This window comes from Vanacampus margaritifer, chromosome 20, assembly GCF_051991255.1.
Source record: "Vanacampus margaritifer isolate UIUO_Vmar chromosome 20, RoL_Vmar_1.0, whole genome shotgun sequence".
Lineage (NCBI taxonomy): Eukaryota > Metazoa > Chordata > Actinopteri > Syngnathiformes > Syngnathidae > Vanacampus > Vanacampus margaritifer.
This window is the reverse complement of record NC_135451.1, coordinates 1,020,707-1,160,000: the sequence shown is the minus strand read 5'-3', so window position 1 is coordinate 1,160,000 and position 139,294 is coordinate 1,020,707. Positions and strand designations below refer to the sequence as shown.

Genomic DNA, 139,294 nt, shown 5'->3' with positions numbered 1-139,294 from the left:
AACTTCAGACATTTTACAGCCTGCCATAAATACATGTATAAATTATATTCTTAATTATGTTTAGCCTACAGGAGGAAACATATATATCAAAGAATTATAAAGGTAATTCAACAAAAGATGCATTTAAAATCTAATATTGGGGTCTAAGCAACTGAGCGATAAAAGAAAAAGGGGGTCTTCAAAGCAGCACATACAGTGCACTTGTTTAAAAAAATAGTGACCACCACGCAAAAAAATTTTTAAAAACACCCCCGTCCCTCCACTAAGAACCTACGAGCTTTATATGTATAATCTTTTCATATACGTATAGTAAGTAGTCTGCTCGCGAGATGGGAGGAAGAAGATGGCCGCCCTGTGGCTTCAACGGCTTGCACGGGCGTGTATGGGCTATCGGCTATTCAGTACTATATACAGATTAGTGGTCCAAATTCACAGGGCTGGCTCCCCCGAATGCCGAATTTTTCGGCTGCATGACGTCACTCTCGGCAGCACGCACGGACTTACATATGAATGGGTTGTCCGTGTTTAGTCCCTTCATGTGTGGACACAGGCATCTAGTCTTCATATGATAATATCGATGGACCGAACACTTGCACTGTCAGAAAGGAAGTGTCAGACAGGAAGTGGTGAGATACACCTCAAAATAAGAGCGATGCACCCTCATAATCAGGAAGTGATGGTATAGATTTGTATGATGTAAAACGCGCATCAACTCGTTAGTTTCAGTTACACACTGGATAAAAGCTAATAATAATAATAATAATAATAATAATAATAATAATAATAATAATAATCCCCGTTCTCCCCGTGCTTGCGTGGGTTTTCACCGGGTACTCCGGTTTCCTCCCACATTCCAAAGACATGCATGGCAGGTTAATTGAACACTCCAAATTGTCCCTAAGTGTGATTGTGAGTGTGGTTGTTCGTCTCTGTGTGCCCTGCGATTGGCTGGCAACCAGTTCAGGGTGTACCCCACCTCCTACCCGAAGCCAGCTGGGATAGGCTCCAGCACCCCCGCGACCCTTGTGAGGAAAAGCGGCCAAGAAAATGGATGGATGGATGGATAATAATAATAATAATACAAACTGAAAGAAATGGAAAAGAAAAGCAAGTACAAAGACCTAGAACTAGAAATACAGAGAATGTGGCATATGAAACCTGTAATAATCCCTGTAGTTGTTGGTGCACTTGGTACAGTGAAGAAGGATATGGTAAAAAACATCAGGAAAGTATCAGAGAGAGCTACAATGACAGAGATTCAAAAGATCAGCATGCTAGGATCTGTGTGAATCCTCAGAAAGATGCTTAGTATATGAACAGAATAATTGACTAGGGTGACTGATGCCCTACGTCAGGGATAGGCACATTCGGTCCTAGAGAGCCGCAGTCCTGCATGCTTTCGGTGTCTCCTGCCTCCAACCCAGGTGTTTCAAATCATCAGCTCATAATTATGTTCTGCAGGAGCCTCTCAGCTGTGTTCGAAGAGGGAGAAGTCAAAAACCGCTCTCTAGGACCGAACTTGCCTACCCATGCCCTAGGTGCATGGTTTGCACCCAGCTGATGCACAAAAGGAACATCAGCAAAGACTGTAAAAAAATAAAATAATAATAATAATATTGGAAAACCAAAATGTATGGTTCTTGGTTCCCAATTTTTTTTTTTTTTTTAATGAAACCTATGTTATACTTAATGCAGACTGAGGTAGGCTATTTCTTAATAACATTTATTAGGAATATAATTTTAACAAAAATGCCAGAAATTATTTATGTAAAAGTTTCTTTTTTTCTCAGATTATGAAGCAAGGTGTGTATTGCCTTCATGTAGAACAAATCAAAAGCAGTGAACTACTTTATAAGTGAACTACTTTATCGATATCCATGGTTGTATGGAATTCATTACCTGGATTTTTGTTATTAAAAAACAACAAGAGAAGTTTTAAAAAGAAGTTGAAAATTATTTTGTTTACAAAATAATTAATTAATATGAGACTATATTATAAATATTATGTTAGCATTGTAACAATGAGCTAGTGTTGGATTTGTAATTTGTAATAAAAAAAAAAGACACACATCAAAGCATGGGACAGGGGGAGATGTTTAGGCCTAAAAAGTCTAGAGCTGTAGAACAAAATAAGCAAGATACAAATAATATGAAAAAAAACCTAAGTGATAAAAACAAGACAAAATAATAACAATAAAAGACGGCTGAAGAAACAATTCAGTCAATTATTTCTTTAAATTAAAATAACCATCATTTAAAATGAGTGTAGTGGAATAAGTATTCAATTTGTCCTGCCCGCACTCAATCTGCGTTGCCATGGTTTCCCGCTGATTAACAGTAGCCGGGATAAATAGGCGAGTTATTCTAGTGTCTCCCTCTCTGCTTCTTGCTCTCTGCATTTTACCGGTCCCCGGTCGGAGGTTGGTGTCGTAGTCTATCGTGCTTCGCAAATGTTTGGCAGCTGCTGACCTTGAAGTGCTGTTTGGAGTGTCTCGACTTGCAACGGTGCCGCTGCCGTCATCCTTCGATGGGAGGTAGGGATGGCAGAAATGGGACATTGAAACGATCAAATCATTAGGAACCATTGATTCACAAAAATAATCGATCTTTTGGAACGTTCGAAACATGTCTCCACAGCAACATCTGGTGGCGAGTTGTAAAATATTACAATCAAACAGTAGAGCAGTGTTGCCAGCTCCCCAGTAAGGAAGTTAACTATTGGCTGTCTGTCATCACCTAATTTACACAACTGACAATCAGCCTATACTGTAATTGTAATGGACGCCATAAGAGAGAGAAATAATAGAATGGAAAACAAAAACTGAATAACCCTCCACCCCGTCAAAATAAGTATAGAAGTACAAATTAGCTTTTTGTTACTGATACTTTGTTTTTAGTTTTCCCTCTCAACATGACCTAAATACTTTGATAAAACCCCCAGTACTATCACTTTTGATTAATTAATTTTATTGCGACAGGGCATTCTAAGTTTTGACAGACAGTATTAAAACCCTGGAGAACCCACGGGGTCAAATTTGGCCCCTATAAATTCTGCTACTCAAATAACAAAGACCTTTTTTTTTTTTTTTTTTACAAATTTAACTTCAAAAGTCAAGAGTGCCACTTCTGACCCCTGCATGGGGCCATCTAGTGGATGAATATTGCACTTACATGAGCCAGAGTGGAGGTGACAAGATGGCTGGCAACATGCTGTTTTGTTGAGCTGGAAATCAATCCAAACAAAACCATCTTCTCAGCAAACCATCAGATGGTAAAATTGTGTTTTTTTTGTTAATCTATTTCATATCATGTTGCAGAATGCCTAGGAGTATGTTTTATATATATATTTTTGATAAATTAGCAACTCTGAGCTAGTTAAAAAAACAAGGGTTAAAATAGAAAAAAATATATTTTGGTGTTCAGTGAACTTATAGCAGTCATTTAATGTATAATTCATAATTTTCCAAAGAAGAAAAGGGTTCTTGGGTTCTCCAGGGTTAAAAAGGAAAAAGAATGATCTGCTAAAACATGCTGCCTGTATTACTATTCTCAGCCCATTGTGCGAGTGCGTTACCACTGAACCAACCTCGGTATATCAGAGTGTTGATGAAATGTTATTATTTAAGTCAGTCAAACAGCAGCCAGTGCAATTTTATGAAATATACTTAGGTTGGATTTGTGTCCACTCGATTGGACTCAGAAGTGTCTTTTTGGACCTGTGTCACTGGGAGGCCGTCGGCAAGGTGAGCTATACCTTCGGGTTATTTGTTTTGTGTTATGCATTGTTAATTAAATAAATGTCACTAAAACATTGAACCAAGTCTCCTGCCATTTCCAGTTTTGTGGAGTAGATCTTTTTCTCCGCGTGTTCGTTTTCTTTCGGGTAGTGAGAATGTTGGTTATCTGAATACAAGCCGGAGATCGATGAACTGTTCCTTCAAAGCTTTTATTTCTACAGAATATTCCGGGCACAAGTGAGTTACAGACAATGGCTGTAGCGTCTCACAAGTGCGAAGATTACAGAGGACTTACAATATTCTTATACTATCTTGAAGGGCAGTAACACACAGTTTCCAGTAAACAGTTCAACTGTAGTTGACCGGACCTACACGATAACATTCAAGGACACTATTCAGACACCGAACAAAGCCCATTTGAGGAATAGAGGATGTTATTCAGTTATGACTGCACCTGGCAGAAATTGCGATAAGAATGGACCCCGCAGACCCCAACAGCCTATGCCAGGCAATGGCCAGCCATGGCCGCTTACTTGGACAGCACGAGCAATACTTCCATGAACTGAAGGAAGCCATGTCGACGCTAACCGCCCAGGTCGGGTCTCTTACCTTGAAGGTGGAGCAGAGATCTGACTCCACGGCTGCTGACGGATCACGACCAGCCGGGGCGTCACCTGTCTCCTCCGCGGCCCAATCAGCTGGTAACTTTGTTCTTCGGGAACCCAATATTCCCCATCCTCCCCGCTACTCTGGCGACATTGGTGGGTGTGACCAATTCATTCACCATTGTAGTCTGTTTTTTGATCAACAGCCGCAAACTTTCCCTAACGATGGCACCAAGGTCGCCTTCGTAATGAGCCTACTTTCCGGCCAGGCGGCATTATGGGCGATGGCAGTCAGTAAAGCCAATCCGGAGCTCCGAGCTTCATTGCCTGCCTTCCTGTCGGAACTCAGAAACGTCTTCGACCACCCGGTAAAAAGAAAGGAAGCGGGCAGCCGCTGGCTAGACCTCAAGCAAGCCGACTTGTCAGTGGCTGAATACTCTCTCCCGTTCCGGGTTTTGGCCGCCGAGAGCCGTTAAGACAAAGCGGCGCTGTGTGGGATTTTCCGCCGGGGCCTCAGCCCACGAATCAAGGATGAGCTGGCTGCACGGGACGAGACATCCGGTCTGGAGGAACTCATCAACCTGGCCATTCAATTGGACAACAGATTGCATGAGCGGCAGCGGGAACGGAAGGAGGAGCGACGACCTGAGGCAGCAGACACGGCTGCTCAACAGTCTTCAACCACGTCCGCGGGGCGCTCCTTCGGCGCCTCGCCTCCCGACGCTTCGTGGCAACGCCCTCCTGCAGGACATGACATCGAGCCTATGCAGCTGGGAGGAGGACGTCTCTCTGTGGCGGAGCGCAGGAAACGGATGAGGAATCAGGCGTGCCTATATTGCGGACAGCCCGGACACCAAAGCCACATGTCAAAGGTGGCCTGATAGACGTCTGGACGTCACACCCGCTCCAGCCACAACCGTTCAACCCCAACGCAACAACCAATGTGAGTACTCCCAGCCCGTGGGATCATGTGACACGAATGGCAACTTAGACATTAAAAGACTACAATTGTCAGGAGAGATGACATGGGGTGGGGGGAGCATAAAGATGACGGCTTTGGTGGACTCTGGGGCGGATGATTGTATTGTCGACCCGAAAATTGTTAAGACCTTGAAATGTCCCGTGGTTAGACTTGATAAAACCAAGGAAATGTATGACCTCAATGGGCGCCTCTTGGGGGTGATTACGCATAGAACGGAGAATCTACACATGCGTTTGTTGGGAAATCACGTTGAAACTAGACAATTTTTCATTATGCCCTCCCAGTCAGCCCCGGTGGTCCTGGGTCTGACTTGGCTGGCTAGGCACAATCCTGACATAAACTGGGGTACACCTAGGTTAGAGAGATGGAGTTTGTTTTGTCACTCACACTGCCTGCAGTCAGCGGTAAACTCCCACTATGGCCCAGTTAAAGCAACAAGGGAATCCATTAACCTTGAAAATGTGCCAGCGGAATACCACGACTTGCGGGAAGTTTTTAGCAAAGACCGGGCTTTGTCTCTCCCTCCGCATCGGCCTTATGATTGCGCTATAGAATTGGTTCCTGGCGCACCGCGGTCTAGTAAACGCCTGTACCAAATATCCAAGCCGTAACTTCAAGCCCTTAAGGAATATGTTACAACGTCGCTAGCTGCCGGGCTTATTCGGCCTTCCAAATCGCCGCTAGGGGCAGGATTTTTCTTCATTGAGAAAAAAGACAAGACTCTACGCCAGTGGTGTCCAAACTCGGTCCTCGGGGGCCGGTAGTCCTGCAGGTTTTGGAGGTTTCCCTGCTCCAACGCACCTGTTTCAATCAACAGGATTGTTATCAGGCTTAGTAGAGCTTGCTGATGAGCTTCAGCTGTGTTGGAGGAGAGAAATATCCAAAACCTGCGGGACTACCGGCCCCCGAGGACCGAGTTTGGACACCACTGCTCTACGCCCTTGCATCAATTTCCGTGGTCTAAATGACATAACAATTGAAAACAAATACCCATTGCCACTAATGGAGTCCGCATTTGCACCATTACATTCTGCTACGGTGTTTACCAAATTAGACCTTCGCAGTGCCTACCATCTGGTTAGGATAAAGGAGGGCGACGAATGGAAAACAGCGTTTAAAACACCCATTGGTCATTTCGAGTATTTGGTTATGCCTTTTGGCCTTTCAAACGCTCCCGCAGTATTTCAGTGTTTTATTAATGACGTCTTGCGTGACATGCTTAACCACTTTTGTTTTGTTTACCTTGACGACATTTTGATTTTCTCCAGAAACCTCGAAGAACATCAGCAACACGTTCGCCTGGTTTTGGAGCGACTGCTGGAAAACTGGCTATACATAAAGGCAGAAAAGGGTGCATTTCACACCAGTTCGGTGCAGTTTCTTGGATATATTGTGGGGAAGGGCCAATTGAGAGCCGACCCGGCCAAGATCCAGGCCGTGGTAAAGTGGCCAACTCCTACATCAAGAAAGCACTTGCAGAGGTTCCTGGGGTTAGCTAATTTCTACCATCGGTTCATCCGCAACTACAGTATAAAAGCGGAACCTTTGACAAGGCTTACATCTACCAAGTTTCCATTTATTTGGACTCAGCAGGCCGAGGCCGCCTTTGTTAAATTGAAATTATTATTTTCACGTTCACCGGTTTTGACACGCCCTAATGAGGTTCTCCCATTTGTTTTGGTGGCCAGGGCTACGCAAGGACATAAAAGAATATGTCACCTCCTGTACAGTGTGTGCTCGAAACAAGCCCTCTCACCGTATGCCAGCCGGTCAGCTCCGTCCCCTGCCCGTTCCCCACCGCCCTTGGTCGCATTTGCCGCTGGACTTTGTTACCGGGCTACCTCCTTCCAATGGTAAGTCTGTGATCCTTACTGTGGTGGACCGGTTCTCCAAAATAGCGCACTTTATTGCTCCGCCCAGATTGCCCACCTGTTTGCAGACAGCGGATATCCTGATAAGGGACATATTCAGGATCCACGGGATCCCATCCGACTTTGTCTCCGATAGGGGGCCTCAGTTTGTGTCCCGGGTGTGGAAGGCATTCTGCAAATCATTGGGAGCTACTGCTATCCTGTCTTCGGGCTATCATCCTCACTCCAACGGGCAAACGAAGAGCGTTAACCAGGACTTGGAGGATGTGCTTCGATGTGTGTGTCATCAGCATCCTTCCTCGTGGTCGTCCCACCTTCCATGGATTGAATACGCCCACAACACCCTTGTGTGCTCTGCCACAGGTTTGTCCCCATTCAACACAGCTTATGGCTATCAACCCCCGTTGTTCCCTTGCCAGGAATGCGAGGTTGCCATTCCCTCAGTCCACATCCACCTCCGCCGGGCTCGCAGGGTTTGGCAGGACGCCAGGAAAGGCCTGTGCCGCACAATGGCCCGCACCAGGCGAATCGCGGACAGGCACCGGATCCCAGCGCCGTCCTACCAACCGGGACAGACGGTGTGGCTCTCCACTCGGGACCTACAGTTAGCTGGGAGTTCCAAGAAGCTGGGGCCTCGGTTTATCGGCCCGTTTGAAGTTGACTCAGTGATCAACCCTGTGGCATTTCGGCTCAACTTGCCTCCCACACTCAAAGTGCACCCAGTCTTCCACACGTCCTTGCTCAAGCCTGTCTCTGCCAGCCCATTGTGTCCGCCGCACTACTCTCTGTTTTATCCGCCCTCCGGCGTGATCTGGTTTTTGCCCACGACGTACACCGTTTTTGTAGTCGTCGCCTTTTGTTGAGTAAGCAAAATTTTTGTCCATGTGCTGTGCGCTTTTGTTGGTTGATTAAAATTGAGTTACTTTCGCCCTGGCTGGGTCTGCTCTTTCCTTTTGGGGTCCAACAAACACTACCCACTCGTGACAGAAACAATGAAACATCCCTTTAGCAGTGAGAGAAGGTTGTTTAGCAGTATGTGGTATTAACTCTTTGACTGCCAGACGTTTTCAGAAAAGGGATACTGTGGGTTCCAGCCAATTTAAGCATTTTGACTGATCTTTCAAGGTCCACAGAAAAGTTTGTGTTTGGACTATGGAAACATACTACCAAATGAAAGATTGGACTCTCATCTTTCATGAGAAAAAAAAGTTTGTTTCTACCTTATTCCGTTTTTCAGTAATCAACAATAGAAAATGGTTAGTTTCACCCAAATGCTCTGTTTTGAAACAAAATACGGAGAAATCAAGCTTTTTGTGAAACGATATTTCATGCACTCTAGTGAATTTGACACCTAAACAGTGCTTTACTTCTGTAAAACACTACCACCAACAATGAAAAAGTGATAGCAAAATACGTTTATTTACATTCAACAGTGTAACAATTTGACAAAACAATTTGGCAAACTATTTACAAATGTGTGCAACCGTGGTACTATTTACAATTGTGTGGATGTTTCAAATACAGTTTTTCTTTGTGTAACACTCCCCTGCGTGCAAGGGGACGCAGCAGGATTTGCACAACAGATTAGTTTCACTGCGATTGCCCCTTCATGTGCAGACGCTACACTTTCTTACCGGGCCTTTTTTCCGGGGAATAGCAAGTATATACTGCAGTGTGTGTTTGGCCATGTTGCCATCAAGTCTACTCTCAGGATCATGATACGGTGACGTTATGGTGGTGTTACGTCTGGCTTCCTCATGTCCTTCTGTTCCCAACCCGGTGGTAAGAGATGTTCTGATCCATCGTATCCGCTCCATTCATGGTGGCATCGTAGTCCAGAACCAGTGTCTTCTCCGTGATCAGACTGTACCCATTCCTCCTATGAATATGCATTGGACTCGTCGTCCGATTGAACGTCCGCCTGAGCAGAAGTGCTCGGTTGTGCTCCGCGTTTTCCGGCGTTAGCATCGCTAGCCGGTGAGGCTTTATGACGTGATCATAGCCGCCGCGTCAACGCTTCCAACTTCGGCGTCAACCTCGGAGTCACCATCATCATCATCGTCGTCATCAATGTGCTCTTTAGCATTGGTCGATGCTTTTCGTCTTTGAAAAAAAATGCTCAAGCGTGAGCTGCTTGCAACCGGTCGCCATTTTTGCTTCCTCAGCCATTCTCTCCTCAACACTCTAGCTCCGCCTCACGTCTTCTACTGACGCCTACCCAATCTTGTCCAAAAAGAGTCATCGCTGCCATCTAGTGCCCAAAAATAGGCATTATACTAACTAGATCTGCTTGATACTTTCAGCACAGCTGGCCAAGGCTTTCCTCCACCCGTTTCCAAAAAACAACAAAAAAAACATAGTGAACGTCTTTTAACGTCTTTGGCACTCATCCGTAGGATTTTACTAAACGTTATTTAATGTTTTTGGCAGTCAAAGAGTTAATGTAAGTTGCTACGTCGTTATGTATGCCAGGACCAGGACTCCATTTGTTGTAGCGCGGTGACGGTGACCTTGAATCCGCAGTAGCCTGCATAAGGCGTGTTCTTATGTTAGCAAGACCCCCCTTTTGTTTCGTGGAACCACCAACCGCAGGGCGGGCGGAGACGTGGAGTCACAAAACAGAAAGCATTTAACCAGACACAGCCTTTGCAACATGGAGAGCAAGTCTTTCAAGTCGCTGTCGTCACATAGCGCGTCAGGCAAGACGGGGTTGGTGACAGGGTCAGGCAGGTGTAGACTGGAGGGAACACGGAGCGTTGCTACACAATCCCAAAACCTAGACAAGTTGTGAGAAATCTATCCCAAGTTTATCTAAATTCAATTCGATTCACGCACTCACTTAAAAGCCGAGATAAAAAGCTAAAATTAAAATTGAATTAAATAAACAAAAACAAATAAAAATAAATAAATAAAAATAAAATAAAATAATCAAAATTAAAATGGATAAATAATCTTAGTCAAATAAACTAGCTGGAGTGTCAGCACAGTATGCAAATGTCTCTTATCGATTCGGTTAAGACTAAAAACTGTACAAAAATATTGGGTCTGAATCCCTAATATATCACTTGGAACTCACAACCTTCTTAATTAACTATAAAACAAAAGTAAACAAAAGGGGAAATTTTAAATAATGAAAGCAATAGAATGGCAGAAAGCAAGACAACTAGACAGCAACAAAATATTAAAAAAGGAAGGGTAGACTAGTGCTAGACAAGCAGTAGTAGGAGAAAGCAACTCACAACAGTGCAAATAATTATTTTAATATGCTTAACCAACAGTGTATATTGTTTACGCAAGCGAGCTAACGCTCCTTACAAATGAGCTAACACAGGTATAAACCTTGCGTTGCTTTTTCTTAACCGCGGGCTTATTAATGTAAATAGCTAGCGCGTAGCTATGCTATACGTCAGGAGGCTAGAACGTGATCGGTTATGAAGACATTTAACATTTTCAATTTATATTTTTACTGTTTTTGAATTTACTTATAAGTATATAGGTGCCATATAACTGTGTGTATTGTAATGAATAACAATGTGATAATGATTTTGTGAACTTCATTTGAACCTCTTACTCCTCACCAGCTCTTGAGATAAGAATGTGTATGTTTTATAAAGTTGTCAGAGTCTCTTGTCATTAGTCATTTGTTCGTAAAAACGGAAGGTCCGAGGTCAAAGCCTGTCCACATCATTTCTCCCGAGCTGGTAGGGGAGCTGGAGTAAACATGTCTGTTTATTATCATCACTAACCCTTTGTTCAACCTGAGAGGGGGAGAGAAACCTTTTTTTTTATGTATAAAAAGAGTGGGTGTTTTCTATTCTGGTACACACTTGCTGGCTAGACATTGCTTAACATGTAAGCTTTCACTTGTGTCTTAAGAGCTCTTAATAAATCCTTGCAAGGGAAACTTCTTCATGAGATCTCAATGCAATTATTTTGAACATGCAAAGATTACACTTAATAAAGTAATCTAATAATACCTTACAAATGGTGACCTCCGACGGCGACAAATTGAGACGTTTTTTGCGACAGCTGTGATGATCCTGGGCACTGAATTTCTAAGGCGTCAAATATTAACAAGGTGAGTGGACAATTATCCACGTAGAGAAATTCTGTTTGTTTGGGATCACTCAAAGCCGTATTACGTCTGTACCAAATTGTATTTGAGATCTGTGAACAAGTTAGTGGGTTTAAAGCCGTATTTGTTACGGAGGGACGCGAAAGTCCTCGATTTTGAAAATTACTACGACATTGAACTATGCATAAGAAAAAAAAAAGAAAAAGAAGTGATGTCCGTTGTATACGGAAGTGACGTCAAGTAGGAGCGCTCCGCCGTTTAAAACGGCATATGAGATAGAATTCCACGGTGGAGGAGCTATGAATTAAGCCGCCCGTGTCGATATAATTCCACGGTGGAGAGGCTGTGTTTTGTTGAATTAAGCCGCCCGTGTTGATATAATTCCACGGTGGAGAGGCTGTGTTTTGTTGAATTAAGCCGCCCGTGAAGATCCTGGATATATTTATTAAGTCGCGCAAACAATATTTAATTTCTGTTTCATTTTTTCTTTTTGTTTTTGTTTTTATTTTTCTGAAAAAAAAAAAAAAAATATATATATATATATATATATAATTTTTTGGGGGGGATTAATGAGAATAGTTTTGATCTGTTGTATTGTAGTACCATAAGTGAGACATCACTGACTTTATAAATATTATAACGACTAATTACTACATATAATGGACGACATTTTCGACCGAGACTCAGGATGGTTCGATTTGCATACACTTCCGGTCCATAGTCAAAATTTGTCGCTAAGCGAACAAGTGAAGGCTGCAACGATCGTGATGCTTGACGCATTTCCACCACGGCGCCGGCGTAAGTTGAAAACTCTTTTAAATGAATGGATGCGCACTAATTGTGATAGTGGTTGGTTTCCACCGCAACAACGCGCTGGAAAGCTCCGTAAATAATATGTCTATAATTTCTTCGAATGGAAGACAATTTAGACGACAATGTAAAGGTGGTATGATGAGCAACATTGCTGAGAGAATTCTAAATCTAATCTTTTGGACTGGTTCAACAAGTGAGACGTCACTGAATTGATTTGAGGAGTTCGTGTTGCGTATGAGTGACTGCTGGGCCCAGTTTGTGAGACAAGACTGTGTGAGATGTATTATGTGATTTGGAAGGAATGTTTTTTGTTTTAAAATGACTAGGGTCAATTGTGTGATTATATTGGGAATTTTTCTAGTTGGTATGTGTGTGTGTGCGTATGTGCCTGCAAAAGTTTGAAAAGTTGAGAGAATTGTTGAGTAATTGAATGAGACCTAGATAAAGAAGGTGGGGGCTATCCTGGTGGTTTGGGAGTTAACTGAATCTGTAATTGTGAATGAGAAATGTGTGTGTGGATATTTTATTTGTTTTTCTTTAATATCTTTAACTGTATGTTTGGTGTTGTTTTTGAGTAGATAAGACTGGTGTGATAATGGCGTTTGTTTTTCGTATAGGAATGTAGTAAAAAATAGGTTTTGAATGTGATAATGCTAAGATTTTTTTTCTCTCTCTTTTCCGCTCCCTCCCCTGTGTCTTAAATGGGGGGAGGGGGGCTTTGTGTGTGAGATAGGAGTTAGAGTGCAATGTGTCCTCATAATGGAAGTTTTTCTCTTTTCTAGGTAAGAGAAGAATGATGAAAGAAAATAAAAATAAATAAAAAGGACAGGAGTATGCGTGTGTGATAAGTTTTTTATTTTATTTTATTTTATTTTATTTTATTTTTTTCTCCCATTTCCCCCCTTCTCTCCCCTTTGTCTCCGGTGGGGAGAGTTGTGGTTTCAGAGGAGACTTGTGATTGTTTTGTGTCGCGCAACACCTGGTTGTCATCTTTTGTGTGTGCGTAGCAGGGCTCATCAGATGCTAATCTGTTGGTGCCAGTGGAATTCCTGATAAGCGGAAGGATATAGAGGTCTAGATGTTAACTACAGGCCACTCTCCATATTATTTTTAAAATCAGGTCTGTTTTTTATAGTTGAATGAGTAATAAAACCAAATTTTAATTGAAAAAGACTTTTCATTTTTTGATTTTTTCCCCCTGCATCTCTCATGACTCATTTGTAGGTGTGAAAATGATTAAACCTTTGTTCTGTCTGAGTCCAATTTCAGAATTTGAAGTCGGCCATTTTGCATGCCAGTTCTGAGACTAGAGAACTTCCCCATGAGGGCGCTGACTGTGAGCTGTCACATTTTAAGCATAATTTGAGGTAACATGTAATGAAGAAGTCTATGGTAGACATATGCGTAAATATAGTATACTTGCTATAGTGTAGTGAACACATTTAAATAAAACTACAAAATACATTTTTTGAGAAAATTATTAGTATTTTTTTTAATTACAACGAGCAGATAGTATTCTCTTGCTATGATCTCATCTCCCTCTGTCTGTTCCGAGTGTATAAATGTTTCAGGCGGGTTCAATCTTTGACGATCTATAGCAACGCAGTTTCGGAAATTGAGAACGGCTTATGTGAATTAGGGTAGGATACAATTAATTTCAATCTTTATTACTTTATTTTCCGGTATTTGATGCTTGTTGAATTGAGGCTTCTAATTTTTTGCCCATTTCTTTTTTATAACTTAATAAATTTGGACTCAGATGTGGAACACTTACGGCGAATTTGCTGGTTAAATTTAAAAATTTTGATTAAGGTCGCAGCACTGTGATTTTTGGATTGGTGATCCGCAAAGTTGCCTACTGTGTTTTACAAGCCCCACTACTCTGTAGAAGAGGTGAGGATAATTAGCATTTTAAGATTACTTTTTGGTTTATTTGAAGTAGGTACTCTGATCTTTTATCTTACTTTACAGTTTGTTTGTTTTTTTTGTTTTTTCTCCTCACTCTGTGTTGCCTGGACAGAATTCAAATTTGCACCTCAAGGGCTTTTGTTTTTATGAATTGTTGTTGCAAGCTAAGCAGGATCTGCTCCTGTAGTTTTGGTGTTGGCCAAATTGCCCAAATTAGTTTTTTCTTATCAACAGGACACAAGGTGTCTGTTTTTTTCCCTTTTTGAAGCAGCAATTTGTAAGCGGCTGCATTTTTCACATTCAGGTCTGAAATGATCAAAGTTGATCTTTATCAGATGAGGGAGTCAGTTACTGGTCTGTCTGTGTGTATCAAAAAGAAAGTATGCACACAAACAGTTCATGTTGAATTAAATAAATTTAGGACTATAAGTTAGTCTGAATGTGATACTTCTACAGTATGTGAGTGAATGAATTCACAAGAGGAGAATTGAGGTGATCGGATTTTTACCATGGAGGAAAGTAAGTGCTGGCAAAGACAACTCATGGTGAAAATAAGGTAAGTATATTCAATTTCAGAAACAATTGAAAAGTATAATTTCTAGAGCCCATGGAATTTGCCATTTAGGTGTGGAAGGAACATTGAGACACCTGGTTGACATTATTTTATGAGACACGTTGTTAAAATGAACTGCAGGACTGCAGTGTTTATTAAAGGTATAAGTATATATATATAAATCTCTTCTCAGACTGTTTATGGCCCGGCCGGACATGAATAGTTCTGGGTTAAGATGATGTTGTTTTTAAAATGATTTACACTGCTATAATAAAAAAACTGCGTTTAAAAATACAGAAATTTGATGTACGACAAAAATGCACATGTATGCTAAATCTACAACAATAAATATCATGGTAAAACATTTCATTAATCATTACATACCATCACATGGGACTCACTTAAGGAAAATAAAAAAAAATAAAAAAAAAATAATAAATGATTGTGAATATGTGTGGTTGAAGGTAACTAAGAGTAAATGGTGTGCTCCTAGATGGTTAGGACCGTTCAAGGTAAAAGAGCGTACATCCTGTGCGGTGCGCTTGTATCGGAGAGGAGATACTTGGCATCGTCTGTCATATTCTACCAGGCCCGCTGGGTCTGGCTTAACGCTGCCACCAAGGGCAACCATCTGCTGATCTACGCCCACACCAGTTGGAGCCATCTAACGGATCCCACCACACCCGTTTCCAGTGTCTACCTGACAAGATGTCCAAGGAGGAGAGCTGCATGCGGAGGAAGTCGCTCAAAGGAGATTCATTGGAGTGCATTTTCCCTGGGCATCATTTCACAGTTGATTCGCCTGGAAAAGCTGATCCAGTGTCAATCTGCTGTTTAAAAGGGGGAAATCACTCAATGGTGATTGAGTCACATGCCCTTTTCATCAATTCACAACGATAGAGTCACACTGGGAAGGTAATTCCGTGACCATTCCTTGGATCTCTGGCAGTGAGCCAGGGTTCGGAAAGAGGTTGACAACGCCTCTTCCTCTAAAAAAAAAAAAAAAAAAAATCAACCAACACTGCAACAAAGAACTTCTTCTCAAGATGGTTTCGAAGAAGAACTCTGCTACTAATTGCTGAATTGTGACAATTTTTCTCTTATTAATTGTTGTGCCATTCTGGTTTTTCATGAAGCCCCTTGACGCGAGTTTGAATACAACACACCGTGATAAAAGGAATGTTGTTTCTCCCCGAATTCCTTAGATAATGTCCTGGGCGTATAATAACTCAATTGTCCTGACAGCTGCTCCTAACACAAACACATCTGTCAAACTCCCCATTAAATCTTTGAAGGGATTTAGTGGTGGGGGGTGAAGGATATTATAACATTTTAATACCTATTTTCATATATCGATTATTGTTACTGATCATGAACATTTAATTCTTCATTTTAAGTTTGTCAAAGTGTCTTGTGTCCTGAGCAGGGCACATGATGTTGACCTCGTATGTTCTGGGTTAAAGCTGGGACCATATTATTTAGTCTAGAAAAGTTCCTTCTCATCACTTTGTACGAAAACATATTTTCGCCCTTGATTTTGCTATACACTGATTGGTCCAGAATTTCTTGTTTTATTTTGTACACGTACATTGTGGTCTTGAACAGAACTTGTTTTGCTTTTCCATTAGTCACGGTCATTGGTGCTTTTGGGTCAAATGATAAAGTGAGATTTTGTTATGAAGAAGAATATGAAAAGTGCCTTGAAAATATACATATTTTGGCTAGAGACGAAGACAGCTGCAACTGCACTAAGAGTTCTATTGTTTGACATGTCCTTCAACTGTATAACACATTTGCTCATTCATGAAGGGAGAGATATTCTGCTTGGAGACTGAATTGTAATAAAAGGCTGGCCCTTCGAGAGGAGGGTGTGCATTGTTGATCAAAACCTGTCGGAGTTTGATTCAATGGTGTAACAGGAGATCTCCTCTAAGAATTATCCTGCGCAGGAAACTCTGTTCATTTCTCATCTCACCAGTTGGTTTATTGGACACGCAAAAAGTTATGGATTAACTACACCCCTCAGTTGGTGATTTTAATATACCTTCTTCAGTTGGTGACCCTCCGACGGCAAGGCGTTTGACGGTTGTTGCGTTCGCGGACGGTTTGAATTCCTGGCGCCATATTAATTGAGGTAAGTGGAGATCTTATCCACGTTTGAGGAATTCTTTCTGTCTAGGAGCGCTCCGGCCGCCATGCGTTCTTGTAAGATAGCCAAATCAAGGGTGAGATTTGTGTGAGCAGAGGTAGAAGTTTAAGTTGTTTGGTTGTATGGAGTCAATAATTGTGGAATTTCCTACGGTATTTTAAGTATACATATTTGTGGTGCACATTGAATTGAATAGCGATCGCTAGTAAGTCAGTCTGGGAAACATTTTGTCTTTACAAATTTGTTTTTACAGACGATAGATACGTAGATAATTGATTTGAAGTCTATGTATATGAGATAAGAGATATATGAAGTTGAGAGTAAGTCAGTCTGGGAAACATTTTGTCTTTACAAATTTGTTTTTACAGACGATAGATACGTAGATAATTGATTTGAAGTCTATGTATATGAGATAAGAGATATAAGATGAAGTTGAGAGTAAGTCAGTCTGGGAAACATTTTTGTCTTTACAATTTTGTTTTTACAGACGATAGATACGTAGATAATTGATTTGAAGTCTGTGTATATGAGAGTAAGTCAGCTGGAGAAGCATTATTCTTTTACCAGCGTTAGATGTGTGGGCATTGGTTTTACGTCCATACATATTTAAGTTGAGAGAAGTCGGCTCAAAAAGCATCTTTGTCTTGATCCCTGCCTGATGCGCGGGAGAGACAAACACTTTGTTTTTATGAGTAATAGATTCTTGGGTAATTAGATACAAAGATCCTTGAATAAGTGTTGCCGATTAAAGCTGCGGGAGGATCGACTGCTTCATTTTCTAGGGACAAAGGACTCAACTTATAGGAAGTCAGATTGACATAAAACGGATTTAATACGCCGTTTTAAGATTAATCGATAGGTCTATGAATAATTGGATATTGACATTTTTAGACAAGATATAAGAGATAAGATGTATTGACTCAACTCGTGTAAGTCGGGCTGACTAAAGCATATTTGATACGACGCTTTAGATCAAGCCAATAGGTCTATTGAATATTCGTGATTAAAATTCAAAGACAAAGAAACTGTTGAAGCTGGGGTAGCGCAGTTGACATCCGGATATTTATGTGTTGATATGTCGTACAAAACGACATGTCTTGTCTGTCCGTTGTGTGTATGCCGTCTGATCGGTGAAGAAACTCTAACGTTACGGTAAAATCTTAAAGGGACCGCGACGAGAACAGTTGATTAATTCTGTTATAAGTGAGACGTCACTTCATTTAAATATTAATACAACTGAACTATGATAATCTACAATATAATATAATACAAATCAATAAGCTATAAAATACCTGAGTTAATAATTAAGACGAAACATGGACACTCTATTTGAACTCAAAACACAGTGGTTTGACCCGAATGGGATTCCGTTGAGTTTAGATGGGATGACGCTGGATAAACAAATTGGAAACGCATGCGCTGTGGCTATAGGGATTTTACCTACAAAGGCTAAACGAGAAACAAAAAAAGAACTTTGCGACTGGATACAAGACGGCTGTAGAAAAGGTTATTTTCCGCCATTACAATCTGCAGTGTGTCTAATCTCTTTGATGAAGAACGTTGAACTTGCATGTGTGAAAAAACGTCACGAACTAGATGAGCTGGTGCAACACACATCTGTAATTTCTTCGAGTGGAAGAAAAGCCAGAAATGATCGAAAGCTTGTTGACAAAATAATGAATAATGCTAGAATACTAGCTTTAGGTATTTTTGTGAAGTTATAACCATTTATATAACTAAATAATGATATAAGACTAAATGATTTGACCTGATATGACTTCCGCTAGTCGGAATTAAAGCTTCCGGATTAATCATACCGTTTAAATAATGACTTAAAATGTAATTAATATTGAACGACGGGACTTGATTATATTGTGAAAAAGGTTAGTTTATTCTAATAAGATATGGCATTTGTTCGATGGTTTTAATGACGGCAATTTAACTTTGAATGTGCGTACACGGCGACCGCCCGTTAATAATGTTATGAGTGTATGTAATTTTATATAGAGGAGAGTCCCGGACGTATCTTTAAGAAAAGTGTATTGAAAAAATGATTAATACTGAAATGTTGCTTTGCAAATAAAATAACTGTATAATACAAATTTATGTAATAAAACAAATTAAGCCGTTTAATAAGCGCTAAACGGGATAAATTAATTAGACGGTAAAATTACTAATAAAACTTCTAACGCTAAAACCCGCAATTGTCTGCGTTAAATAATTGAACGACATTATATAAATTGTTGCCGTAACTGATTTTATAAGCCCCTTACATAAATTTCTTAAGCACTAACGTTGAATACTTAAACTGGCTTCAAGAGTGCAAATACGTCATATTTAAAAATTATGTTTGCTATAAAACGAACGAATATTAATACACAAATAACATAGAGAGGTATAGTTTTAAGATATTATAAAATTTAGATGCATGTCTTATGCTTGTAGAGAATGGGTGGCTTTGACTGATTGTAGTTGCTATGACTCATTCCCTTTCTCGGGTTAAAAAAATGCCAACAGCCATCAATCTTTGTAATGAGGTCAAATAAAATGTTTTTATAAAAGGTAATGTTAATTGTGTGATTGTTTTAGATTAAATAGTTTAGTCTCTACTCTTATTTTAATAATAATAATAATAATAACTAAAAACAAATAACTTGGATGGCAATTAATGTGGAATAATTCTTATATAGATGATTGTTTTTTCCCTTATGATTTTGTTTGTGCGCGAGAACATTGTTTAATAAATTTTAAATATCTTTTCAGAATCAGGAGACACACCCATTAAGGACAATTGGGGTCGCACCAAAGTGCCATGTTCCGGTCCTGGGGATGAAGTAATGTGTTAATTATAATTTAAAAGGAGTTTTTTATTTATTTTTTTCTCCGACGTTTATAAATAGAAAGTAATTTTAATCTCTCCTGAATATATTTAACCTTTGAATTCGACATTTGAAGTCTCATTACAAACAGACTGGGGAAGCTATCTGGAAGAAACACATTTTTGACATAATTTGAGGTGCTATGTAATTAAAAATCATTCCTGCTTTGACGTTTGACCAAAGGCTGACTTTACGGGCTGCGGCCTCCATTGAGAAAACATTAATTGAAAACTACACACTTATTAATTAACTATATTTGTAAATTGTTAGAGTATATCTGTCCTATTTTATCCTAAGTATTATTTATGAAGGTATGCAAAACATATTAAATTAAATATTGTAAACCATAACAAATATTGACATATAATTAGCAATTATTTAAAATTGTAAACTTTCATTGTTTTAATTATTATTTTTTATTATTTTTATTTTTATTTAATTTTTTAATAAAGGAAGTTTTTGGTTTTAATATTTACTGACATGTTATAACCTAAATACTGTTGGGGCAGATTTTAATGTTTTCAGTCGAGTGAGGATTATTGGTCAAGGGTCATTATTTCGGAACAAAGTCAACTGGCGGGACACAGACCTCTTTAAAAACCCCCACCCACAAAGAAACTGCAACTGCCACCACCATCAGAGGGGCGTGATGCAGCCATCATCACAAAACATCCTGCCAATACCTGATGGAGAGGGGAGGTTCCTGGCGCCACCTGTTGCAACAATGACTGTGCCATCATATACAAATGTGATAAAAGAAAAACTGCTCCACTGCCCAATGCACACAATGCTCCGCACGAACTGTCCTATGAAAAACTGCTCCATATGCTCTGCACAAGCGTCCTTAAAGCATTCCTGCGTCCAGAACTGTCCACTACGATGGTGACTCAACCCCACAAACAATGCTTTCCTTGAATTAGTGATACCGGGCCATATGATGTGATACTGACTGTTTACACTGCACTCTATTTTTGACAGATATAAGGTGATAACATCTACAGTAAAACATTTCGTAAATATAATGAACTGATTGACAACACTATATACACACAGATTTATTACATTTTAAAAACGTTTGATGTCTATTTTGATTTGATCTGATTTGTTTATCTCTGTCTATTTTGAAACAGTCAGCTTTTTGGACAAACATCAAAAAGGGGGACTAGCAAGCTTAATGGTAACATTAAAACTAAGGGCAACTTTATGTATTAATAATAATTGATGAATTGGCTGAAAACTGAGATTCTTTGTAAAATTCATTGGCATAAGCTACAATATTTTTATAGTACAAAAGATAATACAGGTAAATTTCGTCTGGTTTCAGAAATTGAAACAGCTAATATGAATACAGACAGATAAGATACAATTTATTTCAATCTTAATTATTATATTTTACTTTTTTAAGTTTGGTCTTCTAGTGTTTTCCCGAATTCTCTTTTGAAATTTAAATAGTTGCTTGGGACGCATTGTCGAATTTGCTGGTTAAATGTAAATTTTCCCCTCTTTCTAAACAAAAAGCAAGCAAAATTTATTTACTGCAAAACTTTATATATTAGTCTGAAAGAGTCTCTAAAGCGATTTTTTTTTTTTTTTTTTTTTTTTTTTTTTTTTTTTCAGATGGGGGAATTATTGGTTGGTCTGGGTATATCGTCGCGAAGGACACAAACAGTCCATGTTAAATAAATAAATTTAAAATTAAAAGTTAGTCTTAATGCGATAATTATAGATAGTCCGTGAGAATAAATTTTACAGGAGGACAATTGGGGATTTCCTTGACCATGGAGAAGGAGTAAGTTTTGGCAGGGACGGCGAAAATAAGGTGAATATGTTCCATTTCTATTTCTATTTTTCCCTTGGGGCCCTGGGGTTAGATGTTATTTTTTGATTTTATTTGTTGACGAAAGTTGCATTTATTTAATGGCTGGAAGCACATCCATGCTATATCTATAACAATAAATATTATAAAACATTCCAATAATTATTACATTCTGTAAACAAAATTGGCCTCGTCAGATTTGAACTGGCTAAAGATTTTCATTTTTTGCATTTAAGAATGTGCTCAGGTCATTAAAGTCAGCCAAAGGCTGGATCCTAATTAAATGTCACAACAAACAGAATTTTTTCCCACAGGAGAGGCCTACAGAACTTTACTAACATTTACTAACTCCTAACTATATAACACTACCAAAATGCTCTTTCAAAAAGAAGGGATGTGAATAAATGTTTATTAGTGACTAAATGAAAATATTTTGCACCCAGATAAGGTGATGAAAAGGTCAATCTAGTCCAGTCCACGGGGCACCTGGTTCCACATCTTGCCTATTAGACCAGCCGGAGGTCCGCCTTCTACTCAACCCCCACCTTCAGGAGCCAGCCACCACCGGGAATCAACAGAGAAACCACTGCACCTGCCATCTGACGAATCAACAGAGAGACCAGCCAGCTGTTCCAGTGACCAGACGTGCCAGCCGAGAGGCCATTCAACTGCTTCCAGTGTCAGCTAACGAGCTGAGGAATTACTACATGAAGATTGAGTTTCGCTGAGGACGTCTTTCGAATGGAAACAGGAGGAATGTGTCCCTTTTTCCAGGGCATTCCACAAAGAATGCGTCACAACTTGGGAAGATAAAATCCCGGTGACCGATTTTTGCACCCCTGGCAGTTGGAGAGAGGCAGAAGGACCCTCTTCACAAAAAGGCTCTGTTCAACCTTCTGCTGATGCTGCTCAAGGAACCTGAGTGCACCATCCACACAAGAAAATAAAGAAAGTGACGACTGTTTAAAAAAAAAAAAAAAAAATCACAAGATGGCTACTTCGAAGAGACAATGCGTCTTCAATTGCGTCTGCATCACGACACTCTTTCTTATACTGATTGTTATGCCAATTTTGTGTTTTTGGGATCCCCTAACCACATCTGTAAACGCAACCACAAAAATTCGGGCTAAGCGAGACATGAACTCTCCACACATTCCCTGGGTTATATCCAAAACGTATGATGACTCAGTCACGGTGACAGTTGCCCCAAACACAAACACCTCTGTCAAAATTCCCATTACGTCATTAAAAGGATTTAGAGGATGGGAAGAGACAAGGGGAGGAATATGGGTGAAATATTGGTGGTATTTGACAGGAAATGTTGCGCAACTAGATTGGGGTACTTTTATAACCACCCAAAGTGGACAATATTGGCCACCGGGAAAAAGTAAGGAGGCTGTTTTCTTTTCTAAAAGGACAACACTGCGTAAAATGGGAGGTCAACTAGAATTAACCTTTTCCATTCCCGACGGGAATATACGACCAGCTAATGTAACTCTGTACAACACCTCCTGTTTTGGATTACTGTTATGGGCATGGTCCCACGGCGTTGACCCACGTTTTCCTATTCTAATCTGTGTAAATAAGACTATGAGTAAGCTAGACCAACCAAAAATGACTAAATACTCAATGGAGAATGGGGTAAAAGCTGTAAGTGTACCGATTGATGGTGTAATTGAATGGTTTAGGGTTACTACAGGAGTGTCCAAAAGCAGCAATAATTGGCTATTGCTAGCACACGAGGCAACACACGCCTCTGGTAAGGAGTGTGTAGTATGTGTGGGACCACGACCTTTATTGAGAGTAATCCCGGCTAAAATCGAGGAACAATGTATAATGGAAATTATGAATAAAACTGCCCCAAATGCCAAATGCTCTCAATGGGATAAGATATATCCACTAGTGAATTTGCAGACAACTAAACCAATATTTTCAAAGGAAATTGCAGATGGTAATTTTTCATGTATTAAAATGACAGGTACCGGAGAACAATTGGGAGAACTAGATCACATTTCACACTGCACTACAATAATAAATGTGGGTCAAAAATTCAAGCCGCAATCAAGGGCTGACATTTGGTGGTGGTGTGGGCATAATCAGATATTTGACAAGTTGCCTTGGGATGGCAAAGGATATTGTGCTCTCATCACCCTTCTTCTGCCAGTACAACTTTTTCCCACCTCGGTTGATAACCTTTTACAAATGATTGACACTTGGGAACCACAATCTTCTCCTCCTTTCCATAGAATTAAACGATCTTCTTGGCAACAGGAAAATGTCCCCACCTACATTGATGCAATTGGAGTGCCGAGAGGTGTGCCAAATGAATACAAATTGACTAATCAAATAACTTCAGGATTTGAATCCCTAATTTGTTGGTGGTGTACCATTAACAAAAATGTAGACAGAATTAATTATGTGCATTACAATGTACAAAGACTAGGAAATTGGACTCAATCTGGATTTGAAGCTGTACATGGCCAATTGGCTGCCACATCTTTGATGGCTTTTCAGAACCGAATTGCACTTGATATGCTATTGGCAGAAAAAGGGGGAGTTTGCTCAATGTTCGCAGATCAATGTTGTACCTTCATTCCTAATAATACCGCACCGGATGGTACTTTAACTATTGCAATTAAGGGACTCCGGACACTTAATAGAAAGATGAATGAACACTCGGGTATAGACACTTCGCTATGGGATAATTGGATGACTGTATTTGGCCGCTACAAAACCTTAATTTCCACAATTTTGATATCAATTGCTGTATTTACGGCTCTAATAACAATATGCGGATGTTGTTGTATACCCTGTATTCGTTCCCTTTGCGAGAAAATTATTTCTGCCGCAATTGAAAAACAGGACGTACGAAATAAGTCTTCTTACATGATGATGGAGGCTATTACTTCCTCAGCCCGGCCTGCTGCAACATCCGATGTAGATCCCGCTGGAATCTTTGTGTAAAATGTTTAAATATTTAGTTATTGGGCTTAGTGTTTACGTAAGCCCAAAAGGGGGACTGAAGGATATTATAACATTTTAATACCTATTTTCATATATCGATTATTGTTACTGATCATGAACATTTAATTCTTCATTTTAAGTTTGTCAAAGTGTCTTGTGTCCTGAGCAGGGCACATGATGTTGACCTCGTATGTTCTGGGTTAAAGCTGGGACCATATTATTTAGTCTAGAAAAGTTCCTTCTCATCACTTTGTACGAAAACATATTTTCGCCCTTGATTTTGCTATACACTGATTGGTCCAGAATTTCTTGTTTTATTTTGTACACGTACATTGTGGTCTTGAACAGAACTTGTTTTGCTTTTCCATTAGTCACGGTCATTGGTGCTTTTGGGTCAAATGATAAAGTGAGATTTTGTTATGAAGAAGAATATGAAAAGTGCCTTGAAAATATACATATTTTGGCTAGAGACGAAGACAGCTGCAACTGCACTAAGAGTTCTATTGTTTGACATGTCCTTCAACTGTATAACACATTTGCTCATTCATGAAGGGAGAGATATTCTGCTTGGAGACTGAATTGTAATAAAAGGCTGGCCCTTCGAGAGGAGGGTGTGCATTGTTGATCAAAACCTGTCGGAGTTTGATTCAATGGTGTAACAGGAGATCTCCTCTAAGAATTATCCTGCGCAGGAAACTCTGTTCATTTCTCATCTCACCAGTTGGTTTATTGGACACGCAAAAAGTTATGGATTAACTACACCCCTCAGTTGGTGATTTTAATATACCTTCTTCAGGGGCCAACTAACTAAGGGAGGCCTCTGGCTTAAATACTGGTGGTATTTAACTGGAAGTGTTTTACGACTAGACTGGAGCACTTTATTACCACTCAAAGTGGCCGATACTGGCCGTCAGGTTCCAGCGGGGAGGCAGTTTTCTTTAGCAAGAGAGTAACATTGCGTAAAATGGGAGGTCAACTCGAATTAACTTTTGTTCTTCCTGAAGGTAATATCCGGCCACCTAATGTAACCATAAAATAATACCTTTTGTTATGACCTAATGCTGTGGGCATGGTTCTCTGGTACTGATCCCTATTTTCCAATTTTAATTTGCATTGATAAAACTATGAGTAAATCAAACAACCAAAAATGACTAAATACACATTGGAGTCTGGTGGCAGTAATAATTGGCTACTGTTAGCAAATGAGGCAGCACATGCTCCGGGAGAAGATTGTGTCGTATGTGTGGGCCCATGACCTTTATTGAGGGTAATTCCTGCTAAAATAGAGGATAAATGTGTGATGGAACTGATGAATAAAACTGTCCCCAATGATAAATGCTCTCATCACGCTCCTTCTGCCAGTAGATATTTTCCCTACATCGGTTGATAACCTTCTGCAAATTGTTAATACTTGGCAATGAAGACATTTAACATTTTCAATTTATATTTTTACTGTTTATGAATTTACTTAGAAGTATATAGATGCCATATAACTGTGTATTGGAATGAATAACACTGTGATAATGTTGTTGTGAAATATATTGGAACTTTTACTCCTGTCCAGTTCTCATGAAGATAAGAAAGAATGTGGAAGTTCTCATGGAGATAAAATGTGTGTCTGAAAGGGAGTCAAGTTCTCATGCTATTACTCATTATGTCGTAAAAACTGAAGGTCCAAGATCATTACCTGCCTACATCATATATCCGGGATGGTAGGAGAACTGGAGTAAACATGTCGGTATATCACATGTCTGTTTATTATAATTACTAACCCTTTGTCCAGCCTGTGAGTGGGAGAGGGAGTTTCTTCATGGATAAAAGAGTGGGTGTTTTTCATATTCGACACACTCGGGGCTTAACATTACCTTTGAATGTAAGCATTTTCTCCTGTGTCTTTAAGAGCTCCTAAATAAATCTTTGCAAAGAAAGCTTCTTCATAAGATCTCAATGCAATTATTTTAAACACGCAAAGATTACACTTAATATAGTAATCAAATAATACCTTCAGCAACCAAATTTTTCTCATTCTTTTCAGAGGGCCAAAAGATCCACTTGGCAGGATCAAAATGTTCCCACATACATAGATGCAATTGAGGGACTCCGAACACTTAATAGAAAAAAGAAAGAGCATTCCGGTATCGATATGTCAATTTGGGATACCTGGTTGAATGCTTTTGGAAGATATAAAAAATTGGTTTCATCAATTCTCATTTCTGTGTCTGTATTTTCAGCTTGTGGATGCTGCTGTGTTCTTTGTTTAAGATTGTTGTGCCAAACGGCTTATTGCCACCGCCATAGAAAAACAAGATGTACAAAACAAGTCGTCTTATATGATGATAGAATCTGTAACTTCTAAAGCTATGACCGCTGACATCCGATAAAGATCCGGCTGGAATTTTTCTCTAGACTGTTTTTAAGGGATTAAATGTCTGGTTTTGAATTTATATTTGTTCAATTGAGGAAATGAAGACATTTAACATTTTCAATTTATATTTTTACTGTTTTTGAATTTACTTATAAGTATATAGGTGCCATATACATAACTGTGTGTATTGTAATGAATAACAATGTGATACTGATTTTGTGAACTTCATTTGAACCTCTTACTCCTCAGCAGCTCTTGAGATAAGAATGTGTATGTTTTAGAAAGTTGTCAGAGTCTCTTGTCATTAGTCATTTGTTCGTAAAAACTGAAGGTCTGAGGTCAAAGCCTGTCCACATCATTTCTCCCGAGCTGGTAGGGGAGCATGTCTGTTTATTATCATCACTAACCCTTTGTCCCCCCATCTCCCCTTCTGCCCCTGGTGTTCCGTCCCTCCGCGTGGTGGGGTGGGCGCGGGTGCCCTCTCCGCTCCGCTGCCCGGCCCCCTCTTCGGCGCAGATGCCTGGGTGTGGTGTGTCCCCGGGGTCTGGGGTCGGGGGCTGGGGGGCTGTCGGTTGGTGGGGGTGGGGGCGGCTTGGTTGGTGGGGGGGTGGTGGTGGGGGTGCCGGGGTGGGGGTGCCGGGGTGGGGGGTGCTGGGGTGGGGAGGATGTCTGGGGATTTGGGGACCTGGGGGCGGTTGGGGCTGGGTTGGGGTGGGTGGCGGGGGTGGGGGGCGGTGCTGGTCGTGGGGGGAGCGGGGGTTGTGGGCCGGTGGGGTGCCTGGTGGGCCTGCAGTGCCCCGTCCTGCTGCGTTGGGTTGGGGGCGCGGGCCGCGTTGGGGTGGGGGGCGCTCCTGCTCTGGGGTTTGCTCTCCGGCCGGTGGCCCCTGCGGGGCCCGGGGGTCGTCCTTTGGCGCGGCCGCGGCCTGGGGGGCCCTGAGGTGTTGCGCTTGCTCTGTCCTGGCGGGGGTCGACGGCTCCCCTCTTTGGTGGAGATTTTCATGCATGCTAGATCCACCACACCAGCATCTATCGAGACTCAGACACAATTTGTTTCTCCCTCAGGTCATTGATTCGGTGGAGGCTGGTGTCTGTGGATCTCACTCTGCTTCGTCTGTCCTTTCTACCTTTCCTCAGTTTCTCCTTTGGGCCCTTGAGGTTTCCCTGATTTGTTGGAGTTTAGATGTCTCTGGGGTTGGTGAAGGTTAGTGGCCCGGTGGGTGGTGTCTGGTCGGTGCTGGGCTTCGCTTTTCTTTCTTTTCTTTGGTCCCCCTTCGGGTCTCCTGGCGGCCCCACGACTCTGGCTGGATTTTGAAGTGTTCGGTTTAGGTGAACGGTATGGGAATTCTTATTTTTTTTTCTTTCTCACGCACGCACGCACGCACGCACACACACACGCATGCATACACACACGCACAAACACACATACAAAAAAAATATAATAAAAAAAAAAATATTAAAATAAAAGGGAGAACAATGATGATGACATGTCAAATGATCAATACTGAGATCTCCCAGAAAAAAAGAAAAAAAAAATCACTAACCCTTTGTTCAACCTGAGAGGGGGAGAGAAACCTTTTTTTATGTATAAAAAGAGTGGGTGTTTTCTATTCTGGTACACACTTGCTGGCTAGACATTGCTTAACATGTAAGCTTTTACTTGTGTCTTAAGAGCTCTTAATAAATCCTTGCAAGGGAAACTTCTTCATGAGATCTCAATGCAATTATTTTGAACACGCAAAGATTACACTTAATAAAGTAATCTAATAATACCTTACAGTTATTAATATAGTAATTAAACACAAGCAGTCAACTAGCCCACGAATGTGTTTAATCGGCGTAGATAATTGTTATTATCTAGCGAGTCCTACGGTAGCTAAAAGCCACTCGGGGGAGAGGGAGGCTCGATACGGGATTAAAATCAAAATTGGTGTATGCTTAGCATATGGTTCGTCACGTAATTCAATAGAGTTAGTGAGTTAGCACATATAGCTAGTGAAGACATTTAACATTTTCAATTTATATTTTTACTGTTTGTGAATTTACTAATAAGTATAAAGGTGCCATATAACTGTATTGGAATGAATAACACTGTGATAATGTTGTTGTGAAATGTATTGGAACCTTTACTCCCTTCCAGTTCTCATGGAGATAACACTGTGTGTCTGAAAGGGAGTCAGGTTCTCATGTTATTATTCATTATGTCGTAAAAACTGAAGGTCCAAGATCATTACCTGCCTACATCATATATCCGGGATGATAGGAGAGCTGGAGTAAACATGTCGGTATATCACTTGTCTGCTTATTATAATTACTAACCCTTTGTCCAGCCTGTGAGTGGGAGAGGGAGTTTCTTGTGGATAAAAGAGTGGGTGTTTTCATATTCGGATACACTCAAGGCATAACATCACTTTTGAATGTAAGCAAATTCTCCTGTGTCTTTTAAGAGCTCTTAAAATAAATTCTTTGCAAAGAAAGCTTCTTCATAAGATCTCATATGCAATTATTTTGAACACGCAAAGATTACACTTAATATAGTAATCAACTAATACCTTCACTAGCAACTATATTTAATACTTACCCACGGAGCAAGCTAACACTTGCAACAGCGGTCAGCTTAGTAACGGCAGCTACGGCAACTAGCTTCGGCAGCTAGCGGTGCCGGCCGGTTAGCTCTTGGGCAAATGAGCGGAGCGCAACTCTATTGCGGCCGGTGGGCCACGATACACTCGTCTAATAGCCTTTGGGCCTTCAAGAGGCAATCAGCCTCGAGACAGGTTCAATAACTGGGCAGCTAGCGAGCAGGCTTTGCGGCCTGGCGGCTAGGCCTCTCCTGAACCATAGACAGTTCAAATTCACAGACAGTTCAAATTCACGACAATGGCGCCATCTTGTGAGCGGGCGAGCGCGGTACACGTCTGGCGTCCCAACACAGGGGTACACGGCGGCCAAGCTATTATTGGGCTCGCAATATAAATAATCACAACCAATACGTCTCCCACGGTCGAGAGGAAAAACAGGGACAATACTCTAAAGCCTTTATGTTAGCCTCGGGTAGCTACTCCGAGGTACATAAGACAGAGCGTGGTCACGTCGCGGTGCACAACAAATTAAATTCCCAGGAAACAAAAACACAATTTCAATTTCAGCCAGCTGAAATTTACAAGTGGCAAAACTCGAGTTCTATTACGTACGTCTTCAAAATACAAGTCACTATTCCCACAAACAGTGCCCGGCTCGTACTTACTCAATTCCCAGTTCTCATTCACAATAGCAATTCACTATGTTCTTGACCTGTCCAAGATGGCGGCTCAGCCTCACACTTTTACTCCTGTCCAATATGGCCGCTAGATGGCTGCTCCGCCGATGCTTGGGAAAATTAAAGAAGAGTGAATCTACTAACCAAATTGGTGTCTAGTTTGCTTGCTAAACAGGCTTTCAGGTCTCGGTAGGCGCTGAGGTATGTGTTTCCTGTGGGTTATAAAAACAAAATCCAGTCCCTGCTGGAAGGAAATTCAAAGAGCTTTTCTTTTTTGAACGGTCTCTGGTTTGTTTGAGAACACACAGGGTTGAGGCTTGCACATACATCCCCCCCCCCCCCCCCCAACAAAAAAATGAAGGGTGACGGGCAATATTTGTTACAACAGACAGCCAATAGTTAGTCTCCTTACTGGGGAGATGGCAACACTGATCTACTGTTTGATTGTAATATTTTACACTTGGCCACCAGATGTTGCTGTTGGGAGATGTTTCGAACGTTCCAAAAGATCGATTGTTTTTGTGAATCAATCTTTTCAAATGATTTGATCGTTTCAATGTTCCATTTCTGCCATCCCTAGGTAACAGTGAAAGAAACGCAAACTACAACCCCAACTATATAAGTGCAAAGAGCGACGTGGTAATAAAAGATACATGAATAACTATGATAGGCTATGAAAACTCGAGAATAAACACTTGTCAGCAGTGGCAAGTTGTGTAATCTGGCTGTGGACAGTAGTGGCTCAGTCGCTTTTAAAGTCCATTGATTGTTCATGGGGAACAGGTGCGGTAGTGGAGGGAACGCCCACCAATCACTCAGGCGCTGGAATTAAAAAATACACAGAGGCCTGAGAGCCAAGCCATTACAGTAATTAGTGACAGCTGTTACATGGCTTGCTTTCTTCCCTTCTTTTTAAATATTCTGGAGCAACTGGCTACTTTGTAATTTACTCTCTATGTTTAAAAGAAGGGAATGTGCCTTAAAAAAAGAAAAACATTCAACTCGAAATATCAAATATAACTGTTCAGATTTTAGGAACACAACTTCAAGCCATTAATACCTTGTTATTTTACACTTGGACCATGCATAAAATAAGAATGTGTCTGCCTCATATTGCACTTAAAGTTGTGTTCCTAAATCCTAAACGGCCATTTTAGACATTTTGAGTACAAATTTTTAATGGGCAAAATAAATGAAGGCAAAGTACTAGGACTGGGCAATTCAGCCAAAATTTTTTTTTTTAAATAAAATAAAAAAATTGGAATTACTATATTTTCCCGATTTTACATTATTATTTTTACTATTATTATTGTTATTGGTTTTTTTTTTATACATAAACCAATAACTTAAAAAGTTTTTGTTTTATTTTATCAGTTAACAAAAGTAATCAAATGTCTTGTCTTGGAATCAATGTGCAAAACTTGGAAATGTAAATCTACGTGTTGATAAAGTAGAAAAGTACAACTTTCGTTTGTCAACTTTGTTTTAAAAGCTAAACAGTGCTACTTGTGTCCATCAATATGACACAAATAAAGATCACATTTGGGCTTTAATGTAGTCACTGAGGTCTGAGCTTGTCATCCCCTCCAACTGATTTCACAAGTATTGTTATGTAAATTGAGGTGGCTGTTTTGCCATGATTTGCCAAATTTCTTGTTAGCGTTATTTGATAGGCCAATCCCAGAGTAAGAAAGTCTTGGCCTGCTGTAAGTTAGCTATTTTACCGTGATTAGTCCGCTACACCAAATTCACCTGATCCTATAGATCTCCTTTCACTTTTCAATTAGTTTTGTCACTGAAAATAGGCTGTTATCACCATTACCAGCCCACTATACAGCACTATATTTCATAAGAATTCCATGTCACAGATGACGCAGAGCGTCACGGGCACGGCGAGTGAAAGTAAGCTTGTCTTTCATTTCCGCCACCCTGACTGCCTGGTAGAAGGCACTAGAAATGACAAAAGCCCAAGTGGAGCCCTGCGGGGTTTCTCCCCTATGGCATAACCCCGACTTTCAACTTAACAACCAATCGTTTTATTTAAGTGTGTGGGAGCAGAAAGGAATTACACATCTCCACCATCTTTTCCCAGATAATATGTTTATATCATATACTGTACATCCTTGCTCCAAAAATACAAAATAAAAAACGGATTTTTTTTACATTATCTGCAAGTTAAAACTATGATAAAGAAAAAATTCCAACACTTTGGGGTACGCTCCAACCGCCTGTTTTAGCTAAAGATATTACCCAGCTTTCTTCGCCAACAACTAAAAACCTCTCAAAAATATATGTTACTTTCATATACTGATAAAATGTCTCTACCCATCTCCAAATGGGAGGAAGACTTGTCTATAGCTCCAGAATCTGACTTTTGGATTCAAGTTTGTGAAAACTTATTTAAAATGACAAAACACACACATTTACAACTTATCCAATATAAAATTATTCCTAGAACATACATTACAAAATATATGATGACGAAAATGGCACTCTCAGACTCCGACATTTGTCTCCATTGTTTACAAAACACAACAGACACTTATTTTCATGCTTTATGGTTATGTACTCCGGTTATGTAGTTCTGGACTAAAGTCTTGGAAAAACTTTCCGCTATCTTGGACTGCAGGATACCTTTATCTCCAAACTTGTGTTTGCTAGGTGACCTAACAACAAGTGACTTACCACGTATTTTCAATCTATACTTGAAGCCTTTACTATCGCTAAAAAAACAATTCTTGTTAACTGGAAAAATAAACAAACTCTGAATATCGACCAATTGTCCTCATGAATCACATTTTAATGGAAAAAATATCTGCCTCGAATAGAAACAAAATATCAAAATTTATAGAAACATGGTCTACGTATATATAATATTTTAATCTAAATCTGGTTACTTAATTCTGCCTGCTAGCAAGAGCCACCACATTGCGATAACTTGTATTGCTGTTTCTGTATTTGGCAATTTTTAACTAATGGTTGTGTTTTTATAGTCAGGAACGCAGTTGCTGCCAGCAGGATCGAGCAGACTACATCAAATGACACCTTACAGTCACCAACTCCTCAAGATTCACTTCCAATGGGCACTAAGGGTTAATATTTGGAATCACTGCAACAACAGTCAATTACAAGTAACATTGTTTTTATAATTGTAGTAGACAAATTAACAGTAATTAATAAATCATGAGATATTGTCTGTCTATTTAGATATCCTGCTGAAAATTTAGAATTCATATAAAATTAAAAATATTTTTGTTTGGTTAAAGAACAAATACAGAAGAGAAAATAATACAATTCACTCAATGAACGACCATCTGGTTTTTATTTTTACTAATCAATTAGTCAGCAAAAGTGTCAGAACCATATTCGCCTATTAAACTGCCTTTGAAAAGTAGTCTGTTCACTCTTGCTTGGCAGAGGCTTAGATTAGATCCCATTTGTCAATGTAATTAGTATATATATTATCTTAATTAGCAATTGATCATGATTTCAGGATAACGTTGTTTGTGATGGCAATATAATCTGGGCCCTACAGTCAAGAAGACGAGTCACGGCAGCCACCACGCCACCACACGCTGCCTTGGACAACTACAAAATAAAATTATAAATCATTGATTGATGCCCATGTATTCTTTGGTGAACTGAGTTTTGAGTAGGCTTTCTCACTGCAAGTAACATTTGTGTATAGCATGAACAAGTGATGCTACAGTTGGCTTGACTGCCTTACTGACGGTGCTCATCAAATAAAAAGGATACTTGTGGCAGAAAAAAATTCCTTGAACATTTTTTTTAATTGAAGTACTCAAAATACTGGAGGACTCAAATCACCACTATGTTACGTGCAAACTTAATTTCCTAATTAATAAGCCCAAGAAATATGCAATAGTGGAAAATGATGTTACACAACATGGCATCAAGACCTATTTAGACGAGTTCTGTGTGAGTAATCAGCATGCAGGCACTATAAAGGTACAGAGTTCAGAGAGAGAGTTCAGTCAGTGAGAGATCAACCAGTGATACAGATAATAGAAAACCTTGTGTAGATTATTAACACTGTATATCAAAATCTTCATTTGTACATGCGAGGCTAACAGTGTGTAAATAAAAAACAATAACATAGCGAAAATTTTAAGGAAAAAAAAAAAGCATAACATGACATAACATCATAACATGAATGTGTGTTCATCTGAGGGCCCTTTTTTGCTGCTGGACAGTCTCTATTGGCTCCAGGGCCTCCAGGCTGAGAGCCACCACATTGCGATAACTTGTATTGCTGTTTCTGTATTTGGCCATTTTTAATTAATGGTTGTGTTTTTATAGTCAGGAACCCAGTTGCTGCCAGCAGGATCGAGCAGACTACATCAAATTACACCTTACAGTCACCAAGATTCACTTTTTTTTTTTTTGTATATGGGTGATTATTTGTGCGTGCGAGTGTGTGTGTATTCATTAGTTCACCTAAAACCTATAAAAAAAAAAATCCCATACCGTTCACCTAAACCGAACACTTCCAGCCAGAGTCGTGAGGCCGTCAGGAGACGCGAGGAAGGACCAAAGAAAAGAAAGCAAAGTGAAATCCAGCACCGACCAGACATCACCTACTACCCACCGAGTGACCAACCAGAGCCCCCGCTTCCCCCACGGGCCTGGTGACGCCCATCCAAGAGTTGCTCGTCTTAGTTGACCTGCCTCCAGACTTGGTCTCCCTCATCGCTCTCGCCATCCGGACGGATCACCGGCTGCAGGGAGTCACGCAAAGCCGCGGTCACATGGCAAGGACGATGGAGGGATTCCTGCACTCCCAAGCATCAGGTGTGTCAGCTCCTCTCCGTTCCTCATCAGTTCAGCGCCACCACGGTCCCTTGGGACAAGAGGAGGAGCCAATGCAACTGGGCAAAGCGCGGCTCTCGCAGGAGGAGAAACGGCGCCGACAACTGGAAGGTCGGTGCTCACCAAGATCACCTCGTGTCCGCCTGCCCAGCCAAAAGGACCAAAGCGGTGAGTCAAGTAACGACTCCAGAGTCGGCCCCACGAAAACTCACACCAATGAAAATCATTCACCGCACAACTTCCACAGATCTACATGTCCTGATAGACTCTGGGGGCAGATGAGACCCTGATAGACTGGTGGCTTGTGAGACATTTTAGTGCCAAGACTGAGACGCTGATTAAGCCCATTAAGGCTAGGGCACTAAATGGTAGTGAGTTATTCACCATTACACACATCACAGAACCCATTGAGCTCCATGTTGGCAAACATAAGGAACACCTATTTTTTCATGTGTTTCAGTCTCCTTCACAGACTCTGGTCCTGGGACACTCATGGCTGCATGAACACAACCCTCATGTTAACTAGTTGACTGGTGAAATTCTGGGATGGGGAAAGGATTGTGTGAGCCATGGGGTTGGTTTACCAATTCAGGAAGCAGACTTTGCAACTATTAATCATATTTTTGCTAATTCCCTCACAGAATACCCAGATCTGAGCATCGTGCCACCTTGCTATCATCACCTCCAGGAGGTATTCAACAAGACCAAAGCTATGTTGCTCCCACCACATCGTGCCTATGACTGTGTCATAGAGCTGGTTCCAGGTTCCACCATTCCCAAGGGCCACCTGTACTCTGTCTCAGGACCAGAGAAGTCCATGAAGGAATACATCGAAACTTCCCTGAAGGCTGGACTGATTCGTTCTTCGTCATCACCAGCGGGAGCGGGTTTCTCTTTTGTGGAGAAAAAGGGTGGTTCCTTATGGCCTTGTATAGACTTTAGCCCCCTCAATGACATTACAATAAAAAAAACTTTACCCCCTCCCTCTCATGTCGTCAGTGTTTGATATTCTTCAATAAGTTAAGATCTTTACCAAATTGGACCTACGCAATGCATACCATCTCATTAGGATCAGGGAGGGGGATGAATGGAAAACTACCTAGTGTAAAAAAACTAGTGGCCATTACAAGTACCTAGTAATGCCCTTCGGTCTCACTGCTCCTGCTGTTTTCCAGGCCATGATTAAGGATGTGTTGAGAGACTTCCTAGACCAGTTTGTGTATGTTTATTTATACGTCACATTCATATACTCGTCAGACCTAGCCACGCATCAAATCCACGTTTCCAAGGTTCTTCAAAGACTGCTCGAGAACAAACATTATGTCAAGGCAGAGAAAAGGGTTTTTTCATGCCAAATGTCATCATTCAAATTTTGACATTTGCCACCTAGTAATCTCTAACTAAAGTGTAATTGTTTTACTTGCAATTGAGAGTTACTACGTGTGTACTTGTTATTCCCTCAAGCAATGCAAAGTGGCATGGAATAAATATGCATCCATCCATTTTCTTAACAGCTTTTCCTCACAAGGGTCGAAGGGGGGCACTGGAGCCTATCCCAGCTGGCTTCGGGCAGTAGGCGGGGTACACCCTGAAGTGGTTGCCAGCCAATCTGAAATAAATATATTTATGTTTTTTTGTTTTGTTTTTACAGTTTAGGTTGGATTTATTTGATGTGCTGCAAATATTTCATGTGCACCGCGTGGTTGAGACAGTAGCATGCATTTGTATATGCGTGCATCTAAGAGCAATCATTGGTCCTCATCCCCCTACCTTGGAGACAAACCAGACTCCCCAGCTCAAGAGAGGATGAGCACAAAGACTGCAGTTTGTCATAAGAGCCTCTCACTAAGAGGTAGTCCTGAATTATGCTTGTGTGCGAGCCTTTCAGTATTTTGTATGAGCGCATTTCAGTAGTGTATGAGCAAAACACATTTCAGTAGTGTGTATAAAAGCCTTTGAGTACTGCACAATATTGATAAGCCCCGAATATTGACTTCCCAAAGATGATGCGGCATCATTGTTAGTATTTGTAGACTTCAAAATAGTTGAGAGTAAATAAGCAGCTATTGTCGTTCAGTCCATTTGGTCTCACAATTAATCAACAGTCAATTACAAGTAACATTGTTTTTATAATTGTAGACAAATTAACAGTAATTAATAAATCATGAGATATTGTCTTTCTTTCAGTCACACCAAAAAGTTCATTTTTAGAAGAGCTTGTATTCTGATAGGGCCAAATGTTTGTATTTAGATATCCTGCTGAAAATTTAGAATTCATATAAAATTAAAAATATTTTTGTTTGGTTAAAGAACAAATACAGAAGAGAAAATAATACAATTCACTCAATGAACGACCATCTGGTTTTTATTTTTACTAATCAATTAGTCAGCAAAAGTGTCAGAACCATATTCGCCTATTAAACTGCCTTTGAAAAGTAGTCTGTTCACTCTTGCTTGGCAGAGGCTTAGATTAGATCCCATTTGTCAATGTAATTAGTATATATATTAGCTTAATTAGCAATTGATCATGATTTCAGGATAACGTTGTGTTGGTAATGGTGGCAACAGTTTGTGATGGCAATATAATCTGGGCCCTACAGTCAAGAAGACGAGTCACGGCAGCCACCACGCCAGCACACGCTGCCTGGGACAACTACAAAATAAAATTATAAAGCATTGATTGATGCCCATGTATTCTTTGGTGAACTGAGTTTTGAGTTGGCTTTCTCACTGCATGCGTAACATTTGTGTATAGCATGAACAAGTGATGCTACGGTTGGCTTGACTGCCTTACTGACGGTGCTCATCAAATAAAAAGGACACTTGTGGCAGAAAAAATTCCTTGAACATTTTTTTTAATTGAAGTACTTAAAATACTGGAGGACTCAAATCACCACTATGTTACGTGCAAACTTTATTTCCTAATTAATAAGCCTAAGAAATATGCAATAGTGGAAAATGATGTTACACAACATGGCATCAAGACCTATTTAGACGAGTTTTGTGTGAGTAATCAGCATGCAGGCACTATAAAGGTACAGAGTTCAGAGAGAGAGTTCAGTCAGTTAGAGATCAACCAGTGATACAGATCAAGTCAGATAATAGAAAACCTTGTGTAGATTATTAACACTGTATATCAAAATCTTCATTTGTATATGCGAGGCTAACAGTGTGTAAATAAAAAACAATAACATACTGCAGCGGAAATTTGAAGAAAAAAAAAAAGCACAACATGACATAACATCATAACATGAATGTGTGTTCATCTGAGGGCCTTTTTTTGCTGCTGGGCAGTCTCTATTGGCTCCAGGGCCTCCAGGCTGCCGCCAGTGTAGAGCGGCTGCTTGCAGTGGCGCCAAGTCACCAGGACAAGGCGAACAGCGTATAGCAAGGACGCCCCAGCTAGCAGCACAACTGCAAATATGAGGAAATATAGCTCATCATGAGCCAGAAATCTATATTAATATTTTAGAACAATAACTAATACTACAAATAATAATAATGAATAATAATAATAAGAAGAATACCCTCCCTGGGCCGTCACCTTATCATATTGGAACGATTGGTGTGTCTCAATGATTCTAAATGTTATGTCTCTGTATTAAGTTGAGTTTGTTTTTTTCCCATTGCAGTGCTGTGAACTAGGTGGACAGTGGTTTGGGTGACACCCATGTGGCCAATCTGGAATCTACGGCTTTATAGATGCTGGTGCAGCTGAGTAGTAGTGTCAGTGGAGCTATCAACTGGTAGTGTGTTAGCTCCAATGATGGGAGAAGATGCCAGTCCGACCAAGGTATTGCCCGGTAGTGAATATTGTGCTACATTCATTCATAATCATCCATATTCTGTTTAGCCACGTTGCTGTCAGCATGTGGTGGTAGCAGGGCACATGGAGCGCAATTGCTCCTCCGGTTACTGCACGCAATCGACGACACGTTCCAAAATTAGAAACAGCGAAGAACCTCAGTTGAATGAGATGCCCTTGGCGCTCGCAAATATCTTGCATCTAATAACGCCACAAATATGCAGAGCAGTAATGCAGCACGTCGGAATTTCATGTTTCCCTCTATTTCCAGGTTTGGTTATGCGTTCAGCCCTCGTCATTTTTGTCCAATTGGAGCACAGATCGTCACGCGGGTCGACGTGATTACGCAATATTGTCCACTTGTAAATAGCACAGTGTGCATATGAACCGCACCAAAAAAATAAAAAATAAAGTCCGCTTTTGGTCCGGACCAAACAAGCAGACTAAAGTACTTTTCTAGTCTGAATACACCCAAACACAAATGGACGGACTGGCCGTTTTCAAGAAATAACGCTGCGTGCTGCATTCACCGCCCCTCCCCTACACCCTTCGACTGCTTTAATTACAAGTTCAAAGCCGCTCTTGAATGAATGTAAAGGAAACACTGCTGTATGGAAGTTCGCCCAAGCAGCCTGAATGTTTTTTTGCGGACTTGGGGAAGGCATTCAACAGTGTCTTTCAGGTAGTTCTGTGGGGGATGCTCCATGAGCTGAGTCGAAAGGCAAAGCTCATGGAGCTTTGGTCACCAGCTGAAAGAGCAAGATCGTGGCTACAAGAGGCCAAATTGAGTTCCCTTCACAGTGTGTCCAGACTGTCTCTTAGAGATGGGGTCACTCGCTGCTTGTTCACATTGCGAGAAGCAAGATGAGTTGGCTCAGGCATCTGTTTAGTTTGCCTGCTGGAAGCCTTCCTTGCGAGGTGTTCTGGGCATTTCCCACTGGAAGGATACCCTGGGGAAGACCCAAGACATTCTGGAGAGTCTGCCAGCTGGTCGTTAAACATCCCGCGATCCCCACGGAAAAGCCATTCAAAGTGGCTGAGGAGAAGGGAAGTCTGGGCTTCTCTGCTTAATTTGCTGCCCCCACAACCCAACCCCGAATAAAAAGAAGGTGATAGATGGATAATAATAATAATACCTTATATATTGTAATATTGCATATTATATGATCATAAAATGTGTTGTCTTACCAATGAAGATGCCACTACTACTTGGTGATTCTGCATTGTAGTTTTTATCAAAGTTCCCTGCCAGTGCCCAAATCACAACTGGGTAGTCAATGAGAACATAGCGCATGTGCTTGTCCAGGACGACATTTTGCAAGAAAAACCTAAATGAAAGAATTGCATCTTGAAGAACACAGGACGGAAAATAATATTTTATATATTGTGTTAGTGTAGTAGGCTCACCAAAAGAGCAGCACGACCACCAAGATACAATAGGACACTGTGGCAGCATTTGTAGGGGAAACATTTGCTTCATAAATCAGCACAATGGCCAAGTTGATGAGTGTAGCGATCGTTGTCCATGTTGTGTAGATCATCACACCATTCTGAAGCTGGAGTCATATCACAGTGTTCATGGGCTTTTGTTTTCACTGTTTTATTTGATATGTAAAATCAGTGTAGTTTCCACTAACCAGTATGCGAATGAGCCAAAGGTCCACTTTGTGGTATGTATTGAGCCAGGTTCCATAAATGTGAAGACCGTGGCAGGCAAAAGATATCATGCCATAGTTCGTGCCGGCAACCAGAATTAGAAAAACAAGTGCAGTAATCATCCACCTTTGGGAAAATGTCAAATAACACATCACCAAAACAAATGTTTAATTCTGAAGTCTGACATTCAATGCCAATATTGTCAATATTGCCAAAATATTCACACACATGCCTTGACTCGCATATGAGTTTAAGTGACACTCCACTCTTTGCAGCTATGAAAGCTTCAACTTTCCTGGCAAGGCTTTCCATAAAGTTTAAGAATATGTTTATATTATTGTATGTTCATATATGAACATACTTGCATAAGAGTATTTGTGTCATGTTCCTCGACCTGCTTGTTGTTTTCTTTTTCTTTTCAGTTATCAGAGGCTGGCCAATGGGTGGAGCATCCTGACCCACACCTGTTGGTCATTGTGATCAGCAGTGTTGGGAACAACGACGTTTAAACTAACTGGGTTAGGTAACTCAGTTTTTTTTCCCATAAACGGACTAATCTAACTAATTATTCTAATATTTGAAACACCGTTATTGTTATTGTATGAGAAATGCGTTGCATTACAATTTATTTATTAGATTCAAGGCTCAAAGTAAGCTTACAAGACATTGTGCGGTGACTAGCTCTGAAAATTTCATTTGCGCACAGTTAGAGGCACTGTTGTTGTTGGATCTTGTCACAATAAAAGTGTTTTGACAGCTGAAATGTAGAGTGACTTTTATTTTGGAGGTGCCGCGGGAAGCGTGTCACGACATGACGGACGTGTCTTCCTTCTGGACCATAAGGCTTAGCATATTTTAGCATATTAGCAAAGAGTACACTTCCTCGCCTGGAACAGTTTTGACAACTTTGATAAGAGTGACATTAATCAAAAATAACAGTTGAGATTTGTCGAAAAACGGCCGCCATGAGGAGCGATTTGTTGACAATCATGTTCCACCAAGAGCCCACTACAAGCACCATAACAGCGATAAAGACACCGGTAAGTCATAGCGACACGCTCGCCTAGTGTAATTGATAGCGCCAATAATTGTATTTCTCTTATTTCATTAATGCTAAACATGTGACAAGTGTTGAAAGAAATATGCTCACACTCATGGAGGCGATGGAGTGACATTTGTATGTGAATAGTGCATGTTAAGCCTAAAGTTAGGCAGTTTTCTGACGTAAATCAATCATTAAACACGTCTTTATATGTGTAGAATTATAAACTGAAGATATACCACCATACTCTGATATTTGAAAGTATACAAAAGTATATGTTTTTTTCAGAGAGATCAAGTTGAAGCTGATGATTCTGAGGAGTAAATATAGTAGTAGTTATGGCTATGATTTTGGCGATGATAGCATTAAGCTCTGTGTATTTTAATAGCATTGGCAATTTATTTAATCTATTATTGATTGATTATTTTAGCCCGCAACAATCATAAAAAATGCCTGGGAAATCCTGAAAGGGACTGGCTAGGATTGTCTACAATTTACCTATAGCGGACATATGTGCAAAAAACACCCTCTCTCTATTATTATTATGTCATATTATGGAGTGAGGAATAAATACACCCTATATAGCCTGGACCTAATTTGAATTCCTTGTATAATAATAATAATAATAATAATAATAATAATATACTTTAAAAAATAAAAAATCCAAATTGTTTGACATAAAAAAAAAATTAAGTAGTGAAAATTGTTACTTTGCCTGGTAACGAGTTTCTTTTATGATGAAGTAATTCAATTACTAACTCAATTACTTTTTAAAGCAAGTAATGAGTAACTATAACTAATTACCTTTTTAAAGTAACGTTCCCAACACTTATGATCAGCAGGATATTTTTTTATTTTTTTATTTTTTTTTTATTTCTCTTTTTGGGAGATCTCAGTATTGATCATTTGAAATGTCATCATCATTGTTCTCCCTTTTTTTTAAATTTTTTTTTAATTTTTTTGTATGTGTGTTTGTGCGTGTGTGCGTGCGTGTGTGTGTGCGTGCGTGCGTGCGAAAAAAAAAAAAAAATAAGAATTCCCATACCGTTCACCTAAACCGAACACTTCAAAATCCAGCCAGAGTCGTGGGGCCGCCAGGAGACCCAAAGGGGGACCAAAGAAAAGAAAGAAAAGCGAAGCCCAGCACCGACCAGACACCACCCACCGGGCCACTAACCTTCACCAACCCCAAAGACATCCCAACTCCAACAAATCAGGGAAACCTCAAGGGCCCAAAGGAGAAACTGAGGAAAGGTAGAAAGGACAGACGAAGCAGAGTGAGATCCACAGACACCAGCCTCCACCGAATCAATGACCTGAGGGAGAAACAAATTGTGTCTGAGTCTCGATAGATGCTGGTGTGGTGGATCTAGCATGCATGAAAATCTCCACCAAAGAGGGGAGCCGTCGACCCCCGCCAGGACAGAGCAAGCGCAACACCTCAGGGCCCCCCAGGCCGCGGCCGCGCCAAAGGACGACCCCCGGGCCCCGCAGGGGCCACCGGCCGGAGAGCAAACCCCGGAGCAGGAGCGCCCCCCACCCCAACGCGGCCCGCGCCCCCAACCCAACGCAGCAGGACGGGGCACTGCAGGCCCACCAGGCACCCCACCGGCCCACAACCCCCGCTCCCCCCGCGACCCCCCCGCCCCCCACCCCCGCCACCCACCCCAACCCAGCCCCAACCGCCCCCAGGTCCCCAAATCCCCAGACACCCTCCCCACCCCAGCACCCCCCACCCCGGCACCCCCACCACCACCCCCCCACCAACCAAGCCGCCCCCGCCCCCACCAACCGACAGCCCCCCAGCCCCCGACCCCAGACCCCGGGGACACACCGCACCCAGGCATCCGCGCCGAAGAGGGGGCCGGGCAGCGGAGCGGAGAGGGCACCCGCGCCCACCCCACCACGCGGAGGGACGGAACACCAGGGGCAGAAGGGGAGATGGGGGCACCGGAGGACGGGCGGCATCCCCGAACCCCAGGCCCAGCGGGGAGAGGCCCCGGTCGTCACCCCAATGATCAAAGTGAAAAACTAACCCTGTTACTAAGTTCGCCAGCTCGCCGACTGGCGAACTCTACCCCTAAACCGTGTGTGTGACCCCACCCAGTGTATATACATAAGTGTGTGTGTGTGGTGCATTAAAATTGGGGGCAGGTGAACCGGAGCAGAGGGAAATGATATCCCCCCCTGCTCCGATCCATCCGCCCCCCAGGCATGTCAATGAGCGTATGTGGTGCATTAAAATAAATTAATGGGGGGGGGGGGGTGCACACGGACAGGCGACCGCAGCACTGCTTCATACCGCGGCCGCCCCAACCGATGCCCCAGCAGGATATTTAAACACACTGCAACTGAGGGCCAGCGTCGGGTTATTGTAAGTCAATTGCCAGACTCCATTTCCTTGTGTCATCAGTCCTGGGTACTTTTTCGAGTCTTTTCTTTCACGTAAGTACCTTCTGTCATGGTTACTCTAGTTCACCTTTTTGCTGTTCTGGGTTTGGTTACTTTAGATCTTACGACGCCCCTCAGTTGGAGGCTTTGTTTTTGGTATTTTTGTTTATATTCAATTCTCGCGTGTTATGTGCTCTTTTGTTTGTACTTTTTACTACTATTCTTGCTACTTTGCCTTTTGCTGCCTTTTTTGTTGTTGTAAATAAACTGGTTAAACGCTTAGTGTGTTTTGTCTGCTTCTTGGGGTCCTTTACTCATTTGTCAATTTGTGACAATTTGTGAGGTAACACATTGATGTTGGACAAGAAGGCCAAGCCAAATTGATATTGTGATTCACTCAAGGGAGTTCTCCGACGGTGATTTGCTCGGGAAAGGCGGGACATTCTGACAATACTTCGAGCTGATTGGATGATGCGTCATTGTGCACGTTTGTTTTGATCAATCACTACCACGGATGAAAATGTCATCTTCGTTCTCGTCGAAGGGGGTAGGGAAGCACGAGCATCTTCACCAGCAAAAAATGCACGAAGCGCCTCTCGCTTGTCAACATTCAACAAGGAAACGGTGAGTAATTCTTCAAGCACAGAATTAATTGCGGCGTCTATTTTCCATGTTAGGTTTGTTTGTTTGCCCTGGCGTCGGTGCGGGATTCCTGGTTTCATCACAGCTGCATATCACGCTCCAATGTCGCTCTGTGATTGGTCCGAACCACCAGTAGTTTGGCTCGGTGGAAATCAAAGGGCTGCTCACTCAGTACAAGGTGTATTCTCGGGAGTTTGCGAACTCACAAATACCGTACCAAATTCATCTTGCAGAGCAGGGTTGGGTTGAGGTCGGGACACAGTGCAGGCCAGTCAAGTTCAGCCACACAAAACTCTCCATGTTGGGAGAATTGCAGGACCCAGCAGAAGACCTTGAATTAAGGTTGTGTTTGCATATGTTATTGTGGATGTGTGTGCGTGTGCGTGTGCGTGTGGGTCCCAGTTGATAAGCATGTTGCGTTGTTATGGCAAAGCCTTCATTCTATGGACACGGGAGGGAGGTGAGAATGAAGAAAAGCGTCTGGCAGAATCACTTCCAGTAGAAGGTCCAGAGAACGGTTGTTTTGGGAACAGGACGACAATAATATCAGTTGAGTTTCTAGCTGGAGCGGCTCAAAGTGCAATAATTAGTCAAATTTGGCAATACAAATTTTCAAGAAGATATGCCAACATCTCCTCGTTGTTTATCATTCGCACAGTGTCACAAGTGTTCACTGGCCACCTGAGTCTGAGTGTTGACCGCTCATCATACACCATCCAGAAGACTGGTAGCTTGTTCACATCCAATAGTGCTGTTCCCTTGGCTGACTTTTACAATAAATCAGGAAACTGTCTATTCCAAACAGTAGGATACCTGTTATCAGAATTCCAATTACGTAGATGTCTTCCACGTCCTCGATTGACAAAATTAGAACCATCTTCCAATTGTTCCAGGAATACATGATGTATTGAGCTGCAACCGTCCACTCGTGTCAAGCTGGCTCTCCTCTACCAGCTCTTCTCGTCAAGAAAAATGTGTCAATTGTGTCGAGAGACCAGCTGTCCAAATCCATGATTGGATTTGGAAGAAATTTAGCAGGAGGCTGGGACAGCACACAAGACAACATGAGACCAAGGCAACAGGGAGAATGAGAGGTAGGGAGAGGGATTAGAGCAGGGGTCTCAAACTCGCGGCCCGCGGGCCAACTGCGGCCCCCGGGACGATAATTTGCGGCCCCCGTCTTAATATGAAAGATTAATGTTCGTGCGGCCCGCAAGATTGATATGAATGACACTTGTTGTGTTCGGAGCTGAATGAACCAATCACGGTGAGGTATACGGCTCTGGAGGGCGGGACATCGGCCGGGCTGTCCAGTGCCTCGCTCACTCACTCATTCATTCCTCCAATCAGCTGGGCGGAGGAGAAGCCGTGAAGCCGATCACTCCGCTCGGCGCGCACAGTCCTCCGCTGCTCTCAGCATAGAACTGAATGAGGCGCTATGATCCGTGATCCAGCCTGTGTCTGTGTCTGTAGCCATCTCCGCGAGTGAAACTGAAACTTAACAGTAAGTGCGTTAACATGACACTTGAGAAATTCGGAGAACTGCCGTAATCCAATACGATCGGAGAGCGAAAGTGCGCATGCGCCACAGACCCGCGCGACTGAAAGTTAAAGTTCAACCCGAGACTCATTCCAAGTGGAAACACATATTACAGAGCCCCAGAGATGTCTCTTTCAAAGCCTGCCGTGAAGAGAAAGGTCGGTGATGAGCACAGACAGTTTCAAGAAAAGTGGGGAGTGCAATTTTTCTTTGTTGAGCACAGGGGCACCCCGACGTGTCTCATTTGCACTGAAAAAGTTGCGGTGCACAAGGAATACAATTTGAAACGTCATTATACTACGAGACATGCTGAGGAGTACGAAAAATACCAGGGAGATGAGAGAGCCAACCAGGTTGCCAGTCTTAAAACATGTCTTCTGAGGCAACAGGATTTCTTCAAGAAGGCTACCAAAGACAGTAATGCAGCAGTCGAAGCTAGCTACGCCGTTTGTGAGTTGATTGCTAAAGCAGGAAAGCCATTCACAGAAGGTGAATTTATCAAAAAGTGCATATTATAGGCTGCACATATTGTCTGTCCAGAAAAGAAAAGTCAGTTCAACCGCATCAGCCTTTCTGCCAACACCGTGGCAGAGCGCATTTCTGACCTGTCAAGTGACATTTATGATCAACTGTGTGAGAAAGCACAATGTTTCAGTGTATATTCAGTGGCTCTTGATGAGACCACAGACATCACAGACACTGCCCAGCTCGCAATATATGTCCGTGGTGTTGATGACAATTTTGAAGTGATGGAGGAGTTGCTCACAGTAATTCCAATGCATGGCCAGACCACCGCTAAGGAAATATTTCACCAGCTGTGTGATGCCATTGAGAATGCCGGTTTGCCATGGAAGAGCTTTGTTGGAATAACAACCGATGGAGCCCCATCAATGACAGGGAGGAAGAATGGACTGGTAGCACTGGAAAAACTGGAAGAGGAGGGTGTGGAGGAGGCCATAGCTCTGCACTGCATTATCCATCAGCAGGCCCTTTGCAGCAGATGCCTGAAGTTTGACAATGTGATGTCTGTTGTTGTGAAATGCATCAACCAAATCAGATCCAGGGGCTTAAAGCACAGAAGGTTCCGTGCTTTTTTAGAGGAAATGGAGTCAGAATATGGGGAGGTGCTCTACTTCACTGAGGTACGTTGGCTCAGCAGGGGAAACGTGTTGAAGAGATTTTTTGAGTTGAGAGCAGAAGTAAAAGACTTCATGGAGATAGACGGGGTTGCTGTTCCTGTGCTAAGTGATCCCAAATGGCTCATGGACTTAGCTTTTCTTGTTGATATCACACATGAGCTTAATGTACTGAACAAGAAGCTACAAGGCCAGGGGCAACTTGTCAGTGCTGCCTATGACAACGTGAGAGCATTTTGCACTAAACTTGTGTTATGGAAAGCCCAGCTCTCTCAGACAAACCTTTGCCATTTCCCAGCATGCAAGGCTCTCGTGGATGCAGGCACACCATTCAGTGGTGAGAAGTATGTTGAGGCCATTTCGAAGCTACAGGAGGAATTTGATCACAGATTTGCAGACTTCAAGACACACAAAGCCACATTTCAAATTTTTGCGGACCCCTTCTCCTTTGATGTGCAAGATGCCCCTCCTGAGCTTCAAATGGAGCTCATTGACCTGCAGTGCAACTCTGCACTCAAAGCCAAGTTCAGGGAGGTGAGTGGAGAAGCAGACAAGCTTGGGCAATTTTTGAGAGAGTTGACCCCCAGCTTCCCTGAACTTTCCCGAATGCTCAAGCGGACCATGTGCCTTTTTGGGAGCACATACTTGTGTGAGAAGCTCTTCTCCACCTTGAACTTCAATAAGTCCAAGTACAGGTCCAGACTTACTGATGAGCATCTTCAAGCTCTACTGAGGGTCTCCACTGCTTCCTCCCTCAAGCCAAATGTGACTCAGCTATGTGAGAAGAAGCGCTGCCAGGTCTCTAGCAGCAAGAAGTAGGCAAGAGAAGCCGTGTTCAGAATTTTTCATGTTCAATGTTCCATTCAAGTTCAGAAAGTTAAAGGTTAAAGAGCTGTTAATACAGACATTTGAAACGGAATAAAAATAATTAGTTTTCTCTACTTAGCCAGCCAGTGTATATCTACTGTATGCTAATTATTATTATTTTATTTTTTTATTACTGATTGATTTATTTTTTATTCATCTTTAAGTTAATTTATTTAATTCATTATTTTTTGTTAAAAAATAAAGATATTTGATAACGTTGGAATGTTTTATCAGCGCTTTTCTTGTGGAAATCGATGCGGCCCAGTCTCACCCAGACTCTGCCTCTAGCGGCCCCCAGGTAAATTGAGTTTGAGACCCCTGGATTAGAGGAAAAGTTTGTGTGAGAGCCAAAGCAGAAAAAACACAGAAAACAGAAAATGCACTAACAGGTCCATAAAGATATGGATGGGAGCATTTGGTGTGGTTCAACTCTTGAATTCAACCCAAAAGAACACTATTGGGATGAATTAGAGCACAGGTGTCAGAGTCCTGATACTGGGCGATTTCAACATTCATATGGACTCACTTTCCTGTCAAATGGCTGCTGAATTTAAACAAATTCTTGTCTTAATCTCCACCAATCCGTTGCTGTTCGGGGCCACACACTGGTCATCACAGACTCTATCCACATCTCGGACCTCCACATCCTGGACATCAGCATCTCAGATTACCATACAGTCATCTTCAAGGATTCCCCCCCACCAAACTTCAACATCTTATAACATTCAGAAATATCAAGAGCATTGATTTCGCCGACCTCAGAATCTCCAGCTCCTTTGCCCTCCTCCAAATACATCAGTCACCAATCTAATGGACTACTAGAACTTCAATCTCCATTTCATCCTTGATCTTCATGCTCTACTAAAAACCAGGACAGTCACATTTACTTGTTCCTCCCCCTGGTTCACAGAGGAGCTGAGAGTGCTAAAGCGGAAGGGCCGAGTCCCAGAGCGAGGGAACACAAACTGATATGCCAAAGAACTCTTTAAGGCCAGGTCAGCACACTACTCTAACATCATTCACAACAACCCAGGAAACCTCCACATCTCTAAATATTCACCACTGTTAAACACCTGCTCAATCCTCAATGTACCACACCAGAATCCAACAGTCACACATTTAACATATTCACAGATTTTTTTCACCTTCAAAATACACAACATACGTGCATCTCTCTCCCTTACCAAGAGCTCTGTCCCACCAATTAATACTGCACCCATTACTCAACACCTGTCCCATTTCTCCCCCATAGTGCAACAGGAAGTCAAGAAAATAATAAGCAAATTCAAATCGTCTACAAGCTCCTTTGACATCTCCGATGCCCTTGGCTCAAATGTCATCAGTCCTTCATCCAACTAATAACAAACATTAACCGATCTCTTTAAACCGACCATGTTCCGGGCAGCCTCAAAACATTCCCAAACCACTCCTCAAAAAACTACACTTGACCCCAAAACCCTGTCAAACTACAGATATCCAATCTTTCTTAACGTTCATCTCCAAAATTCGAGAAAGAACTGTATCCATCCAACTCTTTTTGTCCCTCCCGTAGCTCGGAGACAGCTCTAATCAGTCACAAATGACCTCCTGATGACCTCGGACCCCGGCTCTACTTCCCTCCTCATCGTTTTTGACCTGTCTGCTGCATTTTATACAGTTGATCACCACATTCTCTTACATCGCCTTCAATATGATATTGGTATCACTGGCACCGCCCTTCAGTTCCAATCATATCTCTCTGGAAGGACCGAGTTTGTAGCCCTGTCGGATGTTAAGTCCCGTGCCCACTCTGTTAAGTCCTGGATGGCAGCAAATTTCTTACATCTCAACAATGACAAAACTGAGGTTTTAGTAATCGGTCCTGAAGCTCAGAGAGAGAAACTTTTACCGAAACTAAAAGCCTTATGTCTTAACCCCTCTCAACAATTTAAAAACCTGGGTGTTATTTTCGACTCTGAGCTTAGTTTTATTCCACATATTAAAAATGTTATAAAAACGGGATTTTACCACTTAAAGAATATTTCTTAGAGTCTATTTCTCTCGAGAAAACACAGAGAAGCTAATTATTTCTAATCATATTGATTACTGTATTGCTCTCCTTTCTGGTCTTTCTAAGAAAACAGTTGCTACTCTTCAACTCCTACACAATTCAGCAGCCCGTGTGCCTACGAAGACCAGAAAGAGGGCACATATTACGCTATTTCTAAGTCGCTGCATTTGCTCCCTGTGTCTTTTAGGATAGATTTTAAGGTTTTCTTATTGACCTATAAAGCGCTTAATGGTCCGGGTCCTTTATATTTATTGGATCTGCTTTTACCATATCGACCCTCGCAGACTCTAAGGTCCTTTGGCACTCGCCTTTTAACAATCACAAAAGTTACCACTGAAACCCACGCTGAAGCAACATTTCAATTCTATGGCCAACAAATATGGAATGGCCTGCCGAAGGACCTCAGGGCCGCAGAGAATGTCGATATTTTTAAAAGGAGGCTCAAGACCCACCTTTTTAGTTTAACATTTGGCTGACTTGATTTTATACATTTTGATGTACCTCTTACTTGTTAATTTAATTTCACTTATTTATTGATTTGCCTTTATCTTATCCTGATTTTATTTATATTTATGTCTTTTACTTGTTAATTTTACTTCACTCATTTGTCAGTTAATTTTTATCTCATTCTCATTTTACTTATTTTCATGTATTTCTTGCTTGTTAATTTTACTTAACTCATTTATTTTTTATCTTATTCTGTTTTAGCTCCAGTGTTCAGTCACTGGGGACCGTTTGCACTGGGAGCTGTGTTCGGCTCTGGCTGTGGGGTTGCCGCCGCGTGTGCGTGCGTGTGTGTGTGTCTGTGTGTGTGTGTGTGTGTGTGTATGTGTGCCTGGGCTGGGGTCCTACGTGAGGTGGAGTCGTCTGGCTCCTGGTGTGGACGTGCCCTAAGGATGGCGTATCCTTACTCGTGTAGCAGTTAGTCCGTTGTAATTATACTTATGTGTGGGGTTATTGGGTTGTGTATCTAGAGGATGGGTGTGTGTTAAGGAAGAAATGGGTGGTTGGTTATGATGTGTTTTTTTTGTGTGTAAAGCACTTTGAGTTGTTTCTTATAATAATAATAATAATTATAACGGGAGTAACAGTTTTGAACGTCAGCATAATCAATACATCACACAAACTCATATACATATATATATATTTCATTCATGAATGTTTCCTGGTTAGACAGGACGTCTCAAAACCTCTCTATATTAAACGTGACTTCTGAGTAAACAAACATGGATGACCATGCTTCCTGGTTTGTTTTTAGCTGAACAAAAGTGGCAGAAAAAGAAAAAGCGTTGTTTAAAGGAGTGTAAATAGCGCAAGCACAGACAAAATCGGGCTAATCCTCCTGCCGTGTAAACTCGGCTTTAGCAGATTGCTATAAATGACATCAGATTGTTTATTTTTCTTCTTCTCAGTCATGCACGTCATTACGCGGGTGCCACACAGTTTTCAGACAGAGATACCACAGTTGAATTAAACAGTGACAAACCTGTGTTGCCAAAACTTGTTTTAAATGGTAGATATTCCCAGTAAATGTTACTTGAAGCCTAAACGTAGTCAGTTCAATTATTTGCATTTCACTGAATTCCTTGAGAAGAGGTTGTACAACCATTTATTTGGATTGGTATATTTTCTGGCTTCTAGATTATTTGTTTCATTTTATTTACTTACTTATTTAGTTAAATACATTTTTGTGTGTTCTATACAAAATGTGTATTTTATGAACAAGAAAATTTCCATTAATTTTATAATTTTAAGGGTAATTGCTATATTGTGATATAAAGATCTTTCTTTAAAATGATGTCATTAATTTGGGGGAAATTGTATTGTGATATCAGCACCTGGTATCGTGAGTACTGCAGAGTTGAGTACTCATATCGGTCTCAAAAAAGCTTACATCGGTCTAAAAAAAAGTTTTATCGAACATCCCTGCTAGAAGTAATGGTCTAAAAAAAGTTGTATCGAACATCCATGCTTAGAAGGATTAATTTAATAATGTTCCTTTTTTGCTTATCTCAATAGGTTGGTTAACCATTATCGACAAACCATCCCAAAACATTTTCTTAATGGCATAAGTTTCCTTAATTCTACGTTTTACAGGCTTTTGCACACTCTTTATGTCAAATCATATTAAATAAGTTGGCATTGGCAGAAAGGTTTAAGCAGAAACCAAAGTTAAATAGAGGGGAGTAGCCCATGGCAACTGGATGAATGGAAGTGAGTGATGTAGAGATGCGGGCTTGAAAAAAAGCACATTGTAAGTCACATAATTGCAGTGTTTGTTACCAACATCTTGTTAGCAATGCCTTTCACTAATGTGTTTCAGGAAGTTACTGTAATTGCTCATTGTAAAAAGCTTACGCTCTGTCCCAAACCAGCAGCCAGGCTATATTGAAGCACAGATTGAGACACCAGCAAATAAAGAATCCATAGGGCAAGACTGGTGGACTGCAGTAAACATAGCCATAAGCATTCCTGTGAGGAACATAAAATAACAACAAAAAAATCAGTACAAAGCCGTCCACAAGATGGCCTTTAAGTGCCGTATATTCACGACTATAAAGCGCACTTAAAAGTCTTAAATTTTCTCAAAAATCGATGGTTTACCTAATAGTGAGGTGCACCTTTTGTGTGCACCGAGTTCCAAAATCTGTAAATGTTTTGTGCGACTTCGGTAAGTGCTCCGCTGTTTGTGTGGGAGCATTTCCGCTAACAGACAGCGGAGCAGTGCCGACATTACAGCTTAAACAAGAAATCCAGCCCTGTTTGAGGACTGGCAGGCATGAATACCTGAATGACTCAACTGAAAGATGATGTGAATCTATTGTCATGGTGCTCACTATTTTCGCTTAATGGAACTGCTAGACTAGAGCGAGTTACGCCACAATTTGTGAATGGATTGTTGCAAGCTTGGACTTAATGTGTCTGCTTGCACTAATGTTGGCGCTTTCGCAAAAGCCGGTCATTATTGCTGAGGAGCCACAAGGTAACGAGACTGACTCTGACAATACTACAATCACTAGAGGGAACCTGGCATGTTTGATGGGGACCTAGACCAGCTGTTTGTTTCAGATACAGAAGATGAGGACTTTGAGGGATTTGTGGATGAGGGTTGATCAAAAGTAATGTGAGAACATTGTTAATGTTAAATACTTCAAGTACAACCAAACTCAGTTTTGCTCCACTGCCTTTTTAAAAACATACACTAGCAAGTGAAAGCATGCTACCATATATTTTGAGCTAACGTATGTTTAACTGTCTTATGTGAGGGTTAAATACAGAAATAGCACTGGTAACTGAGACTGCACCTTTTATTACGGTGCGCCTTATGGTCGTGAAAATACAGTAAATGATTTGATGAAACTTGAGTACTTTCTGCAAAGGTTAGCAAGAATGTAGATAATCATGAGTGTCAACCACACGTAGATAACGCTCCAGATACTGAAGGTCCATCCCGACGGAGTGATCTCTGTTACAAACACGTCAGACACATTGCCTGTGGTGGTACTGAAGGGGCCTGTGTGGATTGCAGGTGCAGTGTTCATCTACTAATACAATAGTCACATGAGCTTTATCGTATGGCACGTTTACTTACCCACTCCCAACACAGAAAGACCGTTGAACACCAAACTGACAACGTAGAACATGAGAGACAGCAAAATGACAACAAGGCGTCCAGCATTGTGTTTCCCCATTGTAGGCAACTGCTTCTCCTGTAAATACAACACAGGTTTACTCAATGAGCAAATAGTGTGAGCACCAACCAATATTTTTCCCCCAGTTGCCCCAGGTTTTTAGATGATACATGCCAAGTTTAAAGTCAACCAGATGTGTATGTGTGAAAATGGGCCAAAATTGGTCTTTTAAAATTTCATAGCTCACTTCCTGTTTATTTTAGTATATGGCTCTAATATACTTTTTTTGTAGGTATTGGGCTCCTCCATATACCTCCAAATTGTCATAGATCTTGCTGAAACGTATAACCAGGACTGCTTGATTAAAAAAAAGATTACAGGGCGTTAGTGAGTGTTTGTTTTTTTTAAATCGCACAATGCGATATAAAATATCACTCATTTTGTCAGGCCAGATGTGTGTGCCGAATTTTTTGACTTTTTGTGCATGTTTAGGCCCTCAAAATCAGCTTTGTCTTTGTGGTGAGGCTACAAAAACGTTGTGTTGTAACATCATGAAGGCATAAACTTTCTTATGAGCAAATATGAGGTTGGTCCGGTTAAGAAAAAACATGTATTTCTTTTCGCTACCACTACGATGAAATATAAGTTTGTAGAAGTCATCAGAACAGGCCAATTTTTCAATGTCAATTAAATTTTAATTTTTTTTATTTAGCACAATTTAAAAAACATGACAAGATTCCACTCCATACTCAAAGGGTCAAATAAAATTTAAACAAAAAAATATTTCTAGATAGACAATACAATCTATCAAAACAAGAGAACAAAATAACTTGAATTAAGAAAAGAAAGATCAGAGAATGATAATAATAAACTTTAATTGTATAGCGCCTTTAAAAACAAAAGTTTACAAGGTGATTTGACAAAAAAAAAATCCAGATCATAAAATACAAACAACTGCAAAAGAAAATAAAGAAATACATATGCCCATAAACACATAAGGAGTACGAAAACCCAAAGGCAAGAGAAATCAGAGGCAATACAGTAATACCACGACCCAACTGAGATCAGGAGGTGGTATTACAGGGGACATAAAACAAGTAATTCCCAAAATAAAATTATATCCATAAAAATAAAATAAATAAAAGTTAAATAAATGCCACGTAAATAAGAACCGAGATAAGAAAACATCAACAATTAAAAGCCAATCTTTAAAAGTAGATCTTAAGAAGTGACTTAAAAGAAACTGAATTTGCACGTCAGATCCAGTGGCAGGTTGTTCCAAAGTCGAAGCGCTCTAACTGAAAAAGCTCTATCACCTCTAGTTATAAGCCTCGACCTTGGAACAACCAAGAGACTTGGCGGGAAAGTGACTTTTGACTGATACTGGAAAGGAGTGAATTACAGTAATCTAGCCTGGAGAAAATTAGAGCGTGGATCAGTTATTCAAGGTTGGGTTTTGTTAGAATTTATTTTATTTTGGCTATTGTGTGCAAGTGGTAGAAACATGATTGAACGACTTTATTAATATGAGTTGTAAAGGTAAAGTTTGAATCAAAGAAGACACCTACATTTCTGGCTGTGGAAGTGAAATTAGAGGTAAATGAGGTAAGGCTAGATTTAATATTTTGAGAAGCATTTGGGAGGTTAAATAGTATTTTTTCAGATTTGGAATTGTTGAGTTGGAGGAAGTTAAGAGCCATCCAGCAACTGATGTCGGAGAGGCAGTCTTTTACAGCAGCTGGTCTCAGGGGAAGGTATATCTGTGTGTCGTCTGCGTAGCAATGGAAGGACATGTTGTGGCCCTCAATAATTCGGCCAAGGGGAAGCATGTAAATCGAAAATAAAATTGGGCCTAAAACCAAACCTTATGGTACACCACAGGCAAGGGTGGAAGTGGGTGAACAGTGTTTGCCTATGGTGACTGCAAAAGATTGCTTTAAAAGATAAGAATAAAACCAACGTGCAGTGTCCCTGATCCCCAACCAGTGTTTAAGACAATCAATTAAAATGTGGTGGTCAACTGTGTCAAAAGCAGCACTGAGATCCAGCAAAATGAGTATTGAGCCCTCCCCTTTGTCTGAGGCGGGCGGTCTCGGTGCTCTGACCAGCTCTGAAACCAGATTTCTTAAAGAGATTATTAAAAGACATGAAAGAGTTGTATGGAAGTAAGAGTATGGAAACTACTTTTTCTAAAACTTTGGTTTTGAAAATGGTCTAAAATTGTTAAGATCAGAAGGGTATATATATTTACATATATATAAATATATATGTGTGTGTATATATACATATATATATATATATATATATATATATATATATATATATATATATATATAATACGTTAATATATATAAATACGTTAATATATATGTATGTATATATATATATATGTATGTGAAATATGTACCTGTATGTATGTGTGTATAAAATATAAGTGCGCTGAAGAAAATGAAGGACCAAGAGATAATTAATTACTGTGCGCGTGCCATAAGGCAATGCCGCGCGGACAGATCCCTCTCTCTCACTCATTCACTCTCTGCCTGTGTGCCGCACACCGCGTAGAGGAGGGAGGAGCTTTCCTTCAGCATGGATATTAAGGAAGTCTATCCGTGTTATATTCGCATCCGAGAACTATCAATTATCTGTACCGGATACTCGTGTTGTACGAATATCAAATTGCTGTGAAATTGAAAATGAAAAACAAATTGCTCTCTTTGAAGTCAGTTGGATGAAAACTGTGGGCAAAAGGGCAAAAGTATGACCCCGGTGAATGTGGAAAAAATGGGCCAAAATTGGACATTCAGAAATTCATAGCTCACTTTTTGGGATATCGCTTCCACTGACTTTTTTTTGTACGTGTCAGGCTGCTACACGTGTCTGCTAATTTTCGTAGCCGTAGGCCAAACGTGTCGGGATAGGGCTTCATTAGGGGGCGCGACAGAGCCATATTGTGTTCATTGTTTATGACAACTTTAAAATGTCGAATTTTTCACCAGGCCCAATGAGTGTGCAAAGTTTGAGTTTTAGTACATAGTTGGGCCCCCAAAAATGTGATTCCTTTGCGGAGAAGAATAAAGAATAATTTCTTCAGGTACAATAGGGAACACGCAATGGTCACTGCTTGGGCCCTAACTAATTAAAGGCCCTTGCAGCCCGGACCACTTTGGGGTACTTGCACGTATTGGTATATTCAGGGCCCGTGCAGCGACTGCTGCAAGGTCCCTACCGTAGAGTATCTGTACAAATTATTCTTTATTCTTCTCCCTAAACAATCCAATTTTTGGGTACAAAGTCACCAAACTTTGCACACTCTTTGATATTATGAAGTTGTCATGTCATGTCAACATGGCTCTAGAGCGCCCATTAGAGTAGAAAAATAAAAAAAACAATCCCAGCAAGTTTGACGAGGTCTATGAAAATCCCCTGGAACGTATAGCAACCCGAGACTTAGTCAGTGGAAGCCACATCCTAAAATGTACAGGTAGTGAGCTATGAATTTTTGAATGACCCATTTTTGGCCCATTTTTGCACATTCACAGGGGTCATACTTTTACCTCCTTTGCCAACAGTTTTAATACGATTGACTTTAAACTTGCAATGTATCCTCTCAAGACTTCGGACAACAACTGGGAAAAAAATATTGGGGTTTCGAAATACTAGATGGCAGGGGCAGGGCATCAAGTCTTGCCTTTCAGAATTCCTTCATTACGAAAGAGGAAATGCTTAATAACTCTCCTGTACATGTTTCAAAAAATCTCAAACTTCACATATATCTTCGTAAGCAAAGTGCACATCTCGGTGGTGCGGTGCATTATGGGTAAGTTAGTTAGTAGCCGGCTACCATATTTTCTTTCTTTTTTTTTCTTCCTCTTTTATATATATATACAGTATATATATATATATACACATATACAAACACATATATATATATATATATATTTTTTTTGTATGTGGGTGAGGACGTATATGTGCGTGTGTGTGAGTGCGTGCGTGCGTGTGTGTATTCATCAGTTCACCTAAAGCCCATTCAAAAAAAATCCCATACTAATAATATAATATAATAATAAATTGCCAAATGCAGAACCATCAATGTAAGTTATCACGATGTAGTGGCTCTCGCTAACAGACAGAATTAAGTAACCAGAATTAGGTTAAAAAATTCTATATACGTAGACCATGTTTCTACAAATTTTGATATTTGGTTTTTATTTGAGGAAGATATTTTTTCCATTAAAATGTGATTTATGAGGAGGTTAGACCATTGGTCGATATTCAGAGTTTGTTTATTTTTCTAGTTAACAAGAATACCATATTTTCATTGAAAACTAATGATATCCAACAGAGGGAGCTCTGATTTGGACCATTTCAACCGTAGGAACGTTAATGTTTTTTATTGAATCTATTTTAAACATGCAAAGCGTGCCATTACTGACTGCCCTTTGCTGGGACACACTACATTTAAGCTTATCTAAGTAATTAATATTTGGCTGAATGTGTGCACTTTACATGGAGTCCGACCAAGGAGCGACACCGGGACATGAGGAAGAGAGAAGGATAGGATCTTTCTTCACTGTGGAGGTCCCTGTGGGCAGGTTCTCAATGGCATGCTGTGGTATCTAACGTGGTGGTTTGCCTGCATCTGGCGCATTGGCAATATTGTTGACATCCAGTGTTGGGAACGTTACTTTAAAAAAGTAATTAGTTATAGTTACTCATTACTTGCTTAAAATAACTGAGTTAGAAATTGAATTACCTCATAATAAAATTAACCTGTTACCAGGCAAAGTAACTATTTTCACAAGTGTTCTGGCCACATAAGACTCAGCAAATCAATCACCAATGTGACATGCTGCAATAATATATAAAACAATGCGCTCTATTTAAAAAGTTACAGTGACTGGAAAACGATTTCTGTCAAGTTGATCTTATGTTCTGTCACTCCATTGGTTTCGCTACACGTCCGCGAGCAAGCTTCGGGAAGACTGTCTGTTCCATAGGTTTCAGGATATCGAAAAATAAATGGATTAAAGAAGTTTACAACTTTAGCCTCCCTTAACATCCGTTTGGATCTTTCTTTTCTGTCTGGAAATTGTGAAGAGTGAACAGAGGTCTACAATCGTACACTTCCATCTTGTTGGAGCTTTGCAACAGTGTTTTTTTTTGTTTTTTTTTGCCTATAAACTCTATTAGGACAGTTAAAAATGGCACAAAGTGCACCTGTCGTTTTGTCACTTAAAGCTTAAAGCCGCTTAAACAATGCTTACAAGCTTTAAGGTGTACAGTTACGCAAACACAGCACTCTGCGCCATGCAAATAACGGCTACTTTTGGTAGCCACTCTTTTATTCTTTTTATTATTATTATTTTTTACTTGATCTTCACGCATGCGCAAACGTAATGCATTATATGATCAATTTCGGTTATACATGTAGCGCCACCTAGTGGTGCAAGAAATGTCATACTTTACATTTTTACTTACTGTGCTGAGCACATTTAAGGGATCCAGTTGAAAATTTGTCAGAAAAGCCTTAAAATCATGCCCTGGTTCGAAAATTGTAACTTTCCAGCAAAGGGCATGGCCATTACGGCGCCACCAAGTCTGATGATTCACTGTGAACAACTACTTTAACTTGACCCAGATGATACTAGCTTCTCAAAATTTCACACATTTGATATGAGTCCAGTCCTGAAGACATCTACAAACTTAGATTTCATAGTATTGAGAGGCCACCTACTGGAAAAAAATAAAAGTTTTTCTCCAAGCGGATTAACCATATCTACCTCAGATTTGCTCAGAAGAGTGTTTAGGTCTTCATGATGTTACAACACGAAGTTTGAGTTTTCGCAAAACGCTGTGGCAATGCATTGTTTGCAAAAAAAAACGCTGATTTTGAGAGCCTAAACATGCACGAAAACTCATGAAACTTACATCTGGCCTTGCAAAATAAGCAATATTTTCTAGTGTATTGTGTTATTTAAAAAACAGATTCATTAGCACCCTCTAGAAATCTTTAACGAAGCGGTCCCTGTTGTACGTTTCAGCAAGATCTACGAAAATTTGGAGGTATACGAAAGAGCCCAAAACTAACAAAAAAGTCTCTTGGAACCATATGCTAAAATGAACAGGAAGCGAGATATTAATTTTTGAATGTCTAATTTTTGCACATTTACAGGAGGCATTCTTTTGCCCACTTCTCCTATACACTTCAAACTTCGCCTGGACCTTGTCAAGACCTGGGCCACAATTGGAGAAAAAAAATCTTGAGTTTTAGGGGTGCGGCATCAAATGTTGTTTCTCATATTTCCTTCGCCACAAAAGAGGAAATGCTCAAGAAAATCCCAAATTTCAAATGAATGTTAATAGTCAGGATCTGAAGGTATCTATGTGACAATATTTTGTTATAAATATAGCACCACCTAGTGGTGGCAAGAAATGTAATTTTTATTATTTTTTAAATGTGTATTCTATATCGAGCCCGTTCAACGAATACACTTCAAAATTTGTCAGAAAAGATGTTGACCATGCCTCATAGAGAGTATTATGACTTTTGGCAAAGAGTGTGATCATTTTGGTGCCGCAAAGTCTAATGATTGACCGTGACAATAAAATATGTTTTAACTCTACCCCCAAATTATGGGGATGTCTTCAAGCCTGCACTGTCATCTAATATTTGACATTTTGGGGATAGGATAATTTGAGGGTAGAGTTAAAACATATTTTATTGTCACGGTCAATCATTAGACCTCATATTTGTTCGGAAGAGTATTTAGGCCTTCAATGGTAATGAAACACGAACTTTACAATTTTTCATGAAACCCTGTTGCCGCGACAAATCATTGCCGTAAAAAAATAATTAGGGTCCTTAACATTAATGAAAAAGCTTTGCACACTCATTACACATGGCAAAAAAATAATAATAAATCTATACGTAAAGGTTTATTGTGTCATTTTTAATAACTTGTAATTCCAATGTGCCAGTACCCCAAAGTGGCCCAGGCTGCAAGGGCCCTTTATAGCTCTAGGTCTAGGGCCCTTTATAGCTCTAGGTCTAGTTTTGCATTGTTTCCTCTTATTTTCATTTCATCGCTTTAACTGTAAATATTTTTGTATATAGGCATTAAGGGATATCAACCTCAAATTTCATTGTACTGTATTGTGTACACTTAATAAACTTAAGTGATTAGAACATTTGTAATTAATGATTCAAAATTAAGCAAACTTTTATTAAAAAAGAAAATTGTTCAAATAAGAATAAACACATCATCTTGACATTATGTACAATCTTTTTTTTTCTATCAGGCTATAATATATAAAACAATTTTAGGATACAACTCTTGGTATGGAATGCCTGCTATAGGTACTTATGGTGATCAAACTACAGTAGCCTACTTGTGGAAAAACAGCATAAAATGTATATTGAAAATAATCTAAAATTGCTACACAAAGGTGTCAAGTCAAACAAAGCATACCTTTCTCTGTCTCCTTGTCCTTGTGGTGCAGCCAGCAGAAGTTCCAGTTTATGGATGAGTTCGTTTATGACCATGTCGAGAGTCATGTGTACCTCTTATCTCATGCACGCTCCCGCAACTCACTCATAAAAGGGTTATCAAACACAACACGCCTCAGTATTTACCTCCCTTCATTACATATGATTCATTTATGTTGATCTTAAAGAAGAATAGATTAGATACAGAGGAACTAAACTCATTTCTTTCTATTTCTTTTCTTTTTTACAGAAATAACAACACACCAAAACAACCACAAAAAATAATCAGCATACCATATCAATTTTACATCTAAATCTAGCTGAAACTTTATCCATAACATAAATACTATATCAAACCATTAATTTATTGTTGGTATATCTCTCTTCAAACATTTCTTACGCTATCAAAACAGTTCTCAAACATTTTTCCTGTACCCTCCCACTTGGGTTGTCCTAAGTAATTTAGATGTATAGTTTTAAAGTCAAATATAATTTTGTACCTAAATAACTTCTCCAATAAATCATGAATATCATGTCAAAATGGTGTGAAATAGGGACAATCCCCCCCAAAATGTAAGTGATTTGCCACAGAATTTCCACATAACCTCCAGAAATAAGTCTGAGCAGAAAATTTGCTTTTATGTTTGGGAGTACGAAAAAACTAAACAAAAAACAAGTCAAGTTCTTCCAACTGAATTCCCTCCAATTAGGTGAAAACGTCTTCATTTCTGTCTACAGAGACTGTCCTATTCTTGTGTTGAAATTTGAAATGTAATTTGTATGTGTGTGTATATATATATATATGTGTGTGTGTGTATGTATATATATACATATGTGTATGTATTTATACGTGTATATCTGTATGTATATATATGTGTATATCTATTTATGAATAGATATGTGCATTTATATATATACACGTGTGTAGACATATGTATATGTGTATATATATGTATGTGTGTATATGCATATATATGTGTGTGTGTATATATATATATATATATGTATATTTAAATGTGTATATATGTGTGTTTATGTATATGTATATATATATATATATATATATATATAAGTGTGTGTGTGTATATGTATATATATATAGATGTGTGTATATTTATATGTGTATATGGTAGTAAGATGAATACTTACTTTTCCGTGTTCATGATGTTGATTATCAAAACATACAATGAGATCAGTGAATTCACAAATTTGTGGACAGTGAGAATAGCAGCCACCCGCGCCATTGATTCTCAACTGTGTCGCCCAACCCCCTGCTCGTCCCTCATATGCTTTGTCCTTGCAGAAAACCTTCCCAGTTCGTCACATGGTACCTCCTTCTTTTCTTCCCCCTCATAGTCACAAGATGGAACACAGAAATCAGATAAGGGTTGACGTTGTTTACAGAAGAGACTGAGAGAGACTGGGGAAGCCGTAGTATAAACAAAGGGGTCTAATTTACACATTCGCTTGCCCCCACCACATGTTCTCAGGAGAGAACAAAGAGAAAAGCACCCCCTCACATCATTTGAATTCTCACACAAAACTATACTAAGTAAATCAAAGCAATTTTGTCCAATTCTAAATAGTTATAACTAAATCAAAACAGTTATAATAAAATTTAAACAGAAGATTCACTTCAATATACACACACATATATATACACATAAATATATACATACACACATATATATGTACACACACATATATATACGTTTATATATTTTGGTGTATATATTTATATATATATTTGTGTATATATATATATATGTGTGTGTATATATTTATATGTGTATGTATATATATATATGTGTATATATATGCGCATGTATGTATATATATATATATGCATGTATATATATATATATATATATATATATATACACACACACACACATACATATACATACACATATATCTACACATTTATATATACAGACGCTCCCCTACTTACGAACATTCGAGTTACGAACAACGGTACATACGAACATGTCTGCGCGCATGCGCGCATGTCAAAAAATGTTCGGAAAGAGATGCTGTAAGTTCGATTTTGTATTGCGCACCTTTTTCCGAGTACTGTAGTGCTTCTTTCCGCCGCTAATACCGACGCTTGGCGCTGTGAGAGCTCACCCAGCATCGGAGGCTCAGCAACGTGTCGAGGAGGAAGAAGAAGAAACGCCTGTCGCTCATAGATAAAGCCATCGCACTCTTCGAGCAGCAAGACCCAAATATTGATTGTTGCACAAAGGTTGCAAATCAATTGAATGATGCCATACAGTGCTACCGCATCATTTATGATGAAAAAAGAAGAAAACTGTGCAATCGACGTTAGATCGCTTCTTTCGGCCAGTTTCTAGTAAATCCTCCAAGGAAGATACTCATCAACCCTCATCTTCTTCTCCTCGACCCTCAACTTCTTCCTACATTGAAGTTACGGAGGAGGAAATAACTTTTGAAGCCCATTCCAGCGACGACGAAGAACCTCTCATGATATAAAATCCTCCTCTTCCTCCTCCTCCATCAAATCCTTAAGCATCGAGTACATCTTCCAAAAGTAAGTTAAACTTCATTTTATTACGTACATGTACATACTGTGTGTGTTTCTCGCTCTCTCTAATATACGTAGTACAGTACTGTACGTATTCTCTTTAAACATAAATTATAATACAAAATATAGCACTGAAGCAACTTACGAACAAATTCACCTTACGAACGATCGCTCGGAACGTAACTCGTTCGTAAGTTGGGGAGCGTCTGTATATACACACACACATATATATATATATATATACATATTTATACACACATATATATGTGTATTTATATGTGTGTGTATATATATATGTGCGTGTATATATATATATATATATATATATGTGTGTATATGTGTATACATATATATACACATATATATATATATATACACGTTTACATGTGTATATATATACACATATATATATATACATGCATACAGTATATATATATATATATATATATACACATATACTGTATATATATATACATATATATGTGTGTATGTGTAAAGTGGGAGACACAGAAGTCTGGGGCTCCATCCAGATGGAAGCAAAGCCGGCTTCGTTCCTAAAACAAATCTCGTACACACAGAAGCATTTCAAGACTTGCGTATGTCCTAAAGAAGACGCTGAGGACGTTTAACGACTGTAATGTATATGCCAAGTCTGGAATGGTGCTGTAGCGCAGCCACAGGGAGTTAACGGAAAGCGAAGAAGAAGAATCAGCAAAGAAGACAAACACTTTTTTTTCTAACTTTATTGCAATCTACAGAACAAACATAGCTTTGGATGTATCAAAACTGCCTGTCATTATTACTGGCATTGTTAGATGAAGATATATTTGCGATTAATGATGAATAATTTCCAGAACTATTAGCAGACATTGGATAATTTTCCACAACACTCCTGATGCAGCACACTAGTGTGCCATGGCACCCTGGTTGGGAATCACATGTGTAGGAGGAGCTAAGTGACAGAGGAAAAGCAAATCAGATGTCTTGAATTGAGCAGTGACTGGTGGTGTGCTTGATAAAATGCATCAACAATCACACTAGGATTTTCAGTATATTGTTTTGGAGAGAAACAAAAACTTTTTTGTACAATGTTTGTCATCAAATTATCACACACGCTTAGAAGGAAGGATGGTCGTTTAAAACACACAATCATCGATGGAAATGAGCAAAATGATTGAGACAGAAATTTGTGCAGTCATTCTGAAGCCAAGACGGCGGTGGCATGGTCACAGTTTCTGGATCGGTCTCAGTCATTTGAATGGAACTAAGCATCATTTCACCTTGGGAGGTGAGTAGTGTATTCGGCACCTTTCATTAAAAACCTGAAACAGAGAATGACAATTTAGACTGTGACATTCATTTCTTGCACTAGTCGATAGCAAGGTTTTTGCTTTCTTTTTTGTGCCATTGATCGATAGGAACAAAATAACTCTATTGTATGTATGTTCATGATTGGTGTTGTGCGTTTGCCCCAATCTGTTGGTGCTGTTTGACAATCGAGTGAAGATGTTGACTGCTATGTTAGCTTCTCCTATCAGCTAGATTTCTTCCTGTTTTTAGTAATCTGTGTGATCACTGCAAGAAGTAGAAAGTAGAAAATTTAAGAAAAAACTACAGTAAAATACAAAAATCATTATTTCAAATAAGCAGAATTACCTGCCAACTAAACAAGAAATTTTTACTTAAATTTACCTGTAAGATTTTGAAAAATAAGTAAATGATACGAGGCCCATTTCAACCTCAGCAGTCTTGAAAATAGCATTTTTAGACTAAAAGCAAATAAGTATTGACTTTTTTTTTAAGCTGTAATATATAGAGCTTTGATTTTTACAAGAAAAATGCTTACAATAAAGAGCTATATTGCACTTTTGTCTGATTGTTTTCACACTTGTAATTTTTCCCATTTATATTATTACTAGATTATGCAAAATCTTAAAGTAAGAAAATTCAATTTATGAAACCCCAGTTCAAGGCCTTTGCTGTTGGAGTCATCTTAAAATGTGGGAAATGTACACAGTACTTAAAACTGGCTGTTAACATTCAATGCTAAGACTGCTTAATAAAATAAGATAATTAAATAATAAGTATCTTAAAATAAGCAGAATTATCTTGCCTGACATTAGCATTTCACCCTGTAGAGCTATACAATATAATATCATTTTGACAGATAGATAAATGGATGCTTTATTAATCCTCGACGGGGAAACTCAGGTGTCCAGTTGCAAAACAGACCTGTACATGCATACACAATGCACAAAATCAACAAGAAAAACAAGAAGATATAACCCTTTGTTTATATCATTATTTTTGATATGTTAAGTCAGTGGTGGGCAAACTCGGTCCCCGAGGGCCGGAGTCCTGCAAGTTTTGGATGTTTCCCTTCACCAACACAGCTGATACATCAGCAAGCTCTCATAAGTCTAAAAACAATCCTGTTGATTGGAATCAGCTTGTGTTGGAAGAGGGAAACCTTCAAAACCTGTAGGACTCCGGCCCTCGAGAACAGAGTTTGCCCACCCCTGTAAGTAGTGGGTTAAATTGGGTCACCTGTATCACAAAGAACCACTGCATATGACACAGGGCTACAGTATATCGTATGGTAGACATTTTTACAACGATATACTGTACAGCGCTAGTGCATTACATTACAGTAGTGGTAGATTTAATTTAATACCTTCAGACTTCTATCGTTAACGACTTCCTCGACGTTCAGCTCGGACTGCATAAGTTTTAGCTAGAGAAAAAAAAAGATGCATTAGCTTCTCCTAAGCAGAAACTATTAATGTGTGCTAACATTGGAACAGGAAAAAAAGTACTTTGGTCTGTTCCTTCCTGAGCTGTTTGATGAGAGCCATGTCAGCATTGTCCTTCAATCTTGCCTCCCACAGTTGCCCCACCACCTCAGACGTGTGTGTGATGCATTTTTTTATGGCTGTGTCCCGGCTGAGATGGGCTTCCATCATCTGTGTTTTCAAGGAAGGACATTCAAACCAACAGGAGAGTCTAAAACGTGAAATGTAAAAAAAAGCTCAACATCACTTTATGTACCCAAACTGTGATCAATCGTCACCAAAATTCATCATTCATCAATACATCTCTGCTCATGCTTGGGCTGGGCGATATATTGATGTAGACGTCCAGATATGGCCATTCATGCATACAGTAGATATTAATAACATATATACTATATAAACATAATATAGTAATTAATTATTATTATAATAATTAGGGCCTGAGCAGCGGCGGCAGCGGTGCTTCTGCAAGGCCTTAGTGTTTCTTTTAGAATTCTTCTTCTTCTTATTATTATTATTATTATTATTCTCCGCATTCCAAAATTCCTCTTTAACGATGCATTCCCGGTTGCAGGGGCGGATTTATGAAATTTGGGGCCCAGGCAAAGGTAGGCATGGGGCCCTTTTGAATGAGAAGACATTTATTTTAAAAAGGGATGTTCAATACCGCTTTTTTTTAGACCGATACAGTACTCAATTGTTGAGTAGTCACACATACTGATACCGATACCACTTGTCAATTACCTGCCCAAAAAAAGACAGATCATTTTAAAGGCAGACCTATAAATCCCAATATAGTACTTTTCCTTAAAATTGCATGAAATAATTTTGTAACACTCAGCACATCCCTGTCTCATTCTGAAACAAACACGCACAACACAGAATAAGGTTTGTTATTCAGTGGTATACTCAAGTACTAATGTAGAAATTTGAGGATTTTGTCTGTTGCGCTGTATCTCTGAGGTATTGCGCAATCTACTCCACTATTGTACAGTGCTCAGCATAAATGAGTGCACCGCCTTTGAAAAATAACACATTGAACAATATGTCAATGAACGCAAGATGATGACAAGACTAAATTTAAATAACTTCTGTTTGACTTATAACATGAAAGTAAGGTTAATAATATGAATACACCCCACAGAACGTCTCTGGAGCAAAGCCCAACTTTTAGACTACAAGCGTCTATAGGTGAGTCTCATTTGTCATTACACGGGCGCCAAGCAGACAGTTGATTATAAATAGGTGTTACGTAAAGAAAACACTTTCCCATTTGTTTTTGTATCCATTGAGATATTGTTTAAAATGTTACTTTTTAAAGGGGGGGGGGGGGTACTCTTTTACGCTGAGCACTGTACATTATGTTGCTGGTTACATATTTCAAACCCTTTCTGCTAAGCGAAAACCATATACCGTGTACCTCCAAAATGATGATTTAATGCTGATAATAAAAGAATATTCCTTTGTGGGGTGACTTCTTAAGACAAAACTTAAAAAAAGAAATCACTCTGTTCCAGTTTGGAAAATGCATGATGACAATCTTAAAAACAGGCTGGCTGAAATCACAGGAGAAACAAGTGATGCTACAAATATATGAACATTGTTTAAACTATCCAACAGCACATGAATTTATTTAAAATGAGCTTAAAATTGTCACGTAGCCAGGGTAGTGACGTACATGTCCTAAATGTTCTAAAAATAGCAACCGTCATGCGGGTGGTAAACTGCAACGGTAACGGGCCTTCCCAAGTTTAATGAGATGAAGAGATACATGTCAATACAGGAGAAATGTCACCAGCTGAACAGTTACTCACTACTTTTGCGTCCCCTACAGGCGTCATCTTGTTGTTGCTGCTGCTGCAGGCTGTAAGTCGCCATGACACAGTGAGTCTCACTCAATGCCGTCACTTCGTGCTCTGTTTTTGCGCATGCACATGCGCAATAAGATGGATCCATTAGTGGAAACTGAGGGGGGCCCCCAAGAGATATACGATGCAAGAAGCCTTCTGCTGGCATTTTAACGAAATGATTTGGATCTGCCTAGGGGTGGGCAAATGAAACCTTTTTTAGGAAATTTAATTTCAAACACAAGGATTCTGTTGCCATTTTGGCTCCTTATAACAAATTCAGGGCTTATAGTAAAAAAAAAAAATCCTGAGCCTTAACTGTTTCCGGGGAGCGGTGGTGCAGTGTCCAACATGCCGATTCGTTGTTCGACCAACATCAAGCCATTACTATTCGATTCATCGCCGTGGATGGGCTGGGCATTTTGGGAAACTCGTGAAATTCACGATGGCCAGTCCTCCCCAAATGTCAGGTCATCTTTTTCACTATCCATTTATATTGTGTATAAGTACAGTATAGCACTGCGGGTTGCAGTCCCCTCTGGTGCTGCAGCTATCGAATATTATGGTGTTCAAATATCCTAGGCAAAATTCTATTGAATAATCAGGTATTTGGATAAAAATAATATTTTTGCATGGTGAAAGAATTATGAATACAGAAGACATTAAAAATATATTTCCACTTACTAATGATTGACCAACTTTCATTTCTAGAAACTAAAGTTTTTTTCTTTTTCTTCTTTTCTTTTTTTTTTTACTTAAATTTAAATTGTGTTTAACAGCACATTATTTTTCACTCTAGAAAGTTAGGGAGATTTTAGAGAAATCTCTCCCAATGGATTTGGGAATGACCTTCCGTTAAATATTAAGCAACCTCCCTCTCTACCCACTCTTAAAACACATCTTTGTTTTTTGGCGTTTGACTCGGCATGCATCATTCTTTCAATGTTTTATGGTGCCTGCTGTATTTTGTTATTAATTTATTTATTTTATTTACTTGCCTACTTGTGTTATTTTATTGACTTATTTGTTTACCTACTTAAGATAATTATTAATTTATTTGGTGTTATTTTTGTTTTACCCATCTTTAGTCCATGATTGATTTTTAAGCCATGTACAGCACTTTGTATGAAATGAAATTTCAAATTGAGTAGTTTTTGGTCTGTGAGACAAAGTGAAGTCAGAACCACAATTGTGATTTTGTCAACTGCACAATTGAGTGAGCACGGTTCATTAAACTGATCTCTAGGAACGGCAACTGTGTCCGGCTATCAGCATCAAAGTGTGCAAATTATCCCGTCGATTAGGCTGCCTTTGAAAAGTAGTCCGATAGCTACAGCCGCTGTAGACGCCCAAAACACTGGGAACAGGCACCGTGCAATACAATGTCAGCGTAATTAATTCTTCTTTTAGTGCCCTTAATTGGCGATCTAACGTGATTTCTGTACAAAGTTGTTTTGTTGACTTTGGTCGCAGTTGTTTACGCCGGCAATAAGAATGGTAGGCAACGGCAACGTTTCGAAGGACAAGTCAAGTCATCCGTTGCGCCGCGACTGGCAAAACACTTCCGGGTACAGCACTTTGTATGAAATGAAATTCCGAGTTAAGCAGTTTTTGGTCTGTGAGACAAAGTGATGTCAGAACCACCGTTGTGATTTTGTCGACCGTCAACTGCACAATTGAGTGAGCTCAGTTTATTGAACTGATCTCTAGGAACGGCAACTGTGTCCGGCTGTCAGCATCAAAGTGTGCAATCATCACGTCGATTAGACTGCCTTTGAAAAGTAGTCTGATGACTCTAGCTGCAGCCACTAGCACTGTTAGCACGCCAACACTGTAGATGCCCTAAACACTGGCAACAGGCACAGAGCAATACAATGTCAGCGTAATTAAATGCCCTTAATTGGCGATCGAACGTGATTTTTGAACAAAGTTGTTTTGTTGACTTTGGTCGCAATTGTTTACGCTGGCAATAAGAACGGCAGACACACGTTTCACAGGACGAGTCAAGTCATCAGTTTTGCCGCGACTAGCAAAACGCTCCCGGGAAAAACTACAAAATAAATGCGTTCATTGTTAAAGATTAGGCAACCTCCCTCTCTACCCACTCTTAAAACACATCTTTGTTCTTTGGCGTTTGACTCGGCATGAGACTCATCATTGTTTCAATGTTTGATAGTGCCTGCTGTATTTTGTTATTAATTAATTTTGTTTATTTACTTACCTACTTGTGTTATTTTATTGACTTATTCATTTACCCACTTAAGATAAATATTAATCTATTTGGTGTTATTTTGTTTTACCTGTCTTTATTCCATGACTGATTTTTACTCCATGTACAGCACTTTGTATGAAATCAAATTCCGAGTTCAGTAGTTTTTGGTCTGTAAGACAAAGTGACGTCAGAACCACCGTTGTGATTTTGCCGACGGTCAACTGCACAATTGAGTGAGCTTGGTTTATTTATTAGGAACGGCAACTGGACCGGCTGTCAGCATCAAAGTGTGCAAATCATCAATTTGATTAGACTGCCTTTGAAAAGTAGTCCGATGACTCTAGCTGCAGCCGCTAGCACCGTGATCGAAAGTGATTTCGGTACAAAGTTGTTTTGTTGACGTTGGTCGCGATTGTTTACGCCGGCAATAAGAACGGCAAACACACGTTCCGCAGGACGAGTCAAGTCATCCGTTGCACCGCGGCCCGCGACTGGCAAAACGCTTCCGGGAACAACTTCAAATAAAAGCGTTAATTGGCATTGTGCTCCACATATTACTTGGTATGGGGGAGGTTTATTTTGAAGTTGCCTTCTCTCCGCCTTGGGGGTGTTTTGCCAGACGTGTCAAATATGTCAAATGTTAACTTCGTTAACACCGGACATCTTACAATCTTAAAGAGGCGTTTTCCGCATATCGGTAGACAGGCGGCCATGCGTGTATGTGTACCCTCCTCTAAAACAGAGTTAGAGGGCTGTCTTGTATTTTTTTTTTAGTACCGGTGCTAAAAAAAATTGATACCGAGCCTTTGTTGACGCCAAAACATCAAGGTACGGTCCTGGTACCGGTATCCCGTACAACACTACATGAGACAGGCCTGGCCCTTAAAATGGGCCAATTTCAGCAAGACACAAAAAAAGGGTATGTTAAGTAAGTATTCTATAATTCTTTATCCTTGGGGTATTTCAATGAATGGATATAATTACACCTAGGAACTGTTTTCAATAGTGAGGACAAAAAGCTTAATACATTTCCTTTACACCACATTGACACTCACTGAATCATACAGTTGCTTGCAAGTTTGTGTAGCGTCCACTTTGCCAGAGAAGGAGACAGTGGGCACGGTGGTGTTCAGAGCATGGATGATGCGATCGTCCATGGTGCGCATCAGCTTCAGCACTTCCTGAAAGACACACAAAAAAGGTTACAAAAAAGCTGAAAGGAACTACTGATGTAATAGCTTGTATATCCAATAGTTTTTTTTTTTAAATCTTAGATTTTGCAAGATCTTTCTAATATTTATATATTTCTGCTTTACTATTTATATATTTCGCTTCACTTCCCCCCTTCCCCCCCTTTATATTTGTGTAATTTTTGGTTGCATATTTTTTTTTTTCTTCATGATATTTTTGAGGACATCACCGACAATTGAGACACAGACCATGAATGGCAAAACATCATTTACACAATTATAAACATATTTCTCTCTGTGTATAGCTGTTTCTCTCCCGATTGAAATATTGGTATAACTTGAGCTATTCTCATTTTATCTGGAACTCTTCCTGATCTGAATGATAAGTATGTGTGTGAGAGGCCCAAGTCCTTTTGACTAAAAAGATAATAAAGATGACTTGACTTCTTCTTCTGTCCGAATGTGCACACTACTCCCGATATAGGGCACTACTCAGGGCTTAAACAGCTTGAGGAAGGCTGCAGTCGACGCCGAAACTAGTCAAGGTAAACAAAAACTTTTGTCTTAAAAAAGAAAAACAAAAGACTGCAAGTGATTCTTTTGACATCCAGGAGTGGGCGTTCCTACAACGGCTATGACATTGCATGCAAAAGGTCTAACTAAGAGCCTACGAGCCGTCTATGTCTAATCTGTACGTACATACAGTAGTCTGCTCGCGAGATGGTAGTGGTAAAACGAGCGCCCTGTGGCTTCAACGGCTTGCACGGATTATCAATACCGCAAACAAACAAGCCCTCACCGCAAATTTGATCATCCTGTACATACTGGGACTATGACACACATACAAAAACGCAAACGCCCATCACACGTTACCATCATCATTTTTCTTTTTCTTTCCCTGTGATGGGAGTTTTCTTGAACATTGCTAGTTTCCACATCGGCAAAGGTGATTTTTGACAAATGTTTGAGATAGTGGGCAATATACACTGCGATCCATCTAGCTTCAAGCACTAAATATAAGGGACGGAAGTTGAGATTCCCAGTGATGACGTATTTTCCATTTTTTGGTGAAAAAGGTCCATTGGTCGTCGTTTTCTAAAATTTAATTTCATTTGTGTTTATTTCAGGCAACATATCCCAGTTGACATCGGTAGCAAAGACGTAAGGAAAGGTACATGTTAAATGTTAAAACAAGCTGCCTGAAAGGGAGTGGGAAGAAGAACATTTATTCAATCCCACCCCTTTTTACACATTCAATATAAAACATAAAAGCATTCACCACTTCTGTCAAAAATTACCTTGCAACTTTTTGTTTCAAAACGGACTTGGCAATTATCATTGACACAATATAACAAAAATATAAAAATATTCACACGAGTGTTACCGCAGGTACAGAATTGCATTGCATCAGTAAATTTTCTACTAACATTGGTAACAAAGGAAACAATACAGTACCAATAAAGGTATGCATCTGAAAAGTATATAGGCGTTGCTTTATAAGAATATCTTATGAATTATTTTTGTTACTTATAGTTATATGTATATCATTGCTGAATTGCAGTGCCCTGCTACCCGTCCCTATCCTTATTACTATTATACCCATTAAGCCACGTTGGCCTTTTTCTCTATACTGTTATACTGTGGTTGTCTATTGCGAGGAAAAAGCTTAATGTTTATAAACTCCCAAATACTGTGGCGATTATGTTGATATTTTCAGATGTTAAAGTGGGCATAAATACAAATGTGCACGTACATTTTGGTGACGAATCGTCAAAGTTTTCTAACGTTAAGCTTATTTTTTTCTTCTTATATTAAGCATTTTCCCTGTATAAATTTATTTAGAAACATCTCTGCATTCACGTTCCGTAAACTACTGTCTACTCGTGGTACATTCAGTTCAGGAAGGGTCAATAAGTGGCTGCATTACGTGACATGTAAACCAAACCAAAACCAAAACAACAACAAAACACTACTGATCTCTAAATCGTATCAAACTGGAGCCTCGAAATGCATATACACTGCGCAAAAGGCTTAAGAGAACGAAAGAAAAATATTTTCAAAATTACCTGAAACATCGAAAAATCCTCACAATTTAATGTTACGCCGGGCGCCGCCATTGTGATCCGAGCGGTCCTCTTGCGTAAGAGTGTTCCACTCAAAGCCTTTTTGTAGATTAATGTTTTTCTTTGCTAACTAAGTATCTAGAATGAAAATTTTGAATTGTAATATTTTTATTTGTGTTGTAAATGGAAAATCAATTAACGAATTTAACCAAAATTTCAGATTTTTATGTATGTATTTATTAATTTTTATCAGGCAAAGAACGCGGACAAGTAGTACTAAAAGTGGTCCTTTGTAGCACAAGGCTACTATGCTAGCACTTATTTAGGATTTCCGACTACAAGTTAGGCACCACCGTATGCTGGTATCTTGACTTTCAGAAGCGGACGTTTTGACGTGTTTTCGGAACACAGATATACAATATGAATTTCGTCAGATCCCGACTTTCATTTGCAAATCTTTTGGGTTTGTATGAGTTTAAATGTGTTATTTCTTAATATAGATTATCAACTAGTGAACAGTTTACTTTCCTTATTTAAGTGTTGTAACTTCCCAGTTGCGTAATTATTGTAGATTAACTGTAAAGTAACATATATTTGATCAATTTGCTTCCTTAATCGTCAGTAGCAACTCTATATTGACAGTTGTTAATCAAGTGACATAAAATGAAAGATGCGCTTCTCTCGGCATTACCAGCCTAACCATAACAATAACAATAGAGCTAGGTGGCGAGTTGCCTGTCCCGGAAAAATATTCATTTCGATTTATTTACAAGGAATGCTTAAATAGGCTCCAACTCGCCCGTGATTCTACTGAGGATGAGCGGTTAGGAAAATTAACACATGATTTCATGCATTTTTAAAAAAAAATAAATGAAAAGGGCAATTCAGTTTAATTTGGATGTTTATTTTATAAAATATACATTTTAAATAATACATTATTCTAATAATTATTTTAATTGGTGCTCTTCCTCCACAAAGAGTGGGATAGGGGCCCAAATTGGGCATTTTTGGGGGTCTGCAACTTAATTACGAATTACTTACCAAGGTTTTTTTTTTTTTTTTTTTTTTTTTTTTAAATCATTAGCTAATATACTGTATAGAAGGCTACTGACTGATATGCCAACAGTATGATAGTACTGTACATAAGATATTTTAAAGCATTTACTGGTACACATGCAGTGACTGTGACTCAAAAGCTTGTGTTTGGACAACTTGACACCATTGCAAACTTTAGTATTGTAAGATAAAGTGACACATTAAAATGTGTTAAAACTAGAGATATACCGATGTTTTTTGCGGGGCCGATAACCGATATTAAGAGACAATACAGTGGAACCTCGAAGTTTGAACATCTCGGAACTCGTACAATTCGGATTTCAACCCAAAAATCTGAGTAAAAAATGCCTCGGAGTTTGAACTAATTGTTGGAGTTCAAACACCCAAGCAAAGCAAGCTAAGCCAAACATACCTTGAAAACGTGTAGTCCCGAGTGAAACCGAGCGACGCCGAGCAATGCCGAATGCTCATGTTGCGGTAGTTAAGACAATGCACTGCTCATTTCCAGTCAGATCGGGAATACTCCTGGAGGTGCTCCATACTCGTGAGTGCATTTTGATTTTTCCACGACTATTTTCTTCGCCATGGGCCCAAAGAAAGAAAACAGTGCCAGTGGCAGCAAATAAAAACATACAATGCTACGAATCACTGGAATTAGGAAGGAGATTATTGTGCAGTTGTAACTACCATGACTACTTCTGTAAATACTGGCACGAGGACCCCCCTTAGCTTTTCAACAGCGTGCCTGACGTTAATCAATGTACGCAAGGACCGCTTAGTAGTCTAACTATATGCCCAATGTAAAATACACTAACTTAGCACTGAACTAAAGCTAGCATTAACATAGCATTTATCATCCACTGATGCCATCACACCACACCAGGCAAGGTAAGGTATTTTTAATGTTTAAATACTGTATTGTAAATGTAAAAAACAAAAATAGAAATTAAAATAGGAATTTTCTGTTTTTGGAGCTTGGGAGCTTGCATTTACATTATTTCTTATGGGAATTTTTTTTTCGGAGGTTGAACAATTCGGACTTTGAACACTTTGCAGGAACAAATTATATTCAAACTCCGATGTACCACTGCACTCTTTCGCTAAAAGGGAGTATATTAGCATTGGAATAAAAACATTAAAAAAAACTCCTTTACAATGTTTTACAATTTTCTTTTATTATTATTATTGTTGTTTAGTGATTTTTTTTCTTTTAATCATAGACAATAGACCTCTTTGTGTTGAAATTCTAACAGATAGTTCAGGGACCTCCAAGGGTTAAATAAAAACTTAAACAATTAAATAGCTCCCCATTGGTTTCTGCAGTAAATAAAGTTTTTCAAAATGTATAAATATCTGAAATGTTAAGTTTTTACTTATCTTAGTTTTAATTTTAAACAAAAATAGAATGTGCAGAGAATTCCCAGGCTCAGCAACATCGCTTCTAACGTTACCGTAAATGCAAATTTAAATAAATAGTTCCCTGAAGTTAACACAGTTTAAAATTGTAGTTTTTCAAAAATGTTGATGCTTGTCAAAATGCTGAATATTACAACTATGTAAATGTTGTAATTCAATTACAGTTGCCTCTTACATACTTGTGGTTTGGCACCCGCGGAGTCGCATATTTATTTTGTAATTTTTTTATTTTTTTTTACCCCAGGATTTTTTTTTTCCATTTCCACACTGTTTTTGTAGAAGTCGTATAGTGAGTGTATTTTGGGTTGAGGGGAAAAAATCAATGCATTTCATTGGGCATCAATCCCCTTGGGTTGGCTAAAGGCCTCAATACGTCAATCGAATGTCGGAAGCTTGTAAGTGTCAGGGCGTCGGTAAGCGCCATCAGATTATTGTACAAATCTCAGATGTAACGTTGGATTCCTTGGGGAGCGTCTGTGTGTGTGTGTGGGGGGGCTGATTCAACACGTCAAAATGCTGTTGGTCCGTCGTGACATTTGTTCACTCTGATTAGCTGTTAGCTGGGGCTAAAACAGTACATGACAAATGCAGATAAACAGTAAGCCTTTACAATTTTGCACATTATCTTCCTTCGCATTTGGACGTAATTATGAGAAAGAGAAGATTAATTCATCACTACGGTTCAGTACAGCCAGACCGGCATTGTATTACTGTTTATTGTTATGATGATGAAAGCCAAACACTTTGCGTCTTTGAAAAAAATGCTCAAGCATGAGCTGCTTGCAACCGGTCGCCATTTTCGCTTCCTCAGCCATTCTCCCCTCAACACTCTAGCTCCGCCTCACGTCTTCTACTGACGCCTACCCAATCTTGTCCAAAGAGAGTCATCGCTGCCATCTAGTGCCCAAAAATAGTCATTATACTAACTAGATCTGCTTGATACTTTCAACACAGCTGGCCAAGGCTTTCCTCCACCTGTTTCCCAAAAAACTAACAAAAAAACCCCCACAGTGAACGTCTTTTAACTCTTTCACTGCCACTGACGTTTAAAGACGTCAAGTAAAAACCTACGGAGGGCTGCCAATGACGTCAAAAGACGTCATCCATTTTTTTTTTTTTTTTGTTGAAACATGGGTGGGGGGAAGCCTTCCGCATCTGTGGTGAAAGTTTCAATTAGGTCTGTTGTGCCTAAGGACTATTTTTGGCCCCTAGAGGGCAGCGATGACTGTCTTTTGACAAGATCGGGTGGGCGTCAGTAGAGGCGAAGCTAGAGCGTCGAGCAGGAGATCAGAATGGAAAACAAAGGAAAAATGCCGACCGGTTGCGAGGAGCTCACGCTCAAAATCAAATGTGTGTGCGTGAATGTGCATGTTTCTTAACTCTTTGACTGCCAGACATTTTCAGAAAAGGGATGCTGTGGGTGCCAGCCGATTTAAGCATTTTGACTGATCTTTCAAGGTCCACAGAAAATTTTGTGTTTGGACTATGGAAACACACATACTACCAAATGAAAGTTGGACTGCTTGATACTTTCAGCACAGCTGGCCAAGGCTTTCCTCCACCCGTTTCCAAAAAAACCCCCAAAAAACATAGTGAACGTCTTTTAACGTCTTTGGCAGTCCTCCGTAGGATTTTACTAAACGTTATTCAACGTTTTTGGCAGTCAAAGAGTTAAAGGGACAGTGAGATACTTTTAGTTAATGTTGATTATGGTTAACTTCCACATTTCTTGACCGATTTCAATTGTTTAAATTTTGAACTGTTTTATTTTAAAATACATAAAAAATACAAATGTAACACATTATTATTATTATTTTTTTTTTTAATGGCCATCTTGGCCAATTAATTAGGTACACCAAAGAATCTCCCCTGCGCCCACCCGGGGTGGCGGCCATCTTGGCCAATTGATTAGGTACGCCCAGGATTCTCGCCACTCCGCTCGCGCAGGGCGGTGGCCATCTTGGCCAATTGATTAGGTACGCCCAGAACTCTCGCCACTCCGCCCACCCAGGGCGGCGGCCATCTTGGCCAATTGATTAGGTACGCCCAGGATTCTCGCCACTCCGCTCGCCCAGGGCGGTGGCCATCTTGGCCAATTGATTAGGTACGCCAAGGACTCTCTCCCTCTCGCCCACCCGGGTCGGCGGCCATCTTGGCCTGACTATTACTAAAATTACTACTACAAGTACTGCTAATACTACTACTACAAGTACAAGTACTACTATTACTTACTACTACTACTACTACTACTACTACTACTACAAGTACTTGCTACTACTATACTACTACTACTATTGCTACAAGTACTACATGCGTCTTTCCACCTTGCAAGAGTCAGCAGTCCCATTCAAAATTTCCGCGGGAATTTTTCTAGTTTGTGATTTTGTTTTTCCTTTTTCCATTCATTCCAACGGGACTTTTTTGGGGGGGAATTGCGTCACCATGGTAACTCGGAATTCCAATAAAAGTAATGCCGCAGCGAGTCAGATCGAGCCGCGTCGTTTGATACCTCATTTGTGCCGATGCGTTCTACGGTACGGGCCGCATTTATGCGGAAAAATCCGTGGAAGATAATATAATAAACCCAATTTTCTAGGATAGTAATATGTGCCTGCTATGCTTCGCAGCTGTTGCTTTGCTACGCAGCAGTCCCATAATTAATGGAATAGTGTATTCATTCTAGTGTTGTATACCATTTTTGTGCACAGGTCTGAGGTGCATACCAGTCACGGAAGCATGGAGCCTTAGGGGGATGTGTAGTAAACCGCAGGAGGCCAAAGCAGACCCTCATGCTGCAGCTCCAGGAGAAAGTAACACGCACAAATACATTTGCACATGCAATGCACACACGCACACACATGCGCGCACACACACATTAGGGAAAAAATATTGATATTGCGATATTGGTCCATGAAATATGCATATCGCAAAGACATGCAATAAGTTTCTTATTGAAGTGTATGCTTTTATCTGAATGTGACCAGTCTGACGCAAACTTAAATGTGCATCACCATCCAATAGTTGAACAGTATCTATTACAAATAATTAACTAAGAAAACATTGAGCTTACTTATTTTGCCACCTGAAAAAAAACGTTATTCTTTTCTTAGATAATAAAAATGTTATTTCTTTAGGTACATGTTAAATATCGCAGAATCGATATATTGCTTGGCTTTCCAATATCATGCAGCCCTAAAACAAACACGCACACACATGACACATGGTGTTTTGGCAGCCACCCCTCGTCTCGGCTTCAAGATCCCAGGCTACAGACCCTCAAAGCTGGACCAGAAGATGCTGCTGTGGTCTGGACGTTACAAGACAGTCGACCAGATCCCTGAGCTGGTGTCGTAAGTGGACTCATTCTGTTTGTCTTTAGTTTGTCCATGAGCAACATCACAGGATAGGGGTGGCAGCTCATTTAGGGGTAATTGTGCTGTTTCCTGACAGGAGGGCAGAGATGCCTTTTGAGATACTGCCATGATAAGTCTCAAAGTAGTGGCCTAGGTTTTGTTTCATTTATTGATTTTATTTTTATTCAACTGTAGATTGGGGCTGGCCACTGTGTGATACTTTTATATTGGTATTATTAGTATTTTAGTTTTGCATCAAAAAGTAGAGTTTGAAATATTTTTTTTCTATAAAATGTAAATATAATAAAATTAATGAAATCAATTTAAATATTTTGAAAATAAATGTATTCACATAAAATAAGTTTAATTAGGATAAATAATTAAAACATAAATTAATCTCAAAATGACATCACATTTGCTCAGGGTTCAGGTAACGACCAATCATGGCTCGCCTTGCGAAAATCACATGACCAAACAAAGGAAACAGATAAACCATGATTTGTCATTACCTGAGCAACCAACAATGATGTTGGCCGTTTCTCAATATGCTTCCTGTCCGTACCTACGTCCTTGTGATGTCTTGAAAACGTCATCAGTCGCGGCCCAAGTACTGTTCCAATTGCAAATACGCAAAAAGCCATAAAGGTCTAGTAAAGAAGATGAAATACCTTGATGTTATTCTTACTCCTGGTTTTGATGTATTGCTATAACTGTGTACCACGTGACTAGATGTTATATAATTACGAGTAATATTTTAAAGGGATTACGCCACGGTATTTTAAGCCCTTAAACAGTTAACTATAGGCATATAATGATTAAATCTTACCTTTGACACCATGGCAATATCATTTTTTTATGTAAAACCCCACCTCTCCTCGCGTGCTTGCCGCACCCTTGTTGATCTCACTTACTCGGTGAGCTGGCTGCAGCCTGCTGTTGTATCTCTGCGTTTGAAAGCTCTGAATGGCCATGCAACGCAAGCCAACAATTCTTCAATAAACATTTGAAACAAAACGGCTCCTTGCCGCAAGAAATCGTGAAGGAAGGGAGGAAAGGTAAGAAAAGAGAGGACAGAAGAAGAACCTGAGCGGGGTTGCGAACCGCCAACCTGGTGCTTGCACGCTAACCACTAACCCTTTGGTTAGGACCAGTAGCGCAAAGGTTTTACTTGTAGTTTACGCAAGTCTCGGCCAGAATATTTTCTGGGATTTTAAGACGGCCAATTGTCCTTGCACTTGCATTCCAAATGTGAAGGATAATTGGTTGCTTTGAATTCATTTGGACAGAATTTTTACTGATAAAGGCTACTTTTGTCATTAGCCCATGGAGGTCTCAGCGAAAGTGGGCGTGCGTTAAGTCCGCAGAGGCGGTGCGCGGGTGGATCCGCTCCTAATGGTGTCAAAAAGTGCCAACAGCTCGTTTTCTCTGGTCGTGAGGGTGTTGAGAAAATTGTACAATAAGGTGTCACATGAATAAGCACTTTGCTATTTGCTGCAATGTAGAATTGCTTCTTCTTGCAATGGAGAATGCTTTGCTCTGCTTCCACACTCACATTCACATAGCTAGATTAGGGCAGCTGCATCTAACAGCTGATTAACAGATGACTCATGATGACTACAAGAAGAACATCTAACCCAGCAGAATGGATTAAGCCAGTCCGCTAAAACGCGCCTGTTGTCTGTTAAGAAATTATTGCAAACTTGACACACACAGACAAACAAATACACTGTGTTCCAACTATGCCTTGTACCCTAATCCCCTAGTAGGGATGGGAATAAAAAAAAAAACAGTTCTTGTTGAGAACCGGCTCCCAGTGTTTCAATTAGTTTGCTGTTTTTGCTAACGATTCCCTTATCGGTTCTGTGTAGGATGATGACAACACCACGTGCGCGAGTCGAACAACATTTCCGTGCGCGCCGAGCAACAAACATGGCGCCACACTCGAAAGTTTGTTGACGTCTTCCAAGAAAAGCTAACAGGTCAACTTGCAATGTTTGCAAATTGGATTTTTCGTCTAAGGGAGGAAACACCACCACTATGCAAGACTTTTAACACACAGCATGTGATAACTGTGTGTCGTGTTTGTGAGCGCTCAGCATTGCAAGTGTTTTCTCCTATCAACACTCCAGGTACAGATAGTAATATATTAGCGTCAGTTTGCATTTATGTGAAACGTGCCGTGAGTAACTGCTTATGTTAAAGCCCGTATCTCACTGAACGGCGCCGGCTTGCAAGGGCAAATGCCGCGGCACGCGAGTATTGTGTTGTTTTTTTCATCAGGTTTTATTCAAGGTTGCAAAACGTGCAAAGACGTACAGAAGGAACGATGACTTAAAAGCAACACTCGCTACTTCCACACGACCACACTGACTCTGCTCATGAGAGTCACACACCAGTCTACTGGCTGTGTCTGTTTTGACTGAGACAGGGAGGAGGAGTTTTTGAGTGCTCAGAGTTCCTCTTAGTGTTGAAATGTTACTGGACTTAGACATTATTGTCACGAAATAATCTAGGTTGTATTTTGTAAACTTCTATAGAAGATGATTTAAAAAAAGAATTTTGTTGTTTATTTTCAAATCTTTTTTCTTTTCTTTTTTTTTCTGGGGACCCCATGGCGCACCCCATTGAGTCCTTGAATGTGGACCTTAAAACTTCACTGTTGGGTTTGTGCAGCCATGTTACTTTTAAACATGTATCTTGTTTATAGATATAACTAAAACATAAAAAGTGGATGCTAATTTATGTTCATCTTTTTTCCAAAAAATAATCGATAAAGAATTGAAACGTTAAGCAGAATCGAAATTGTAAAAATCTTATCAATTCCCATCCCTACCCCCTAGAGTTGGAACACCCATGTAACTACCAGCGTGAAATTGAGTAAAAGGAGAGGATGAGGAGTGAACTGAGCTCTCATGAGGTAGCAAAGGTTTCAAATGACTTGATCAATTAATAACCACAATAATTAATTAACCATTTTTTTTGTCTGACTATTCTAAGCCATTCATTCAGACGGTCAATGCCAAACGGGTTCATGACTTCAGTTTTATTATAACCTCACGGTGTTAAGCTTAAACCTGTGGCTTATTATTCACAATATCTTGATGTAACCCCCGACTGTGTGCAAGCAGTAGTGGCAGCTGCACTGGCTGTACGTACAGGCATCAGTTGGAGTGGTTTTGTACCACTCTTTAACTCTTAAAGTGCCTAACGCCATCTCTGCCTTGTTAAAAACAAAAATGTATTTTCTTTCTCCAGCAAAACACATTTCATGCACAGCTACACTGCTTTCGCAACCTATCTTGACTATTGAACGATGCACGTTAAATCCAGCTACACTCATGCCTACACCCAGAGATGGTACCCCGCACGACTGTGTAGCTCAGACTGATGTAATTTACAAACCTAGGCCTGATACTGCAGACAGACCCCTGACAACTCGTGATGTTGTATTTGTTGACGGCTCAGCCTTCAAAGACGACTACAGGAAAAATCATGTAGGATATGCTGTCACCACAATCACTGATATCCTTAAAACTGGTAAACTTGGTAAATCACGAAAGACTGGAAAGATTACAGAACTTCGAGAACTTCTTCCACGAGAAAGTCATTATGCGGCCCAAATGTGAATATGTGTCAAAAGGTAATGGCCTGGTCTACTACTCTAGACAGCAATATTCAAATCATAGTAGCTATCCATCCATCCATTTTCTTAACCGCTTAGTCCTCACAAGGGTCGCGGGGGCGCTGGAGCCTATCCCAGCTGGCTTCGGGCAGTAGGCGGGGTACACACTGAACTGGTTGCCAGCCAATCCATGGCACACACAATCACACCTAGGGACAATTTAGAGTGTTCAATTAACCTACTGTGCATGTCTTTGGAATATGGGAGGAAACCGGAGACTAGCTATTTCTTTTTAATTCAAGTATGTGTAAAAGTTAACCAGACACTCTCATTTAAGATACCTCAGTCTGCAAAACAATGGAACTATGGCTCTTGCAGAGCAGCTCGATGCAGTTTCCCTAACAGCATTCCAGAACCACATGGCGCTGGATATGCTGTTAATAGAATCTGTGACAGTCTGCGCCATCTTCCATGACAAAGGCTGAATGTTCATTCCTAACTGGTGGTTCAGTCACTAAAATTCTCGAAAAATTCCAAATGTTGGGTGAAGCTATGCATATTCAGTCAGGTATTGAAAATCCAAGTTATGAAGAATTTCAAATCGTGTAATACCTATAACTGCACCGAAAATTGAGAGAAGTGGTGCTTGTTTGATTGTACACTTGATAAACAGGAGGGAATTGAGAAAAGAGTTTCACGCATTTATACACAAATACATTCAAAGTTATCAATTGAAATGTTCACAGATATATTCAGTATACACATCTATTCAATATTTTGTATTGTAACATCCTTTTTCCAGAATACCACCTAAAGCACACTATTTCCCTAGCTACAATCCATGTCATAGGACTGGTCAGATCAGGTTGAACTGACCGCAACCAAGGATGGAGGAAGGTTGGGGATGTGGTTAAAGTAAACATGTTTTTTTTCAGTTGAATAAACAGTTTTGGATGTTCTCTATATCCTATGTATTGATTATGATGTTGTAATATTATGTGATCTTCAACAAAAGCTCCCGTACAAGAAGAGACGGAAGAGATTTGCACCAATTCACTGTTGGTCTGATTTCTCCTGGCGCCAGTATCTCACCTAGTATTCGTGTCAATTTGTCTCACTGCACCTCGGCGGAAGTGCAGTTCTCCCATGACAAAATGTCATTGTAGCAAAAATAATTTTGTGAATGATTTTTATTATTAAAGCATTAGTATTAAATATACTTTTAATAATATAATAGTATTAGGCCTAGTATATATTATTAAAAATATGTAAAACACTTATCCTGCACTCAGTCATGCTGTGATGTTCCTGACCTAAATTTTAAAATATGAAAATTTAAATAAATTGTTTAGGAAGTGAATTTCTTTAGGTTAGCACTCTGTGAATGCGATGTGGTCACAAATGAAAATTAAAATAAATTGTTTAGGAAGTTATTTTTTTTTTTAGGTTTGCTCTTTGTGAATGTGATTTGGTCAAAATATATGGTGAAACTAACTTAAGCGTTTGCACCTCTGCAACCAGTACAAAAAGTTAGTCTATGTAGAGCCCTGGTTTAGATTTTTTGAAATTTTAAATAAATGGGACGGATGAGCCGATCATTGAGAATGCAACACAGCCCTGGTCAGACTCGTTACGATCTATGGCCAAAATAATCCGACAGTTCACTGAAGAGGACCACTACACTACACAAACGCAATCACACAGATTTTGTTTGTTTGTTTGTTTACACATAGCCAGTGCCACCCATTTTATATTAGACTAGAGATATGTGGAAATGTAAATTCAATGAAGTGTGGCTAAGTTAACTTTCATTTATACACGCGCCTAGCACGACAATAGTTGGAATGCTCTATATCGGCGTTCAGCTCCCCTTGTCTTAGCTTGACATCGGTTTTACAATCATTGACAGTAGATGCCACATTATTGCAATATTGTCTGTAGTCCGTGTCTGTCTGCTCAGTGTTGGTGTTGCATGAATAGTAATGCCAATAAGGCTGTAAAGGTATTACTTTTTTTTTGGAGGGGGGGGGGGGTAATGGTCTTAAATAGGTGTTTAAATGTCTTAAATTTAACTTGAAGAAACCTGCAGGAACACTGTTTAGATTTGGTGGGCAAAAAATGTTGATAAAAAGCCATTTTGATTAAGTGATTAAACGTGATTAATCAAAATTCTAAAATGTGATTAATCTGATTTAAAAATAATAATAATTTAACAGCTCTAATAATCTATATATTACTGAAGTTGTATTTGTACTGCCTTAAATGACCTGTTGCATTTTGTCTGTCCATGCCACAGGTTTGAAACGCTTGACGCTGCGAGAAACAAAGTACGAGTGAAAGCATGCTATGTGATGATGGCGGCCACAATAGGCGGCTGCTTTTTGATGGTCTTCCTGGGCAAACGGGTGAGTGCTTTGTTTGTGTGTATTTCCACAGTGAACTTTTGTTGGGGATTTATTTTACTCCTAATATGGTGGGATTTTCAAAGTCAGATGGTTTGTTAAAATTCTCCAAATAGTACGATTTATGCTTTTACAAGTTTATTTAGGTAGATTAGTACTTGTTTTCTTACTCCATGAAGAAGTTCCGTCTCATCTTTTTGACAATGACTGAAGATGTAACTTTGTTCTGTTTTGACTAGCTGCAGAGTGGCTTGCTGCTGCATATGCTCATCAGCTTATCTGTTGACATTTTTTTTGTAAGCTGTCAACTTGTTGGCTTGATAGGACTGTCAATGCTGGGTAGGTTTCAGTGAACAAAGGACTGAAGATGTAGCTTCTCGCACTAGCTGTTTACAATATTGGTTGATTTTATTTTACATGTGTGACAGATGATAAACTCATTCATTCCCAGCCATTTTCACTGAAGCAATCCCCTTCGCTGTTTTACTGGATTTTGACAGATTTTGCAAGGCCCAAAGAGTATTGTGCTCTATTGCTATAAAAACATGGAACCTGCCAAAAGAAAGATTAGAGTCTATTTAAAGTAAGTGAAGTAAAGAAAGTATATTTCTATATGTTTCCGTTTTGCAAAATTTTGCGTTACACTATAGCCAAGTTTCATAATTTTTCACAAGTCTGCTTAGAACTGTGAGTAAATCAGTTTGTTTTCAACATGGATTTGTTGATCTCTTCTACTCTGCTCCCACCTGCTGGCCGTTTTGTTATAACTACCATTGCTTCAACCGTTTTTTGCAGTTGAGGGGCTGCATCAAAGCCTTCTGTATGCTCTAGCATAAAAAACATATAAATACGCCTTTGGGACATTTAAAACATTTAAAATAGAACGTATTTATATGTTTTTGAGAGCAAATGAGTTAGTGACCGGTGAGGAGGGGTAACGTGTCAGATGTTGGCGCTGATACTGCAATGTACGGTAAAGTCTTCCATTTACCCATTTTAGGCCGCCGCCAGAAATGAGTCCCTGACGAGTTTGAACTTGGAGAAAAAGGCCAAATGGAGGGAGGAACTACAACGAAAGCAGGAAGGCAATGCCTTGCCAGACGAGGCTCAGTGATGCAGGGAGAAAATGCCCACACGAGAATCATCTGCCTCTCACAAACTGGAGAAATACAGAGGCACTCATAAATATTATGTATTTTTTTATCCATCCATTTTCCTAACCGCTTATTCCTCACAAGGGTTGCAGGGGTGCTGAAGCCTATTCCAGGAGGCTTCAGGCAGTAGGCGGGGTACACCCTGAACTGGTTGCCAGCCAATCCATGGCACACACAATCACACCTAGGGACAATTTAGAGTGTTCAATTAACCTACTGTGCATGTCTTTGGAATATGGGAGGAAACCGGAGAACCTGGACAAAACCCACGCAGGCATGGAGAGAACATGCAAACTCCACCCAGGAAGGCCAAAGCCCGGACTCGATCTCACGTCCTTTAATTGGACTGGGAGGCGGACATGCTAACGAGTCAGCCACTTTTTATTAATTTTTTTTGTCAGGAAAATTATATTGACATTTTTCAATCTCATCCATTTGGTTTGGAGAAATTAGTAATGAGATACCGCAAGATATACGTCACTTAATTAATATGTGGCGGCGGTGGCTCAGGGTGTAGAGACGGTCGTTCAGAAAGCAAAAGGTCGGTTGTTCGATCCCCGCTCTCCCAAAGTCATGTGTCGTTGTGTCCTTGGGCAAGGCACTTCACACACATTGCCTCCAGTGCTACTCACACTCGTGTATGGAAGGTGCGAATGTTTGGTGGTGGTCGGAGGGGCCGTAGGCTCACACTGGCAGCCACTCTTCCGTCAGCCTGCCCCTGCAGCAGCTGTGGCTACTTAAGTAGCCTACCACCACCACAGTGTGAATGTGTTAGCGCACGGATAATGCAACCACTGTGGAGCGTCTTTGAGTATTTGATTAGATGGAAAAGCTCTATATAAATCCAATGCATCATTATCATTAATGATATTCATGAAGCTAGCGAGGGGGTCAAACTCAGAGGGCCAGTCATGCTAGACGGATGTAAACAATCTACTAACGAGATGTCTACTGCGCTAAATATACTAATTATGTCAGAGAATGATATCCCTGGTACCAAATTCACTGATATAGATCAAATAACATACTAATGTTCAATTGAAGAGTTGGCTTAAGTGTTGAGGGCTGAATAAGACGGGCACAGTTTATTTTTCTCCCCCTCAAAACATTGTCCTACGCAACTGACACTGACATTCTCCAGTTTCAACAAGCCCCTTTACCGCTATATGCCCTGTCTGTCATATCTGCTTGTCGTACGTCTTTGATAGTTTTTGGGTGTGTGTTTGTGTGTGTGCGTGCGTGCGTGGTTGTGTAAATGTGAACAACACTCGTTATACCTCAATTCTTTCAATTATTATATCCTTCCCGCTTATAAGGCTGTTTCCTTAATTCAGAAAAGGCCCTACAGATAAATTTTCATTCATGTCACAGCTGCACGAAAGGCAAAAAAAATTAAAAATCAGGTGGTAAGCAAGACAGGTCCGAAACAACAGTGGCAACGCCATTTTAGCATTTTTCCTTGTCATTCATTATTGTCGTCCGGCAGTCGGGGTAGTGCCAAAGGCCAAACAAAATAAATAAATAAAGACAATCACTTACTTCTTAGGGACAGCGGTGGCCAAAAAGGGCAGACTGGTCATCTGTACGAGCATGCACGTATGGCCCCCAACAAAATGTTTACTACTTATGAAGGCTTCACTCCGCTGGCGTTAAACTGCGCTTTTGGACGTCCGCACAAGTTGATCCTCGTTCACATTTATCCTTCTGAATTTTGGGCTTCGGGAAACGAATAAAGAATACATCCTTCATATTTGGACGGTTGTAATGTCTGGAGTGGTTTCTGCAAGTTCCATAACAACTTTGTTTACTCTCCATGTTTTTTGAAGGTGTAGAACCAAACAAGTACTACTTGCATGGCTCGTGAATGAGTTGAGGTGGGACTGGTTCAGGGCAGTGGCACATTCTCACCTCTGGTGTTTGTTTTTTGATAATTTAGAAGCTTCAACAGCCAAAATGTGTTCTTAGAATATTGAAGGATACTGGAGTACCTATAGAAAACCCAGTCACTGGAAAAACAAGCCAACTTCACATATAAAGGACCTCATAATTGTGAGACATGCACTGATCACTCATACACATGCCATTTTCAAAGCCAAATTAATAAAAACTAAAGTATGTAACCGTGGCAGAGAATGGTTATGGTTGTGTTTAGGTTATCACTTCCACCAGGTTAAGAAGTCCGCCTGCTCAAAAATATTCTCTGGCCTTCATGTGTGTAAGTTTCTATGTTTTCCTCTTAACTGCGTGGGATTTTCTCCAGGCTTTCTCCCATATTCCCAAAAACATGCTTCAATACATAGAAAACAGTTTCTAGGTGTAAATTGTTGTTTCTCTATGTGTGATCAATCCAGGATGTAACTTGCCTCTCACACAAAAATCAGATGGGCCGCCAGCTTTCCTGTGACAATATTGTAAATAGGCAATGCAGAAATTGGATGGATGGATATGTGAAACTTTGGCCTTGTACATTTGCACAAACAGGAAATAAAATTACAGACTGCTCTACACTTTGTCAACTGTAACTGATGTTTTAAATCACAAAATGAAAATCACAAATTTGTATTAGTGGCGTAGAAGAAGAAAATTTAACAGCAGAAGAAGAATGTCTTTTGAATGAAAAGCAAACAAGCTCAAGGAAAACAAACTAAGGTCGCATTTTGTTTCCCGACTTGTGCAAAATAAACACATAATGGAAGGTCAGATAAAGACTCGATTTCTGTTTTTCAATGTCCAATTTTAAATGAGAAACAGAAACGGCTCGTTCCCGTTCAATGGAGACAGAACCACACTCTCCCCGTGGACGGTGGAGGAACGGGCCTTAGACACGTGAATATCTGAGAGCTTGTGACAGCGTGATATTTGTTTCAAAAATAAATGTGTGTGATCAACAAACGTATTAGGATGTCTACATCAACTGAGTCAATGCCATGGATGCAGGCTAACATGAAAACCTTTGATAGCCTCACTGGCTATCTCCATGGTCTAATAATCCTTTCACCCAGATGCGTCCGATCGCTTGCCATTCAGCCTCACAGAAATCGGGCCTCAACATTGGACCCCGCTCTGTTTTCCCCTCACATTGCTCAACAAATTGTTCCCAGATGCAGTGTAGACCTCCCTTGACACACCATCATCATCAATTGCTTTTTCATTTACAAACTTGATCTTTAAATAGAACTCAATTATCCTGCTGTCCATAAACACAGACAAAAGATCACCAACAACCTTTACCTTACAAATGGATGCATGCCTTGTGCTCCCTGGATCTGCTAGGTTGTCAGGTGAAGTTGAAGGGGACGGATGACTACTTGAAATTGAGAGGAAATCTTGAGGTATAAAACCACAGTCCTGTAACAAAAAAAATATTCACTTAACAAAAAGAGTGTTTCATCAACTAAACAGAACTGCAATGAGAAATTAACTTCTCCTTATGTGTGAAGACCAAATTAATACCTGAACCTATGAGTCCCAGAATGTTAAGTGCCTGCTGTCCCCCACCTCCAAAGAACTTACAAAATAAATAGTTCAGGGGAAATGATTTAGGAGGTTTAGAAATAAAATTAAAGTATGTTGTTTCAGATTATTTGATCAAAAGCATGGATGGGCGAGGACGATACCAGGTATTGGTATCGAACTATTACCAGGCCTTACTTCAAGGTATAGGTACTTGTGATGGTGGTTGTTACTAGTACTGACCGCCCTCTTGTTGATATATTACAATCAGGATGGGAACTAGCAATAAGAAATTAGAAGAATAAAAAATTGCCATTGATTTTATGCAATTTGAAGGGAAAATGCTAATACAGTATATAGTGTAGGTCTTATTTTATGTATCAAATATACTAGTGGCATTGGTACTTGGTAGTACACGTATTGGTATTGATCTGGACAAAAAAGTGATATTGAACATCCCTAATGTTAACTTTATAGAAAACTCTGAATGTTGCTTCTCCATTGTTTTTTCTTCTTCTTCTGGGAATGCAAAGTAAAAATGCACTATATGATAAAAGGCTCTATTATATTAACAGTTGTGTGAAATCACACAGCAGTTTCTAGTGCAGGAGTCACCAATCTTTATGAAACCAAGAGCTTCTTCTTGGAGACTGATTAATGCGAAAGGCTACCCGCTTGACAGTACACACTAATGAAATAATAAACTTGCTTAAATTACATTTATACATTATTAATTATGTATTAACTATCCATACATTAATTATTTTATGAGAAGACATTGATCATGTCAATGATGATTATTTATGAAACTGATAAATATCAGTTGGCAACACTTAATTATTAAAAATGTCTGCCAGTGTTCACGTTTTTCAAGTGATCACTTCTTCAACGATGCACCATTAGTTGCAGGGCCGGACTGGGACTCATTTTCTGCCCTGGAGTTTCAGGGCTCAGAATCGGCCCACTTAAGTTCACATTTTAATGAAAATACACAATTTTACAGTTTGTGTATCAATGTAAAATAGAAGAGCATTCCCTCCAATGATCTTCAGATTGCATTTGATCAAAAATGTAATTTACAATTTAATGTTCTTACAAGAACACAGTCTTTGTTTATTTGAACAAGTATGTGAACATAAAATGGGCAAAAAAAGGACAAAAAGAAACCAATAAGCAAATGTACATTAAATGGGATAAGACATTTTACCCTTCACAAGACACACTTACCAAATGAAGTTAAACCAGCCAGATTAATTCAGCTAACACTATACTTCCTGTTAGTACTCTTATTTTGAAATGTGTTCTCAACTTCTCACCACTTCTGGTACACACTATGAGCTGACTAACGTTAACTTGAAGAGAACAACGGTAATCGTAGAAGGCTTTCTCATCATGCTTTGTTGCTGTTACTAGTAACACTTGTGATTGTGTTTTGCCTCTTTTATGTGTTATTTTTGTACAGACAAGGTTTGATATCGTTATATTGTTTCTATATGTGGATTAGAGTTTTGCTCAATTTGATTTTAAATTGTAACTCGGTGACACCCTTAGGAACAAAGGCAGTCAGTGCTATATACAATGGCCTGCAAGGGTGATTGGAGTTACAGTTGATTGACAATGAGACAGTAACATAATATGACGTGGATACTCTTTATATATGGGTTGATTATGTGTGGGCTGCTGCCTGTGCGATTTTCATATTCATATATATATATGCATATATATATATACAGTGTTGCCCAAAAGTTTGTGAACCTCTTGAGCAATTTGGATTTTCCAATTGTTTCAACCTTATTTTGTTGTTCAATCTGAACCATTGCATTTAATATGAATTAACAGGTGTAGTTATAGCATTTCAATGCATTGTTCTTTTTTTGTTTTGTTTAATCAATTGTGTAGTCAAAACTTAATTAAAAAGAGTTTTCGGTCAACTGGTGTAGGTGCAAAAATAAGTTAACCCTGCGCAGCATTGCTTAAAACAAACAGTCAAGTATGATCAAGTAGGACAAATTGGTAGCTAAACTTACCACTGAAATAGGAGAGGTTTAGCAAAGAAATTGTGCATCACTGACTGAAACAGAGACAAAACCACATCACTTAAGTCTTACCCAGGTGAACCCATACAGGTCAGTCATGCTGAGAGGAAGAGAAATCTCAGAGGATCTCAGGAAGTGGGTAGTGACAGCACATCTGTCTGGGGAAAGCTATAACTATATATCTGCAACTAGAGAACACTAAAAATTACTACAATCCAGCCTAGAAGTGGATGACCTTCTAAAATATCAGCAAGACCCACAAGACAAATTATAATTCAGGTGAAAGCCAACCTATGCATCACATTGAGGGATTTGCAGACCTCTTTTGCTGCATCTGGGACACATGTTAATGCTTCAACAATCAAAACAAAAGTCAATCGACAAGGCTTTCATGAAAGGCTTGCTAGGTAGAAGCCTCTGCTCACAAAAAAGATCAAAGCTGCCCATCTCAACTTTGCCAGCGAGTACCTGGACAACACTGACGCTTATTGGAAGTCCTTTTTTGCTGACAGATGAGACCAAAATGGAACTGTTTGGTCACAACTAAAACAGTCATGTTTGGTGAAAAGTCAACACTGCATACCAGCAAAAGAACCTTCACCCTACAGTGAAGCAGGGTGGTGAGAATGTTAAGTTCTGGGCTGGCTATTCATCCTCAGGACCTGGACAACTCCACAAAATCCAGGGAATCATGAATTCAGAGGAATATTGTGAAATCCTGGATCATATCCTGAAGCCGTTCTTTGTCAAGTTACAGCCTGGTAGAAGATGGATGATGCAACATGACAATAATCCAAAGCAGTCCTGCAATACAACTAAGGAATGTCTAAAGAACATCAAGATTTATGTTCTGGATTTGCTCAGTTAAAATCCTGACTTAAATTATTTCAAAATACTGTGGCGGGACCTGAAGAGGGCAGTTTATGTTAGACGCCCATCCAACCTCTCTCAACTGGCTGCATTTTGCAAGGATGAGTGGCAAAAATCCCCCAAGGTAGATGTGACTAATAAGACTAATAAGTCACTAAAGAAAGTGTTTGGATGAAGTTGTCATTGCAAAAGGAGGTGAAATGTTTCGATTAAGTGAGAGGTTCACATACCTTACATATATATATATATATATATATATATATATATATATATATATATATATATATATATATATATATATATAATATGTGGAGTGCAACGCCAATGGACGCATTTATTTAGAAGTTTTTCCCGGGAGCGTTTTGCCAGTTGCGGCGAAACTGATGACTCGTCCTTCGGAATGTTGCCGTTGCCTGCCTAATGAATAAACCGAGCTCAATTGTGCACTTGACGGTCGGCAAAATCACAACTGTGGTTCTGACGTCACTTTGTCTCACAGACCAAAAACTACTCAACTCATACAAAGTGCTGTACATGGAATAAAGACAGGTAAAACTAAAATAACACCAAATAAATTAATAATTATCTTAAGTGGATAAATGAATAAGTCAATAAAATAACACAGGTAGGTAAGTAAATAATAATAAAAATAAATAGATAATAAAAAATAATAACAAAATACAGCAGGCACCATAAAACATTGAAACAATGAGTCTCATGCTGAGTCAAACGCCAAAGAACAAATGTGTGTTTTAAGAGTGGGTAGAGAAAATTGCCTAATATTTCCAAAATCCATGGGGAGAGATTTGTCTAAAATCTCCCTAACATTCAAGAGATATATAATGTAGCCGCAAGGGGGAACAAGCCAGTATCTTCTTGTGCCGGTCCCAAGCCCGGATAAGATGACAAAGGTAGACCAGAGGACGAAATGGTGGAAGCTGAAAAAGGAAGAGTGTTGTATGACTTTCAGGTAGGAGTTGAGACAGGCTCTGGGTGGTCAGGAGGTGCTTCCAGATGACTGGACAACTACAGCTAATGTGATCAGGGAGACAGGTAGGACAGTCCTTGGTGTGTCATCTGGAAGAAAAGGAAATAAGGAGACTTGGTGGTGGAATGAGGAGGTGCAGAAGTGGATCCAGAGAAAGAGGTTAGCTAAGAAGAAGTGGGACACTGAGATGACTGAAGAAAGTATACAGGAGTACAGGGAAGTGCAGCGTAAGGTGAAAGTAGAAGTGGCAAAGGCCAAACAAGGGGCTTACGATGACTTGTATGCTAGGTTGGATAGTAAGGAGGGAGAGACTGATCTATAAAGTTTGGCAAAGAGACATAGATGGGGAAGGATGTGCAACAGGTTAGGGTAATAAAGGATAGGGATGGCAGTGTGTTGACAGATGCCAGTAGTGTGATGGGAAGATGGAAAGAGTACTTTGAAGAGTTGATGAATGAGGAAAATGAGAGAGAATGGAGCGTAGAAGAGGTGACTGTTGTGGACCAGGAAGTAGCAAAGATTAGTAAGGATGAAGAAAGGCATTGAAGAGGATGAAGTGTGGAAAGGCACTTGGTCCTGATGATATACCTGTGGAGGTATAGAAGTGTCTAGGAGAGGTAGCAGTAGAATTTCTGACTGGGCTGTTCAACACAGTCTTAGATAGTGAGAAGATGGTTGAGGAATGGAGGAGAAGTGTGATGGTGCCCATTTTTAAGAACAAGGGAGACATGCAGAGTTGTGGCAACTGCAGAGGAATAAAGCTAATGAGCCACACAGTGAAACTATGGGAAAGAGTAGTTGAAGCTAGACTGAGGGCAGAGGTGAACATTTGTGAGCAGCAGTATGGTTTCATGCCAAAAAAAAAAAAAAAAGAGTACCACAGATGCAGTATTTGCTTTGAGGATGTTGATAGAGAAGTACAGAGAAGGTCAGAAGGAGCTACATTGTTTCTTTGTAGATCTGGAGAAAGCTTACGACAGTGTGCCCAAAGAGGAACTGTGGTTTTGTATAAGGAAGTCTGGAGTAGCAGAGAAGTATGTTCAAGTGGTGCAGGACATGTATGAGGACTAGTGGTGAGGTGTGCTGTAGGTATGACGAAGGAGTTCAAAGTGGAGGTGGGACTACATCAGGGATCAGCTCTGATCAGTTTGCTATGGTAATGGACAGTATGACAGATGAGGTTAGACAGGAATCTCCATGGACTATGATGTTTGCAGATGACATTGTGATATGTAGTGAGAGCAGGGAACAGGTGGAGGAGAAGCTAGAGGCGTGGAGGTTTGCCCTGGAAAGGAGGGGAATGAAGGTTAGTCGTAGCAAGACAGAATATCTGTGTGTGAATGGGAGGGACCCAAGTGGAAGAGTGAGGTTACAGGGAGAAAAGACCAAGAAGGTGGATGTGTGATGTCTTTGGATGATGTTATGCACTGTAGATGATGATTACTTCAACCTTTTTGCAATTTTTCGCTGGTAAACACCGTTCTGATATTTCTCCACTATCTTTCTGCTCAACATTGGAGAAATTGGTGATTCTCTACCCATCTTCGCTTCTGAGAGACACTGCCACTCTGAGAAGCTCTTTTTATACTCCAATCAAGTTGTCAATGGACCTCATTAGTGGTAACTTCCAGCTGTGTTTATTTTATTTTATTTTTTTACAAGTGCAATTGACTTTTCCAGCCTCTTATTGCTACCTGTCCCAACTTTTTTTTAGATTTGTTGGCACCATAAAATTTAAAATCAACATATTTTTCCCTTAAAATGATACATTTTCTCAGTTTAAACTTTTGACCTGTCATGTTCTATTCTGAACAAAATATTGAAATTTGGCACTTCCACACAATTGCATTCAGTTTTTATTCACAATTTGTATAGTGTGACACCTTTTTGGGAATTGGGTTTGTAGATATCTATCTATCTATCTATAGTATCTATCTATCTATCTATCTATCTATCTATCTATATATATCTACAAACCCAATTCCCAAAAAGTTGGGACACTATACAAAATTGTATATATATATATATATATATATATATATATATATATATATATATATATATATATATATATATATATATAAATACTGTACTATTTTTTAAAACATATTTTTTAAACATATGACTATTTTAGAGTGTTGCGCATACAATAAAGGGAGTATGATCATTTTAATTTGTTCACTTCAAGGACATCTGAAGCAGATTAAGGGAGAGGCCAAAATGAAGAAAATGATAAAGAGACCGCCTCAGTCAATGACAGTGTTAAAGTGAGGCCTGAAACATCAGCTGAGAGTGCAGCAGTGATTAACATTGATGAATTAAATAACGAAGAAACAGACAAAGGTTTGGCATCACAATAGAATTTCTCTACAATTGTGTGTAATACAAACTCGGTCATACACATAACATGCAACTAGGTTTTACAGTATATGATCTTGATTAGTTGAGAATATTTACTTTTTGTTCAGAATGCTATATTCCTTTTAAAGGGATACTTGACTCATTGACCCATTTTCAGCAGTAAAAAGTATATATTTTGTCCAGAATGAATTTGATAACTTTATTATTTTCCATGTAGAATTAATACCTTTAAAAACAAATTGTTCCACTTGTTGACTGAAGATGACATCACCTGTGCTGAGGAAGTAGGTAACGACCAATCATGGCTCAATTTGTTGACCAAACCCAGAAAACAGGTAAGCCATGATTGGTCATTACCTACTTCCTCAGCACAGGTGATGTCATCTTTGGTCGATAGCAAGTAGAAATATTAGTTTTTAAAAGTATTATTGTATACAAAAAAGTATGTAATTATCAAATTCATTCTGGACTAAATACTTTTTACTGCTGAAAATGGCTCAATGTGTCAAGTATGCCTTTAATATCTATCTAGGCTTTTTAACAATTTCTAAAGATGTTTCACAAATTTGTTGGTGGTATAGACATAACTATTCTCCTTTTCTGTAGACTGAGCGAATATCTGTATCTGCATGTAACATGCCTAACTCACTAAAACAGATATGGTAATTTAATTATCATTGTTGTCCAGAATGGAAGCTTATTAAAGAACCAGCTCAAGCTGCCGAGGTGTACAAAGAGAATCTGCTAGGGGAGCATGCGTCTGGGAAACCACTGAGGATGAAGATGGATGTAAGAGACTCTGATGAGGACAGTGAACGGGAACTTCTCACATTCTATAAACAGCAGCAAGAATGGGAATGTCCACTCTATTGTACTCTCACTGTTAAGTAATACAAGCACTCCAGTTTGGATTTTGTCTAAATCTTGGTTCATATTTTTTATGGTTATGATATCATTTGAAATGCAGTTCAGTGGTTAATTGTTGGGACTGCTTGTGGTTAGCGTTAGTGGCTGAAATGCAGTTCACATCCCAGGTATGTCAGAAATTTTGTTTTATTTGTGACTTTACTTAATGTGTTTACATGTACTGTATTGAACTGGTTATTTTTCCATTGACCAAGAATGTGACCACCAAAATATGTTATCCATTTAATATACTTGCTTAATGATTCTTTTAGATGGTCCTGGAAAAAATCACATGGCCAGTTGAGGACATTAATGAAGACTTTAACATAGAGTCCATGTGCCGCATCACTGGCTTTCTAAGGATGGTTATTGAAAATAGTACAGTTAAACATCCTTTTGCCCAATGTTTTGCTCTACAGTTTTAACAAATTCTTCTGTGTCTCATTGAGAGATTTGATAAATTAAAGTTGAAATAAATGTCATCTGAAATCCATTTTGACTTTCAGCTTCATCAGACACATTGGCCGAGCTGCTGACATTCTGAGTAGGCTGGGCTATGCTTCCTCCTGAATTAAAAGTGGAGGTTTCTGGAGGAAACTTTCAAACGTCACCGACATGCTTTAAGACACTAAAGCTGCCTGCTCATTTCAAATTCTACTTGGAATTTGAGCAAGCACTTCTCTCTGCGATAAATACTGCACAAACTGGATTTGGACTTTTGTAGAGGGATACTTGACTCATTTTGCTATTTCAGTAGTAAGAAGATATTTTGTCTAAAATTAATGTGATAAACTTAATTATTTTTCATGTACAATTAAAACCTTTAAAAACACATGTTGCAACTTACTGTTGACTGAGGATACTATAAAGTTTTCTCAGGAAACGGGTGAACGACCAATTGTGGCTCAGTTTGCTAATGTCACATGAACGAACCCAGAAAACAGGTGAGCCGTAATTGGTCGTTACCTGTTTCCTGAGCACCTGTGATGTTATTTTCAGTTGACAGCATGTGGCAAAATGTTTTTCAAGGTCTTAATTTTACATTTAAAAAAATTACATTATCACATTAATCATAAACATATCTTCTTACTGCTGAAAATGGCTAAAATGAGTCAAGTATCCATTAATATTTTTTCAGTGTGAGTCCACCCAACCTTCCGGTGCGGGGAGACTTCAGCGGAGCGCACTGTTGATATGATGAAAAACTCTAAGCCTAAATCTTTAACCCACAGAAAAAGAACAGGAGTCGCTCCTTGCTTTAACACTATGTCTATCAGAATTTTAAAACTACTAATTAGATCACCCAGAGCTGTTTTAATGTAAATGTAAATTATGTATTGTAGCTCCTCTCCCGGGACTATTGTAGTCCACACAGTACCCCTCTCCCCCCTACCAGTCAGACGGTAAGGTTGAGGTGTTGGATCTTTCAGATGGAACCTGCCAGCACTGCAAAAACACGTCTGCTTAATATTACATAAAATACACTTGTTCTTAGTGTAAATTTACTAGAAAAAAGGGAAATTATCTGCCAGTGCTTTAAGATTAATTACTAACTTAGATTTCTTGAAATAAGGAAAATGTCTAGATCTATATTAATCTTAAAATAAGCTTTAAACACATATTCTAAGCAACAAATCAAGGAATTTAAATCTTAAAATAAGCTTTATGCACTTATTCTAAGCAACAAAACAGGCAATTGAATCTTAAAATAAGCCATAAACACTCTTTATAGGTTAAATTGCCTTATTTCAAGTAAATTAAATCTTTAAAACAAAAAGAAAGAAGAAGAAGCTCAAAACACTTTCAATCTTTATTTGTTCTTTAAGTTGAGTGTCAAACAGGGAGATAACTGGCACCATTTTTAATTGTATTTGGTATGACCCAGCCAGGGATTGAACTCACAACTTCCGAGTCTGAGGGTAGACACTCTACCACTAAACCACTAAGCTCTGTTTACTGGCAAGAGGGAAAATGAGCTAAGTAAATATGACAAAACCACAAACTGATTTTTACAAGAAAAAAATGCTTACAATAAAGTGCTATATTGTAGGGCTGTGCAATAATCAAAATTAAATTACAATTTCATTTATTGCACTCCACCATGAAAAAAATCAGCAAAATTGTAAATATATATTAATGTTTATTTTGAGCAGTTTGAGTTGTTTAAATTTATACATTTGCACCTTTTTTAAATTTTAAAATAACTATTAAAGGAACTTGCTTAATTATAGTTTAAATTTTTTTTATTTGTCTGAATATTTTAAGTTTAAAAATATTCTTGTTTTCTACCAAAAATAAATGATCTTCCTAATCGTGTTTTCAATTATTACTAAAATAATCGTGATTAATATTTTCTCCATGATTGAGGAGTCCTACTATATTGCACTTTTGTTTGATTGTTTTCACACTTTCACACACTTTCTTTTACCTTGTTACTAGATTCTGCAAAAACTTAAAATAAGAAAATGCAATTCATGAAACCCCAGTTCAGGGCCTTTGATGTTGGTTAGTCATCTTAAAATGTGGAAAATGTTTGTCTTAAGCCTCACAGTACTTAAAACTGACTGTTAACACTCAAGGACTGCTTGATCAGTAATAAGTATAATAAATTAAGTAACAAGTTTGTTAAAATAAACGGAATTATCTTGTCTGACAATTTCATTTTAAGTAAAAATAACTTGTCAGACTCTAACACCATTATAGCTTAATGTGCATAAAAATTAACCAATTTTAAGATTTACAAACTAAGTAAGAACTAAAAGACAATCTTAAAACAAGATAAATAATCTTAAAAATTCTGCTCTTGCATAGTGTATAATCGTCAAAACAAGATCAATCAGACTTTATGGCTTGATATAAGAGATTGAGTCTAGGTTAGATTTTTGTTCATAACTTGTTAAATTTTTTTTCTTTTTTATTTTTATTTTAAAATGTGTAATGAATATTGCCCTTTACCCTCAATTATTATTATTTTTAAACATTTCCCCCTGGGGAATGTGTGTGCGTTCCTTAACCCTGTGTTTTCTCAAACAAACAGAGACATTTCAAAAAGGAAAACTCTTTGAACTTCCCTCCAGCAGGGACTGAATTTCGTTTTTACAACCCGCAGAAAACACATACCTCAACGCCTACCGAGATGTAAAAACCTGTTTAGCAAGCAGACTAGTGATAAGACTGCTTATCAGTCCCCAGACCACTTTTATGTTCTGGTCTATCTACAGGAATCAGCCCTGTGTTTTTGGAAAAAACGGCCCTTGGAAGTTATACGGTACAACAGTGCCCTCCAGCGGTCATTATCGGTGTTACATACTCAGCCATTAATGTGTCTCAAGACATCTTAAGTTATGTCTTAAGACATATTTTTGAAACGTCTTGAGATGTCTTCTAAAGTCAAGACATGTCTATAAGATGTGGCTATAGACATGTATTGAGACATCTTGATAAACGAGATGTCTATAGACTCGAGTCTTAAGATTCCCTAAAATGTCTTGGAAATATGAATGTCTTGAGATGTCTCAAGATTATCTTAAGATGTCTTCACATATCTGTAGATGTCTTCACATGTCTGTAGATGTCTTTTACGGTATCACTATTTTACTGTTTCTCTTTATATTTAACATTTTATTACCGGTACTTTTGTCAGTTAAGACCGTGTATCACTGAGCAGTGAAGGCTTGCAAGGGTGCGCGCATTGCAAGTGATGGCATTTCGTCTGGTCTCTTTCAAGACTGCAAAACATTGCCAATAGTGTTTGCCAGAACCATATCACCCATTTTTTCTGTTGCAAACCGTTTTTATAGTCGCAAAGACATTTTTTAACATGTTCAAAATTTGATGGTGACAAGAAAAACTGAACATAAAAAAGGTTTCGGAAGGTCTGCCGAACGTTTTTGAAACGTTTTGCAGTCTTGAATGAAGCCTGACGAAAACAAACTCTCGCTACGTGCGCGCATCCTCGCAAGCCTGAGTTGCTGAGTGAGACATGGGCTTAATTGACAAAAGTAATAAAATGTTAAATTTAAATGAATAAGAGGAACAGTGAATACCATAAAATACATTTAATCCTCACTCTAATAACTAATGCAACTCTGTGAGACAGGAATCAAAGACCACACCCAAGTTGGTCTTTTTGCAGAAAGGAGGAAGTGGATGCTCTCAGCACCAAAGGACTTCCTGCCTCCACCTCCTTGCTCTGCACATTTATTCACAAGTTTAGAAGGCGTAACAAAAGGCGGTACTAAACTCACAATGATAAAAAACATGCATCTGGTGTGTGTGTGTGGGTGTAGCATTTCAATTGCAGCAAAAAGTAGCTCATTCATGTGATAACTTATTATACAATTCTACCAACATTCCTCCTAATCATCAAATGAATAGCACATTTAAACATCATATTGTCAAACTTCAAAATAATTTCTTGATAAAAATCAAAACGTGTACGGATTTTGTTCCTGTCACTTAAAACGGTGTCATCCAAATCCTCATCATATTGTTCTGTCAATAATATCAATACCACGTAGACTCTAGAGCATGACGTAACATTCTCTTTTAATCAAAAAACATATTAACAGAATAATCATCAATACAACAATATAATCTAAAGTATTGTCCATAAAATGCAATCATTGTGTTGTCACACGTTTTCGAGTCCCGATTTCCTCGTTAAATTGTAGGTAGAAATCATCAGATTAAAAAAAAAAAAAAAGAAGTTTTTCTTGTCTTTTCGAGAGGGAGAGGTTACCAGCACATCACCTCTATATTTGTCAATCAGCAACATGTGTTCTTTTACTGTACTTGATCCATCGAGTGTGTATGTAATACCCAGTGTTCGTGCTCCAATGTGTGTATTGTCCAATGAACGTAATCCAGTATGTGCAATGTCTATTGTTTCTGTGCTTACTGTTCAGTGTTAGTAATTCAGCCATCCAGTACAGTATTGTGCAATGTCGATTGTTTCTGTACTTAATGTTCAGTGTTAGTAATTCAGCCAGCTGTCTCTCTTCCCCCTCAAGATGGCCCCAAAAACAAAAAATAAAAAACAAAAGACAGCCCCAAATGAGTCCGATTGCATCTTACCCTCCCGTTGGGTTCAGGAGAGGGACTCGTCTCCTCGATGTGTCCCTTCCAACACTTTTGACAGGCCCTGGCCTTCACAGCGGTTTGGGGAACCCTGTGGGGGGGGGGGGGGGGGGGGGGGGCGTGCTCGCATTTTCCTCAGACTTACTTGGTCAGGTCCACAGCTAGACAAGCTGTTTGTCTTTCCCCTCTCTGACCTTGATTCGGTTAGGCTTCGCTTCGCAACCGGACAAGCTGTTAGTCCAGAGGTGGGCATCGAGGGCCGCAGTCCTGCAGGTTTTGCGTGTTGCCCTTCTCCAACACAGCTGATATATGATCAGCTCATCAGCAAGCTCTGCATAAGCCTGATAATGATCCTGTTGATTGGAATCAGCTTGTGTTGGAAGTGAGAAACCTACAAAACCTGCAGGACTCCGGCCCTCGAGGACCGAGATTGCCCACCTCTGTGTTAGTCAATAGTACCTGTTGTGCCATGTGATAGGTGAATCCAGGAGGGTCGTTCAGCGATCTTCATAGCCTTCGGGGTCATCAACAACACTTACAAGGATCTTCCCACCTCGGGATGGACCTTTGATCAAAACACAGTCACAACCCTTGGTGGGAGGTTGGCCTTCCTGCAGAGGCAGAGAGTCATCTGGCATTTGATTAAACATTTTCACTTCCTTGCCATTTAACAATCTCCTCATATAGTCACTTAAATCAATGTCTTTCATCTGCTCATCTTAACAGGTTAATTACAATAGGCACATTAAATAGTCTATCACACAAAATTCCAAGCGGGCTAACTGCCATGTTCCTTTTATAATTCTCAAATACATTTTAACTAAATCCAAACTATCTAACCATAATCTTCATACCTCTGTCATGTATTTGTTTGTTATTTTATTTTTCTAATGTGACTAACAAAGTGACTTTCATTCGTTACTCCAAATAACTAATATGCCTTTTATAGTTCTCGAATACATTTTAACTAATTCCAAACTATCTAACCAAAATCTTCATACCTTTGTCATGTATTTGTATGTTATTTTTCTAATGTGACTAACAAAGTGACTTTCATTCGTTACTCCAAATAACTAATATGCCATATAGAGACATGATATATTTGTCAAAACGGGGGGCTTTAGGACCCAGATGCGGGAAGGCAGAGCAAGGAGGCAGAGGTGTAGTCCAAAAAAAAGGGATTTAATTTCTATTGACAAAAAGGTTTCCAAAGTTCAAAAACATAAAACAAAGCTTGAACTTGAACAAAAGAGGGAACAAAAAACAGACAGCAACAAAACATGAACTTTAACTTGAACTAGAACTTGGGAGGGAACAGAAAACAGGCAGCATGACATGAGGACAAACATACATACCACAATGCACCAACACAGACAGAGGAGAGACAGCAGACTAAATACACCAACACTAATGACGCAACAAGACACACCTGGACCAGACACAAGTGGCTGAGGGCACTGATTGGACAACACAAGGAAGGGCAGGGTCACAATTAACAAGACAAGGAAAACACACAAGGAAAGCAGAAACTGAACATGACAGAATCAAAACATGACAATATTTACACCATGCTTTTGCCATAATAATAATAATGTCCAGTTGTTTTGCTGGAACAATTGAATTAATTTAAAAAAAATTAAACCATAAATCAGTACTTGGTAATATTCACATTGTATTACTTTTGTACAATTCAATAAAATCCATCGCTCTAACAAAAACATTGAATCACAAAAATTTAAAAAACATAAAAAATGTAATTATCAAATTCATATGTAGTAAAGTGTTGTTACCATGTTTACCATATACCCCGTTGAGACATTTATGGCTCACAACTCAAAGTTACTATCCACTTAAACAAACTTTCACTACATATAATTAATTATTAATAACACCTTAATTTTTTACAGAAAGTTTTCATTTTTCTAATTGGTGCACTACAGTGTTCCCTTGTGTATCACTGGGTTAAGATCCTTTTTTTCTTTAAAAAGAAAAAAAATGACACGGTTTTACAAAAATCCACAAAATCAACAAGATTATAAAAAGCAACGGCATAATTGCAAAAATAGGGACCTCGAAGCCGTTTCTGCTCGGGCCCTAATTTACAAGGGGGCAGAATTTTGAGGTCTGCTCATAGTCAAGCACGTGCTCAAACCTGACATCTGTTCAAGGGAACATTTTTCCAAAGGCATATGTGTCACGGCTTGAGAAGGGCGGACCCAGATGCAGTGAGGAAGGCGAGCCACGGCAGGGATGTGGATAACTTTGATTTAATGTGGCGATAAACGCAAACACAAAATCACGCACACAGGCGGACAAAAATAAACACAAACTCACGCACACAGGCGGATAGCAAACAAACTCAAAATCACGCACACAGGCGGACGAAAACAAACACAAACTCACGCGCACAGGCGGATAGAAAACAAACTCAAAAGCACGCACAGTGGCGGCAAAAAGGTAAGTCATGGGCAGCAGGAGAAAACTTGTAAGACGAGTACAGTCGGGTCAAGAGAGCGGCGTCTCGGGGTAATCACCCGACACTCCTTGCTGTGTCCATCAGGCTTTTATAGAGGTCTGATGGCCAGATGGGCAGCAGGTGTGTATGGTGGGTGGAGCCCACCAGCTGACCCAAATCATGACAATATGTAAATCACCATGCATAATAATCATCTTGTAATGTAACAATGAATAACGATATATGATACTGGCTTAAGTTCTACGTCATGTTTTCTAAACAAAACCATATAACCATTGTAACCATATCAGCAATCAACTGTCTGTTCAAATGGCTTTCTAATATTTTAATAAAGCCAATACTGCCATTGTTCAATTTAATTTACAAACTGCATTTTTCACATTCATCTATCCATTAAAATTTATCTGACATTGTCATTTTCATCGTGTGTCAATTCAATTTTAGAAGTGGCATTGTTAGCTTAGCATAATTAGCGCCCCAGCTCATGCAATAATTGCACAGTCCTAAAATCAACCTGTGGTTGTTATATAATTTTAAAATAGCATAATCAAAAACATCAAAAAGCTCGGGTCGCGGGTCACAATACCACCCATGGGTTTAAGATATCATTTAGTGTTTTTGTTTCAAATCGACAAGATTGCTTCTTTTCTTGTTGGGTCTCCATAATAACCACTTTACAGTCAAAACATAAGCCTAAATATGACAGTAAGGTGGGGCTTTAGGACCCAGATGCGGGAAGGCAGAGCAAGGAGGCAGAGGTGCAGTCCAAAAGAGGTTTTAATATCTAATCAAAAAAAGGCTAACTTCAAAGTACAAAACAAATAAAACTAACAAAACCTGAAGCAAAACATGAAAAAACAACTGAGGCGAGACTAACAACATGACATGGATCCAGATAAGGCAAAGAGGTCAGCGTGATGTGGCGAAAGACTTACGAACGTGGCAACAGCAAAAATGAACCGACACAGACAGGGGGGAGACAACCGACTAAATACACCAACACTATTGACATGAGAAGACACACCTGGCTGAGGGCACTGATTGGATGACACATGAGGGTGATGGGGACACAGGTGGACACAATCAGGGTTGACACAGACACCACACGAGGAAGGGCAAGTGACCAGAAACGAGAGGAGTAGACTTTTCACAATAAAACAGGAAATGACAAGACAAGGGGAACACACAAGGAAAACATGACAGGGAGTAAACAAAACTGAAAATAAACATGACAAAATATTTGTTACATTTATTGTATATCCTATATATATGCATTTACCCCATATTTACTCTTGCTAAGTTTGTGAAGCATTTATTCTGTGAAGGGGAGTATGACCCATGCCCCTGTCATCTTCCTTGACAAGAACAAGAGCTGTGGACTTATCGCAGGATGGTACCACCATGTTTTACGATTGAGGCTTAACCTTAAAACATGTCTGCATTGTATAAAAGTCAGGGCTGCGAGTTTGTATTTAGAGTGTCGAGAGGAGATGTGAGCTCTCTTGTCCGCTCTCTTCGGCGAGCAAAAGAATATAAATCTACTGTCCTCCCCTGAGATCATTGTCCACTAAATGCTCCAGGTTGCCTAAACCTGACATTAACTCACTCTTGTTTTACAAAAGTATAAAACCTTATTACCAACATTCTCAGTTTTTTTTTTTTGTAAAGTATGTTTTGTTTTACAGTTGAATTCTTTTTTTTTTTTGATGCCATAAAGAATGTCGTACATGCACCCTGTTACTGAGTTCGCCAGCTCGCCGACTGGTGAACTCTACCCCTAAACCTTGAATGTGACCCCACCCAGTGTATATACAAGTGTGTGTGTGTGTGTGTGTGTGTGATGCATTAAAATTGGGAGCAGGTGAACCGGAGCAGAGGGAAATTATATCCCCACGCTCCGATCCACCCGCCTCCCAGGCATGTTAGTGAGTGTATGTGGTGCATTAAAAAAATAAAATGGGGGTGGGGGGTGTATGCGCGGCTGGGACACGGACAGGGGACCGCAGCACTGCTCTATACTGCGGTCTGCCCCAACCGATGCCCCCCCCCCCCCCGCACACACACACACACACACACACACGCACACACACACACACACACACACACACACACACACACACACACACACACACAGTTAAGTGGTGCATTAAAATTGGAGGGGAGTTGTAGTGCAAAGACGGTGTTTCCCCCCCCTCCAAAGTGTGTTATGTGCCCTACATGTCTATAAAAGTGTATTGTGCAAAACTAGTGCAGTGAGTTAAGAGGAGCGACCAGTGCCCCCCCAACCGGGCGGGGGCGGGAGGCGCACCCGCCCACTAAACCACCACCAAACCCCCATCCACCCCCCCGGGGCCCCGGCGGGCATATGGGACCAGGATACTGGGGCCCGCCCGAGGTGCCAGGAGGTCCACCGGAGCGGGGCGGGCACAACACCAAACCACCCACCCTCCCGGCCCCCGCAGCGCCGAGACCCGGTCCACGGATGGAGCCAGGGGAGGGGGAGGAAGGCGGACAGGGGAGGGGGAAAGGACGGGGAAGGTGACAACAAGAAGGACCAGGGGCAGCGGCAGGGCCGGAGAGAGAGGGGGAGAGGAAGGAGGAAGAGGCAGCAAGGGGGAGAAAGAGGGAGGCGAGAGGGAACCACGGGGCACCCCGGCAGCCCACAGGCCCCGAACCGCGTCGCCGGGCCCAGAGCGACGGACCGCGGCCGGACACCAGGGAGAGCCCCGCAACGCAGCACCCCCCAAGAGACCCAGGGAACGGCCAAGACGCAGCCGCCACTCAGCAGCCAACAGAGGGGCAAACCAGCCCACGCCCAGCCAGGGGGGGACAGCACATATAGAATTAACCCTCCGCTATCTTGGACTGTAGGATACTCTCCAAACTTGTGTTTGCTAGGTGACCTAACAACAGCTGACTTACCACACAAACAATTTCAATCTGCAAAAAAAACAATTCTTGTTAACTGGAAAAATAAACAAACTCTGAATATCGACCAATGGTCTAACCTCCTCATAAATCACATTTTAATGGAAAAAATATCGGCCTCAGATAAAAACCAAATATCAAAATTCATGGAAATATGGTCTATGTATATAGAATATTTTAACCTAATTCTGGTTATTTAATTCTGCCTGTTAGCGAGTTAGTCTCTCCCCCCCCCCGCCGCCCCATTAATTTCTTTTAATGCACCACATACGCTCATTGACATGCCTGGGAGGCGGGTGGATCAGAGCATGGGGATATCATTTCCCTCTGCTCCGGTTCACCTGCTCCCAATTTTAATGCACCACACACACACACTTATGTATGTACACTGGGTGGGGTCACACACAAGGTTTAGGGGTAGATTTCGCCAGTCGGCGAGCTGGCGAACTCAGTAACAGGGTTAGTTTTCACTTAGAACGTTGGGGTGACGACCGGGGCCTCTCCCCGCTGGGCCTGGGGTTCGGGGGTGCCGCCCGTCCTCCGGTGCCCTCATCTCCCCTTCTGCCCCCGGTGTTCCGTCCCTCCACGTGGTGGGGGGTGGGGTGGGTGCGGATGCCCTCTCCGCTCCGCTGCCCGGCCCCTCTTCGGTGCGGGGTGTCTCCGGGGTCTGGGGATCGGGGGCTGGAGGGCTGCCGGTTGGTGGGGGTGGGGGCGGCTTGGTTGGGGTGGGGGCGGGGTGGTGGGGTAGGGGGCTGCTGGGGTGGGGTGGTGTCTGGGGGTTTGGGGGCGGCTGGGGGGCGGGGTGGTCATGGGGGGAGTGGGGGCTGTGGACCGGTGGGGTGCCTGGCGGGCCTGCAGTGCCCCGTCCTGCTGCGTTGGGTTGGGGGCGCGGGCCGCGTTGGGGTGGGGGGCGCTCCTGCTCCTGGGTTTGCTCTCCGGCCGGTGGCTCCTGCGGGGCCCGGGGGTCGTCCTTTGGCGCTGCCGTGGCCTGGGGGTCGATGGCTCCCCTCTTTGTTGGAGATTTTCATGCATGCCAGATCCACCACACCAGCATCTACCAAAACTCAGACACAATCTGCTTCTTCCTCAGGTCATTGAATCGGTGGAGGCTGGTGTCTGTGGATCTCACTCTGCTTCGTCTGTCCTTCCTACCTTTTCTCAGTCTCTCCTTTGGGCCCTTGAGGTCTCCCTGATTTGTTGGAATTCAGATGTCTCTGGGGTTGGTGAAGGACTCTGGTTGGTGGCCTGGTGGGTGATGTCTGGTCGGTGCTGGACTTCACTTTCCTTTCTTTTCTTTGGTCCATCTTCGGGTCTCCTGACGGCCCCACGACTCTGGCTGGATTCTGAAGTGTTCGGTTTAGGTGAACGGTATGGGATTTTTTAATAGGTTTTAGGTGCACTAATGAATACACGCACGCACGCTCGCACACACACACACACACACACATAATAAAAAAAAATTCAAAAAAGGGAGAGCAATGATGATGACATGTCAAATAAACAATACTGAGCTCTCCAGAAAAAAAAAAGAAAAAAAAAAGAAGAATTAACCCCCTGGCATGCAGTGAATCTGAATCTTAACCCTTAGTGCCCATGAGGTGAATCTGCTCGATCCTGTTGGCAGCAACTGGGTTCCTGACTATAAAAACACAACCATTAGTTACAAATTGCCAAATACAGAAACATCAATGTAAGTTATCACGATGTGTTGGCTCTCGCTAAAAGGCAGAATTAAGTAACCAGAGTTAGATTAAAATATTCCATATACGTAGACCATGTTTCTATAAATTTTGATATTTGGTTTTTATTTGAGGCAGATATTTTTTCCATTAAAATGTGATTTATGAGGAGGTTAGACCATTGGTTTGTTTATTTTTCCAGTTAATAATTGTTTTTTTTTGTGATAGTAAGGGCTACAAGTGTAGATTGAAATTGTTTATGTGGTAAGTCAGTTGTTGTTAGGTCACCTAGCAAACACAAGTTTGGAGATAAAGGTATCCTACAGTCCAAGATAGCGGAAAGTTTTTCTAAGACTTTAGTCCAGAAATACATAACCAGAGTGCATAACCATAAAGCATGAAAATAAGTGTCTGTAGTGTTTTGTAAACACTGGAGACAAATTTTGGAGTCTGAGAGTCCCTTTTTCTTCATCATATATTGAGTAATGTATGTTCTATGAATAATTTTATATTGGATAAGTTGTAAATTTGTGTGTTTTGTCATTTTAAATGCGTTTTCACAAACTTGAATCCAAAAGTCAGATTCCAAAGCTATAGACAAGTCTGTCTCCCATTTCGAGATGGGTAAAGACATTTTATCAGTATATGAAAGTAACTTATATATTTTTGAGAGTTTTTTTGTTGTTGTCGGAGAAAGCTTGGTAATATCTTTATCTAAAACAGGCGGTTGGAGCATACCCCGAAGTGTTGGAATTTGTTTCTTTATCATACTTTTAACTTGTAGATAATGTAAAAAAATATATTTTGTATTTTTGGAGCAAGGATGTACAGTATATGATATAAACATATTATCTGAGAAGAGATGGTGGAGATGTGTAATTCCTTTCTGCTCCCACACACCTAAATAAAACGATTGGTTGTTAAGTTAAAAGTCGGGGTTATGCCATAGGGGAGAAAACCCACAGGGCACCACTTGGGCTTTTGTAATTTCTAGTGCCTTCCACCAGGCAGTCAGGGTGGCGGAAATCATTGGGTTTTTAAAACAATTATGTCGCTTAATCGATGTTGTAATAAAGAGTAAATCTAGAAGTCTGAGGTTATTACAATCCTTCTGTTCTAATTCAAGCCAACAGTTAGTATATATCTGTTGTGTTGTGCCCATAGAATGATATATTATTATATTATATAGATATATATATGTATGTACTACCTTTCCAGTAACAGTATCAACAACTTAGAGCAAGATTTTGGAGTCCACAACGTTTAGTTTAGGCGTGAAAGACAATATTAACTTTTTACTGCTTTCAATGTGTTTTCAGCTCCTGATTGAATGTTTGAGTTGAATCAAAAACTTCAAAATGAAAATGTACACAATGAAATGCATGGTAGAATCACATTCAGGATGCTAAAATACAATTAATAAAGCAAAATTTTGCAGTCCACAAAGTTTGGTTCGGGTGTGAGAGCCAAGAATAAATTTTTATTGCTTAAAACGAGTTTTAAGCCTCTGATTGAGGTGAATTTGTCAAAATCTTCAAAATGAACATGTGCACAGTGAAATGCAAACTATAATCACATTCAGGATGCTAAAATACACTGAATACAGCAGAAATTTTGATTCCAGAACGTTTGGTTTAGGTGTGAGAGCAAAGATAAACTTTTTATTGCTTTAAATGCGTTTTCAGCCTAATTGGACACTTCAGGTGAAACTGACAAAATCTTCAAAATGAGCATAAGCACAATGAAATTAATGCTGGAATCATCTTCAGGATGCTAAAATACACTACATACAGCAAAAAATTTTGAGTCTAAAATGTTTAATTTAGGTGTGAGAGCCAAAATGAACTTTTTATTGCTTTAAACGCGTTTTCAGCCTGATTGTGCACGTTAGGTGAAATGTCAAAATCTTCAAAATGAGCATAAGCACAATGAAATTAATGCTGGAATCATCTTCAGGATGCTAGAATACACTAAATACAGCAAAAATGTTGAGTCTACAACGTTTAGTTTAGGTGTGAGAGCCAAAATGAACTTTTTATAGCTTTAAACGCGTTTTCAGCCCCTGATTGTACACTTAAGGTAAAAATGTCAATATCTTCAAAATGAGCATAAGCACAGTGAAATTAATGCTGGAATCATCTTCAGGATGCTAGAATACACTAAACACAGCAACATTTTTGAGTCTACAACGTTTAGTTTAGGTGTGAGAGCCAAAATGAACTTTTTATGGCTTTAAATGCGTTTTCAGCCTGATTGTGCACTTTAGGTGAAAATGTCAAAATCTTCAAAATGAGCATAAACACAATGAAAATAATGCTGAAATCATCTTCAGGATGCTAGAATACACTAAATACAGCAAAAATGTTGAGTCTACAACGTTTAGTTTAGGTGTGAGAGCCAAAATGAACTTTTTATGGCTTTAAATGCGTTTTCAGCCTGATTGTGCACTTTAGGTGAAAATGTCAAAATCTTCAAAATGAGCATAAGCACAATGAAATTAATGCTGGAATCATCTTCAGGATGCTAAAATACACTAAATACAGCAAAGATTTTGAGTCTACAAAGTTTAGTTTAGGTGTGAGAGCCAAAATGAACTTTTTATGGCTTTAAATGCGTTTTTCCGCCTGATTGTGCACTTTAGGTGAAAATGTCAAAATCTTCAAAATGAGCATAAGCACAATGAAATTAATGCTGGAATCATCTTCAGGATGCTAGAATGCACTAAATACAGCAAAAATTTTGAGTTTAAAACGTTTAGTTTAGGTGTGAGAGCCAAAATGAACTTTTTATTGCTTTAAATGCGTTTTCAGCACCTGATTGTACACTTAAGGTGAAAATGTCAAAATCTTAAAAATGAGCATAAGCACAATGAAATTAATGCTGGAATCATCTTCAGGATGCTAGAATACACTAAATACAGCAAAAATGTTGAGTCTACAACGTTTAGTTTAGGTGTGAGAGCCAAAATGAACTTTTTATTGCTTTAAATGCGTTTTCAGCCCCTGATTGTACACTTAAGGTAAAAATGTCAAAATCTTCAAAATGATAAGCACAGTGATATTAATGCTGGAATCATCATCAGGATGCTAGAATACACTAAATACAGCAAAAATGTTGAGTCTACAACGTTTAATTTACTGTAGGTGTGAGAGCCAAAATGAACTTTTTATAGCTTTAAATGCGTTTTCAGCCTGATTGTGCACTTTAGGTGAAAATGTCAAAATCTTCAAAATGAGCATAAGCACAATGAAATTAATGCTGGAATCATCTTCAGGATGCTAAAATACACTAAATACAGAAAACATTTTGAGTCTACAACGTTTAGTTTAGGTGTGAGAGCCAAAATGAACTTTTTATTGCTTTAAACGCGTTTTCAGCCCCTGATTGTACACTTAAGGTGAAAATGTCCAAATGTAAAAAATGAGCATAAGCACAATGAAGTTAATGCTGGAATCATCTTCAGGATGCTAGAATACACTAAATACAGCAAAAAAAATTTAGTCTACAACGTTTAGTTTAGTTGTGAGAGCCAAAATAAACTTTTTATTGCTTTAAACGCATTTTCAGCTTGATTGTGCACTTTAGGTGAAAAGTTCAAAATCTTCAAAATGAGCATAAGCAAAATGAAATTAATGCTGGAATCATCTTCAGGATGCTAGAATACACTAAATACAGCAAAAATGTTGAGTCTACAACGTTTAGTTTAGGTGTGAGAGCCAAAATGAACTTTTTATTGCTTTAAACGCGTTTTCAGCGCCTGATTGTACACTTAAGGTGAAAATGTCAAAATCTTAAAAATGAGCATAAGCACAGTGAAATTAATACTGGAATCATCTTCAGGATGCTAGAATACACTAAATACAGCAAAAATGTTGAGTCTACAACGTTTAGTTTAGGTGTGAGAGCCAAAATGAACTTTTTATTGCTTTAAATGCGTTTTCAGCCCCTGATTGTACACTTAAGGTGAAAATGTCAAAATCTTAAAAATGAGCATAAGCACAATGAAATTAATGCTGGAATCATCTTCAGGATGCTAGAATACACTAAATACAGCAAAAATTTTGAGTCTACAACGTTTAGTTTAGGTGTGAGAGACAAAATGAACTTTTTATGGCTTTAAATGAGTTTTCAGCCTGATTGTGCACTTTAGGTAAAAATGTCAAAATCTTCAAAATGAGTATAAGTACAATGAAATTAATGCTGGAATCATCTTCAGGATGCTAGAATACACTAAATACAGCAAAAATGTTGAGTCTACAACGTTTAGTTTAGGTGTGAGAGCCAAAATGAACTTTTTATTGCTTTAAACGCGTTTTCAGCCCCTGATTGTACACTTAAGGTGAAAATGTCAAAATCTTAAAAATGAGCATAAGCACAGTGAAATTAATGCTGGAATCATCTTCAGGATGCTAGAATACACTAAATACAGCAAAAATGTTGAGTCTACAACGTTTAGTTTAGGTGTGAGAGCCAAAATGAACTTTTTATTGCTTTAAACGCGTTTTCAGCCCCTGATTGTACACTTAAGGTGAAAATGTCAAAATCTTCAAAATGAGCATAAGCACAGTGAAATTAATGCTGGAATCATCTTCAGGATGCTAGAATACACTAAATACAGCAAAAAATGTTGAGTCTACATCGTTTAGTTTAGGTGTGAGAGCCAAAATGAACCTTTTATGGCTTTAAATGCGTTTTCAGCCTGATTGTGCACTTTAGGTGAAAATGTCAAAATCTTCAAAATGAGCATAAGCACAATGAAATTAATGCTGGAATCATCTTCAGGATGCTAAAATACACTTAATACAGCAAAAAGTTTGAATCTACAACGTTTAGTTTAGTTGTGAGAGCCAAAATGATCTTTTTATTGCTTTAAACGCGTTTTCAGCACCTTAAGGGGAAAATGTCAAAATCTTCAAAATGACCATAAGCACAATGAAATTAATGCTGGAATCATCTTCAGGATGCTAGAATACAGTAAATACAGCAAAAATGTTGAGTCTACAACGTTGCGTTTAGGTGTGAGAGCCAAAGTGAACTTTTTATTGCTTTAAATGCGTTTTCAGCCTGATTGTGCACTTTAGGTGAAAATGTCAAAATCTTCAAAATGAGCATAAGCACAATGAAATTAATGCTGGAATCATCTTCAGGATGCTAGAATACACTAAATACAGCAAAAATTTTGAGTCTACAACGTTTAGTTTAGGTGTGAGAGCCAAAATGAACTTTTTATGGCTTTAAATTAGTTTTCAGCCTGATTGTGCACTTTCGGTAAAAATGTCAAAATCTTCAAAATGAGTATAAGTACAATGAAATTAATGCTGGAATCATCTTCAGGATGCTAGAATACACTAAATACAGCAAACATTTTGAGTCTACAACGTTTAGTTTAGGTGTGAGAGCCAAAATGAACTTTTTATTGCTTTGAACGCGTTTTCAGCCCCTGATTGTACACTTAAGGTGAAAATGTCCAAATCTAAAAAATGAGCATAAGCACAATGAAGTTAATGCTGGAATCATCTTCAGGATGCTAGAATACACTAAATACAGCAAAAAAAATTGAGTCTACAACATTTAGTTTAGGTGTGAGAGCCAAAATGAACTTTTTATTGCTTTAAACGCATTTTCAGCCTGATTGTGCACTTTAGGTGAAAAGTTCAAAATCTTCAAAATGAGCATAAGCAAAATGAAATTAATGCTGGAATCATCTTCAGGATGCTAGAATACACTAAATACAGCAAAAATGTTGAGTCTACAACGTTTAGTTTAGGTGTGATAGCCAAAATGAACTTTTTATTGCTTTAAACGCGTTTTCAGCCCCTGATTGTACACTTAAGGTGAAAATGTCAAAATCTTAAAAATGAGCATAAGCACAGTGAAATTAATGCTGGAATCATCTTCAGGATGCTAGAATACACTAAATACAGCAAAAATGTTGAGTCTACAACGTTTAGTTTAGGTGTGAGAGCCAAAATGAACTTTTTATTGCTTTAAACGCGTTTTCAGCCCCTGATTGTACACTTAAGGTAAAAATGTCAAAATCTTCAAAATGAGCATAAGCACAATGAAATTTATGCTGGAATCATCTTCAGGATGCTAAAATACACAAAATACATCAAAAAGTTTGAGTCTACAACGTTTAGTTTAGTTGTGAGAGCCAAAATGATCTTTTTATTGCTTTAAACGCGTTTTCAGCAGATTAAGGGGAAAATGTCAAAATCTTCAAAATGAGCATAAGCACAATGAAATTAATGCTGGAATCATCTTCAGGATGCTAGAATACAGTAAATACAGCAAAAATGTTGAGTCTACAACGTTGAGTTTAGGTGTGAGAGCCAAAATGAACTTTTTATTGCTTTAAACGCGTTTTCAGCCCCTGATTGTACACTTAAGGTGAAAATGTCAAAATCTTAAAAATGAGCATAAGCACAATGAAATTAATGCTGGAATCATCTTCAGGATGCTAGAATACACTAAATACAGCAAACAAATTGAGTCTACAACGTTTAGTTTAGTTGTGAGAGCCAAAATGAACTTTTTATTGCTTTAAACGCATTTTCAGCCTGATCGTGCACTTTAGGTGAAAATGTTAAAATCTTCAAAATGAGCATAAGCACGATGAAATTAATGCTGGAATCATCTTCAGGATGCTAGAATACACTAAATACAGCAAAAATTTTGAGTCTACAACGTTTAGTTTAGTTCTGAGAGCCAAAATGAACTTTTTATTGCTTTAAACGCATTTTCAGCCTGATTGTGCACTTTTGGTGAAAATGTCAAAATCTTCAAAATGAGCATGAGCACAATGAAATTAATGCTGGAATCATCTTCAGGATGCTAGAATACACTAAATACAGCAAAAATGTTGAGTCTACAACGTTTAGTTTAGGTGTGAGAGCCAAAATGAACTTTTTATTGCTTTAAACGCGTTTTCAGCCCCTGATTGTACACTTAAGGTAAAAATGTCAAAATCTTCAAAATGAGCATAAGCACAGTGAAATTAATGCTGGAATCATCTTCAGGATGCTAGAATACAGTAAATACAGCAAAAATGTTGAGTCTACAACGTTGAGTTTAGGTGTGAGAGCCAAAATGAACTTTTTATTGCTTTAAACGCGTTTTCAGCCCCTGATTGTACACTTAAGGTGAAAATGTCAAAATCTTAAAAATGAGCATAAGCACAATGAAATTAATGCTGGAATCATCTTCAGGATGCTAGAATACACTAAATACAGCAAAAAAATTGAGTCTACAACGTTTAGTTTAGTTGTGAGAGCCAAAATGAACTTTTTATTGCTTTAAACGCATTTTCAGCCTGATTGTGCACTTTAGGTGAAAATGTTAAAATCTTCAAAATGAGCATAAGCACGATGAAATTAATGCTGGAATCATCTTCAGGATGCTAGAATACACTAAATACAGCAAAAATTTTGAGTCTACAAAGTTTAGTTTAGTTCTGAGAGCCAAAATGAACTTTTTATTGCTTTAAACGCATTTTCAGCCTGATTGTGCACTTTTGGTGAAAATGTCAAAATCTTCAAAATGAGCATGAGCACAATGAAATTAATGCTGGAATCATCTTCAGGATAGTAGAATACACTAAATACAGCAAAAATGTTGAGTCTACAACGTTTAGTTTAGGTGTGAGAGCCAAAATGAACTTTTTATTGCTTTAAACGCGTTTTCAGCCCCTGATTGTACACTTAAGGTAAAAATGTCAAAATCTTCAAAATGAGCATAAGCACAGTGAAATTAATGCTGGAATCATCTTCAGGATGCTAGAATACACTAAATACAGCAACAATTTTGAGTCTACATCGTTTAATTTAGGTGTGAGAGCCAAAATGAACTTTTTATGGCTTTAAATGCGTTTTCAGCCTGATTGTGCACTTTAGGTGAAAAGTTCAAAATCTTCAAAATGAGCATAAGCAAAATGAAATTAATGCTGGAATCATCTTTAGGATGCTAGAATACACTAAATACAGCAAAAATGTTGAGTCTACAACGTTTAGTTTAGGTGTGATAGCCAAAATGAACTTTTTATTGCTTTAAACGCGTTTTCAGCCCCTGATTGTACACTTAAGGTGAAAATGTCAAAATCTTAAAAATGAGCATAAGCACAGTGAAATTAATGCTGGAATCATCTTCAGGATGCTAGAATACACTAAATACAGCAAAAATGTTGAGTCTACAACGTTTAGTTTAGGTGTGAGAGCCAAAATGAACTTTTTATTGCTTTAAACGCGTTTTCAGCCCCTGATTGTACACTTAAGGTAAAAATGTCAAAATCTTCAAAATGAGCATAAGCACAGTGAAATTAATGCTGGAATCATCTTCAGGATGCTAGAATACACTAAATACAGCAAAAAATGTTGAGTCTACAACGTTTAGTTTAGGTGTGAGAGCCAAAATGAACCTTTTATGGCTTTAAATGCGTTTTCAGCCTGATTGTGCACTTTGGGTGAAAATGTCAAAATCTTCAAAATGAGCATAAGCACAATGAAATTTATGCTGGAATCATCTTCAGGATGCTAAAATACACAAAATACAGCAAAAAGTTTGAGTCTACAACGTTTAGTTTAGTTGTGAGAGCCAAAATGATCTTTTTATTGCTTTAAACGCGTTTTCAGCAGCTTAAGGGGAAAATGTCAAAATCTTCAAAATGAGCATAAGCACAATGAAATTAATGCTGGAATCATCTTCAGGATGCTAGAATACAGTAAATACAGCAAAAATGTTGAGTCTACAACGTTGAGTTTAGGTGTGAGAGCCAAAATGAACTTTTTATTGCTTTAAACGCGTTTTCAGCCCCTGATTGTACACTTAAGGTGAAAATGTCAAAATCTTAAAAATGAGCATAAGCACAATGAAATTAATGCTGGAATCATCTTCAGGATGCTAGAATACACTAAATACAGCAAAAAAATTGAGTCTACAACGTTTAGTTTAGTTGTGAGAGCCAAAATGAACTTTTTATTGCTTTAAACGCATTTTCAGCCTGATTGTGCACTTTAGGTGAAAATGTTAAAATCTTCAAAATGAGCATAAGCACGATGAAATTAATGCTGGAATCATCTTCAGGATGCTAGAATACACTAAATACAGCAAAAATTTTGAGTCTACAACGTTTAGTTTAGTTCTGAGAGCCAAAATGAACTTTTTATTGCTTTAAACGCATTTTCAGCCTGATTGTGCACTTTTGGTGAAAATGTCAAAATCTTCAAAATGAGCATGAGCACAATGAAATTAATGCTGGAATCATCTTCAGGATGCTAGAATACACTAAATACAGCAAAAATGTAGAGTCTACAACGTTTAGTTTAGGTGTGAGAGCCAAAATGAACTTTTTATTGCTTTAAATGCGTTTTCAGCCCCTGATTGTACACTTAAGGTAAAAATGTCAAAATCTTCAAAATGAGCATAAGCACAGTGAAATTAATGCTGGAATCATCTTCAGGATGCTAGAATACAGTAAATACAGCAAAAATGTTGAGTCTACAACGTTGAGTTTAGGTGTGAGAGCCAAAATGAACTTTTTATTGCTTTAAACGCGTTTTCAGCCCCTGATTGTACACTTAAGGTGAAAATGTCAAAATCTTAAAAATGAGCATAAGCACAATGAAATTAATGCTGGAATCATCTTCAGGATGCTAGAATACACTAAATACAGCAACAATTTTCAGTCTACAACGTTTAGTTTAGATGTGAGAGCCAAAATGAACTTTTTATTGCTTTAAATGCGTTTTCAGCCTGATTGTGCACTTTAGGTGAAAATGTCAAAATCTTCAAAATGAGCATAAGCACAATGAAATTAATGCTGGAATCATCTTCAGGATGCTAGAATGCACTAAATACAGCAACAATTTTGAGTCTACAACGTTTAGTTTAGGTGTGAAAGCCAAAATGAACTTTTTATTGCTTTAAATGCGTTTTCAGCCTGATTGTACACTTTAGGTGAAAATGTCTAAATCATCAAAATGAGCATAAGCACAATGAAATTAATGCTGGAATCATCTTCAGGATGCTAAAATACACTAAATACAGCAAATATTTTGAGTCTACAAAGTTTAATTTAGGTGTGAGAGCCAAAATGAACTTTTTATTGCTTTAAACATATTTTCAGCCTGATTCTGCACTTTTGGTGAAAATGTCAAAATCTTCAAAATAAGCATAAGCACAATGGAATTAATGCTGGAATCATCTTCAGGATGCTAGAATACACTAAATACAACAAAAAGTTTGAGTCTACAACGTTTAGTTTAGTTGTGAGAAGCAAAAAGATCTTTTTATTGCTTTAAACGTGTTTTCAGCACCTGATTGTACACTTAAGGGGAAAATGTCAAAATCTTAAAAATGAGCATAAGCACAATGAAATTAATGCGGCAATCATCTTCAGGATGCTAGAATACACTAAATACAGCAAAAATTTTGAGTCTACAACGTTTAGTTTAGTTCTGAGAGCCAAAATGAACTTTTTATTGCTTTAAATGCATTTTCAGCCTGATTTTGCACTTTTGGTGAAAATGTCAAAATCTTCAAAATGAGCATGAGCACAATGAAATTAATGCTGGAATCATCTTCAGGATGCTAGAATACACTAAATACAGCAAACATTTTGAGTCTACAACGTTTGGTTTAGGTGTGAGAGCCAAAATGAACTTTTTATTGCTTTAAACGCGTTTTCAGCCGCTGATTGTACACTTAAGGTGAAAATGTCAAAATCTTCAAAATGAGCATAAGCACAGTGAAATTGATGCTGAAATCATCTTCAGGATGCTAAAATACACTAAATACAGCAAAAAGTTTGAGTCTACAACGTTTAGTTTAGTTGTGAGAGCCCAAATGATCTTTTTATTGCTTTAAACGTGTTTTCTGCACCTGATTGTACACTTAAGGGGAAAATGTCAAAATCTTCAAAATGAGCATAAGCACAGTGAAATTAATGCTGGAAGCATCTTCAGGATGCTAGAATATACTAAATACAGCAAAAATGTTGAGTCTACAACGTTTAGTTTAGGTGTGAGAGCCAAAATGAACTTTTCATTGCTTTAAACGCGTTTTCAGCCCCTGATTGTACACTTAAGGTGAAAATGTCAAAATCTTCAAAATGAGCATAAGCACAGTGAAATTAATGCTGGAATCATCTTCAGGATGTTAGAATACACTAAATACAGCAAAAATTTTGAGTCTACAACGTTTAGTTTAGGTGTGAGAGCCAAAATGAACTTTTTATGGCTTTAAATGAGTTTTCAGACTGATTGTGCACTTCAGGTAAAAATGTCAAAATCTTCAAAATGAGCATAAGCACAGTGAAATTAATGCTGGAATCATCTTCAGGATGCTAGAATACACTAAATACAGCAAAAAATGTTGAGTCTACATCGTTTAGTTTAGGTCTGAGAGCCAAAATGAACCTTTTATGGCTTTAAATGCGTTTTCAGCCTGATTGTGCACTTTAGGTGAAAATGTCAAAATCTTCAAAATGAGCATAAGCATAATGAAATTAATGCTGGAATCATCTTCAGGATGCTAAAATACACTAAATACAGCAAAAAGTTTGAATCTACAACGTTTAGTTTAGTTGTGAGAGCCAAAATGATCTTTTTATTGCTTTAAACGCGTTTTCAGCACCTTAAGGGGAAAATGTCAAAATCTTCAAAATGACCATAAGCACAATGAAATTAATGCTGGAATCATCTTCAGGATGCTAGAATACAGTAAATACAGCAAAAATGTTGAGTCTACAACATTGCGTTTAGGTGTGAGAGCCAAAATGAACTTTTTATTGCTTTAAACGCGTTTTCAGCCCCTGATTGTACACTTAAGGTGAAAATGTCAAAATCTTAAAAATGAGCATAAGCACAATGAAATTAATGCTGGAATCATCTTCAGGATGTTAGAATACACTAAATACAGCAAAAATTTTGAGTCTACAACGTTTAGTTTAGGTGTGAGAGCCAAAATGAACTTTTTATGGCTTTAAATGAGTTTTCAGACTGATTGTGCACTTCAGGTAAAAATGTCAAAATCTTCAAAATGAGTATAAGTACAATGAAATTAATGCTGGAATCATCTTCAGGATGCTAGAATACACTAAATACAGCAAACATTTTGAGTCTACAACGTTTAGTTTAGGTGTGAGAGCCAAAATGAACTTTTTATTGCTTTAAACGCGTTTTCAGCCCCTGATTGTACACTTAAGGTAAAAATGTCAAAATCTTAAAAATGAGCATAAGCACAGTGAAATTAATGCTGGAATCATCTTCAGGATGCTAGAATACACTAAATACAGCAAAAATGTTGAGTCTACAACGTTTAGTTTAGGTGTGAGAGCCAAAATGAACTTTTTATTGCTTTAAACGCGTTTTCAGCCCCTGATTGTACACTTAAGGTGAAAATGTCAAAATCTTCAAAATGAGCATAAGCACAGTGAAATTAATGCTGGAATCATCTTCAGGATGCTAGAATACACTAAATACAGCAAAAAATGTTGAGTCTACATCGTTTAGTTTAGGTGTGAGAGCCAAAATGAACCTTTTATGGCTTTAAATGCGTTTTCAGCCTGATTGTGCACTTTAGGTGAAAATGTCAAAATCTTCAAAATGAGCATAAGCACAATGAAATTAATGCTGGAATCATCTTCAGGATGCTAAAATACACTTAATACAGCAAAAAGTTTGAATCTACAACGTTTAGTTTAGTTGTGAGAGCCAAAATGATCTTTTTATTGCTTTAAACGCGTTTTCAGCACCTTAAGGGGAAAATGTCAAAATCTTCAAAATGACCATAAGCACAATGAAATTAATGCTGGAATCATCTTCAGGATGCTAGAATACAGTAAATACAGCAAAAATGTTGAGTCTACAACGTTGCGTTTAGGTGTGAGAGCCAAAGTGAACTTTTTATTGCTTTAAATGCGTTTTCAGCCTGATTGTGCACTTTAGGTGAAAATGTCAAAATCTTCAAAATGAGCATAAGCACAATGAAATTAATGCTGGAATCATCTTCAGGATGCTAGAATACACTAAATACAGCAAAAATTTTGAGTCTACAACGTTTAGATTAGGTGTGAGAGCCAAAATGAACTTTTTATGGCTTTAAATTAGTTTTCAGCCTGATTGTGCACTTTCGGTAAAAATGTCAAAATCTTCAAAATGAGTATAAGTACAATGAAATTAATGCTGGAATCATCTTCAGGATGCTAGAATACACTAAATACAGCAAACATTTTGAGTCTACAACGTTTAGTTTAGGTGTGAGAGCCAAAATGAACTTTTTATTGCTTTGAACGCGTTTTCAGCCCCTGATTGTATACTTAAGGTGAAAATGTCCAAATCTAAAAAATGAGCATAAGCACAATGAAGTTAATGCTGGAATCATCTTCAGGATGCTAGAATACACTAAATACAGCAAACATTTTGAGTCTACAACGTTTAGTTTAGGTGTGAGAGCCAAAATGAACTTTTTATTGCTTTAAACGCGTTTTCAGCCCCTGATTGTACACTTAAGGTAAAAATGTCAAAATCTTCAAAATGAGCATAAGCACAGTGAAATTAATGCTGGAATCATCTTTAGGATGCTAGAATACACTAAATACAGCAAAAAATGTTGAGTCTACAACGTTTAGTTTAGGTGTGAGAGCCAAAATGAACCTTTTATGGCTTTAAATGCGTTTTCAGCCTGATTGTGCACTTTGGGTGAAAATGTCAAAATCTTCAAAATGAGCATAAGCACAATGAAATTTATGCTGGAATCATCTTCGGGATGCTAAAATACACAAAATACAGCAAAAAGTTTGAGTCTACAACGTTTAGTTTAGTTGTGAGAGCCAAAATGATCTTTTTATTGCTTTAAACGCGTTTTCAGCAGCTTAAGGGGAAAATGTCAAAATCTTCAAAATGAGCATAAGCACAATGAAATTAATGCTGGAATCATCTTCAGGATGCTAGAATACAGTAAATACAGCAAAAATGTTGAGTCTACAACGTTGAGTTTAGGTGTGAGAGCCAAAATGAACTTTTTATTGCTTTAAACGCGTTTTCAGCCCCTGATTGTACACTTAAGGTGAAAATGTCAAAATCTTAAAAATGAGCATAAGCACAATGAAATTAATGCTGGAATCATCTTCAGGATGCTAGAATACACTAAATACAGCAAAAAAATTGAGTCTACAACGTTTAGTTTAGTTGTGAGAGCCAAAATGAACTTTTTATTGCTTTAAACGCATTTTCAGCCTGATTTTGCACTTTAGGTGAAAATGTTAAAATCTTCAAAATGAGCATAAGCACGATGAAATTAATGCTGGAATCATCTTCAGGATGCTAGAATACACTAAATACAGCAAAAATTTTGAGTCTACAACGTTTAGTTTAGGTGTGAGAGCCAAAATGAACTTTTTACTGCTTTAAACGCGTTTTCAGCCCCTGATTGTACACTTAAGGTAAAAATGTCAAAATCTTCAAAATGAGCATAAGCACAGTGAAATTAATGCTGGAATCATCTTCAGGATGCTAGAATACAGTAAATACAGCAAAAATGTTGAGTCTACAACGTTGAGTTTAGGTGTGAGAGCCAAAATGAACATTTTATTGCTTTAAACGCGTTTTCAGCCCCTGATTGTACACTTAAGGTGAAAATGTCAAAATCTTAAAAATGAGCATAAGCACAATGAAATTAATGCTGGAATCATCTTCAGGATGCTAGAATACACTAAATACAGCAACAATTTTCAGTCTACAACGTTTAGTTTAGATGTGAGAGCCAAAATGAACTTTTTATTGCTTTAAATGCGTTTTCAGCCTGATTGTGCACTTTAGGTGAAAATGTCAAAATCTTCAAAATGAGCATAAGCACAATGAAATTAATGCTGGAATCATCTTCAGGATGCTAGAATGCACTAAATACAGCAACAATTTTGAGTCTACAACGTTTAGTTTAGGTGTGAAAGCCAAAATGAACTTTTTATTGCTTTAAATGCGTTTTCAGCCTGATTGTACACTTTAGGTGAAAATGTCTAAATCATCAAAATGAGCATAAGCACAATGAAATTAATGCTGGAATCATCTTCAGGATGCTAAAATACACTAAATACAGCAAATATTTTCAGTCTACAAAGTTTAGTTTAGGTGTGAGAGCCAAAATGAACTTTTTATTGCTTTAAACGCATTTTCAGCCTGATTCTGCACTTTTGGTGAAAATGTCAAAATCTTCAAAATAAGCATAAGCACAATGGAATTAATGCTGGAATCATCTTCAGGATGCTAGAATACACTAAATACAGCAAAAAGTTTGAGTCTACAACGTTTAGTTTAGTTGTGAGAAGCAAAAAGATCTTTTTATTGCTTTAAACGTGTTTTCAGCACCTGATTGTACACTTAAGGGGAAAATGTCAAAATCTTCAAAATGAGCATAAGCACAATGAAATTAATGCGGCAATCATCTTCAGGATGCTAGAATACACTAAATACAGCAAAAATTTTGAGTCTACAACGTTTAGTTTAGTTCTGAGAGCCAAAATGAACTTTTTATTGCTTTAAATGCATTTTCAGCCTGATTTTGCACTTTTGGTGAAAATGTCAAAATCTTCAAAATAAGCATAAGCACAATGGAATTAATGCTGGAATCATCTTCAGGATGCTAGAATACACTAAATACAGCAAAAATTTTGAGTCTACAACGTTTGGTTTAGGTGTGAGAGCCAAAATGAACTTTTTATTGCTTTAAACGCGTTTTCAGCCGCTGATTGTACACTTAAGGTGAAAATGTCAAAATCTTCAAAATGAGCATAAGCACAGTGAAATTGATGCTGAAATCATCTTCAGGATGCTAAAATACACTAAATACAGCCAAAAGTTTGAGTCTACAACGTTTAGTTTAGTTGTGAGAGCCCAAATGATCTTTTTATTGCTTTAAACGTGTTTTCTGCACCTGATTGTACACTTAAGGGGAAAATGTCAAAATCTTCAAAATGAGCATAAGCACAGTGAAATTAATGCTGGAACCATCTTCAGGATGCTACAATATACTAAATACAGCAAAAATGTTGAGTCTACAACGTTTAGTTTAGGTGTGAGAGCCAAAATGAACTTTTTATTGCTTTAAACGCGTTTTCAGCCCCTGATTGTACACTTAAGGTGAAAATGTCAAAATCTTCAAAATGAGCATAAGCACAGTGAAATTAATGCTGGAATCATCTTCAGGATGCTAGAATACACTAAATACAGCAAAAAATGTTGAGTCTACATCGTTTAGTTTAGGTCTGAGAGCCAAAATGAACCTTTTATGGCTTTAAATGCGTTTTCAGCCTGATTGTGCACTTTAGGTGAAAATGTCAAAATCTTCAAAATGAGCATAAGCATAATGAAATTAATGCTGGAATCATCTTCAGGATGCTAAAATACACTAAATACAGCAAAAAGTTTGAATCTACAACGTTTAGTTTAGTTGTGAGAGCCAAAATGAACTTTTTATTGCTTTAAACGCGTTTTCAGCACCTTAAGGGGAAAATGTCAAAATCTTCAAAATGACCATAAGCACAATGAAATTAATGCTGGAATCATCTTCAGGATGCTAGAATACAGTAAATACAGCACAAATGTTGAGTCTACAACATTGCGTTTAGGTGTGAGAGCCAAAATGAACTTTTTATTGCTTTAAACGCGTTTTCAGCCCCTGATTGTACACTTAAGGTGAAAATGTCAAAATCTTCAAAATGAGTATAAGTACAATGAAATTAATGCTGGAATCATCTTCAGGATGCTAGAATACACTAAATACAGCATACATTTTGAGTCTACAACGTTTAGTTTAGGTGTGAGAGCCAAAATGAACTTTTTATTGCTTTAAACGCGTTTTCAGCCCCTGATTGTACACTTAAGGTGAAAATGTCCAAATCTAAAAAATGAGCATAAGCACAATGAAATTAATGCTGGAATCATCTTCAGGATGCTACAATACAATAAATACATCACAAATTTTGAGTCTAAAACGTTTAGTTTAGGTGTGAGAGCCAAAATGAACTTTTTATGGCTTTAAATGCGTTTTCAGCCTGATTGTGAACTTTAGGTGAAAATGTCAAAATCTTCAAAATGAGCATAAGTACAATGAAATTAATGCTGGAATCATCTTCAAGATGCTAGAATACACTACATACAGCAAAAATTTTGAGTCTAAAATGTTTAATTTAGGTGTGAGAGCCAAAATGAACTTTTTATAGCTTTAAACGCGTTTTCAGCCCCTGATTGTACACTTAAGGTAAAAATGTCAATATCTTCAAAATGAGCATAAGCACAGTGAAATTAATGCTGGAATCATCTTCAGGATGCTAGAATACACTAAACACAGCAAAATTTTTGAGTCTACAACGTTTAGTTTAGGTGTGAGAGCCAAAATGAACTTTTTATGGCTTTAAATGCGTTTTCAGCCTGATTGTGCACTTTAGGTGAAAATGTCAAAATCTTCAAAATGAGCATAAGCACAATGAAATTAATGCTGAAATCATCTTCAGGATGCTAGAATACACTAAATACAGCAAAAATGTTGAGTCTACAACGTTTAGTTTAGGTGTGAGAGCCAAAATGAACTTTTTATGGCTTTAAATGCGTTTTCAGCCTGATTGTGCACTTTAGGTGAAAATGTCAAAATCTTCAAAATGAGCATAAGCACAATGAAATTAATGCTGGAATCATCTTCAGGATGCTAAAATACACTAAATACAGCAAAGATTTTGAGTCTACAAAGTTTAGTTTAGGTGTGAGAGCCAAAATGAACTTTTTATTGCTTTAAACGCGTTTTCAGCCCCTGATTGTACACTTAAGGTGAAAATGTCAAAATCTTCAAAATGAGCATAAGCACAGTGAAATTAATCCTGGAATCATCTTCAGGATGCTAGAATACACTAAATACAGCAAAAAATGTTGAGTCTACATCGTTTAGTTTAGGTGTGAGAGCCAAAATGAACCTTTTATGGCTTTAAATGCGTTTTCAGCCTGATTGTGCACTTTAGGTGAAAATGTCAAAATCTTCAAAATGAGCATAAGCACAATGAAATTAATGCTGGAATCATCTTCAGGATGCTAGAATACACTAAATACAGCAAAAATTTTGAGTCTACAACGTTTAGTTTAGGTGTGAGAGCCAAAATGAACTTTTTATTGCTTTAAACGCGTTTTCAGCCCCTGATTGTACACTTAAGGTAAAAATGTCAAAATCTTCAAAATGAGCATAAGCACAGTGAAATTAATGCTGGAATCATTTTCAGGATGCTAGAATACACTAAATACAGCAAAAAATGTTGAGTCTACAACGTTTAGTTTAGGTGTGAGAGCCAAAATGAACCTTTTATGGCTTTAAATGCGTTTTCAGCCTGATTGTGCACTTTGGGTGAAAATGTCAAAATCTTCAAAATGAGAATAAGCACAATGAAATTTATGCTGGAATCATCTTCAGGATGCTAAAATACACAAAATACAGCAAAAAGTTTGAGTCTACAACGTTTAGTTTAGTTGTGTGAGCCAAAATGATCTTTTTATTGCTTTAAACGCGTTTTCAGCAGCTTAAGGGGAAAATGTCAAAATCTTCAAAATGAGCATAAGCACAATGAAATTAATGCTGGAATCATCTTCAGGATGCTAGAATACAGTAAATACAGCAAAAATGTTGAGTCTACAACGTTGAGTTTAGGTGTGAGAGCCAAAATGAACTTTTTATTGCTTTAAACGCGTTTTCAGCCCCTGATTGTACACTTAAGGTGAAAATGTCAAAATCTTGAAAATGAGCATAAGCACAATGAAATTAATGCTGGAATCATCTTCAGGATGCTAGAATACACCAAATACAGCAAAAATGTTGAGTCTACAACGTTTAGTTTAGGTGTGAGAGCCAAAATGAACTTTTTATTGCTTTAAACGCGTTTTCAGCCCCTGATTGTACACTTAAGGTGAAAATGTCAAAATCTTCAAAATGAGCATAAGCACAGTGAAATTAATCCTGGAATCATCTTCAGGATGCTAGAATACACTAAATACAGCAAAAAATGTTGAGTCTACATCGTTTAGTTTAGGTGTGAGAGCCAAAATGAACCTTTTATGGCTTTAAATGCGTTTTCAGCCTGATTGTGCACTTTAGGTGAAAATGTCAAAATCTTCAAAATGAGCATAAGCACAATGAAATTAATGCTGGAATCATCTTCAGGATGCTAGAATACACTAAATACAGCAAAAATTTTGAGTCTACAACGTTTAGTTTAGGTGTGAGAGCCAAAATGATTTTTTTATGGCTTTAAATGAGTTTTCAGCCTGATTGTGCACTTTCGGTAAAAATGTCAAAATCTTCAAAATGAGTATAAGTACAATGAAATTAATGCTGGAATCATCTTCAGGATGCTAGAATACACTAAATACAGCAAACATTTTGAGTCTACAACGTTTAGTTTAGGTGTGAGAGCCAAAATGAACTTTTTATTGCTTTGAACGCGTTTTCAGCCCCTGATTGTACACTTAAGGTGAAAATGTCCAAATCTAAAAAATGAGCATAAGCACAATGAAGTTAATGCTGGAATCATCTTCAGGATGCTAGAATACACTAAATACAGCAAAAAAAATTGAGTCTACAACATTTAGTTTAGGTGTGAGAGCCAAAATGAACTTTTTATTGCTTTAAACGCAATTTCAGCCTGATTGTGCACTTTCGGTAAAAATGTCAAAATCTTCAAAATGAGTATAAGTACAATGAAATTAATGCTGGAATCATCTTCAGGATGCTAGAATACACTAAATACAGCAAACATTTTGAGTCTACAATGTTTAGTTTAGGTGTGAGAGCCAAAATGAACTTTTTATTGCTTTGAACGCGTTTTCAGCCCCTGATTGTACACTTAAGGTGAAAATGTCCAAATCTAAAAAATGAGCATAAGCACAATGAAGTTAATGCTGGAATCATCTTCAGGATGCTAGAATACACTAAATACAGCAAAAAAAATTGAGTCTACAACATTTAGTTTAGGTGTGAGAGCCAAAATGAACTTTTTATTGCTTTAAACGCGTTTTCAGCCCCTGATTGTACACTTAAGGTAAAAATGTCAAAATCTTCAAAATGAGCATAAGCACAGTGAAATTAATGCTGGAATCATCTTCAGGATGCTAGAATACACTAAATACAGCAAAAAATGTTGAGTCTACAACGTTTAGTTTAGGTGTGAGAGCCAAAATGAACCTTTTATGGCTTTAAATGCGTTTTCAGCCTGATTGTGCACTTTGGGTGAAAATGTCAAAATCTTCAAAATGACCATAAGCACAATGAAATTTATGCTGGAATCATCTTCGAGATGCTAAAATACACAAAATACAGCAAAAAGTTTGAGTCTACAACGTTTAGTTTAGTTGTGAGAGCCAAAATGATCTTTTTATTGCTTTAAACGCGTTTTCAGCAGCTTAAGGGGAAAATGTCAAAATCTTCAAAATGAGCATAAGCACGATGAAATTAATGCTGGAATCATCTTCAGGATGCTAGAATACACTAAATACAGCAAAAATTTTGAGTCTACAAAGTTTAGTTTAGTTCTGAGAGCCAAAATGAACTTTTTATTGCTTTAAACGCATTTTCAGCCTGATTGTGCACTTTTGGTGAAAATGTCAAAATCTTCAAAATGAGCATGAGCACAATGAAATTAATGCTGGAATCATCTTCAGGATGCTAGAATACACTAAATACAGCAAAAATGTTGAGTCTACAACGTTTAGTTTAGGTGTGAGAGCCAAAATGAACTTTTTATTGCTTTAAACGCGTTTTCAGCCCCTGATTGTACACTTAAGGTAAAAATGTCAAAATCTTCAAAATGAGCATAAGCACAGTGAAATTAATGCTGGAATCATCTTCAGGATGCTAGAATACACTAAATACAGCAACAATTTTGAGTCTACATCGTTTAATTTAGGTGTGAGAGCCAAAATGAACTTTTTATGGCTTTAAATGCGTTTTCAGCCTGATTGTGCACTTTAGGTGAAAATGTCAAAATCTTCAAAATGAGCATAAGCACAATGAAATTAATGCTGGAATCATCTTCAGGATGCGAGAATACACTAAATACAGCAAAAAGTTTGAGTCTACAACGTTTAGTTTAGTTATGAGAGCCAAAATGAACATTTTATTGCTTTAAACGCGTTTTCAGCCCCTAATTGTACACTTAAGGTGAAAATGTCAAAATCTTCAAAATGAGCATAAGCACAATGAAATTAATGCTGGAATCATCTTCAGGATGCTAGAATACACTAAATACAGCAACAATTTTCAGTCTACAACGTTTAGTTTAGGTGTGAAAGCCAAAATGAACTTTTTATTGCTTTAAATGCGTTTTCAGCCTGATTGTACACTTTAGGTGAAAATGTCTAAATCATCAAAATGAGCATAAGCACAATGAAATTAATGCTGGAATCATCTTCAGGATGCTAAAATACACTAAATACAGCAAATATTTTGAGTCTACAAAGTTTAGTTTAGGTGTGAGAGCCAAAATGAACTTTTTATTGCTTTAAACGCATTTTCAGCCTGATTCTGCACTTTTGGTGAAAATGTCAAAATCTTCAAAATAAGCATAAGCACAATGGAATTAATGCTGGAATCATCTTCAGGATGCTAGAATACACTAAATACATTAAAAAGTTTGAGTCTACAACGTTTAGTTTAGTTGTGAGAAGCAAAAAGATCTTTTTATTGCTTTAAACGTGTTTTCAGCACCTGATTGTACACTTAAGGGGAAAATGTCAAAATCTTCAAAATGAGCATAAGCACAATGAAATTAATGCTGCAATCATCTTCAGGATGCTAGAATACACTAAATACAGCAAAAATGTTGAGTCTACAACGTTTAGTTTAGGTGTGAGAGCCAAAATGAACTTTTTATTGCTTTAAACGCGTTTTCAGCCCCTGATTGTACACTTAAGGTAAAAATGTCAAAATCTTCAAAATGAGCATACGCACAGTGAAATTAATGCTGGAATCATCTTCAGGATGCTAGAATACACTAAATACAGCAAAAAGTTTGAGTCTACAACGTTTAGTTTAGTTATGAGAGCCAAAATGAACTTTTTATGGCTTTAAATGCGTTTTCAGCCTGATTGTGCACTTTAGGTGAAAATGTCAAAATCTTCAAAATGAGCATAAGCACAATGAAATTAATGCTGGAATCATCTTCAGGATGCGAGAATACACTAAATACAGCAAAAAGTTTGAGTCTACAACGTTTAGTTTAGTTATGAGAGCCAAAATGAACATTTTATTGCTTTAAACGCGTTTTCAGCCCCTGATTGTACACTTAAGGTGAAAATGACAAAATCTTCAAAATGAGCATAAGCACAATGAAATTAATGCTGGAATCATCTTCAGGATGCTAGAATACACTAAATACAGCAACAATTTTCAGTCTACAACGTTTAGTTTAGATGTGAGAGCCAAAATGAACTTTTTATTGCTTTAAATGCGTTTTCAGCCTGATTGTGCACTTTAGGTGAAAATGTCAAAATCTTCAAAATGAGCATAAGCACAATGAAATTAATGCTGGAATCATCTTCAGGATGCTAGAATGCACTAAATACAGCAACAATTTTGAGTCTACAACGTTTAGTTTAGGTGTGAAAGCCAAAATGAACTTTTTATTGCTTTAAATGCGTTTTCAGCCTGATTGTACACTTTAGGTGAAAATGTCTAGATCATCAAAATGAGCATAAGCACAATGAAATTAATGCTGGAATCATCTTCAGGATGCTAAAATACACTAAATACAGCAAATATTTTGAGTCTACAAAGTTTAGTTTAGGTGTGAGAGCCAAAATGAACTTTTTATTGCTTTAAACGCATTTTCAGCCTGATTCTGCACTTTTGGTGAAAATGTCAAAATCTTCAAAATAAGCATAAGCACAATGGAATTAATGCTGGAATCATCTTCAGGATGCTAGAATACACTAAATACATTAAAAAGTTTGAGTCTACAACGTTTAGTTTAGTTGTGAGAAGCAAAAAGATCTTTTTATTGCTTTAAACGTGTTTTCAGCACCTGATTGTACACTTAAGGGTTAAATGTCAAAATCTTCAAAATGAGCATAAGCACAATGAAATTAATGCTGCAATCATCTTCAGGATGCTAGAATACACTAAATACAGCAAAAATTTTGAGTCTACAACGTTTAGTTTAGTTCTGAGAGCCAAAATGAACTTTTTATTGCTTTAAACGCATTTTCAGCCTGATTTTGCACTTTTGGTGAAAATGTCAAAATCTTCAAAATGAGCATGAGCACAATGAAATTAATGCTGGAATCATCTTCAGGATGCTAGAATACACTAAATACAGCAAAAATGTTGAGTCTACAACGTTTGGTTTAGGTGTGAGAGCCAAAATGAACTTTTTATTGCTTTAAACGCGTTTTCAGCCCCTGATTGTACACTTAAGGTGAAAATGTCAAAATCTTCAAAATGAGCTTAAGCACAGTGAAATTGATGCTGAAATCATCTTCAGGATGCTAAAATACACTAAATACAGCAAAAAGTTTGAGCCTACAACGTTTAGTTTAGTTGTGAGAGCCAAAATGATCTTTTTATTGCTTTAAACGCGTTTTCAGCACCTTAAGGGGAAAATGTCAAAATCTTCAAAATGACCATAAGCACAATGAAATTAATGCTGGAATCATCTTCAGGATGCTAGAATACAGTAAATACAGCAAAAATGGTGAGTCTACAACATTGCGTTTAGGTGTGAGAGCCAAAATGAACTTTTTATTGCTTTAAACGCGTTTTCAGCCCCTGATTGTACACTTAAGGTGAAAATGTCAAAATCTTAAAAATGAGCATAAGCACAATGAAATTAATGCTGGAATCGTCTTCAGGATGCTAGAATACACTAAATACAGCAAAAATTTTGGGTCTACAACGTTTAGTTTAGGTGTGAGAGCCAAAATGAACTTTTTATGGCTTTAAATGAGTTTTCAGCCTGATTGTGCACTTTAGCTAAAAATGTCAAAATCTTCAAAATGAGTATAAGTACAATGAAATTAATGCTGGAATCATCTTCAGGATGCTAGAATACACTAAATACAGCAAACATTTTGAGTCTACAACGTTTAGTTTAGGTGTGAGAGCCAAAATGAACTTTTTATTGCTTTAAACGCGTTTTCAGCCCCTGATTGTACACTTAAGGTGAAAATGTCCAAATCTAAAAAATGAGCATAAGCACAATGAAATTAATGCTGGAATCATCTTCAGGATGCTACAATACAATAAATACAGCACAAATTTTGAGTCTAAAACGTTTAGTTTAGGTGTGAGAGCCAAAATGAACTTTTTATGGCTTTAAATGCGTTTTCAGCCTGATTGTGAACTTTAGGTGAAAATGTCAAAATCTTCAAAATGAGCATAAGTACAATGAAATTAATGCTGGAATCATCTTCAAGATGCTAGAATACACTAAATACAGCAAAAATTTTGAGTCTACAACGTTTAGTTTAGGGTGTGAGAGCCAAAATGAACTTTTTATTGCTTTAAATGCGTTTTCAGCCTGATTGTGCACTTTAGGTGAAAATGTCAAAATCTTCAAAATGAGCATAAGCACAATGAAATTAATGCTGGAATCATCTTCAGGATGCTAGAATACACTAAATACAGCAACAATTTTCAGTCTACAACGTTTAGTTTAGATGTGAGAGCCAAAATGAACTTTTTATTGCTTTAAACGCGTTTTCAGCCCCTGATTGTACACTTAAGGTAAAAATGTCAAAATCTTCAAAATGAGCATAAGCACAGTGAAATTAATGCTGGAATCATCTTCAGGATGCTAGAATACACTAAATACAGCAACAATTTTGAGTCTACATCGTTTAATTTAGGTGTGAGAGCCAAAATGAACTTTTTATGGCTTTAAATGCGTTTTCAGCCTGATTGTGCACTTTAGGTGAAAATGTCAAAATCTTCAAAATGAGCATAAGCACAATGAAATTAATGCTGGAATCATCTTCAGGATGCTAGAATACACTAAATACAGCAACAATTTTCAGTCTACAACGTTTAGTTTAGATGTGAGAGCCAAAATGAACATTTTATTGCTTTAAATGCGTTTTCAGCCTGATTGTGCACTTTAGGTGAAAATGTCAAAATCTTCAAATTGAGCATAAGCACAATGAAATTAATGCTGGAATCATCTTCAGGATGCTAGAATGCACTAAATACAGCAACAATTTTGAGTCTACAACGTTTAGTTTAGGTGTGAAAGCCAAAATGAACTTTTTATTGCTTTAAATACGTTTTCAGCCTGATTGTACACTTTAGGTGAAAATGTCTAAATCATCAAAATGAGCATAAGCACAATGAAATTAATGCTGGAATCATCTTCAGGATGCTAAAATACACTAAATACAGCAAATATTTTGAGTCTACAAAGTTTAGTTTAGGTGTGAGAGCCAAAATGAACTTTTTATTGCTTTAAACGCATTTTCAGCCTGATTCTGCACTTTTGGTGAAAATGTCAAAATCTTCAAAATAAGCATAAGCACAATGGAATTAATGCTGGAATCATCTTCAGGATGCTAGAATACACTAAATACAGCAACAAGTTTGAGTCTACAACGTTTAGTTTAGTTGTGAGAAGCAAAAAGATCTTTTTATTGCTTTAAACGTGTTTTCAGCACCTGATTGTACACTTAAGGGGAAAATGTCAAAATCTTCAAAATGAGCATAAGCACAATGAAATTAATGCTGCAATCATCTTCAGGATGCTAGAATACACTAAATACAGCAAAAATTTTGAGTCTACAACGTTTAGTTTAGTTCTGAGAGCCAAAATGAACTTTTTATTGCTTTAAACGCGTTTTCAGCCCCTGATTGTACACTTAAGGTGAAAATGTCAAAATCTTCAAAATGAGCATAAGCACAGTGAAATTGATGCTGAAATCATCTTCAGGATGCTAGAATACACTAAATACAGCAAAAAACGTTGAGTCTACATCGTTTAGTTTAGGTCTGAGAGCCAAAATGAACCTTTTATGGCTTTAAATGCGTTTTCAGCCTGATTGTGCACTTTAGGTGAAAATGTCAAAATCTTCAAAATGAGCATAAGTACAATGAAATTAATGCTGGAATCATCTTCAAGATGCTAGAATACACTAAATACAGCAAAAATTTTGAGTCTACAACGTTTAGTTTAGGGTGTGAGAGCCAAAATGAACTTTTTATTGCTTTAAATGCGTTTTCAGCCTGATTGTGCACTTTAGGTGAAAATGTCAAAATCTTCAAAATGAGCATAAGCACAATGAAATTAATGTTAGAATCATCTTCAGGATGCTAGAATACACTATATACAGCAAAAACTTTGAGTCTACAACGTTTAGTTTAGGTGTGTGAGCCAAAATTAACTTTTTATTGCTTTAAATGCGTTTTCAGACTTATTGTGCACTTTAGGTGAAAATGTCAAAATCTTCAAAATGAGCATAAGCACAGTGAAATTCATGCTGGAATCATCTTCAGGATGCTAGAATACACTAAATACAGCAAAAAAATTGATTCTACAACGTTTAGTTTAGTTGTGAGAGCCAAAATGAACTTTTTATTTCTTTAAACGCATTTTCAGCCCCTGATTGTACACCTAAGGTGAAAATGTAAAAATCTAAAAAATGAGCATAAGCACAGTGAATTTCATGCTGGAATCATCTTCAGGATGCTAGAATACACTAAATACGGCAAAAAATTTGAGTCTACAACGTTTAGTTTAGTTGTGAGAGCCAAAATGAACTTTTTATTTCTTTAAACGCATTTTCAGCCCCTGATTGTATACTTAAGGTGAAAATGTACAAATCTAAAAAATGAGCATAATCACAATGAAATTAATGCTGGAATCATCTTCAGGATGCTAGAATACACTAAATACAGCAAAAATTTTGAGTCTACAACGTTTAGTTTAGGTCTGAGAGCCAAAATGAACTTTTTATTGCTTTAAACGCGTTTTCAGCCCCTGATTGTACACTTAAGGTGAATATGTCAAAATCTTCAAAATGAGCATAAGCACAATGAAATTAATGCTGGAATCATCTTCAGGATGCTAGAATATACTAAATACAGCAAACACTTTGAGTCTACAACGTTTAGTTTAGGTGTGAGAGCCAAAATGAACTTTTTATTGCTTTAAATGCGTTTTCAGCCTGATTGTGCACTTTAGGTGAAAATGTCAAAATCTTCAAAATGAGCATAAGCACAATGAAATTAATGCTGGAATCATCTTCAGGATGCTAGAATACACTAAATACAGCAAAAAATTTGAGTCTACAACGTTTATTTTAGGTGTGAGAGCCAAAATGAACTTTTTATTGCTTTAAATGCGTTTTCAGCCTGATTGTGCACTTTAGGTGAAAATGTCAAAATCTTAAAAGTGAGCATAAGCACAATGAAATTAATGCTGGAATCATCTTCAGGATGCTAGAATACACTAAATACAGCAAAAATTTTGAGTCTACAACGTTTAGTTTAGGTGTGAGAGCCAAAATGAACTTTTTATTTCTTTAAACGCGTTTTCAGCCCCTGATTGTACACTTAAGGTGAAAATGTCAAAATCTTCAAAATGAGCATAAGCACAATGAAATTAATGCGTGAATCATCTTCAGGATGCTAGAATACACTAAATACAGCAAACAAATTGAGTCTACAACGTTTAGTTTAGGTGTGAGAGCCAAAATGAACTTTTTATTGCTTTAAACGCGTTTTCAGCCCCTGATTGTACACGTAAGGTGAAAATGTCAAAATCTTCAAAATGAGCATAAGCACAATGAAATTAATGCTGGAATGATCTTCAGGATGCTAGAATACACTAAAGACAGCAAAAATTTTGAGTCTACAACGTTTAGTTTAGGTGTGAGAGCCAAAACAAACTTTTTATTGCTTTAAACGCGTTTTCAGCCCCTGATTGTACACGTAAGGTAAAAATGTCAAAATCTTCAAAATGAGCATAAGCACAATGAAATTAATGCTGGAATGATCTTCAGGATGCTAGAATACACTAAATACAGCACAATTTTTGAGTCTTAAACGTTTAGTTTAGGTGTGAGAGCCAAAATGAACTTTTTATGGCTTTAAATGCGTTTTCAGCCTGATTGTGAACTTTAGTTTAAAATGTCAAAATCTTCAAAATGAGCAAAAACACAATGAAATTAATGCTAGAATCATCTTCAGGATGCTACAATACACTATATACAGCAAAAACTTTGAGTCTACAACGTTTAGTTTAGGTGTGTGAGCCAAAATGAACTTTTTATTGCTTTAAACGCGTTTTCAGCCCCTGATTGTACACTTAAGGTGAAAATGTCAAAATCTTCAAAATGAGCATAAGCACAGTGAATTTCATGCTGGAATCATCTTCAGGATGCTAGAATACACTAAATACAGCAAAAAAAATTGAGTCTACAACGTTTAGTTTAGGTGTGAGAGCCAAAATGAACTTTTTATTGCTTTAAATGCGTTTTCAGCCTGATTGTGCACTTTAGGTGAAAATGTCAAAATCTTCAAAATGAGCATAAGCACAATGAAATTAATGCTAGAATCATCTTCAGGATGCTAGAATACACTATATACAGCAAAAACTTTGAGTCTACAACGTTTAGTTTAGGTGTGAGAGCCAAAATGAACCTTTTATGGCTTTAAATGCGTTTTCAGCCTGATTGTGCACTTTGGGTGAAAATGTCAAAATCTTCAAAATGAGAATAAGCACAATGAAATTTATGCTGGAATCATCTTCAGGATGCTAAAATACACAAAATACAGCAAAAAGTTTGAGTCTACAACGTTTAGTTTAGTTGTGTGAGCCAAAATGATCTTTTTATTGCTTTAAACGCGTTTTCAGCAGCTTAAGGGGAAAATGTCAAAATCTTCAAAATGAGCATAAGCACAATGAAATTAATGCTGGAATCATCTTCAGGATGCTAGAATACAGTAAATACAGCAAAAATGTTGAGTCTACAACGTTGAGTTTAGGTGTGAGAGCCAAAATGAACTTTTTATTGCTTTAAACGCGTTTTCAGCCCCTGATTGTACACTTAAGGTGAAAATGTCAAAATCTTGAAAATGAGCATAAGCACAATGAAATTAATGCTGGAATCATCTTCAGGATGCTAGAATACACCAAATACAGCAAAAATGTTGAGTCTACAACGTTTAGTTTAGGTGTGAGAGCCAAAATGAACTTTTTATTGCTTTAAACGCGTTTTCAGCCCCTGATTGTACACTTAAGGTGAAAATGTCAAAATCTTCAAAATGAGCATAAGCACAGTGAAATTAATCCTGGAATCATCTTCAGGATGCTAGAATACACTAAATACAGCAAAAAATGTTGAGTCTACATCGTTTAGTTTAGGTGTGAGAGCCAAAATGAACCTTTTATGGCTTTAAATGCGTTTTCAGCCTGATTGTGCACTTTAGGTGAAAATGTCAAAATCTTCAAAATGAGCATAAGCACAATGAAATTAATGCTGGAATCATCTTCAGGATGCTAGAATACACTAAATACAGCAAAAATTTTGAGTCTACAACGTTTAGTTTAGGTGTGAGAGCCAAAATGATTTTTTTATGGCTTTAAATGAGTTTTCAGCCTGATTGTGCACTTTCGGTAAAAATGTCAAAATCTTCAAAATGAGTATAAGTACAATGAAATTAATGCTGGAATCATCTTCAGGATGCTAGAATACACTAAATACAGCAAACATTTTGAGTCTACAACGTTTAGTTTAGGTGTGAGAGCCAAAATGAACTTTTTATTGCTTTGAACGCGTTTTCAGCCCCTGATTGTACACTTAAGGTGA

The 139,294-nt window shown here is 38.6% G+C and overlaps 4 protein-coding genes and 1 long non-coding RNA gene across 5 annotated transcripts in view; 2 read left to right on the top strand and 3 right to left on the bottom strand.

The window, feature by feature from the left end:
* alg14 (ALG14 UDP-N-acetylglucosaminyltransferase subunit) overlaps nucleotides 1–630 on the bottom strand; it is a 22,631-nt gene extending 22,001 nt beyond the window's left edge. Inside the window, exon 1 of the mRNA XM_077555122.1 lies at nucleotides 505–630. Within this exon, the coding sequence (XP_077411248.1) occupies nucleotides 505–565 (61 nt within the window). The 5' untranslated portion in view covers nucleotides 566–630. The remainder of the gene's footprint in view (nucleotides 1–504) is intronic.
* Nucleotides 631–18,205: 17,575 nt separating this feature from the next.
* Nucleotides 18,206–24,983, top strand: LOC144040626 (uncharacterized). The gene is made up of 2 exons (XR_013289780.1): nucleotides 18,206–21,391; nucleotides 21,832–24,983. It is a non-coding gene; the product is annotated as an uncharacterized LOC144040626 (long non-coding RNA).
* A 12,832-nt stretch (nucleotides 24,984–37,815) lies between these two features.
* Nucleotides 37,816–56,152, bottom strand: LOC144040625 (uncharacterized). Its single transcript, XM_077554990.1, has 15 exons — nucleotides 56,098–56,152; nucleotides 55,525–55,674; nucleotides 53,878–53,918; nucleotides 53,525–53,642; nucleotides 53,302–53,446; nucleotides 52,291–52,404; nucleotides 50,768–50,822; nucleotides 48,770–48,847; nucleotides 47,454–47,642; nucleotides 47,298–47,381; nucleotides 46,801–46,883; nucleotides 40,246–40,390; nucleotides 40,016–40,164; nucleotides 39,797–39,936; nucleotides 37,816–38,217 (listed from the first exon to the last, which is right to left on the bottom strand). The coding sequence occupies exons 1-15, from the start codon at nucleotides 56,150–56,152 to the stop codon at nucleotides 38,066–38,068; spliced, it is 1,698 nt and encodes a 565-aa protein (XP_077411116.1). The 3' UTR covers nucleotides 37,816–38,065.
* Nucleotides 56,153–64,321: 8,169 nt separating this feature from the next.
* mix23 (mitochondrial matrix import factor 23) lies at nucleotides 64,322–73,766 on the bottom strand. Its single transcript, XM_077555082.1, has 5 exons — nucleotides 73,703–73,766; nucleotides 71,502–71,627; nucleotides 66,412–66,558; nucleotides 66,270–66,329; nucleotides 64,322–64,917 (listed from the first exon to the last, which is right to left on the bottom strand). The coding sequence occupies exons 1-5, from the start codon at nucleotides 73,751–73,753 to the stop codon at nucleotides 64,867–64,869; spliced, it is 435 nt and encodes a 144-aa protein (XP_077411208.1). The 5' UTR covers nucleotides 73,754–73,766; the 3' UTR covers nucleotides 64,322–64,866.
* Nucleotides 73,767–74,008: 242 nt separating this feature from the next.
* fam162a (family with sequence similarity 162 member A) lies at nucleotides 74,009–89,209 on the top strand. The gene is made up of 5 exons (XM_077554390.1): nucleotides 74,009–74,162; nucleotides 78,880–78,981; nucleotides 79,407–79,521; nucleotides 85,443–85,551; nucleotides 86,549–89,209. Exons 1-5 carry the CDS (start codon nucleotides 74,120–74,122, stop codon nucleotides 86,660–86,662), a joined length of 483 nt encoding a protein of 160 aa, XP_077410516.1. The 5' UTR covers nucleotides 74,009–74,119; the 3' UTR covers nucleotides 86,663–89,209.
* The last annotated feature ends 50,085 nt before the right edge of the window (nucleotides 89,210–139,294 follow it).

Bases quoted from the DNA above. Each gene is read 5' to 3' on its own strand.
- LOC144040625 (XM_077554990.1), bottom strand. From the start codon at position 56,152: ATGCTGAAGGAAAGCTCCTCCCTCCTCTACGCGGTGTGCGGCACACAG. The intron at 53,643-53,877 runs GTATATGGAGGA...TTGTATTTACAG, and splicing joins AGATCTATGACAATTTGGAG to GAGAAGCAGTTGCCTACAAT. The intron at 38,218-39,796 runs GTAAGACAACAC...TCATATTTGCAG, and splicing joins TAGTAGTGGCATCTTCATTG to TTGTGCTGCTAGCTGGGGCG.
- mix23 (XM_077555082.1), bottom strand. From the start codon at position 73,753: ATGGCGGCGCCCGGCGTAACATTAAATTGTGAGGATTTTTCGATGTTT. The intron at 71,628-73,702 runs GTAATTTTGAAA...TGTGTCTTTCAG, and splicing joins AGGATTTTTCGATGTTTCAG to GAAGTGCTGAAGCTGATGCG. The intron at 66,330-66,411 runs GTACTTTTTTTC...TTTTTTCTCTAG, and splicing joins TCAGGAAGGAACAGACCAAA to CTAAAACTTATGCAGTCCGA.
- fam162a (XM_077554390.1), top strand. From the start codon at position 74,120: ATGAATTTCGTCAGATCCCGACTTTCATTTGCAAATCTTTTGG. The intron at 78,982-79,406 runs GTAACACGCACA...GTGTTTTGGCAG, and splicing joins TGCTGCAGCTCCAGGAGAAA to CCACCCCTCGTCTCGGCTTC. The intron at 79,522-85,442 runs GTAAGTGGACTC...TCCATGCCACAG, and splicing joins CAGATCCCTGAGCTGGTGTC to GTTTGAAACGCTTGACGCTG.